The sequence below is a fragment of the Ranitomeya imitator genome, chromosome 3 (genome assembly GCF_032444005.1).
Source record: "Ranitomeya imitator isolate aRanImi1 chromosome 3, aRanImi1.pri, whole genome shotgun sequence".
Taxonomy (NCBI): domain Eukaryota; kingdom Metazoa; phylum Chordata; class Amphibia; order Anura; family Dendrobatidae; genus Ranitomeya; species Ranitomeya imitator.
This window is the reverse complement of record NC_091284.1, coordinates 676,981,408-677,125,586: the sequence shown is the minus strand read 5'-3', so window position 1 is coordinate 677,125,586 and position 144,179 is coordinate 676,981,408. Positions and strand designations below refer to the sequence as shown.

General features: G+C 44.3%; 1 protein-coding gene across 1 annotated transcript; it reads right to left on the bottom strand.

Annotated features, from left to right (window-relative positions):
• Positions 1-25,038: 25,038 nt before the first annotated feature.
• On the bottom strand, positions 25,039-139,761 carry RDH5 (retinol dehydrogenase 5). Its single transcript, XM_069758374.1, has 5 exons — positions 139,375-139,761; positions 57,830-58,160; positions 55,704-55,962; positions 39,765-39,928; positions 25,039-26,057 (listed from the first exon to the last, which is right to left on the bottom strand). The coding sequence occupies exons 2-5, from the start codon at positions 58,140-58,142 to the stop codon at positions 25,834-25,836; spliced, it is 960 nt and encodes a 319-aa protein (XP_069614475.1). The 5' UTR covers positions 58,143-58,160; positions 139,375-139,761; the 3' UTR covers positions 25,039-25,833.
• Between the last annotated feature and the right edge of the window lie 4,418 nt (positions 139,762-144,179).

The following is a 144,179-nucleotide window of genomic DNA, read 5'->3' as shown; positions in this document are numbered from 1 at the left end:
GCAGGCGTTGTGCTAGCGATGGCAGGATCAACCAGGTGGTTCCTTTAAAAAAAAAAAAAAAAAAGGGACTCTATTTAAACGAGCTAGAAGTGCTGCCATGTGTCACTAAAGCCAGGCAGGTTGAAGGTGACTACTCTTGTGTGCTGGTGTGTATAATGGAGAGTTTCTCGCCAGAGCATTTGATACCACAGCAAGAGGTGCAGGAGAGGCGGTCTCGCTCAAGCGAAAAGAGCCAGACCCGCCATGTCAGCAGCAAAAGCCGCTCTGACAGTATACGGACGGATCGGCGAAACAAGGAGGGGTCCCTAGTCTCATTGGGAGACATGGAGAAAACCAGCCAACCTCCGGATCCAGTACCCGTACTTTGAAAATGTCCGAGTGGTGAGTGAACTACGAGAAAGTCCAGTACGCTAATGTCTGTTCTTTTCTCTTCTCTTATCTCCGTCTCTCCCCTCTTTTCTTACATACATTGCGGGGTGGAGTATAGGAGGTCCCCAAAAAGTATAAGGCGAAGACTAAAAATAGAGAATGTCCCTTATGTAAAAAGCCTTTAATGTCATCTTGGGGTAAAAGACTGTGTCAGGACTGTATTAACCAGACTGTGGCAGAGGAAACACCCTAAGATCTCTGATCCAGTCCGAAGTCTCTAAGTCCGTAAGAGCATTACAGACACCTGACACAGATGACAGATCCAGCCCCTCTATAGCATCCCAAAGGGATTCCTCGGGGTCAGAGCAGGATTCTGATACGGCCCGCAGTTCTGATAGTAGCTCTGAGGAGGAAGACACCTTTCCAGCAGAGGCTACAGATAAACTTATTAAAGCTGTTCACTCTACCATGGGGCTGGTAGAGGAGAAGGCCAAAAAGACAGCCCAAGAACTCATGTTCAGTGGCCTACAAAAGAAGAAACGGAGATCATTCCCTGTTAACGATCAAATTCAAGAACTAATCAAAAGGGAATGGCAAAGGCCGGAAAAGAGGTCCCAAATAACTACCTCCCTAAAAAGAAGGTATCCCTTTGAAGAGGAAGCATCCTCATCTTGGGACAGAGAGATGTGGCGGTCTCAAAAGTGGCCAGGAAGTCCTCCCTGCCGTTCGAGGACCTAGGTTCTCTAAGAGAACCTCTGGACAGGAAGGTGGACAGTTCCCTGAAGACAGCTTGGGAAGCCTCAGCGGGAGCCCTAAGGCCAGCTATCGCGGCCACTTGTGTCGCCAGATCCCTTAAGATCTGGATAGACAACCTGGAGGAACAGGTGGAGCAAAAAGCTCCCAGGGAAGCTATTCTAGAGTCACTTCCAACTATGAGGGCAGCGGCTATGTTTCTGGCTGAAGCATCAGCAGACTCTGCTAGGCTGGCAGCAAAATCAGCAGCGTTAGCTAACACTGGACGCCGTGCCGTATGGCTTAAATGCTGGCCAGGGGACACTCAGGCCAAAATGAAGCTTTGTTCTTTGCCTTGTGAGGGAAACTTCCTGTTCGGACCGGCATTAGATGAGGTACTGGAGAAGGCCGGTGATAAAAAGAACTTTCCAAGACAGCCGTTTCAGCCCTTTCGTCGCTCCTTTCGGAGAGGCCAAAGATTCCGAAGACAGCAGTACAGGGACCGAGACAGAAGCAACCTGGACAAGCGACCCAGTGGAGGAAAGGGCTTCTATTTCGGCAAGTCCCCCAGAGACACCAAAAAACCCTCCCAGTGACGGTCCTTCTCAGGTGGGAGGGAGGCTCTCTCACTTCCTTCCAGCCTGGGAGAGGATCTCCTCCAGCATATGGATCCGGCAGATCGTAGGATCAGGCCTAAGACTAAAGTTTCACCACTGGCCTCCAAGAAGGTATATGCAGACCCCGGTACAGTCCTCCCAAGAGAAGCAAGACAGTCTGGAGGGGGAAGTAACATCACTCCTAGACAAGCACGTCTTGGAAGAAGTTCCTATAGACGAAAGGAGGGAAGGATTTTATTCCCCTCTTTTTCTCATAAAAAAACCGGACAACTCTTGGAGGACAATTATAAATCTAAAAGGCCTCAACAAATTTCTTGTAGTACCATCATTCAAGATGGAAACCATAAAATCGGCGGTGAAACTTCTCTATCCCCAGTGCTACATGTCCGTCCACGACCTCAAGGACGCTTATTATCACGTCCCAATCAGACAACAAGATCGTCAGTTCCTCAGAGTGGCAGTTAAGATGGGGTCCCAGCTGCGTCACTTCCAGTACAGGGCTCTGCCCTTTGGGATAGCAACCGCCCCACGCGTATTTACGAAGCTGATTGCAGAGGTCACAGCACATCTCAGGGAAAAAGACACTCTAATAATTCCCTACTTGGACGACTTCCTGATAGTGGGAAAGAACTTTTCTCACTGTCAGGAGCAGGTCAGGATAGTGATGGACACTCTTCAGACACTGGGATGGCAACTAAATCTCAAGAAGTCCAAGCTAGAGCCGGCAATGATCCAGAATTTCCTGGGGATAACGGTAGACTCCGTGGCACAGGAGTGTCGCCTCCCAGTAGAAAAAGAAGAAAAAATCAAACAGATGATTATGGCCACATTAAAAAAAACGGAAATGACTTTAAGAAGGGCCATGTCGGTGTTGGGCTCCCTAACCTCCTGCATACCGGCAGTAAAATGGGCCCAGTTCCATGCAAGAGAACTGCAATGGTGTGTGCTGCAGAACGACCGAGAACTTCAGGGACAGTTAGAGCAGAAGCTCACTCTCCCACTCTCTGTGCTCCAATCTCTCAGATGGTGGTTACAGATAGTCATCCCCCAGAGGAGTTCCCTGGACACTCACAGCCTCCATGGTAATCACAACGGACGCCAGTCCATGGGGATGGGGAGCTCACTCAGACACACTATGGGTCCAAGACCCCTGGGCTCAAGAGGAGAAAGATCTATCCTCAAACGAGTGGGAGCTCCTAGCAATAGAAAGGGCGCTAGAGAGATTACTTCCACACTTGGCAGGGCATCATGTGAGAGTCCTATCGGACAACCGAACAGCGGTCGCATACGTGAACCACCAGGGAGGCACCCGCTCTCGGGCACTGATGCACATAACCACAAGACTCATGTCTCTAGCCGAAAGGCACTTCCTGTCATTATCGGCCCTGCATATCCGAGGTGTGGACAACATAAAGGCAGACTTTCTAAGCAGGAACCACTTGAGGCAAGGGGAATGGTCCTTAAAAAAGTCCGTTTTTCAACGGATAGTGCACATGTGGGGAAAACCCAGGGTGGACCTCTTTGCCTCAAAAGTCAACAAGAAAGTCCAAAAGTTCTGCTCCCTGGACCCTACAGACAGGCCGTTGGCAGTAGACGCCTTCAGCATAGAATGGACGTCTGGACTCCTGTATGCCTTCCCACCGATATGTCTAATCCAAGTGGTTCTGAGGAAGATCAGGGAAGACAAGGCCAGAGTGATCGTGATAGCGCCCTTCTGGCCGAAAAGACCGTGGTTTTACTGGCTGAGAGTGATGTCAGTGACGGACCCGTGGGTTCTCCCGGAAGACCAGGACCTTCTAACTCAGGGTCCCTTCAACCACCCGCAGAACTTCGGGCTTCATTTGACAGCCTGGCATTTGAGTGGTCGTTACTAGAGAAAGAGGGGTTCTCAGCTGGGTTAATATCCACCTTGCTCAGCAGCAGAAAACCAGTAACGACCAAGATCTATGGGAGGATATGGAAGAAATTCCTGTCCAGCTCAGGGCCAATACGGGAAGGGAAGGTCCCGATAGTGGCAATACTGGAGTTCCTGCAGAAGGGCTTAGATCTGGGGTTAGCTGTTAGTACCCTCAAAGTACACATTTCAGCCTTAGCAGCCCTATTCAACTGTGACCTGGCAAGTAATAGGTGGGTGGTGAGGTTTATCCGAGCCTGTAGTAGAGCTGACTCTGTCCCATCTCCTACTCCTCCACCATGGGATCTAAATCTAGTGTCAACTGCCCTGACGGAAAGCCCCTTTGAGCCGTTAAATACAACTTCTGATAAAATACTAACATTAAAAACAGCTTTGTTAGTGGCACTTACGTCCGTCGGCCCGTAGGGTGGGGGATTTACACGCGTTGTCAGCTGACCCCCCTTACACACAAGTCATGGACGATAGGGTTATATTAAAATTAGATCCAGCATATCTCCCCAAAGTGGTATCAAGATTCCATAGAGCTCAGGATATAACCCTACCCTCTTTCTGTCCCAATCCCAGTAACAAAAAGGAGGAGAGACTCCATTGCCTAGACGTTAGGAGATGTATCCTACAGTATCTAGAGGTGACTAAATCCTGGAGGAAGCAGAGGGCTTTATTTGTTTCATTCCAGGGGTCAAGGAAGGGCCTTAAAGCCTCAAAACAGACTATAGCTAGATGGGTGAGAGAGGCCATTATTCTAGCATATAGTAGTGCAGGCAGGGTTGTTCCACAGGGTCTGAAAGCCCACTCCACGAGGGCCATGGCGACGTCGTGGGCGGAGAGAGCAAATGCTACCATCGACCAAATCTGTAAGGCGGCCACTTGGTCCTCTCCGTCTACATTTTTTAAACATTATAGACTAGACCTATCTGCTACCTCTGATCTCACTTTTGGGAGAAGAGTGTTACAAGCAGTGATCCCTCCCTAGAAGAGAATACAAATCTCTGTAACTCTCTCGTGGTGCCGTCATGTATGATGGAAAAACACGGGTATTACATACCTGGTAATGTGTTTTTTCATGAGACATGACTGCACCCTTATATTCCCACCCTTTTGATCACGTCATTAGTTGGGTGCATTATTAGCATTATTTGTATTATACACTCCCTGGGGTATCGGTGAATAGAACCGTATGGGATGTATTATTTATGTGTACACTAACCAGCGGAGTTCCTCTCGTACTCTGTAAAACAACTGATGTGGAGAGAGGAGCCGCCCCTTTTATCTTGAAGGTTTCCTGTACTTGATGGGCGGATCCCCTCTCTCGTGGTGCCGTCATGTCTCATGAAAAAACACATTACCAGGTATGTAATACCCGTGTTTCTCAACACCAGTCCTCAAGACCCACCAACAGGCCATGTTTTCAGGATTTCCTTAGTATTGCATAGGTGATGGAATTAATGCTTGAGCAGGTGATGAAATTATCTCTTGAGCAATACTAAGGAAATCCTGAAAACGTGGCCTGTTGGTGGCTCTTGAGGACTGGAGTTGAACTAAGATATCATTTTAATCAGTATAACGGCACTGACCTGACAGTGTAGGCTACTGAGCACAATCCTGCTAACAGGTTCAACTATCACCGAATAGTGCTCGAATCATAGAAGACCTAACCTTTTAATAAATCTCAATATAAAAAATCTCAGTCATAGACAATTTTTTTCAGTCAACACCCCATAAAATGATAGGAGACCCATATCTAGCACAAAAAAGGAATATTTCACCCTAATAGGTTACTATAATAACTCTTCCAATCAGCGGAGGCTGGCACCCTAGACCTGCGCATTGGTGCCCCCGCTAACCGTCGACTCTCCCTTCCTTTCCCTAAGTAACCCTATACAGATAGGGTACACAGAAAGAATTCTCATAGTACCATATGTAATAGAATTAGTACCCAACCTCTGCTATACCATATGGTACGCGCAATATATCAGAGAGGGAGAGGAGATTGACCAAAAGCAAACCCCAAAATAGTTTAGAAAAATAGGCACATAGTAGTTGTGGTATGTATATATGTATCCTTCATAGATCATCAGCATGTAGATACTTCTCCGATTAATAATCAGATTTCACAATATAGGTGTCAAAATAGAGAATATCCCAGCATATCGATCATATGCAATCATGGTCATATCTCAATCGATATTATATTTATATTGCCCAGGAAGAAAAGGAACATAATGTATATCCAAAACAAGTTCCCATAACACATATAGTAAGGGAGAAAAGACCAAGGTGCTATTATATTCTTCAGAGGGATTAGATAATCAATTTAGACCCTCTATTCATTATAGTCATTCAAAGAGGTTTTAGTACCCCATAGAAACCCCCAATGTCAACAAATGGCCAGTATACATAATTTCTCTACGCGTTTCCCTAAAGGCCCCTTCACATTTAGCGACGCTGCAGCGATACCAACAACGATCCGAATCGCTGCAGCGTCGCTGTTTGGTCGCTGGAGAGCTGTCACACAGACCGCTCTCCAGCGACCAACGATGCCGGTAACCAGGGTAAACATCGGGTAACTAAGCGCAGGGCCGCGCTTAGTAACCCGATGTTTACCCTGGTTACCATGCTAAAAGTAAAAAAAAAACAAACAGTACATACTTACCTACAGCCGTCTGTCCTCCAGCGCTGCGCTCTGCTTCTCTGCTCTCCTCCTGTACTGGCTGTGAGCCGGAAAGCAGAGCGGTGACGTCACCGCTCTGCTTTCCGGCTCACAGCCAGTACAGGAGGAGTGCAGAGCGCAGCGCTGGAGGACAGACAGCTGTACGTAAGTATCTAGTGTTTGTTTTTTTTTACTTTTAGCATGGTAACCAGGGTAAACATCGGGTTACTAAGCGCGGCCCTGCGCTTAGTTACCCGATGTTTACCCTGGTTACCAGTGAAGACATCGCTGGATCGGTGTCACACACGCCGATCCAGCGATGTCAGCAGGGAGTCCAGCAACGAAATAAAGTTCTGGACTTTATTCAGCGACCAACGATCTCCCAGCAGGGGCCTGATCGTTGGTCGCTGTCACACATAACGATTTAATTAACGATATCGTTGCTACGTCACAAATAGCAACGATATCGTTAACAATATCGTTATGTGTGAAGGTACCTTAAGAGTTGGTTCCTCAGGAGAACATACTGGTATAGAAATCCCATAAAAGGGAGACTTATTTTGTCTATAGATCAGGGCGACAACGTGGGAATATTGCCATATTTGCGTGTCAGGAGCCGATATCCTCCATGTTAACAGGTTCCCTTTAACAGAGAAGCTCAGTTTCTGAGCATGACCCACACACCATGACCTGCTCCATGACAGAGATGTCATGGAGTGTTGGGGTATGTGTCCACGGGCCACTATACATCCGGACTAGCTGCGGATTGAACACTGCGTGGAGCCGCCGCGTTCAATCCGCAGCGTCCAGATGTTACAACATAGTGGAGGGGATTTTATCCGGCAGTCTTTTTAGATCGCAGCATGTCTGTTTACCTTGCAGCGAGGGCTGCGCCGCCGCAAGGTATAACACAGGGTCCTATGTGTGGGGTGCGATGATTCCGGATGTGTGCTATGGACACATCCGGCATCATCGCGTCTCCAGAAGGGGGCGGAGCTTTGGGCAGAGCGAGTTTTCCGCTCCATTCAAAGCGCCGGCCATCCTGAACTTGGACACATACCCTATAAGGGTTGTTAAGTTAGACTTTGGTCTAATATGGTATTTGCAGAGACACACATTCAGCTGAAATGTTTTGCAGCATAGACCCTGCACTATCCAATGCCTGCTTGTTAGTGACAAGGCAGCTCATGGCAGTGTGCACACCAAAGTCCGCTTCTGGCTACAGAGAAGGAGTCATGTCGCATGTCATGAGAGCGGGGGAGAGTAAGAATAATTGTTTTTCTTTTTAAAATGTGCTGGATAATAGCGGGGGGGAGGGGGGGAATATTATACCAGTAAGGGATCCAGTATGGGCAGATTTATACCTAGAAGAGGCCAGGATTGGGGGACACTATACCATGAAGGGATCCAGAATTGGGCACATTATTAGTGGAAGGGGGACATAATTACAGGAAGCAGCCAGGAAGGGGACCTTATTACATGGGGGTGAACATGCATGTTAATAGAATTTAGAATGCTAGGAGAGCCCATACATCTGACCAACATGAAGCTTTGCCAAGATCCAAATTCTGCATCGAGGCCCATCCGAATCCTCTCACAAATTTGAATGTATAACAAGGGTAAATATAACAGCTCACAAAGAAAAACCCTATTTAAAATGTAACCTTTAATGCATATATTAAAACATGAATTACAACATATAGATATCCCCCAAATACAAAAAATGCCTTAACCCCTTAAGCCCCAAGGGTGGTTTGCACGTTAATGACCGGGCCAATTTTTACAATTCTGACCACTGTCCCTTTATGAGGTTATAACTCTGGAACGCTTCAACGGATCTTGGCGATTCTGACATTGTTTTCTCGTGAGATATTGTACTTTATGATAGTGGTACAATTTCTTTGATTTTACCTGCGTTTATTTGTGAAAAAAACGGAAATTTGGCGAAAATTTTGAAAATTTCGCAATTTTCTAATTTTTATGCAATTAAATCACAGAGATATGTCACACAAAATACTTAATAAGTAACATTTCCCAGATGTCTACTTTACATCAGCACAATTTTGGAACCAAAATTTTTTTTTGTTAGGGAGTTATAAGGGTTAAAAGTTGACCAGCAATTTCTCATTTTTACAACACCATTTTTTTTTAGCGACCACATCTCATTTGAAGTCATTTTGAGAGGTCTATATGATAGAAAATACCCAAGTGTGACACCATTCTAAAAACTGCACCCCTCAAGGTGCTCAAAACCATATTCAAGAAGTTTATTAACCCTTCTGGTGCTTCACAGGAATTTTTGGAATGTTTAAATAAAAATGAACATTTAACTTTTTTTCACAAAAAATTTACTTCAGCTCCAATTTGTTTTATTTTACCAAGGGTAACAGGAGAAAATGGACCCCAAAAGTTGTTGTACAATTTGTCCTGAGTACGCCGATACCCCATATGTGGAGGTAAACCACTGTTTGGGCGCATGACAGAGCTCGGAAGCGAAGGAGCGCCATTTGACTTTTCAATGCAAAATTGACTGGAATTGAGATGGGACGCCATGTTGCGTTTGGGGAGCCCCTGATGTGCCTAAACATTGAAACCCCCCACAAGTGACACCATTTTGGAAAGTAGACCCCCTAAGGAACTTATCTAGAGGTGTGGTGAGCACTTTGACCCACCAAGTGCTTCACAGAAGTTTATAATGCAGAACCGTAAAAATAAAAAATCATATTTTTTCACAAAAATTATCTTTTCGCCCCCAATTTTTTATTTTCCCAAGGGTAAGAGAAGAAATTGGACCCCAAAAGTTGTTGTACAATTTGTCCTGAGTACGCTGATACCCCATATGTGGGGATAAACAACTGTTTGGGCGCATGGGAGACCACGGAAGGGAAGGAGCGCTGTTTGACTTTTCAATGCAAAATTGACAGGAATTGAGATGGGACGCCATGTTGCTTTTGGAGAGCCCCTGATGTGCCTAAACATTGAAACCCCCCACAAGTGACACCATTTTGGAAAGTAGACCCCCTAAGGAACTTATCTAGAGGTGTGGTGAGCACTTTGACCCACCAAGTGCTTCACAGAAGTTTATAATGCAGAACCGTAAAAATAAAAAATCATATTTTTTCACAAAAATTATCTTTTCGCCCCCAATTTTTTATTTTCCCAAGGGTAAGAGAAGAAATTGGACCCCAAACGTTGTTGTACAATTTGTCCTGAGTACGGTGATACCCCATATGTGGGGATAAACCACTGTTTGGGCGCATGGGAGACCTCGGAAGGGAAGGAGCGCCGTTTGACTTTTCAATGCAAAATTGACAGGAATTGAGATGGGACGCCATGTTGCGTTTGGAGAGCCACTGATGTGCCTAAACATTGAAACCCCCCACAAATGACACCATTTTGGAAAGTAGACCCCCTAAGGAACTTATCTAGATGTGTTTTGAGCACTTTGACTCACCAAGGGCTTCACAGAAGTTTATAATGCAGAGCCGTAAAAATAAAACAAAAATTTTTTCCCACAAAAATTATTTTTTTAGCCCCCAGTTTTGTATTTTCCCGAGGGTAGCAGGAGAAATTGGACCCCAAAAGTTGTTGTCCAATTTGTCCTGAGTGCGCTGATACCCCATATGTGGGGGGGAACCACCGTTTGGACGCATGGAAGGGCTCGGAAGGGAAGGAGCGCCATTTGGAATGCAGACTTAGATGGAATGGTCTGCAGGCGTCACATTGCGTTTGCAGAGCCCCTAATGTACCTAAACAGTAGAAACCCCCCACAAGTGACACCATGTTGGAAAGTAGACCCCCTTAGGAACTTATCTAGATGTGTGGTGAGCGCTTTGACCCACCAAGGGCTTCACAGAAGTTTATAATGCAGAGCCGTAAAAATAAAACAAATATTTTTTCCCACAAAAATTATTTTTCAGCCCCCATTTTGGAAACTAGACCCCCCAAGGAACTTATCAAGATGTGTTGTAAGAACTTTGAACCCCCAAGTGTTTCACTACAGTTTATAACGCAGAGCCTGTGAAAATAAAAAAAATCTTTTTTTTTTCCCACAGATTATTTTTTAGCCCCCAGTTTTGTATTTTCCCAAGGGTAACAGGAGAAATTGGACCCCAAAGGTTGTTGTCCTATTTGTCCTGAGTACCCTGATACCCCATATGTTGCGGTAAAACCCCTGTTTGGGCACACGGGAGAGCTCGGAAGGGAAGGAGCACTGTTTTACTTTTTCAACGCAGAATTGGCTGGAATTGAGATCGGACGCCATGTCGCGTTTGGAGAGCCCCTGATGTGCCTAAACAGTGGAAACCCCCCAATTATAACTGAAACCCTAATCCAAACACACCCCTAACCCTAATCCCAACGGTAACCCTAACCACACCTCTAACCCAGACACATCCCTAACCCCAATCCCAACCCTATTCCCAACCGTAAATGTAATCTAAACACTAACCGTAACTTTAGCCCCAACCCTAACCCTAACTTTAGCCCCAACCCTAACTGTAGCCTTAACCCTAGCCCCAACCCTAGCCCTAACCCTAGCCCTAACCCTAGCCCCAACCCTAACCCTAGCCCTAACCCTAGCCCCAACCCTAGCCCTAATCCTAACCCTAGCCCTAACCCTAGCCCTAACCCTAATGGGAAAATGGAAATAAATACATGTTTTTAATTTTTTTATTTTTCCCTAACTAAGGGGGTGATGAAGGGGGGTTTGATTTACTTTTATAGCGGGTTTTTTAGCGGATTTTTATGATTGGCAGCCGTCACACACTGAAAGACGCTTTTTATTGCAAAAAATATTTTTTGCGTTACCACATTTTGAGAGCTATAAATTTTCCATATTTTGGTCCACAGAGTCATGTGAGGTCTTGTTTTTTGCGGGACGAGTTGACGTTTTTATTGGTAACATTTTTGGGCACGTCACATTTTTTGATCGCTTTTTATTCCAATTTTTGTGAGGCAGAATGACCAAAAACCAGCTATTCATGAATTTCTTTTGGGGGAGGCGTTTATACCGTTCCGCGTTTGGTAAAATTGATAAATCAGTTTTATTCTTAGGGTCAGTACGATTACAGCGACACCTCATTTATATTTTTTTTATGTTTTGGCGCTTTTATACGATAAAAACTATTTTATAGAAAAAATAATTATTTTTGCATCGCTTTATTCTGAGGACTATAACTTTTTTATTTTTTTGCTGATCATGCTGTATGGCGGCTCGTTTTTTGCGGGACAAGATGACGGTTTCAGGGGTACCATGGTTATTTGTATCTGTCTTTTTGATCGCGTGTTATTCCACTTTTTGTTCGGCGGTATGATAATAAAGCGTTGTTTTTTGCCTCGTTTTTTTTTTTTTTTCTTGCGGTGTTTACTGAAGGGGTTAAATAGTGGGCCAGTTTTATAGGTCGGGTCGTTACGGACGCGGCGATACTAAATATGTGTACTTTTATTGTTGTTTTGTTTATTTAGATAAAGAAATGTATTTATGGGAATAATATATATATTTTTTTTTTTCATTATTTTGGAATATTTTTTTTTTATTTTTTTTACACATTTGGAAATTTTTTTTTTTACTTTTTTACTTTGCCCCAGGGGGGGACATCACAGATCAGTGATCTGACAGTGTGCACAGCACTCTGTCAGATCACTGATCTGACATGCAGCGCTGCAGCCTTCACAGTGCCTGCTCTGAGCAGGCTTCTGTGAAGACACCTCCCTCCCTGCAGGACCCGGATCCGCGGCCATCTTGGATCCGGGCCTGGAGGAGCAGGGAGGGAGGTAAGACCCTCGCAGCAACGCGATCACATCGCGTTGCTGCGGGGGGCTCAGGGAAGCCCACAGGGAGCCCCCTCCCTGCGGGAAGCTTCCCTATACCGCCGGCACATCGCGATCATGTTTGATCGCGGTGTGCCGGGGGTTAATGTGCCGGGAGCGGTCCGTGACCGCTCCTGGCACATAGTGCCGGATGTCAGCTGCGATAGGCAGCTGACACCCGGCCGCGATCGGCTGCGCTCCCCCCGTGAGCGCGGCCGATCGCATATGTCGTACTATCCCGTCACTGGGAATTAAGTCCCAGGGCACCTCGACGGGATAGTACGTCATATGGGATAAAGGGGTTAATTATGGGCTACAGACAGCTAGAAAAACTCTAGTCTTATAAATCTCGCTAGCACCATGCCAGTCAAACTAGTACCCACCTCCACTAAAAAAAAATGGAGTAGATGCAAAAGGTGAGCCCATTTTTTAAAGGGAACCCTGTCACCTGAATTTGGCGGAACCGGTTTTCGGTCATATGGGTGGAGTTTTCGGGTGTTTGATTCACCCTTTCCTTACCTGCTGGCTGCATGCTGGCCGCAATATTGGATTGAAGTTCATTCTATGTCCTCTGTAGTTCATGCCTGCGCAAGGCAATTTTACTGTAATCAGTAATCATAATATCACTGGCGCTAAGAAAAGTGGCACTGACGCTGCTGATACCAAACATGTGCCACCTCTGTCACTGGTAAAGAATACAGAAAATAAATTAAAAGGTATCGCGCTAGGAGCAATATTTTATGCCGTGTAGGATATCAACCATAAGTTTTAAGAATCAAGGAGACTGGTGCACTGGTAGACCAATGATAGTGTTAATATACGATGCTGTCCGTAGCGGTCTCATATGGTAAATGATGAATGCTTACTTGTCTGTGAGTTCCCTGAATCTCAACCGTGGGAAGCTGTCCAGATCCAATTGGTAAACCGTAGGTGCTGCGGTGCAGGATACTTTGGTGTCTAGGCAGCGGGAGCAGACAGAATCGGCGCAGAGTCAGGAGCGCCGCGGCCAGTGGCATCCCTGGATTCGCGCCTGAAAAAAAATGGCCGACAAAGCTTGGCAGCGTGTGACGTCACAAGGCTACGGAGCCTTGTTGGGGCAAAATACAACCAACGCATTTTGAGGGACTTCGTCCCTCTTCGTCAGGGTTACCGCTCCTTAATACCGCTTGCTAGATATATGTTAGCCGACCCTAGTACCTGACCTATTAACACCTAATGTGCCTAATAAAGAGTACCTGCAGCCATATTCAGATAGATCACATGGCAGGATTATGCATAAAATGATACTTATTTGCTGGTGTGCCCTCCACTGTATTTTCACCATAGGCAGTCTGCATTGGTTATTCAAACATAGTTAAATGCTGATGATCAGTGGACTTAAATAGAGTTGAAAATAATACCTTTTATTAATGTATAAAATTTAAAACCACACATGTGTGAATATGTTGATGTAAATAAAATTAGATTAAAATGTATAACCTGCTAAATTACCATATTGACTGGATTAGCAGCATCCGACCACCGAACACCGACCTCGCTTGTTAAACCACCTAAACTGGTCCTCCAATAGAATCTTTTATAAAAAATAAAAAAATAAAAATTTAAATAATTACAAATTCTTTGTTATTAAAAATTTTATTTTATTTCAAAAAATTATTTTTATTTACAAAATGGCCGAAGCGCTAAAACCTACTAGTATTAAAAAGCATGTAATTCCAACTCATCTTTAAGACCTTTAGGGGCCAAACTGTCCAGAGTGAAAATCCACTGGGACTCAACTCTGGACATTTGTTTAAGAAAATCTCCCCGTCCTTGATTTTAGGAAACGATCTGTATACCACAAAAATAGACATTCCTCAAGGACTGGTTGTGTTTGTCCCTGAAATGTCGTGAAAGAGGGTGTCCTACAAATCCTTTTTGAATATTTTTAAAATGCTCCTTGATACGCTCAACAAGACGTCATTTTGTGCGGCCTATGTATAGTTTCTTACATGGGCACTGAATTAAATAAATGACCCCTGTAGAGAAACAGGATATATTATCTTTAATACTGAATTCCTTAATGCCATCTGAGTCAGAAATTGTAAGTTGATGAATTTTCTTAAAAGAGGTATGGTATGTAAACATCCAAAGCACCCTCGACATGGTAAAAAACCTACATTCGATTGGTCAGAGGTTTTTGAACAACCGAGTGGTAGCTTTCTACTCACTATAGCTGTAGGGGCTATAAGATTGCCCAACGTTTGGGCTCTTCTATATACAATCCTAGGATGGATTGGGAAAATTCTATTAGTTTGTCTTTCTGTAAAACCAGCCAATGTTTACGAATGATGTGAACAAATCTATTATATCCCACATGAAACTGTGTAACAAATGGCAAATTGTAAATTTGTTCAGGTAAGCTTGTATTTTCCGAGTTATAGCTTTTAGTTTGCTTCAATAAAGATGCCCTAGTTGTTTCGGCTATCTCATGTTGTGTTTTTTCCAATAGGGGCCTGGGATACCCCTCCTTGTATATATGTCTAAACGTATATAATTAAACACCAGAGCACAAAACAACACTCCAACAATGTCAGATAGCCAATAAGGACTCAAACACAAAAAAAGTCTCAATGTTAACACTGTACTTATCTACTGGAGTGTAGTGCTGCATATAGGTGGCTGGAGCCCATGTTGATATGGCTCTTCAGATAAAGAAATCAGACTCTCCGGGCCCATCGGACTCTAGTAATGCCACTGATTCAAGGAGCATAAAAATAGCAACATTAAAATGATGGATACAAATTCAAGTGTATATGGTGTCATTTGTTGCTGTATCCACAGCTATTTTTTTCTTTATTTTGTGGACTACTTGTGCCTACATGAATACAAGTAGTGTTTTTTTTTTTTCTTCTCTGAATGCATGACTCCAAATGACCTTTATAGACGTTGTCCGCTACTTGGTCAACCCCTTCTTGAGTTAAAATGTTTGGCTCCAATAAAATAAAATAAAAAAACAGCTGGCACCGTTCCAGCGGTGTCAAAACTCGCTTTACATGGGGATCGTGTGGTTGTATGACATGTGACCCCAGCACTCAATCAGCAGTAATGTCACTGTTCCCGCCTTCAGACAAATTGAACATGAAGAGGAAGTCTGGGCTGCAACTACTCTCACTTCCTCTTCATGTTCAATTCGACATGAGGTGGGGACAGTGACCCAACACTGATTGGGCGTCACGTGTCAAAACAGCAGCACGGGAGCAGCCGGGAAAAGTGAGTGCCGACACCAAGGGAACGGCACCAGCACCATCATGGGAGGTGAGTATAGGCTTTTTTAATTATTTTATTGGGGCCAAGCGTGGGGTATGAGAAGTTGCCCAAGTAGTGGATAATTTCTTAAATATGTTGATACAATTGAACATACTCTTGTAGAAGGACTGATGTGAGAAGTCAAGGTGCGCTTCCTTCCCTCTCCTCCCCCAGGAGGCTGCAATTCCACCCATATCAGCCATTTCTTCTCTTCCACCACCTCTGCTATCCATCTTGCCTCTTCAGGTGTGGTGATCAGTACCTCCTCTGCGTACATGGTCAGGAGGTGTTTTGGGTCTAGGTGCTGAGGTGGACTCACCACCTTAGTTGAGCCGCCTATGTTCACTCGCCTCGGCCGCATTGGTTTGGCTCCACGGCCGCAACTGACCTTCCTCTCTTCCCACTTTCTGATTCCGGCTGTGGCATGAGAATCTACTGCTTCCGTCAAACAGATCTCCATTTGGCCCTCAACTGGGACATCTGCTTCCCACAGACTTCTGGGCCACTGTTCCTGCTCTGGAAGCGCCGCTTCCAGTCCATGCGGCAATACTGCCACAAAAGGACATACTGTAACTAGCTATTGAACCCGTTCTACGCCCGGGTGGCGAGCATTTATATTGGTATATGGTCTCCATCCTGGTATGTGCTGCTCCCATCTTGCTCCCCCATCCTGTCATGTGCTGCTCCATCCTGCGTCCCCATCCTGTCATGTGCTGTTCCAACCTGCATCCCCATCCTGTCATGTGCTTCCATCCTGTGCCCTGTCTTGTCATGTGCTGCTCCCATCCTGCCCCCATCCTGTCATGTGGTGCTCCCATCATGCACAACCATTCTGTCATGTGCTGTTTCCATCCTGCATCCCCATTTTGTCATGTGGTGCTCCCATCCTGCGCCCCCATTCTGTTGTAATGTGATGCACCCATTCTGCCTGTTCCTGTTTCCATTCTGCCATATGTTGCTCCCATCTTTCTCTCTCTGGCTGTGCTGCCCGAGTGCGGCTGTGCTGAGTGCGGCTGTGATGCCTGAGTGCAGCTATAGTGAACGCGGCTGTACTGTCTGAGTGCAGCTATACTGAGCGCAGCTGTACTGTCTGAGTGCAGCTATACTGAGCGCAGCTGTACTGCGTGAGTGTGGCTGTACTGTGTGAGTGTGGCTGTGCTGTGTGAGTGTGGCTGTACTGTGTGAGTGTGGCTGTACTGTGTGAGTGCGGGCGAGTGTGGCTATACTGCGTGAGTGTGGCTGTACTTACTGCCTGAGTGCGGCGCTGGCTATAATGGATACAGCACCCCTGCAGCCAGCACAGCAAGGGCTGACTCCGCCCACTCGCATCACTGGTCACATGCTGGTGAGATCATCGAAGGTCCTGGAGCTCCGCTGGGCTCTACATCTACCCTGACCGGAGCTGCAGAGCACGGAGCCCCCATGGCCGCTATATTATGGGGGATACACGAGTGTGTGGAGCCCCCATGGCCGGTATATTGGAGGGGATAAGTAAGTTTGGCTGCGTCACTCTTGTCCAGACTGCACATGCACGGTGCGTCGCGCTTGCGCAGTCTATAAAGGCTTCGGACTGAGTGACGCTCCCACCGTTATATTATAGATGCTACCTCTCCTGGTCTTGTCCGTTCAGTAATGGAGCTGAGCTGCTCACCACGAGGAGTACTTCTGGACCATGCCTGTCACTGGATGTGATCACTTCCGGCAGCTCTGTCCATTCTGCGCATGTCCCTGCCCGTTCTCCAATAACTAGCAGCGGGGTTACTTCTTTCTTCACTGCGCTCACCAGAGGTGGGCTCTACTCACGATGGGCCAAACGTATTTTTGCCCAACTTGCTTCCTGACAATTTCGACACCATCATCCTCCATCTTGGGACTTCTAACGGTTGCCATTTTGACCGCTTCAGGGGTTCATCCACTCTCAATGCAAAGACTTTTGATCCTGCTGACTGTGCCAAGTTGTAATGTGCCCAAAAGCTGTATTCATGGGCGAGGGGCTTTCTTCCCACACCTTTGCATCCCACATATAAAATGTGTCCCAGTTCACATGTGCTGTGTGTTATGCAGAACACTTACGGTTTGGCCAAAAGTCTTCTCTGTCTCCAGGCTTCCGGATCTAGGAACAGTCGCACATAAATCAGGGGACATCCACTTCTTATCGACCAGTTCAACTGATGACAAAGCACAGCACAATATCATGTTCTCCGTTTGTTCAGCCTGAACTATCCCTTCACATAATCGCTTCTTCAGCCCCTGGGTTCTTCTGTTCAGCTCTGCAGTATTCTCGAGATCCACCCCAGATCCCTCACTCATTTACCCGTTCTGCTTCCACTTGTTGGAAGAGAATAATGCACTCTTTCTTGTACCTAGTTGGGGCCATAGGCCCCGTACATTACAGGAGTGTCCAAAGAAAGTTGCCGACGTTCTCATACTGCCAGAACAATAGGTTCTTCTTGAGCCCTCCGGCCTTGAACTCTCACTAACACTATCTAACCTATTGAGGAAGTGATTCCATTTTTGTATGACCTTGGCACCCTCCCATGTAACTGTTTCCTAACCTGAACACTACTTCCTACAATATGCCAACCACTGCACATTTTCCCTTCCTTAATCTAACCTCTAAGCCCTATACTAAATCTTTTGCCCTAAATCAAACTCTATACTTTCCCTATACACTACACATTACTAATATTGAACTGAATGCATTAGTGCTTATTAGATTCCATAGATTTTCACATACTAAATTACTCCATAGAAATACAGTAAAATCACATTTCACAACACACATTTTATAAACTAGTCTTTCAGGGAGGAAGGCACATGACAGTCCCTTTCACACTCTTCCACATGAATGAGTCTGTATAATGGTGCCACCATAATGAGAATTGTATTCCGGCTGTCAATCACCTCCAGGGAGGTATGATTAGAGGATTAATCTGGGGGTAGAGATAGCCTCCAAATTAATCCTGCCTTATTAGTATAAGTGACGCTGTGCAATAAAAATATTTTTTTAAGAGCCTCCAACCTAAGTAAGCACATGCATCAAACACCTTAATCAGAGCAAAGAAATCTGCACCCATCCCGCTATTGTAGTGGTTGGGAAAAGTCATGGGGCCTGACCGGTTCCCTTTATTCCCATATTGCATATGCATCGCAGGGTGCACTTTATACACCTCTGTAAATGTTATTGTCAAACTCATAAGTAAATATCTGTTCTAGTAACATCTGTCGGCAGTGCGCTAAGATTATAACATCCTATAAAGTTTTATTAGCATTTCTGTAGCTTGCATTATTTAGTATAGCCTCTGAGGCTGCACAAACACACCCAGTATTTGTCGTTCTCTGCCCTTAACACGTGGTGTGCTATGAGGATCCTTTTACATTGGAAGATTAAATTGCCTGCAATAAATACTTATTGACTGTACGGCAAGTTTATCAGAGGACACTCATGAAATACAATGTTTGCAGCAAGTTTATTATGCCAGATGCATAAGAACCATTGTTTGTAGGAAACACATTATTGTTGGCAGCACGTTCACTGCTTACACGAGCTCATGTGCTGCGACAATAAAAGACATCATTGATGACAAGTCGGCATATTATCGATGGAATTGCACTGATGAGCCGGTTTACAATGGGCACTTGCCTAAAGTCACCATGTAAAATGCCTTTTGGAGATGGCACTGAATTTTCCAATTGTTAAGACACCCAGACTGGGAAACGAGGGTGATCATGTGTCTACAATTAGATACAGTTAAATACAGTACAGGGTCATGTTTAGCGTCAAAAGTCAGAGAAACGGACAATGCGCCCACATCTCCAGGACCAGACAGATTATATATATATATATATATATATATATATATATTTTTTTTTTTTAGGTTTTGGATGGTGTAAAGTGGAATAAAGAGATTCACACATTGTTACTTCATACAAAGGCTCCTGATCAGAGAAGTGCAGCTTACTGTCATTTCTATAGGACTTTATTTTGCAACATTTCAGTTTCCATCTGCAAACATGTTTATTAGGTGTATTTATGTCAATGAAGTGTTAAAACAAACCTGTCATAGTTTCTGCCCTCAGTGCCATTCTCTGTGTCACAGTATATCTGTCAGGTGTACAGTAATCCATATACAGTCGTGCGAAAAAGTGTTGGCCCCTTCCTGATTTTTTAATCTTTTGCATGTTTGTCACACTTAAATGTTTCAGATCAGCAAACAAATTTAACCCTGGAGGTATTTTCGTTTTTGCGTTTTCATTTTTCGCTCCCCTCCTTCCCGAAGCCATAACTTTTTTATTTTTCGGTCAATATGGCCATGTGAGAGCTTGTTTTTTGCGGAAAAGAGATGTACTTTTGAACAACACCATTGGTTTTACCATGTCGTGTACTAGAAAACAGGAAAAAAAATTCCAAGTGCAGTGAAATTGCAAAAAAGTGCAGTCCTACACTTGTTTTTTGTTTGGCTTTTTTGCTAGGTTCACTAAATGCTAAAACTAACCTGCCATTATGATTCTCCAGGTCATTAAGAGTTCATAGACACCAAACATGTGTAGGTTCTTTTTTATCTAAGTGGTGAAAAAAAATTCCAAAATTTGTTTTAAAAAAAATGGCGCCATTTTCCGATACCCGTAGCGTCTCTATTTTTCATAATCTTGGGTTGAGTGAGAGCTTATTTTTTGCGCGCCAAGCTGGTGTTTTAATGATACCATTTTGGTGCAGATACAATCTTTTCATCTCCTGTTATTGCATTTTAATGCAATATCACGGCAACAAAAAAAACCTTATTCTGGCGTTTTGACTTTTTTCTTGCTATGCCGTTTAGCGATCAAGTAAATCCTTTTTTCATTGATAGATCGGGCTTTTCTGAACGCGGCGATGTTTGATTTTTTTTTATTGTTTTTTATTTTGAATGGGGCAAAAGGGGGGTGATTTGAACTTTTGTATTTTTTTTTTTATATATATTTTTAAAAACATTTTTTTTTTACTTTTGGCATGCTTCAATAGTCTCCATGGGAGACTAGAAGCTGCCACAACCCAATCGGCTCTGTTACATAGAGGCGATGATCAGATCACCTCTATGTAGTAGAATTACTCACTTGCTATGAGCGCCGACCACTGGGTGGTGCTCACAGCAATCTGGCAGTGACAACCATAGAGGTCTCCAGGAGACATCTGGTTGTCATGCCAATGAACCGGTGACCTGCGATCACATAACGCGGGTCATCAGGGGGAGTTTGGCCCGATGGCTGGAAGCGCAAAGTACCGGTAAATGCCGCTGTCAGCATTTGACAACAGCATTTAATGGGTTAATAGCCGCGGGTGGATCATGTTTACCACCAGAGCCCACATCAAATGGAGGGACTCCGACATCGGCGAACTATTATGCCCGATGTCGGAAAGGGGTTAAATATTAGACAAAGATAACACAAGTAATCACAAAATGCAGTTTTTATTAAAAGAAATTTAAACCTACAGGGCCCTGTGTGAAAAAGTGATTGCCCCTAAACCTAATAACTGGTTGGGTCACCCTTCGCAGCAAAAACTGCACTCAAGCATTCGCGATAGCTGGCAATGGGTCTTTTACAACGCACTGGAAGAATTTTGGCCCACCGATCTTTGCAGAATTGTTGTGCTTCAGCCACATTGGAGGGTTTCCGAGCATGAACTGCCATTTTAAGGTCATGCCACAGCGTCTCAATCGGATTAAGGTCAGGGCTTTGACTAGGTCACTCCAAAGTCTTAATTTTGTTGTCTCTTCAAATTATTTTTATAAATTTTATAGGGAAGAGTTACAATACACACATAAGGAAATATGCATAGAAATAGTATGTGTAACAAGAAAAATGGGAGGAAAAGGGAAGGGAGAAGCAGAATGCAGATAGGAGGGACATAGGAACATAAATAAAAAGATAACTCATTTTAAAGTTACGACTTGCAATGGTCCATATGGAACGCTATAGCCTCATAAATAGGAGTCCTTAAAAGTAAAACATGATCAAAATATGTATAGGGGAAATTGTACCATTTATTATAGGATTGAATAGACTTTAAGTTGTTTTTTTTTCTGCAAATATAGTATAAAGTGCTATTTTGTTTTTCTCAAGCCATTCAGATGTGGACTTGCTGGTGTGTTTTGGATCATTGTCCTGCTGCATAACCCAAGTGTGCTTCAGCTTGAGGTCACAAACAGATGGCTGGACATTCTCCTTCAGAATTTTTTGTTAGACTGCAAAATTCAAGGTTCCATTTACCACAGCAAGCCTTCCAGCTCCTGAAGCAGAAAAACAGCCCCAGACTATCACACTACTACCACCATATTTTACTGTTGGTATGATGTTCCTTTTCTGAAATGCTGTGTTACTTCTATGCCAGATGAAGTTGGACATACACCTTCCAAAAAGATCAACTTTTGTCTCATCAGTCTACAGAGTATTCTCCCAAAAGTCATGGGGATTTACAAAATGTTTTCTGGGAAAACTGAGATGACCTTTATGTTCTTATTGCTCAGCAGTTGTTTTCATCTTTGAACTCTGCCATGCAGCTGATTTTTGCCCAGTATCTTTCTTATGGTGGTGTCATGAAAAATTACCTTAACTGAGGTCTGCAGTTCTTTGGATATTTTGTGACCTCTTGGATGAGACATAACTGCGCTCTTTTGGTTAACTAGGAAGGTTCACCACTGTTCCATGTTTTTGCCATTTGTGGATAATGGCTCTCACTGTGGTTTGCTGGAGTCCCAAAGATTTAGAAATTGCTTTATAATCTTTTCCAGACTGATAGATCTCAATTACTTTGTTTCTCAATTTTTCCATATTTTTTTGGATCACGGCATGATGTCTAGCGTTTGAGGAACTTTTGGTATACATCACTTTGTCAGGCAGTCTTATTGTGGTTATGGAATTTGAACTCGGCTTCCGAAAGATGTGACAAACCACAGTTAATTTATGTTTTAATGGGGGGCAATCACTTTTTCACACAGGGCCCTGTAGGTTTGGATTTATTTTTCCACTTAATAACAAAGTAAACACTGCATTTTGTGTTTACTTGTGTTATCGTTGTCTAATATGTAAATTTGTTTGGTGATTTGAAACATTTACGTGTGACAAACATGCCAAAGAATAGGAAATCGGGAAGGGGCAAACAGTTTTTCACACAACTGTACTTGTGTAACATTCACTTGAAAGTGGTGCTTGGCAAATCTAGAGTGGTACAGCGGTATCATGTCCATCTGGCTCCTTTTTCCATATTGGCAAACAGATATGGCCACATTAAGAAAAGTAACTTTCAAAAATGGGGCCACGGATATCAGTAAATAATGCCCGAATTGATCACAATTGAAGCTCTACACCATACACACCTACACCAAAACAGCTTTGGAGTATGTTCATAAGGGGGAGAACAATGTTTGTACCCGATGCGTTAGAATCGGGCCACAGTCTAGTGTGGGCATAACCTTGATTTGCTTGATCTCTCCAGTGTTCTCCTTGACAAAGATGATTTCTTGTTACCATATGTCTATATCAGCAAATCTGTAAACATTGTTCTCCCCCTTATGAACATACTCCAAAGCTGTTTTGGTGTAGGTGTGTATGGTGTAGAGCTCCAATTGTGATCAATTCGGGCATTATTTACTGATATCCGTGGCCCCATTTTTGAAAGTTACTTTTCTTAATGTGGCCATATCTGTTTACCAATATGGAAAAAGGAGTCAGATGGACATGATACCGCTGTCCTTTATGACATCATCATCGCTGTGCCCGTCGCTGATTGGTCGAGGCCTGGCGGCCTCGACCAATCAGAGAAGCGGGATTTCTACGTCGATGCTGTGCCGGTTTCTGATTGGTCGAGGCCTGGCGGCCTCGACCAATCAGAGACGCGGGATTTCCAGGACAGACAGACAGACAGAAAGACAGACAGACAGACAGACGGAAAAACCCTTAGGCAATTATATATATATAGATGCGTACCCTTGTTGAGCTCATATCGGGGCTGGTGGTGGGATGTACTAGGTCTTGCAGACGTTTATGAGATCCCCCTCTTTCAGGATACCTTTGCCCCTGGAGGTCATATATTGTCATTATGTTTCCTATCATGATTTTATCTCTCTATAGAGATGAAAAACGGCATGGATAGCATCATCCATCTAACCAATATTAAGTTGGGGGGGGGGGTTAAAATAGCCTTACAGTGATGTGAGTCAATGTGTTGTTTGTCCCTTCACTAAGGCGCCAAAAGTATATCTCCGATAAATATCAAATCAATGCAAAAACCCTAGTATTCATCACTGACCACTGGCTCCAAAGTGTCTCATACAAGCCCTTTGAACATAGAATGCTCTTGCCTTGGAAGTGTACTTCTCCGCCTCTGAGTAAACGAATTGCAGTCTTGGTGGCTATTTCCCAGAGCAGATCATTGCTGTAAGTACCCGTTCATGGCATGAGGTCCCTACTTCAATGGAAGTCCAAGTGTCAGCTCTTTTTTACTTCCCCAATTATTATTAATCTATTATTAATCCCATATGTTCCATGTAAGGGTGATTTTTGGGGAAAAAAAGCTTTGAAAAGCCGAAATTTTTTGGAGCAACATGGGATTGTGGAAAAAAAGCAACTTCTAGCATTTTCATGCTATTTACTCCCCAGCTCTGACAAAGTGGGACGAGCTAGGACAGGATGGTGTCATTGCTAACCCTACTCATCAAATTCATAATTCCTAAAACAAGCAGCAGCACAAATCTTACTCCAGCAGTGCTGGAATATAATTTGTCATGAGACATATATATTGGCAGATGCCCCTTCGCTCCTTGCCTGATTCATTAAGAGGCGCGCACTGTGTAATAAATCAGGAGTGACTGCTAAAAAATGCCCTCTCATCAATACTGGACAGAGAATTGCTGGTCTTGATGGATTGCCACCACTGTGTTGATGTCATGCCACATCCTTTTCCCAGTAAACCATCTCCCTTTCCCAGTAAGCCACGATTTTCATCAGCCAAGGCTCAGAAAGTGTCTAAAACACATCAACATGGTCTAGGTTGTGAAATACAGTTGTTGTTTTTTTATCACATATTGTGCACATTTTGCTTGAGAAATCTTCCCAATATCAGTTTTTAAGACTCTAGGTGTCAGGTCCACATACACTTCTATCTGAGATGTCAGTAGAAATACAGTATTAATGATGATGAAATGTAACTAGTGATGAGCGAGTGTCCTCGTTGCTCAGGTTTTCCGAGCACGCTCTGTTGACCTCCGAGTATTTATGACTGCTCGGAGATTTAGTTTTCATCACCTCAGCTGAATGATTTACATCTGTTAGCCAGCTTGATTACATGTGGGGATTCCCTAGCAACCTGGCAACCCCCACATGTACTCAGGCTGGCTAATAGCTGTAAATCATTCAGCTGTGGTGATGAAAACTAAATCTCCGAGCACTAAAAAAATACTCGGAGGTCACCCCGAGCGTGCTTGGAAAACCCGAGCAACGAGTATACTCGCTCATCACTAAATGTAATCATAGCAGGTAACACAAAGTAATATCATCTGACAAGTCATTAATATCCTAGAAGTGGTCATCTACAGCTCAGAACAAGAACCGGATGAAAGAAGAAGTATTTTTTTTGCCTCTTACCAATATAAGATACATTGAAACAATAACAAGCAAAATGTATTTGCAACTTGTTTATTAGTAGAATCAGATATACATTCACTTAAAGAGTTATAAAGAAAAATCTGAACTACCACAGTGATTTACTATGTTACAAGTCTCCGAGTTGTCACCTTGGATCAGATGATGACAAATCCTATATTAGATTTTCTAGTATATCAGAAAATCAGGCAGTGATATATTCAGCAATATAGGCGGGGTGGGGGGGGCATGTAAGACATTCAGGTGTGGCTGGTAGATGTGGCTAGAAAGTGGGTTACATTGGCTACACAACATATCCAGATATACGGTAGCTATGTCCAAGACTAAGCAAGACATCGTGCCTTTCTTCCTTGAAATGTCACCTGTCCATTGATTTTGAGCGATATTGCAGCTCAGCCCCATTTACTTCACAGTTTACTTCTATAGAAGCTCAATCTCAGAAATGCAGCTTCATATTAGATCTTATATTGTCTACAATTGAAATATGTTAAGTGACCACTACATAGACTTTGTGTCTTGTGAGTTAATATCAGCAGCTTAATTCTGACTTGTCGTCCAGAACGACCCCTGTCACATTCAATCCTTAGCAGCCTACTAAAACCACAGTTAATAAGCTTTATTTCACAGTCTAACAGAAAATATACATAAAATATGCAGCTGTGTCATAAATTACAAACCACACATTTCATTGTGATTACGCCGGAGCCTCTTAGTCGTCACATATTTCCAACACAAAACGAGCTTTATCACAGCCTGGAAATGAAAACTTCACTTTACGGAGATCCAGATTTTGAGCATTTCAGGAATTAGTCTTAATGGACTCTCTGTTCTGGTTTAGGTAGAACAATGGCAAGGACAGCATCCACAATGAAGGCTGGCATGTAAGATGCGGGTAGCCACACCAGCTTGGCGTCCCATCCTGGACTGTATCTTGTTCGGGGGTACACCGCTTGTAAGGCATGCTCAATGCATTTTGGAACTTTGGAGATATCGGCATCGCAGATGAAATTCATGATCAGCCTTTGTACTTTCATATCTGGATTTAAGAAAATCAATAATATTAGAAAATATTCCATGTCGGATACATTATTGAAGCATACCTGTCATCAGGAAATTCGACCCCTAACTAAAGGCATGTTATGTTTGTAAAGGCCTGTTAAAGCTTATAACATTCATGATTTTCTTGAAGTATGGAATTTGGAAATTGTAGAGCAATCCATCTCTGAAGTTTTAAGTGCAAGTGCAGTGGACGGACACTGTATTTTTAGCTCTCATGTCTGTCTCCTTATTCCCTTACCTGCTGTTGGACTTCAGTCGTCGACTGACCGATTACTCCTCTCTTCCTCTGCCCAAAATTCTGCCCAGGCTCTAAATCATTGTCAGGAAATGTCTCGTCAGAAGAAGCAGCACATGTAGAGTAGGCTCCCGATGATATTGTGAGGGCTGGCATAACAATTTGCGCATGCACCTTTCCCTCTGCTGAGATTACTCCAGGCAGTGATTTTGCAAATGCATCGAATTATCACATGGGGTTGTCTAAATAGAAAATAGAGGATTTGATGTTCTGCAGTTTGTAATGTTGGCTCATGCAACGTCATCAGCAGCCTACTGTGCATGCGCTAAATCTTGGGCAGTAGAAGAAAGGAGAGATCTGACAGTCAAAGACTGAAGGCCAACGACAGGTGAGGAAATAAGGAGATAGCCTTGAGAGCTGGAAATGCCATGTCCGCCCACTGCACTTGTGATTAAAACTTCAGAGGTGAACTACAATTTCTAAACTACATACTACAAGCAGGGTATACATTGAATAAGCAAGGGCCTTTGCAAACATGCCTTTAGTTAGTGGTCTAATTTCCTGGTGACGGGTTCCCTTTAAAAGGAACCATTTACTGAAGGTATAAAAAAAAATAAAATGACATGCCAAATTTATGATGACATAGAAGAAAGGTATAAAATTATGTTAAACCATCTTGCGTTTAAAATTTTGATTTTCCATTTAAAATCAATTAGAAAAAATGTCCAAACCGCCACAGCTGGAATATGTTATCATTTAACAAGAAATGCCAAAACATGAATATGTCTGATGTGCCTGATACACAAGGATAAAGTTATATTCATAAGTGGCATATTTCTTCCATTCATCTGAAAAAAAGTTGTTAGGTGACATTGAATTCTGCAAGCCCCATTAAGATAAGGATATTATGCAGGGAAAAAAGCGAAACAGAGTATAGAGAAGTAAATAGGACCATACTGTAGTTCCAAATGCCCCAGAAGTTAAAAATTGGCATGCAGTTTTTTTTCCTGGTAGAACCAAACAGAAAGATGTGTGATAATGAGTTCTTGCAAGTAATAAGCCACTTTCTGACAGCTAAAACCAGGAAAAAATATCATGGAAAGATTTACACTGCTGCATTTGGGGTCCGCTCTTTGATTTGACTTCCAAATATTGTGCTGTGTGAAAGTGGCCTCATGGGGATAATCTTCTCCTTGTTCTATAATTTTATCCTTTTTTTGTTCTCTGTCCTTGGCTACTTTTTGTGTATTCTAATTTATATTCAGAAGTGTTGCCTCTGATGCTGTGTTGATGCCTGTGATATTCTGGTATGAAATTGCTTAAAGGGATTATATGGGACGAACAATTGAATTCAAGTGAACTGGAGTCAGTACGACTCGGCAGCGACCATTAAAGTGTTTATCAAAGTTTGGGGTTCAAGTCTACAGTCAATCTATGTAACTGTAGACTTGCGAATCCTCACAGCATGCACACTGTGTGCTGTCAGGATTCTCCAGAGCCGGGAAGGGGTGAGTGCCTCAGTACAAGTGTGCGATTTGCATACATGTGGTCACATGCCGACTAGACGTGCATGACCTTGTTCAATACAAGTGAATTGAGTAAGGCTTTACGCTCCCTCTCCCATCATCCCCCTGTCAGCATCTGACGTCACCAATGCCGATACTGACAGTGGGCGCGATGATGTCACTACCCGGTGCCCGCGGTCCAGAGATGAGCAGGGAGCAGCGCAGGAACCAGGAGGAAGAGAGGTGAATATTTAGTCTATGGGGCTACATTACACTTTAGAGGATGGCTATGGGGGTGCATTATACTACAGAGGGTGGCTATGGGGGTGCATTATACTACAGAGGGTGGCTATGGGGGGTGCATTATACTACAGAGGGTGGCTATGGGGGTGCATTATGATACAGAGGGTGGCTATGGGGGGTGCATTATACTACAGAGGGTGGTGGTTATGAGGGTGCATTTTAATATAGAGGGTGGCTATGGGGATGCATTATACTACAGAGGGTGGCTATGGGGGTGCATTATAATATAGAGGGTGGTTATGGGAATGCATTATACTACAGAGGGTGGCTATGGGGGTACATTATACTACAGAGGGTGGCTATGGGGGTGCATTACATTATAAAGGATGCCTATGGGGGTGCATTATACTACAGAGGGTGGCTATGGGGCTGCATTACACTACAGAGGCTGCCTAAAGGGGTGCATTATACTACAGAGGGTGCCTATGGGGGTGCATTACATTATAGAGGATGCCTATGTGTGGATTACACTACGGAGGGTGCCTATGGGGGTGTATTACAATATAGAGGATTCCTATGGGGGTGCTGTTGTGAATTCTGTTGTCGGGCTCCCTCCTGTGGTCATGAATGGTACTTCGCCTGGTTCTATCCATGGAATTCCTCTGGTGGCTGTGGGTGTTTCTGAGTTTCCTTCCACAGGTGACGAGGTTAATTCGTTAGCTGGCTGCTCTATTTAACTCCACTTAGATCTTTGCTCCATGCCACCTGTCAATGTTCCAGTATTGGTCTAGTTCACTCCTGGATCGTTCTTGTGACCTGTCTTCCCAGCAGAAGCTAAGTTCCTGCTTGTTTTCCTTTGGTTTGCTATTTTTCTGTCCAGCTTGCTATTTTGATTGTTGTCTTGCTTGCTGGAAGCTCTGGGACGCAGAGGGAGCGCCTCCGCACCGTGAGTCGGTGCGGAGGGTCTTTTTGCGCCCTCTGCGTGGTCTTTTTGTAGGTTTTTGTGCTGACCGCAAAGCAACCTTTCCTATCCTCAGTCTGTTCAGTAAGTCGGGCCTCACTTTGCTAAATCTATTTCATCTCTGTGTTTGTATTTTCATCTTTACTCACAGTCATTATATGTGGGGGGCTGCCTTTTCCTTTGGGGAATTTCTCTGAGGCAAGGTAGGCTTTATTTTTCTATCTTCAGGGCTAGCTAGTTCCTTAGGCTGTGCCGAGTTGCATAGGGAGAGTTAGGAGCAATCCACGGCTATTTCTAGTGTGTGTGATAGGATTAGGGATTGCGGTCAGCAGAGTTCCCACGTCCCAGAGCTCGTCCTTTATTATCAGTAACTATCAGGTCATTCCGTGTGCTCTTAACCATCAGGTCCATTATTGTCCTGACCGCCAGGTCATAACAGTACAGGTGGCCCAAAGTACTAATGCATCTCAATAGAGGGATAAGAGAAGTTCTGAGACCATTTTTTTTTCTTTGCACTGTGTTTTGTTTCTCTTTTCCCCTTTACCTCTGGGTGGTTCAGGACACAGGTGTAAACATGGACATTCAAGGTCTGTCCTCTTGGATGGATAATCTCACTACAAGGGTACAAAACATTCAAGATTATGTGGTTCAGAATCCGATGTCAGAGCCTAGGATTCCAATTCCTGATTTGTTTTTTGGTGATAGATCTAGGTTCTTGAATTTCAAAAATAATTGTAAATTGTTTCTTGCCTTGAAACCTCGCTCCTCAGGTGACCCTGTTCAACAAGTAAAGATCATTATTTCTTTGTTACGTGGTGACCCTCAAGACTGGGCATTTTCCCTTGCGCCAGGAGATCCGGCATTGCGTGATGTTGATGCGTTTTTCCTGGCGCTTGGATTGCTTTATGACGAACCTAATTCAGTGGATCAGGCAGAGAAAATCTTGCTGGCTCTGTGTCAGGGTCAGGATGAAGCGGAGATATATTGTCAGAAGTTTAGAAAGTGGTCTGTGCTCACTCAGTGGAATGAATGTGCCCTGGCAGCAGTCTGAATGAGTCTATGTCTTTGGCCATTCAGATCGATCGACGCTTGCGTGAACGTAAAGTTGTGCACCATTTGGCGGTACTATCTGAGCATGGGCCTGAGCCTATGCAATGTGATAGGACTTTGACCAGAGCTGAACGGCAAGAACACAGACGTCGGAATGGGCTATGTTTTTACTGTGGTGATTCCACTCATGCTATTTCCGATTGTCCTAAGCGCACTAAGCGGTTTGCTAGTTCTGCCACCATTGGTACGGTACAGTCTAAATTTCTATTGTCCGTTACTCTGATTTGCTCTTTGTCACCCTATTCTGTTATGGCATTTGTGGATTCAGGCGCTGCCCTGAATTTGATGGACTTGGAGTATGCTAGGCGCTGTGGTTTTTTCTTGGAGCCCTTACAGTATCCTATTCCATTGAGAGGAATTGATGCTACGCCTTTGGCCAAGAATAAGCCTCAGTACTGGACCCAATTGACCATGTGCATGGCTCCTGCACATCAGGAGGATATCCGCTTTCTGGTGTTGCATAATCTGCATGATGTGGTCGTTTTGGGGTTGCCATGGCTACAGGTTCATAATCCAGTATTGGACTGGAAATCTATGTCTGTGTCCAGCTGGGGTTGCCAGGGGGTACATGGTGATGTTCCATTTTTGTCTATTTCGTCTTCCGCTCCTTGTGAAGTTCCAGAGTTTTTGTCGGATTATCGGGATGTATTTGATGAGCCCAAAGCCAGTGCCCTACCTCCTCATAGGGATTGCGATTGTGCAATTAATTTGATTCCTGGTAGTAAGTTTCCTAAGGGCCGATTGTTCAATTTATCTGTGCCAGAACACGCCGCTATGCGGAGTTATGTAAAGGAATCCTTGGAGAAAGGCCATATTCGCCCGTCGTCATCACCGTTAGGAGCAGGGTTCTTTTTTGTGGCCAAGAAGGATGGTTCTTTGAGACCTTGTATTGATTACCGCCTTCTTAATAAAATTACAGTCAAATTTCAGTATCCTTTGCCGTTGCTGTCTGATTTGTTTGCTCGTATTAAAGGAGCTAGTTGGTTCACCAAGATAGATCTTCGAGGGGCGTATAATCTTGTGCGTATTAAACAAGGCGATGAATGGAAAACAGCATTTAATACGCCCGAGGGCCATTTTGAGTACCTGGTTATGCCATTCGGGCTTTCCAATGCTCCATCAGTATTTCAGTCCTTTATGCATGACATCTTCCGAGAGTACCTGGATAAATTCCTGATTGTGTATTTGGATGATATTTTGGTCTTTTCGGATGATTGGGAGTCTCATGTTAAGCAGGTCAGAATGGTGTTGCAGGTCCTTCGTGCGAATTCCTTGTTTGTGAAGGGGTCAAAGTGTCTCTTTGGAGTTCAGAAGGTTTCATTTTTGGGGATCATTTTTTCCCCTTCTACTATCGAGATGGACCCTGTTAAAGTCCAGGCCATTTATGATTGGACTCAGCCGACATCTGTGAAGAGCCTGCAAAAGTTCCTGGGCTTTGCTAATTTTTATCGGCGCTTCATCGCTAATTTTTCTAGTGTTGCTAAACCGTTGACTGATTTGACCAAGAAGGGTGCTGATGTGGTCAATTGGTCTTCTGCAGCTGTAGAGGCTTTTCAAGAGTTGAAGCGTCGTTTTTCTTCTGCCCCTGTGTTGTGCCAGCCAGATGTTTCGCTCCCGTTTCAGGTTGAGGTTGATGCTTCTGAGATTGGAGCAGGGGCTGTTTTGTCGCAAAGAAGTTCTGATGGCTCGGTGATGAAGCCATGTGCTTTCTTTTCTAGAAAGTTTTCGCCTGCTGAGCACAATTATGATGTTGGTAATCGAGAGTTGTTGGCCATGAAGTGGGCATTCAAGGAGTGGCGTCATTGGCTTGAAGGAGCCAAGCATCGCGTGGTGGTCTTGACAGATCACAAGAATTTGACTTATCTTGAGTCTGCCAAACGGTTGAATCCGAGACAGGCTCGATGGTCGTTATTTTTCTCCCATTTTGATTTTGTGGTTTCGTACCTTTCGGGCTCTAAGAATGTGAAGACTGATGCCCTGTCAAGGAGTTTTGTGCCTGACTCTCCGGGTGTTCCTGAGTCGGCGGGTATTCTCAAAGAGGGGGTAATTTTGTCTGCCATCTCCCCTGATTTGCGGCGGGTGCTGCAAAAATTTCAGGCTGATAGACCTGACCGTTGCCCAGCGGAGAAACTGTTTGTCCCTGATAGATGGACTAGTAGAGTTATCTCTGAGATTCATTGTTCAGTGTTGGCTGGGCATCCTGGAATCTTTGGTACCAGAGATTTGGTGGCTAGATCCTTTTGGTGGCCGTCTTTGTCACGGGATGTGCGTTCTTTTGTGCAGTCCTGTGGGACTTGTGCTCGGGCTAAGCCCTGCTGTTCTCGTGCCAGTGGGTTGCTTTTGCCCTTGCCGGTCCCGAAGAGGCCCTGGACGCATATTTCTATGGATTTTATTTCGGATCTCCCCGTCTCTCAAAAGATGTAGGTCATTTGGGTGGTTTGTGATCGCTTTTCTAAGATGGTCCATTTGGTACCTTTGTCTAAATTGCCTTCCTCCTCTGATTTGGTGCCATTATTTTTCCAGCATGTGGTTCGTTTACATGGTATCCTGGAAAACATCGTTTCTGACAGAAGTTCCCAGTTTGTTTCGAGGTTTTGGCGATCCTTTTGTGCTAGGATGGGCATTGATTTGTCTTTTTCCTCGGCTTTCCATCCTCAGACAAATGGCCAAACCGAACGAACTAATCAGACTTTGGAAACATATCTGAGATGCTTTGTTTCTGCTGATCAGGATGATTGGGTGTCCTTTTTGCCATTGGCTGAGTTCGCCCTTAATAATCGGGCCAGCTCGGCTACTTTGGTTTTGCCGTTTTTCTGCAATTCTGGTTTCCATCCTCGTTTCTCTTCAGGGCAGGTTGAGTCTTCGGACTGTCCTGGTGTAGATACTGTGGTGGATAGGTTGCAGCAGATTTGGACTCATGTGGTGGACAATTTGACATTGTCCCAGGAGAAGGCTCAACGTTTCGCTAACCGCCGGCGCTGTGTGGGTCCCCGACTTCGTGTTGGGGATTTGGTTTGGTTGTCGTCTCGTTATGTTCCTATGAAGGTTTCCTCTCCTAAGTTTAAGCCTCGTTTCATTGGTCCGTATAAGATTTCTGAGGTTATCAATCCTGTGTCATTCCGTTTGGCCCTTCCTGTTTCTTTTGCCATCCATAATGTGTTCCATAGGTCGTTTTTGCGGAGATACGTGGCGCCTGTGGTTCCATCCGTTGATCCTCCTGCCCCGGTGTTGGTTGAGGGGGAGTTGGAGTATGTGGTGGAGAAGATTTTGGATTCTCGTATTTCGAGACGGAAACTCCAGTACCGGGTAAAGTGGAAGGGTTATGGTCAGGAAGATAATTCCTGGGTTTTTGCCTCTGATGTTCATGCTGCCGATCTGGTTCGTGCCTTTCATTTGGCTCATCCTGGTCGGCCTGGGGGCTCTGGTGAGGGTTCGGTGACCCCTCCTCAAGGGGGGGGGTACTGTTGTGAATTCTGTTGTCGGGCTCCCTCCTGTGGTCATGAATGGTACTTCGGCTGGTTCTATCCATGGAATTCCTCTGATGGCTGTGGGTGTTTCTGAGTTTCCTTCCACAGGTGACGAGGTTAATTCGTTAGCTGGCTGCTCTATTTAACTCCACTTAGATCTTTGCTCCATGCCACCTGTCAATGTTCCAGTATTGGTCTAGTTCACTCCTGGATCGTTCTTGTGACCTGTCTTCCTAGCAGAAGCTAAGTTCCTGTTTGTTTTCCTTTGGTTTGTTATTTTTCTGTCCAGCTTGCTATTTTGATTGTTGTCTTGCTTGCTGGAAGCTCTGGGACGCAGAGGGAGCGCCTCCGCACCGTGAGTCGGTGCGGAGGGTCTTTTTGCGCCCTCTGCGTGGTCTTTTTGTAGGTTTTTGTGCTGACCGCAAAGCAACCTTTCCTATCCTCAGTCTGTTCAGTAAGTCGGGCCTCACTTTGCTAAATCTATTTCATCTCTGTGTTTGTATTTTCATCTTTACTCACAGTCATTATATGTGGGGGCTACCTTTTCCTTTGGGGAATTTCTCTGAGGCAAGGTAGGCTTTATTTTTCTATCTTCAGGGCTAGCTAGTTCCTTAGGCTGTGCCGAGTTGCATAGGGAGCGTTAGGAGCAATCCACGGCTATTTCTAGTGTGTGTGATAGGATTAGGGATTGCGGTCAGCAGAGTTCCCACGTCCCAGAGCTCGTCCTTTATTATCAGTAACTATCAGGTCATTCCGTGTGCTCTTAACCATCAGGTCCATTATTGTCCTGACCACCAGGTCATAACAGGGTGCACTACACTACAGAGGCTGCCTATGGGGGAGCATTACATTATAGAGGATGCCTATGAGGGTGCATTACACTATAGAGGCTGCCTATAGGGGTGCTTTGCCCTACAGAGGCTGCCTATAGGGGTGCATTATGCTATAGAGTCTGCCTATGGGGAGTTCAGTATACTATAGAGCCTACCTATTGGGAGTGCATTATACAGTATAGAGTCTGCCTATGTGGAGTTCATTTTACTATATGGAGAACAATGGGGAGTGCATTATACTATATGGAGACCTATGTGGAGTGCATTATACTATATGGAGGCCTATGGGGAGTGCATTATACTATATGGAGCCCTATGGAGAGTGCATTATACTTTATATAGAGTCTGCCTATGGGGAGTGCATTTTGCAATATGGAGACCTATGGGACATATGCTATACTAAATGGAGGACAATGGGGAGTGCATTATACTATATGGAGACGGTGGACCTATGGGGAGTGCATTATACTATATGGAGACGATGGACCTATGGAGATTGCATTATACTATATTGAGGACTATCTGGTGTATTATGCTATATGGAGGCTATCTAGGGGGCCATCATACAATGTGGAGATTAAAGTGAGGGGGCCATCATACAGCGTTGGAGCCATTAAACAGTTTGGGGGATATTAAAGGGACTCTGTCACCTGAATTTGGAGGGAACAATTTTCAGCCACAGGGGCGGAGTTTTCGGGTGTTTGATTCACCCTTTCCTTACCCGATGGCTGCATGCTGGCTGCAATATTGGATTGAAGTTCATTCTCTGTCCTCCATAGTACACGCCAGCGCAAGGCAAGATTACCTTGTGCAGGCATGTACTACGGAGGACAGAGAATGAACTTCAATCCAATATTACAGCCAGCATGTAGCCAGCGGGTAAGGAAAGGGTGAATCAAACACCCGAAAACCCCGCCCCTGTGGCTGAAAATTGTTCCCTCCAAATTCAGGTGACAGAGTCCCTTTAAGGGGTCAGTATATATACAGTGAGTGGGCATTGTACTGTGTATAACAGAGCATTCTATTGTGTATAGAGGAGCTGTACAGGGGGGAGACATTATTAAATGTAAAGTGGGCACTTATTGTTATAGGGGAATTCAGGTTACTGTGACTGTCAAAGGGGCACACAGGAGAATATTACTTTTTAGGGGACTAAATGTGGGCACTGTTTTCTAGGGCAGTTGCACCCGGCATTACTATATTCTAGAGGGGTGCTTTAGAATTTAGAGGGTACAGAGAACCACACAGCAGGTGCAGTGATAGTGACACATACGGCAACAGCATTGGGGTACCAGAAGGATTAGGAGTTTGTGCAGATTGGAAATAGATGGTGATGGGGCTGAAAATGCGAGAAGTGAAATGTGTCTTTATTGTATTCTCTGCAGCCGAGTCCTGGCTGGAGGAGTTGTCATGTTGGTCTGGGCCAGATGGAAAAGGTGTGAAAAGTGAACAATTCCATCAGAACGTCAGTAGTAGGTCACCATCTATAACTGTGCTGTTATCTCAGGCTAAGTTCACATTTGCGTATATGTGCGCAGTGTATCATCCGCATACGCAAATGCATGTTTACGCAGCGTTTTTTTTATCTGCATCAGCTTACACATGATGGCAAAAAAAAAACACTGAGTGTGCATGCGTTTCTATGCGTTTTTTTGCCTGCGTTTGCATTTTTATGTGCATGCGTTCGATATATCCAGGGGGGCGTGTCTCAATCAGTTCCTGGACATGCGCAATCCGAGGTACGCAAGCGCATCGAACGCATGCGTATGCAAGGACATGCATATGCATGCAATCCCATAGGAAGTAATGCGTTTTTTAACGCACTCATCCGCTTGCGCATGCCTGCGCATATTTGACTGATTTTTGACACCTCCAAAAATGCAACATGTTGCGTTTGCCGGACCCCCCCGCACACCACAAAACGAAGCATGCATGCGCAAAAGCATGCAAACACATGTCCATGCGTACACCATGTTAACCCCCTAACCTCCAAGGGTAGTTTCTATGTTAATGACCGGGCCAATTTTTACAATTCTGACCACTGTCCCTTTATGAGGTTATAACTCTGGAATGCTTGCATGGATCCCGGTGATTCTGACATTGTTTCTCGTTACATATTATACTACATGTTGGTGGTAAAATTTCTTTGACATTACTTGCGTTTGTTTGTGAAAAAAAAACCCGGAAATTTGGCAAAAATTTTGAAAATTTCACAATTTTCCAACTTGGAATTTTCATGCCCTTAAATCACAGAGATATGTCACACAAAATACTTAATAAGTAACATTTCCAACATGTCTACTTTATATCAGCACAATTTTGGAACCAAATTTTTTTTGTTAGGGAGAAATAAGGGTTAAAAGTTGACCATCTATTTCTCATTTTTACAACACCATTTTTTCTTAGGGACCACATCACATTTGAAGTCACTGATAGAAAATACCAAAGTGTGACACCCTCAATGTGCACAAAATAACATTCAAGAAGTTTATTAAACCTTCAGGTGTTTCACAGGAATTTTTGGAATGTTTAAAAAAAATGAACATTTTACTTTTTTTCACAAAAAATTTACTTCAGCTCCAATTTGTTTTATTTTACCCAGGGTAACAGAAGAAATTGGACCCCAAAAGTTGTACAATTTGACCGGAGTACGCAGATACCCCATATGTGGGGGTAAACCACTGTTTGGACGCATGGCAGAGCTCGGAAAGGAAGAAGCGCCGTTTGACTTTTCGATGCAAAATTGACTGGAATTGAGATAGGAAGCCATGTAGCATTTGGAGAGCCCCTGATGTGCCTAAACAGTAAAAAACCCCAAAAGTGACACCATTTTGGAAAGTAGACCCCCAAAGGAACTTATCTAGAGGTGTGCTGAGCACTTTGACCCACCAAGTACTTCACAGAAGTTTATAATGTAGAGCTGTAAAAATAAAAAAATCATATTTTTTCACAAAAATGATCTTTTAGCCCCCAATTTTTTATTTTTCCAAGGGTAAAAGAAGAAATTAGACCCCAAAAGTTGTTTTTCAATTTGTCCTGAGAAGGCTGAAACCCCATATGTTGGGGTAACCCTAATCCCCCCCCCCCCCCCCCAGTGAGCACGGCTGATCGCCCATGACGCACTATCCTGCCCCTGGGAATTAAGTCCCAGGTCAATTCGACGGGATAGTACGTCAGATGGCAGAAAGGGGTTAAATATATGTATGCATGACGCATGCGGATGTACAGTATGCAGATCAAACGCCACGTGAACAGATGCAAATGTGAAGCCAGCCTTATATGTTCTGAAGGACTGGAGTCTACCACTGACCATATCGTGGTAATATCAATATTGGTCTTTATATAGAGATTATTGTCAGCAACAGCACTGTCATCTGCTGAGGTTCTCCTCCACTATTATGGTGCATCACCCAGTTATAATCAAGGTTACCTAGTTAGGGGCCCACTCAGAAGTTTCGCCCCTCTGAACCAAAACCCTATGTACGCCTCTGGCTGGAAACGTCTCACCGCGTTTTGAAGTTTCCATCCAGATGAAGAGATTCTATGCAACCCTATTGCATTTTCTTTTGTTCCCAGTTTCTGTTTCGCACTTTCAGCACTGACACTGGAAAATTATGATGAACCTCAAGCCTGGACAGCCCCGTTAATCAATGTATGGATCTGGTGAGTTCCAACCTGCTAGAGCAGTTTTCAGTTGATTTTGTGGGGGTGTTGTCCCCTCACCAATCTCATATTGATTACTTATGCTACAGATCAATTGTTTAGTCTTGGACAATGCCTAAAGTGCTGCTTGAAACAACTTATGTATTTCAAGGTGCCTGTGTAAGACCAGTCAGTGTATGGGACTCTTGCATTCTCATAGCTCATCATAGGGGATAGACTTATGTCAAAGAGTAAGAGCCTCTGTGTTGGGCTCTCCATGCATGTGCTGTGACAGTGACACAGCACCAAGGTCTAACATCCAATTGGTAACTGGCTACTGTATCATTTGCTTATACTTATTGTACTACCACCTGTATTTGATTTGCATATCTGCCATTGTTTATGTATTTCCATTGTGTACATACTGTTTTGTCTAATGTACCCTTAAGGCAATTGAATATCCAATTTAAGTTTCGGCTGCTTTTTTATCCCGATCCACGAATCCACACGTCTGTGTTCTCGGTTTAACATCACATGCTACCGGGGTCGGTTTCTGGCCCAATAAAACCCCGGTAATGGACCGGGCTTATATCTAACGAAGGACTGGAGGCAGTCCTACCGGGCTGGCAGGGATCTGTTTCACTGATGTAAGTGAAAGGGACTCTCAATCTGTTAGGGTTGTGAGCGAGTGTTGTGCCATACTGGCGGTTGAGTGGGCCACCCTCTCTCACTCTTCCTGTCTCCCTGTGCCCATGTGGACAGGGGATGTCTGTGTAATACTAGGCCAAGCTGACATTATGTATCTCTACGGAGTGCAGAACGTCACGTTGGTGAAAGTAGGGAGACCGGACTTTGTGACATAACATATTAGTGATGATATGAGGGTCTGCAAGGTGTGGTTCTTTCCAAGGGGATTTAAAATGTTGAAGTACTTTTTTTTTTTTAAAGAGAATCTGTCATCGGCAAAAACGCTATTTACATGCTGATATAGAGTTAGTCAGCAAGTAAATGACATTAAAATGCTGCCTGTCGATCTTACTGAAAGTGCTAAAATTAAATTATATCCTTCTGGTAGCAGCTTGCTTTCAGTCATAGGGCCGTGCACGAAACAACTACAGTCATCGCTCACTGTATGGTGAATTGTGGCTGTAATCACCAGCACTTTGACAGCTCGCTCTTCACAGATATGCTGCAGAGCAGGCTGTCAATCAAAGTGTCAGAGAGTCAATATAGCTGCCGCTAACAGTATAGTGAGTGATGATTCTAATCGCTCTATTCATGCTCCTATGAGTAAAAGCGAGTGGCTCCTGGGATTATATACGGTATATTAATTTCCTCCCAGTAGCCATGAAGGTAGCATTTTATCAGATTAACCCTATATCTGCAGCTAAATAGTGCTTTTCAATATGACAGGTTCCATTTAAAAATTGAAAATAGTGATGGAAAACCCCTTTCATTTAGAACAATTTAAAATTGTGACCCAGAAGGTTGTGGAGACCTTGTGTTGGGCAATTTCATCATTGTACAATCTGTAACTGCAATCTCTGCTCCTAAATTACAACATTGGCTGTAGCTGCAGGAAAGAACAAAAAAAAAATAAAAAAAATAAAAATGACAGTGAAGAGAAATGTATAGTGAGAAACTTATCGTTGTGCATTACTTACAACCCCCTACTCCTGGAAACTCACATTTTTGGTAAAATACGTCTCCATAACTCTTCCTCGTCTCAGGTGGCATCTGGTCCCAAAGCTGCTTCAGGGAATGTTCAATAGACTCCAGATCGGTTACTGCCGTTTTAAAGAAGCCCGGCTCTATAATACAGACCTTGATGCCAAAGTGCTGTATGTCTCTCCTGTGGCATCAATGGAAAATCACATTACATTTAACGTAAAACCACAAACTGTGGCAAACATTTCTCATGCACAACGTGTTCTTCTTACAGCCATAATGCTGGCAGTCTGAGTTATCCCTAAATGATACTAAAATTGAACAATGAGCGTCTTTTTATTATTTCACCCTATTACGAATACTGCAGAATTGTAGTGCCTTAAAGTACATTTACACTGGCTGATAATTGGTAATGAGGGTTCCAAGAAGCACTCATTCCAGATTATAGGACTGTCTATACAGTCTGCCGATGACCAGTCAAATGAGCAAAATGTTTTTTTTTTTGGATGAAATTATTTTATAACTTGCTTAAAAATTATCATTCTCGGCAGCACACCATCCACAGGACATGTGCTGCCGAGAACAATGATATTCTCATTCTGTGCACATGGGAGCGTGGGCGGCCTGTTGAAACATGCTATTAAATGACTACGGATTGACTTGCATGTAATCGATTTGTGTCTTTTAACAACCACAGTCGACCAGTGTAAATGCACCCTTATTCTCAGTACAGACCACGTTAAAAGACAGATAACTCGGGCAAAGTTTGATAAGTGGTGTCCAACCTACAGGTCACATTCCCTTCATATTTTCCATCGGCACAGTGATTCATACGTGTGAGCAGTTGTTCCTGATACTTCATCCAGCTCACATTCAAGAAAATTACAAAGGAATATATACAAAGTGTTCCAAATTATTATGAAAAATATTAAGAATTGAGAGTCCTCAGTGGTTGATACCTTTTAATGGCTAACTGAAAAGATGGTAACAAATTGCAAGCTTTCGAGACTACTCAGGTCACTTCATCAGGCAAAGACTAAAGCAAATTCTGAAGAATCACATATTTATACACACCACAGCACAGAACTGTCATTATGGGAGAGTGATAAGTGATAAACAGTTGTGTCCATAAATATTGGAAAGTTCATATATTAGGAGTGAATGTTTTGTTGTCCTCTGATTGGGGTCTGTTTCTGTTATGATGACCCCACATGATCTGAAGTGCAAATTCCTTAATTGATGTATACAAATATTTAGAATTGATAGTCCTCAGTGGTTGATACCTTTTAATGGCTAACTGAAAAGATGGTAACAAATTGCAAGCTTTCGAGACTTCGAGAACTTTCGTTCTGTATCTTAATTGATGTAAAAAGACATAAATCCATGCGACACATTAATTCCTGCACTAAGTGTGTCAAAGGTCGTCATAAGTTTATACTCCCAGATTCTCCCAGCTCTTTGACAATCTACAATCTGGTTTCTGCCCCATCTCTCAACTGAGACAGCCCTGACCAAATCACTAACGACCTACTTACCACCAATACTCTGTACTCCTCCTTCTAGACCTGTCCTCTGCTTTCGACACAGTTGACCACTGCCTCCTACTACAGATCCTCTCCACCTTTGGCATCAAAGACCTCGCCCTATCTTGGATCTCCTTGTACCTTTCCAACCGCACATTCAGCGTCTCCCACTCCCACACTACCTCCTCATCCCACCCTCTCTCTGTTGGAGTTCCCCAAGGCTCTGTTCTAGGACCCCTACTCTTCTCAATCTATACACTTGGCCTGGGACAACTCATAAAGTCCCATGGATTCCAGTACCACCTCTATGCTGATGACACTCAGATCTACCTCTCTGGCCCAGATGTCACTGCTCTGCTGTCCAGAATCCCAGAGTGTCTATCAGCCATATCCTCCTTCTTCTCCTCTCGCTTCCTCAAACTCAATGTGGACAAATCTGAACTCATTATCTTTCCTCCATTACATAGATCTTCCTAACCTCACTTATCTATTGCAATCAATGACATTATGCTTTCCCCCGTACCGGACGTCCGCTGCCTCGGAGTAACCTTTGACTCTGCCCTGTCCTTCAAACCGCACATCAAAGCTCTGTCCACCTCCTGTCGCCTCCAGCTCAAAAATATCTCCAGAATCCGTCCTTTCCTCAACCGTCAATCTACTAAAATGCTTGTGCATGCCCTCATCTCCAGCCTTGACTACTGCAACATCCTTTTCTGCGGCCTCCCTGCTAACACCTTTGCACCTCTCGAGTCCATCCTTAACTCTGCTGCCCGACTAATTCATCTCTCTCTTCGCTACTCCTCCGCTTCCCCCCTCTGCAAATCTCTTCACTGGCTCCCATTCCCTCAGCGTATCCAGTTCAAATTACTAATACTGACCTACAAAGCCATCCACAACCTGTCTCCTCCATATATCTCTAAACTAATCTCCCGATATCTTCCCTCACATAATCTCCGGTCCTCCCGAGACCTCCTTCTCTCCTCCACACTTATTCGCTCCTCATCTAACCGCCTCCAAGACTTCTCCAGAATATCCCCCATCCTCTGGAATTCTCTGCCCCAACATGTCCGACTGTCAACCACATTCGGATCCTTCAGACGGAACCTGAAAACCCATCTCTTCAGGAAATCCTACAGCCTGCACCAACACCAGAGCTCCTGCAACCCTCAACCTACTGTCTCCTTCCCCATAATCCTGTAGAATGTAAGCCCGCAAGGGCAGGGTCCTCGCCCTTTTGTATCAGTCTTTCATTGTTACTTTGTTTACTGTAAGTGATATCTGTAACTTGTATGTAACCCATTCTCATGAACAGCACCATGGAATCAATGGTGCTATATAAATAAATACTAATAATAATAATTCTCCTGTCTCTCTGAGATTTGAAGCTACCTTTCAATACAAGTAATTTCAGGTCCATGGTGCTATGATTAGGCATACAAAAATGGCCATAGGTAGATCCATTATTTTTTCTTTTATTGTATGGCGGTGAGAATTTATCCTTGTTCTCAGTTTTTGCCCTGTCTCCCCAACATACAGACCCCCAGTTCTATCTACTTGCTAACACAGGACCAAAATATTTATCTTTCCTGTACCAAATTATTATGCAAATGATATTTTTCTCTGATTTTTCTAAATGGTTGATGCAAATGATTCAGTATAATGTTCAAATAATTAACCGTTAGAGTATAAATTTTATTGGACAAGCCCCACAATGATAACAGTATTTATTTCAAACCTAAAGTTATTATTCACATTTTATAGGTTGTAGAGAACTGAACTTGGTCATTTGTTGAATTTTCAGCGTTAAGCGGTCACATTTACTAAAATCAAAAGCTTTTTCAATCGAAAACATCTTGTGAGGCCAAGTTACCTTCACAATTCTTGAATTCATTGCATCCATTGAACTTGTGTTTGGATAGTTTCTGCTTGAATTTCATTGCAGGATGTCAGAATAGGCTCACAAAGTAGCTGTTTTGACTTACTCCCACCCTCATAGATCCTCTCTCCTTTTATGCCCATAGCAGCCAATGACTAAGAGGTATTCTTTGCAGCATGAGATGGTGCATTGTCATGCATGAAAATGATCTTGCACGGTCAGTCAAAAACTAGACAGTTATGTGGAAAAGTATTTGCCCCCTTCCTGATTTTGTATTATTTTGCATGTTTGTCACATGTTTGCTTTAAATCACCAAATAAATTTAAATATTAGCCAAAGATAACACAAGTAAATACAAAATGCAGTTATTAAATGATGGTTTTTATTATTAAGGAAAAAAGAAATCCAAACCTACAGGGCCCTGTGTGAAAAAGTGATTGCCCCCCTCCCATAAAGCTGGGTTCAAATCCCCTAGCCACACCCAGGCCTGATTACTGCTACACATTTTCAAGAAATCACTTCAATAGGATCTGCATGACAAAGTGAAGGAGACCAAAAGTTCCTCAAAAGCTAGACATCATGCCAGGGCCAGACTGGCCATCTGGCATTTCTGGCAAATGCTAGAACGGCCGGTCCCTCTAATGGGCCACTCGATCACCTCCAAACCCTCTTCAGCCTGCATATCGGGCAGCATTAGCTTGCCTTTCACACACAATCATGCTGCACTGATGAAACCAGCAGGACCAGTGGCGGCATGCTGTACTGTTCTGTGCCACCCCTTGGCCATGCTGATTTCAATTCTGAAGCGCGATCATGTACACAAGCAGGGGTGGGCTGTGCATGTCCCCATGCAGAAGTTTTAGGCCTCCCGGCACTGTACTGTACCATAGAGTTGTACAAGTGCCTGCCTGGCCATCCCAGCATTGCATACACAACGACGAGGTCAGCAGAGCCGGGATGGGAGGGCCGAGTTAGGAGGTATCTGACAGGGTCGGATCTTGCCTTGTTGTGGTGTCTGCAGTCACGCTGAGGCAGGTGAGATGAGTTATTGCACAGCTTGAACTTTGACACAGATCGGGTCGCACTGTCAGTGGGGTCATTGGTTCCAGCATTACTGATCTATGTGTAAGATAAGATCAAGCTGCAGCAATAACTCACAGTCCCAAAGCAGACAGCTGTATCCAGGATCATAGGCTGACTTCTCCTGAGCCTGGCTGCAGGACATCATACACTGCATATATTCTATAGAGAGGGACCATATATGATATCATTTATGGCCTGTAGCCTGGTCCAGGGGTGATCAGTGCATATACAGTGCACATAGTGCATACCGTGTACAGAAGAATATGTCACTCCTATATCCTATACTATGTGCACAGCCATCCGATTTTATTTACAGGATAATATGTGTTGATATAAGATGTGATGACTATATACATAATGTAATATATAGCATCACACATTACCCTGTATATATCATCCGGTGTCTGTACACATAGTGTAGGATATATGAGGGCTATAGTATGCTGTGTGCACAGACATTGGATGATGTATACAAGGAACTACCGTATTTTTCGGACTATAAGACCCACCACACCATAAGACGCACCTAGGTGAGTATCCATTCCTCTTCAGTAGCGCGCAGTGTCAGCTGGAGACTTCCTGCTGGGGCCGGCGGTCATGTGTGCCAATACTTAAGAGAAATGAATATTCTGAATATTCATTTCTCTTAAGTATCGGCACACGTGACCACCGGCCACAGCAGGAAGCCACTGTCTGACACTGCGCGCTACTGAAGAGGAATGGATACTTACCTCTCTCTGCGATGAACGGTCCCGGTGAGTATTCTGGCAGCTGTGCGTTGCTTGTGAGCAGCGCATGATGTCCCTAACATGCGCTGCTTACAAGCATTAGGCAGCTGCTGGCACCGGAGCAGGACGTGCGATGGAGCGCCGTGTAGGTAAGTGTAATATTTTTTTTTAAATTTTTCCTGATGGGGCCATGAATACCAGGAACGGGATGGGCCCAATTATAAAAAAAAAAGGATGGGACCAATCATACCAGGAACAGTATGGGGTCATTTATACCAGGATGCCAGAAAAATTAATATGCACTGTGACCCGTTGCTCCGCCAAATCCGCTCCCCCACCTCCCCACCACAGCTAGAGCCCATACATCCAGACTATAAGACGCACCCCCCATTTTCCTCCACATTTTGGGAGGAAAAAAGTATGTCTTATAATCCTAAAAATACGGTATGTGACTGGTGTAACGTCTGACGTCTGTAGCCACAGAATACAGTAGCGTAGCTACCAGGGGTCAGAGTGGATGGTTACTCTGGGCCTCAGGGGGCCCACCCAGAGCTACACTGCCCTTACTTAATCAGCATGTCTAATGCGCATAAACAGTTAAGCTCTGCGGTAGATCTCTCTGCACTACCGCTGCATTACTGCGCTCTGCTCTGTAGACTGCAGATCGTTTTATGCCTCCGGTCTACAGACGACCGAGGAGCTGACTCACGCTGACGACGTCAGAGTCCTGGTGCATTGCCGTCATCGCACTGTGACGGGATTCTGACGTTTGGTGCGGGAATCAGCGCTATTACAGCACGCTGCCTTGCCACTGGACTTTCAGGATCCTGGTTAGATGAGTATATGAATTATTTTAAATGAAAACTTGTGGTGCGATGTGGGGACATCATAAACAATGGGGGTCCTTTCTACATAGTGTGGGGCACCCTGAAACTGCGTGGGGGTCCTCATACATTTTAGGGACTAATTCAGCAGCCATTACATAGCTTGTGAACTAATGCAGGGTCCATTATACAGTTTGGCCATTAATGCAGGTACCATTCTACAGCTTGGGGACTAATGCAAGGGGCCATTATACCGCTTGTGCATTAATGCGGGGGCCATTATAAGGCTTGGGGACTAATGCAAGAGAAAAAAGGAAGGGAAGCCAGCTCACCGATCTTGGAAGAGAAGCACGGAAATAGTCCTGATGAGACGTGCAATCAATGAAAAAAATGAAGATTCCAGCTTGCTCTTGTTAAAAATGTAAATTTTTAATCCAAAAGGTTAAAATAGCAATACATGCTCCTTAGACCCACCATAAACCCCGTGAGGGACCAAGCGACGCGTTTCGACTGGAAACCAGTCTTTATCCAAGCTAGTCTATCCAACATAAGCGCTGGTATTTAAGGACCCAGTAACCAATGAACGTACTGAGCCTAGATCACATGATAAATGCAATCGACAGGTCCTGAAAAGTAAATGTGATCTAAAAACACATGTAATCTACAAATTACAAAGTATCGAAATAACACACAATTAAAAATCAAAAATCAAACAGCAAGATACTGCAGGAAGGCAATAATTAATAATGAAACATAATATCATTCTTGCGGTTGAGTCCGTCAGGAAATCTGGTGCCCAGCATGAATATCCAATATGCTTCGCGGGTGAGTAAAATTCTGTGCAGATCGCCGCCACGTGGAGGTTTAATTACTCGCTCAATACCGGTCACTCTAAAAGATGAAATGTCACGTGAATGGTGATCCACAAAAAGTTTGGCTGCAGAGGAAATATTACGGTTAGTATTACTTGTGTTAGAGATATCATGCAAATGCTCATAAATCCGATTCTTCAATTTACGAATTGTGCACCCCACGTAAGATTTATTACATGCCACACAGTCTATTTTATATATCACGAAACGAGTATTACAATTAATAAAACCCTGAATATGAAAATTCTTGGAACCTATGTGGTCAGAAAAAACTTTCGTAGTAATTATGTGCCTGCAGGTGGAGCAATTAGGAACATTGCATTTATAGCTGCCCTTGCAACTTAACCATGTAGACTGAGGTTTGTTCGTAACAAATAAACTGGGTGACAGAATATTGCCCAAAGAAGGAGCCCTCCTTGCCACAACACTACATCCGGCATGTAAAATGTTAGCCAAAATAGGATCTTCATATAAAATTGGAATATGCTGATTGATAATAGCTTTAATATTATTAAATTGCGGACTATATTGTAAACACACAAAGGGTTTATTAATATAGTGACTAGTCCTCTTGTTTAAATTAGTATTATCATTTGAATTGATAATTGTGTTGCTGGAACTCGTGGTGGCAGTTGAACGTTCATTTGGGGATGTAATATTAAGGGCTCTATTGAGCATCCAATTAGGATAACCCCGTCTATTAAATTTAACACAAGATTTCGCTAAATCTTGTTTGAGAGCATCGTTATTATTACAATTTCTCCTGAGTCTAGTGAATTCACCGACAGGGATTGAACGTATAGTATGTTTGGGGTGACTGCTGCTCGCATGAAGAATGGAATTGCCAGCTAATGGCTTTGAATATGTACGAGTGGAAATCAGATTATTCACTACACCAGTAAGCTCCAAATCAAGAAACGAAATTTTAGAAATGTGATGAACAAAGGTAAATCTGATATTGAAATCATTGTTGTTGATGTATAAAATAAAATCCTGTATGGCAGATACATCGCCCCTCCAAATAATGAGCGTATCATCGATGTATCTGCCATACCAATGAATATACGGTAAAAAATTATTAGATGTAGAAAATAAAAAATGATGTTCAAAAATGCCATCACCAAATTTGCTAAAGATGGAGAAAATTTGGCCCCCATAGCTACTCCGCTACACTGTAAATAATATTCATGATTGTGTGTTTACAATATAGTCCGCAATTTAATAATATTAAAGCTATTATCAATCAGCATATTCCAATTTTATATGAAGATCCTATTTTGGCTAAAATTTTACATGCCGGATGTAGTGTTGTGGCAAGGAGGGCTCCTTCTTTGGGCAATATTCTGTCACCCAGTTTATTTGTTACGAACAAACCTCAGTCTACATGGTTAAGTTGCAAGGGCAGCTATAAATGCAATGTTCCTAATTGCTCCACCTGCAGGCACATAATTACTACGAAAGTTTTTTCTGACCACATAGGTTCCAAGAATTTTCATATTCAGGGTTTTATTAATTGTAATACTGGTTTCGTGATATATAAAATAGACTGTGTGGCATGTAATAAATCTTACTTGGGGTGCACAATTCGTAAATTGAAGAATCGGATTTATGAGCATTTGCATGATATCTCTAACACAAGTAATACTAACCGTAATATTTCCTCTGCAGCCAAACTTTTTGTGGATCACTATTCACGTGACATTTCATCTTTTAGAGTGACCGGTATTGAGCGAGTAATTAAACCTCCACGTGGCGGCGATCTGCACAGAATTTTACTCACCCGCGAAGCATATTGGATATTCATGCTGGGCACCAGATTTCCTGACGGACTCAACCGCAAGAATGATATTATGTTTTATTATTAATTATTGCCTTCCTGCAGTATCTTGCTGTTTGAGTTTTGATTTTTAATTGTGTGTTATTTCGATACTTTGTAATTTGTAGATTACATATGTTTTTAGATCACATTTACTTTTCAGGACCTGTCGATTGCATTTATCATGTGATCTAGGCTCAGTACGTTCATTGGTTACTGGGTCCTTAAATACCAGCGCTTATGTTGGATAGACTAGCTTGGATAAAGACTGGTTTCCAGTCGAAACGCGTCGCTTGGTCCCTCACGGGGTTTATGGTGGGTCTAAGGAGCATGTATTGCTATTTTAACCTTTTGGATTAAAAATTTACATTTTTAACAAGAGCAAGCTGGAATCTTTGTTTTTTTCATTGACTAATGCAAGAGCCATTATACAGATTGGGAGGTAGTGTGGGGGAGCATTCTACAGCTACAGCTTGGAGACTAATCAGGGAGACATTATACAACTTGTGCACTAATGTGGGGGCCATTATACAGCTTGTGCACTAATGCGGGGGACATTATACAGCTTGGGGACTAATGTGGCCATTATACAGCTTGGGGACTAATGTGGGGGACATTATACAGCTTGGGGACTAATTCAGGGGCCATTATACAGTTTGGAAGCTAATGTGGGGGAGCATTATACTGTACAGTTTGGGAGCTAATGTGCTGGGGCCATTATACAGTTTGGGAGCTAATGTGGGGGGGCGGGATTATGTGTGGTGATGTGGTGGGGGCGGGATTATGTGTGCTAATGTGGTGGAGGGCGGGATTATCTGTGGTAATGTGGTGGGGGCGGGATTATGTGTGGTGCTGTGGGGGCAGGATTATGTGTAGTGATGTGGTGGGGGGCGGGATTATGTGTGGTGATGTGGTGGGGGACGGGATTGTGTGTGGTGATGTGGTGGGGGCGGGATTGTGTGTGGTGATGGGGGGGCAGGATTGTGTGGTGATGTGGTGGGGGGCAGGATTATGTGTGGTGGGGGGGTGGGATTGTGTGTGGTGATGTGGAAGATTGTGTGTGGTAATGTGGTGGGGGGGCGGTATTGTGTGTGGTAATGTGGTGGGGGCGGGATTGTGTGTGGTGATGTGGTGGGGGGCAGAGCTACTGAGCAGGGGGCAGGATTAGCGAGTAATCACGATGCCTCTTAAATATATATAGATGGGGCATTATTACTTTCTAGGGGAAAAATGTATATACTGTTTTCTAGTGCATTTGCACTGTGCATTAATATTTTCTAGTGGGGGGCAATTTTACCATTAAAGAGGGCACAAATGAGTCATTATTACTATGTAAGGGGCACAGTGGTGGCAGTATTTTGTGGGGCAGTAAGAGAAACCGTTATAGTGCCACACAGCAGGTGCAGTAATAGGGACACAGCGGCTCAGCATTGGGTTATCAGCAGGATGAGAAGGTTGTGCAGGTTGGGAATAACCACCAACAAGTCATGTTTTCAGAATTTCCTTAGTATTGCACAGGTGATGGAATTATTGCCTGTGAAGGTGATGCAATTATCACCTATGCAATACTAAGGAAATTCTGAAAACATGACGTGTTGGTGGCTCTTGAGGACAGGAATTGGGGAACACTGCCCTAGTGGTTCAGCAAGCTGCTTCTGATGGGCACCCCACTGTTGCATTCAAGTGCCTCTATCTGCCTGTCTCAGTTTTGCGCCAAACTAACTGTGTGTGAGTGCAAGCTCCCACCATAAGACTCTTGATGGGCCTGAGCTCAGGATTTACTGACCTGTGCCTGGTCGCTGTGTCATTGCAGAGATGAGCCCGCCTGGACGATGTCTGTTTTACCAAGGAATTGCGTGTTTCGAACCAATGCGCGGTACCACAGCTGACTTCCTGGAGAGCCCTATGGATGTGTCAAGGATGTCAGATCCTGGGGATTTCGGCACCGCAGATGGTGCTATATGGAGATGTCACACGTCCTCATCATTACAGATAGCACCAACCTTTCTCAAGATGACCACCGAAACAACCTCTTCCTGTCAGTTACTTCTTCCCAATTGCTTGTACTGCACCCTGGCCTGGGTTCTGTCTAGTTCTGTACAAACTGCAGTTCAAACCAGCAGAACATAATTCATTTAACATAACACAAGTATCTGCCAATAGAATCGCTGTTTTTATTTCTCATCACAGAACTGGGGTCACGACCTCAGAATCAAAATCCTGCACAAACCAGCTTAACCCCTTAGAGACCGAGCCAATTTTGACCTTAATGACCAAGCCAATTTTTACAATTCTGACCACTAGCACTTTAGGAGCGTACAGCTCTGGTGCGCTTCAACGGAGTCCACTGATTCTGAGAATGTTTTTTCGTGACATACTGTACTTCATGACAGTGGTAAAATTTCTTTGATATGACTTGCGTTTATTTATGAAAAAACGGAAATTGGGCAAAAATTTAGCAATTTAAAAACTTTTGATTTTTGTACCCTTAAATCCAAGAGTCGTGTCACACAAAATAGTTAATAAACAACATTTCCCACATCAACTTTCCATCAGCACAATTTTGGAAACAATTTTTTTTTTGGTAGGATGTTAAAGTTGACCAGCGATTTCTCATTTTTCCAACAAAATGTACAAAACCATTTTTTTTAGTGACCACCTCACATTTGAACATCCAGTAATAAAGTACGGACAGCTCTCCACAGAAGGGTGAATTTATATGTCCTTTATTCCACCTTTAGTTGCAACATTTCGATCCAACAGGATAAAGATCTTGTTGGATCGAAACGTCGCAACTAAAGGCGGAATACAGGAGATATAAATTCACCCTTCTGTAGAGCGCTATCCGTACTTTATTACTGGATGATTGAACTTTTTACAAGATGGACTTGATTTGACGTGCACTTCAATCCTGGGTAATGTTAACCCTGTGTTTGCTGGTGATGCGAGTTAAGGAATATTCAACTCACATTTGAAGTGACTTTGTAGGGTCAATATGACAGAAAATACCCAAAATTGTCACCATTCTGAAAACTGCACCCCTCAAGGTGCGCAAAACCACATTCAAGAAGTTTATTCAAGTGCTTCCCAAGAACAAAAGAAATGTGGAAGGAAAAAAATAACAAAGAACTTTTTTCACAAAAAATGACTTTAGATCCAAACTTTTTTATTTTCACAATGGTATCTAGAGAAAATGGACCATAAACTGTATTGTGCAATTTCTCCTGAGTACGCCAATATCCTGTATGTGGGGATAAGCCACTGTTTGGGCGCATGGCATGGTTCAGAAGGGAGGGTGCACAGTTTGACTCTTTGAACACAAAATTGGCTGGAATCGATGGCGGGCACCATGTCGTGTTTGGAGACCCCCTGATGTGTCTAAACAGTGGAAACCCCCCAATTCTAACCCCAACCCTAACACAGCCCCAATGCTAACACCAACACACCCCTAACCCTAATCCCAACCCTATCCCAGCCCCAACCCTAACCCCAGCCCCAATCCTAACCCTAACACAACCCTAAACACAGCTCTAACCCCATCCATAACTCTAGCCTCAACCCTAACCCTAACTGCAAAGAATGGAAAAAATGACAATGTTTTTATTTTATTATTTTTATCTAACTAAGGGGGTGACAAAGGGGGGGTTTGATTAATTATTTTTTTTTATTTTGATCACTGTGATAGTGCCTATCACTGTAATCAAAAGGAACCAATAGGAAAAATCTCATTTTTTGCCGGGTACCGGCAGTCAGATCTCGGTGGGTGCACTGAGCATGTACATGCCATTTTTTCCAGGAAGACGGAGGGTCGGGGGACAGAGCAGGAGGGTCTCAAGATGGGGTCGGTACCGGGGGGGTGCTCAGGGGACCCCATTTCTCTCTCCACTGGTATGCTAGATCATATCAGAGGAGAGAGAAATTAATGGAAGATTGGACTTTTTTGTGATCAAACAATCAATGTTTGGGCGCATGGCAGAGCTCGGAGGGGAAGGAGCGCCATTTGACTTTTCAATGCAAAATTGACTTGAATTGAGATGGGATGCCATGTTGCGTTTGGAGAGCCACTGATGTGCCTAAACATTGAAATCCCCCACAAGTGACACCATTTTGGAAAGTAGACTCCCTAAGAAACTTATCTAGATGTGTTGAGAGAGCTTTGAACCCCCAAGTGTTTCACTACAGTTTATAACGCTGAGCCGTGAAAATAAAAAAAAAATATTTTGTTCCCACAAAAATTATTTTTTTTAGCCCCCAGTTTTGTATTTTCCCAAGGGTAACAAAAGAAATTGGACCCCAAAAGTTGTTGTCCAATTTGTCCTGAGTATGCTGATGCCTTATATGTGGGGGGAACCACCGTTTGGGTGCATGGGAGAGCGCGGAAGGGAAGGCGCGCCATTTGGGATGCAGACTTAGATGGAATGGTCTGCAGGCGTCACATTGCGTTTGCAGAGCCCCTAATGTACCTAAACAGTAGAAACCCCCAACAAGTGACCCCATATTGGAAACTAGACCCCCCAAAGAACTTATCTAGATGTTTTGTGAGAACTTTGAACCCCCAGGTGTTTCACTACAGTTTATAACGCAGAGCCGTGAAAATAAAAAATCTTTTTTTTCCACAAAAATTATTTTTTAGCCCCCAGTTTTGTATTTTTCCAAGGGTAAACGTTGAAATTGAACCCCACAAGTTGTTGTCCAATTGGTCCTGAGTACGCTGATACCCAATCTGTGGGGGGGAACCACCATTTGGGCGCATGGCAGAGCTCGGAAGGGAAGGAGCGCCATTTGGAATGCAGACTTAGATGGATTGGTCTGCAGGCGTCATGTTGCATTTGCAGAGCCCCTCATGTAACTAAACAGTAGAAACCCCCCACAAGTGACCATATATTGGAAACTAGACCTCCAAAGGAACTTATCTAGATGTGTTGTGAGAACTTTGAACCCCCAAGTGTTTCACTACAGTTTATAACGCAGAGCCGTGAAAATAATAAATCTTTTTTTTTTTCCACAAAAATTATTTTTTAGCCCCCAGTTTTGTATTTTCCCAAGGGTAACAGGAGAAATTGGACCCCAAAAGTTGTTGTCCAATGTGTCCTGAGTACGCTGATACCCCATATGTTGGGCTAAACCCCTGTTTGGGTACACGGGAGAGCTCAGAAGTGAAGGAGCACTGTTTTACTTTTACAACGCAGAATTGGCTGGAATTGAGATCGGACGCCATGTCGTGTTTGGAGAGCCCCTGATGTGCCTAAACAGTGGAAACCCCCCAATTCTAACTGAAACCCTAATCCAAACACACCCCTAACCCTAATCTCAACGGTAACCGTAACCACACCCCTAACCCTAACACCCCTAACCCTAATCCCAACCCTATTCCCAACCGTAAATGTAATCCAAACCCTAACCCTAACTTTAGCCCCAACCCTAACCCTAACTGTAGCCCCAATGCTAACTGTAGCCCTAACCCTAGCCGCAACCGTAACCCTAGCCCTAACCCTAGTCCTAACCCTAGTCCTAACCCTAGCCCCAGCCCTAACCATAGCCCTAACCTTAACCCTAGCCCTAACCCTAATGGGAAAATTTAAATAAATACATTTTTTAAATTTTTTAATTTTTCCCTAATTAAGGGGGTGATGAAGGGGGGTTTGATTTACTATTTATAGCGGGTTTCTTAGCAGATTGTTATGATTGGCAGCCGTCACACACTACAAGACGCTTTTTATTGCAAAAAATATTATTTGCGTTACCACATTTTGAGAACTATAATTTTTTCATATTTTGGTCCACAGAGTCATGTGATGTCTTGTTTTTTGCAGGACAAGTTGACGTTTTTATTGGTAACATTTTTGGGAACGTGACATTTTTTGATCGCTTTTTATTTTGATTTTTGTGAGGCAGAATGACTGCAAACTCGGCTTTGGGAAAATGGCCGCCGCGATCTCTAATGCGCACGCGCGGCATCCCGCGGCCATTTTCCTGAAGCCCCGTGCAGCAGAGCACTCCATCTGTGCACGCGCGGCCCCAGGAAGGTGGCCGCCCCCACCGATGCAAGGGATTACAGCGCAGATCGCGCGCTGTGTCTTCACGTGGGCGCAGGGAAGTTGGAACTCTGGACATGCGCACACCACTACGCCACCAACGGAAAGCTGGGGAAGAAAAGAGCGCTGTGAACACGCCCACCTGACCAGACCAGCCTGATTGACAGGCGAAAACGGCGACTTTGGTAATGTATTTCTCAGCATACATGGGGAATCAGGGTACACTACATACACTATAGTAACGCACAGCGCAGGCCCTATTTAACAGTATTTATAGCTCAATCTCAAAAAACGGGGTGACAGGTTCCCTTTAAAGATGTAGAATGTCTTTAAGTAGTTTTCTTTAAATTGGGCTCACATGGCAAACTAATTATCACAGGTGTTTGAGATTGATTTAAGTGATCCAAAGACCCATGAGACACAATGCCATCCAATGAGTATATTTGAAAAGCAAAATATTACAACTTTATGACACTTAAGTCCAATTTGCATAATAATTTGGAACATTGTGTAGTGCAAATAAACTGAACACTGGAGTTCTGGAATCTAAAATGAAAGTTAACTAGAGAGTATACATAGCACTTTTTTCACTGATGTTTCATAATGGTAAAGCTACAAATTAAATGAGTAAGGATATATTGATATTGACCTTTAACCCTAGATATGAGACTGCATCAAGGGTTTCTGTCTGAAGTCCTGAAAAATGGGATTTGGATGTTACCTTCGACAGAGCCATTCACTGTAATGAGGCACAGGCAATCACTTAGTACTCCGTCTGTTCCAGTGGTGTCTGTCTTTTTCAGATGGACACAAAATGCACAGACATTGTAGTACAGTGTATAGCTCATTATCTCTATGAACTCATTCAGACTTCTGTGATTTCTCTCGTATGCAAAAACACAGACTGATTTTCTTCAGTGTTTGGTCAGTGTCATTTTTTACTATCAAGGGTTTCATCAGTGATTTTCACTGATGAAAAAATTATTTGCAAAGCTTCTCCTATTCCTTCCAATGTTAATCACACAAGAACACCGTTTGTGCACCGATGCCATCCATGTGCGAAAGACGCGAATAGAACACATACTGTACCATTCTACATAACACACGGACGTCTGAATGAAGTCTAATTCAATCTACACGTTGCAATGTGGCACTGAAGTGTCCAGAAAAACATGAAATGAAAGGACGTAGACTAGTCTTACCTGAGACTATCAGAGAAAGCCTCCACCGCATACTTGGACACACAGTAACCTCCTCCATTGGCCGATAGTCTCCCAAGCACGCTGGCCATGTTAACTATTCGTCCTTGTGCTTGTTTTACCAGAGGCAGAAACCCTAGTGTCACTCCAATAGTGCCAAATGTATTCACTTCCATAACCTTCCTGTAGTCCCCCAGCGTCATCCACTCAGTTGGACCAATTGGGTTGGCAACACCAGCGTTGTTAACTAGACCATAAAGACCTATACAAGGTGAAAACAAGATAAATATCAAACAACCGTCTATGCAAAGTCTTAAAGGTAAAAAAAAAGTCATTGATCCAGGAACCATTGACAGCTAGAGAGACTGAGACATCACCACATACAGACTGGGCATCAGAGTGGTAAATGGACAGCAGAAGCTTGCAAGGTTCAATCATAATTAGATTACAGAAAAGTGGTCCTGCTATAACAAATATGATTAAATGGCTCTTGTACTTTCATACAACTTGATTCCATTTAACAGATAATGGGCTAAATAGACAATCTACAAATCAGGCAAAATCATTTATACACTTTGACATCTTTCCTGTGGAAATTTACTCCAAAATGCCAGCCCCTAGGTGTCTCCTAATTGTCTAACTGGCTGCCCACTGCCTGTTGTCAGGTTTAATCTCTGTCTAGCTTCAGATTCACAGAGATGATGGATTATAGGAAATGGGCAGGACTTTGTCTCTGTTCATCTGTTTGTTAAACAGGCTTAAAGGTACCGTAATTACACTAAACAATTTACCAACGATATCGACCAGCGATACGACGTGGCCGTGATCGTTGGTAAGTCGTTGTGTGGTCGCTGGAGAGCCGTCACACAGACAGCTCTCCAGCGACCAACGATGCCGAAGTCAACCGGGTAACCAGGGTAAACATCGGGTTACTAAGCGCAGGGCCGCGCTTAGTAACCCGATGTTTACCCTGGTTACCATTGTAAATGTAAAAAAAAAAAAAACACTACATACTCACATTCCGGTGTCTGTCACGTCCCTCGCCGTCAGCTTCCCGCACTGACTGTGAGCGCCGGCCGTAAAGCAGAACACAGCGGTGACATCACCGCTGTGCTTTACGGCCGGCGCTCACAGTCAGTGCCGGAAGCTGAAGGCGAGGGACGTGACAGACACCGGAATGTGAGTATGTACTTTTTTTTTTTTTTACATTTACAATGGTAACCAGGGTAAACATCGGGTTACTAAGTGCGGCCCTGCGCTTAGTAACCCGATATTTACCCTGGTTACCAGTGAACACATCGCTGGATCGGCGTCACACACGCCGATTCAGCGATGACAGCGGGTGATCAGCGACCAAAAAAAGGTCCTGATCACTCCCAGCGACCAACGATCTCCCAGCAGGGGCCTGATTGTTGGTCGCTGTCACACATAACGATTTAGTTAACGATATCGTTGCTACGTCACAAAAAGCAACGATATCGTTAAAGAAATCGTTATGTGTGACGGTACCTTTACAGAGGAGGGTTATCTGTTTGGAACATTTAGGTCATTGGATATTGGCAGGCACAATGCATGCTGGGAAGTAAGGAAGAGGGAGTTCCTGCACCTATAGGGATGGCAGAAAATGCTGACATAGAAGAACAACGAACTCACTAAAAGTAAATGAATGGCAAGGTGCAGAACATTAGAATGAGCACAATGCCTGTACAGATCAGACTGGTATACATTTTTAACTTGTTGCAGGGCATGAGCAAGAGCATGCTTCTCTACTTATGAGGTATGGTACAGGCACACTTTACAATCCTTCTTTACATACCAATAAGTATATATACTGTATATAGAGAGAGAAATCAATGCTTCGCATGCTGTAAGGAACTGCAACATTTTACTCACAAGATAAATTATCGATATCTATGCAAACAGTCTCACATACTGTGCTAATCAAGTCCATCCAGTGCATGGCTCTATTGTTTTCTATAATGCAATACATAAAATAATAATAAAAATACAACATAATAAAAACAATCATTATAGAACAGTAGATGGGACCCTGCATGTACAGTAATAGTAGAATCACAGTGCATTATTGCTGGGAATTTATATTTAGCTGTCTATGATTGATTTCTCACCTCTATCTCCAACCTCTGCCTTCACCCATTCCACCGCCTTTTTGATGCTGTCTAGGCTGGTGACATCCAGTAAAGTGGTTTTCAATCCCGTAGGACAGGCTTTTTGCAGGTCATTTGCTCCTTTTTCTGTGAGACATCCGGCCAGAACATGAAAACCTTTTCTGTTCAATCGTTTGGCTAATAGATTGCCAAATCCTGTATCACACCCTGTGATAAAGACATGTTTGTCGGACAGTCGTGAGATAGTCTGTCTGTCTCTCAGAAACCATCCAATAGCCCACGCAATGGCAAACAGGACCACGTAGCACCACATGGAGCCCTTTTAGGAGGCCTGCGTTACAAAGGAAGGCAACTAATTATCTGCTATATGCAAAATTAAAGGTCATGTGCAAATCCACCCTTCCAAAACAACACATATTAACTATTACTACTGGTTACATATCTGTACACGAAAAACCTGATGGAAACAATACGTCATTTTCTGATGACATTATGTCCCAAATTCATCAAGATTGCCGTTTCGTATGTCAGTCTTAATGAGGAGAATGCAGGAAGAAGATGTGCCTAACATTTCTAGAATAAGAAACGCTGCCCCTATTGATAAATTTGACGTTGACTTTGGTGGGGGTGCCCCAAACTGGCAAGAAAATTATTATTTATTTATTGTGCTTTCTTATATAGCATCATTAATTCTACAACACCTTACAGACATCGTTACTGTCCCCCATGAGGCTTACAATCTACATTCCCTATCAGTTTGTCTTTGCAGTGTGGGTGGAATCTGGAGAACTCGGAGAAAACCCTGGCAAACATGGCAAGAACATACAAACTCCTTGCAGATGTTGGCCTTGGTGGGACCCTGGACTCCAGTGCTGGAAAGCAACAGTGCTAACCACTGAGCTACTGTAAAAATGACAAAAGTTGAAAATTTTGGCACAACCCCGTTTGCGCAAAAAAACTGCAACTTTACTAAGTGTTTTACACCAGTTTTCAGACAAACACTTTGATAAATTGGGGTCATTCTCTTTAAATGAAGTAAATAAAACTGAAATAACAATAAGCAGAATAGGGTTTTAGCAATAACAGTGGAGAAACTAATGGGAATAGTACTCACCTGACCACAACCACTAATAGGCTTAAAGGGATATTCCCATCTCCAAGATACTGTATGTGAATACTTTTCTGCCCAATAATGACAAAAGAATTCAAGGAGTGATACCTTTACTGGCTAACCAGAAAATAATGTTTGCAAGCTTTCAGAGCCCAGAGGCTCCTTCTGGCACAGAGGCTCCGAGAATACTTTTGTCATTATTGGGCAGAAAAGTATTTGAATCGATGTTTCTGGCTAACATGGTACCCCAATATAATTTGTTATTGCACATCATCTCCAACATACTATCCCAAGGAGTAATAATAATAGGAGTAATAATAAGAGGAGTAATAATAATAATAGCAAATGCCTCCAATTAGAAATGTAGTATAGTTTTTCTGATTGCTATGTCTCTAGTGGTATCTATGTCTCCTTAGGAATCCACGGTTATGACCACTATCAACTAGCTAACTGTCTCTATATCAGTGCTTGTAACCATAGATACCTAAGGTCCTGCAATGCAATCTATTTGGAGGTATTTGCTTATATTATTATTATTATTATTATTATTATTATTACACCTACTACATTTTGGGATAGGATCTTGGAGATGGGACTACCCCTTTAAATAAGGCTCCTGCAGAACCACAAATTGTTATAAACAAAAAATGGAAAGAAAGGGTTAGTGGATCAAGACTGAGAGGTAACTGATATACAGAAATGTGGTTTATTCGTCAACGCTTTTCGAAGTTGAAAACGTCTTTTTCAGTGCTGCACACTTTCTGCACCTCGGGAGTTTATGTGTGGTCCTTGCATTTCACTCCTGCCGAATTCCTTCTTCATTTGTTAAGGATGTACATATACAGTTTGGAGGAGCGTGGTTTCATTGTAAAAACTTATTGAAAAACTGAGTCCTTAAAGAGGTACCAAAGTGAGTTTCTAAAGGAGCTTGGAGGTCAAAATCGGCAGTCTAAACCATGTATTGAAGCCTTCTTTGATGGCACTATGAGAGAACATACAGGGATAAATTCAGGCTATGACCCCAGACGTCCTGCAGAATGCATTTAACAATGTGGAACGGAGCGTGCAGGTGTGCTTGGATGCAATCGGTAGACATTTTCAACATCTGCTTTAAAACATTAGTTTATCATGAACCAAGGTACAGTCCAAATTTCAGTATAATAGATCGTCTCTTTTAGAAGTTACAGCAATTAGGCCAATGAAGCTGTGTGATGGCTTTTTTCTATGGTGTTTACCAATATTGTTAATTGTTTTTATAGTTTGATAGATCGGATGTTACTGAACGTGGTGATACCACATGTAGTTGAAATATAGCCTGGAATATGCGTATTGACAGACCAGATGAAAAGACCCATGGGTGGTTCATTAGCTGGCACACACCTCCACTTCAATTCAGCAAGGTGGAGGTGGGGTACTGGGATTATTATAGATGAGCTTGTTGGACCTTTTTGGGTTGAAGATAGATTCAAAATCAATTCCACTCCCACTTTCTTCAATTACAGGACAGAAAAAGTCTACATTGCAGCATCAAAGTCTCCACTGGTTGGCTAGCCAGTAAAAGCCTTAAGCCCCAAGGGTGGTTTGCACGTTAATGACTAGGCCAATTTTTACAATTCTGACCACTGTCCCTTTATGAGGTTATAACTCAGGAACGCTTCAACGGATCCTGATGATTCTGATATTACTTTCTCGTGCATATTGTACTTCGTGAAAGTGGTAAAATTTCTTCGATAAGTCTTGAGTTTATTTGTGAAAAAAATGGAAATTTGGCGAAAATTTTGAAAATTTCGCAATTTTCCAACTTTTTATTTTTATGCCCTTAAATCACAGAGATATGTCACACAAAATACTTAATAAGTAACATTTCACACATGTCTACTTTACATCAGCACAATTTTGGAACCAAAATTTTTTTTTGTTAGAGAGTTATAAAGGTTAAAAGTTGACCAGAAATTTCTCATTTTTACAACACCATTTTTTTAGGGACCACATCTCATTTGAAGTCATTTTGAGGGTCTATATGATAGAAAATAACCAAGTGTGACACCATTCTAAAAACTGCACCCCTCAAGGTGCTCAAAACCACATTCAAGAATTTTATTAACCCTTCAGGTATTTCACAGGAATTTTTTGAATCTTTAAATGACAATGAACATTTAACTTTTTTTCACACAAAATTTAATTCAGCTCCAATTTGATGTATTTTACCAAGGGTAACAGGAGAAAATGGACCCCAAAAGATGTTGTACAATTTGTTCTGAGTACACCGATACCCCATATGTGGGAGTAAACCACTGTTTGGGCACATGGCAGAGCTCGGAAGCGAAGGAGCGCCATTTGACTTTTCAATGGAAAATTGACTGGAATTGAGATGGGACACCATGCTGCGTTTGGAGAGCCACTGATGTGCCTAAACATTAAAGGGACACTATCACCTGAATTTGGAGGGAAAAATCTTCAGCCATGGAGGCGGGGTTTTGGGGTTTTTGATTCACCCTTTCCTTACCCGCTGGCTGCATGCTGGCTGCAATATTGGATTGAAGTTCATTCTCTGTCCTCCATAGTACATGCCTGCACAAAGCAATCTCGCCTTGCGCAGGCGAGTACTATGGAGGACAGAGAATGAACTTCAATCCAATATTGCAGCCAGCAGGCAGCCAGCAGGTAAGTAAAGGGTGAATCAAAAACCCCAAAACCCCGCCTCCATGGCTAAAGATTGTTCCCTCCAAATTCAGGTGACAGTGTCCCTTTAAAACCCCTCACAAGTGACCCCATTTTGGAAAGTAGACACCCTAAGGAACTTATCTAGATGTGTTGTGAGAGCTTTGAACCCCCAAGTGTTTCACTACAGTTTACAACGCAGAGCCATGAAAATAAAAATAATTTTTTTTTCCACAAAAATTATTTTTAGCCCCCAGTTTTGTATTTTCTCAAGGGTAACAGGAGAAATTGGACCCCAAAAGTTGTTGTCCAATTTGTCCTGAATGCACTGATACCCCATATGTGGGGGAGACCACCGTTTGGGCGCATGGCAGAGCTTGGAGGGGAAGGAGCGCCATTTGGAATGCAGACTTAGATGGAATGGTCTGCAGGCGTCAGATTGCATTTGCAAAGCCCCTAATGTACCTAAACAGTAGAAACCCCCCACAAGTGACCACATATTGGAAACTAGACCCCCAAGGAACTTATCTAAATGTTTTGTGAGAACTTTGAACCCCCAAGTGTTTCATTACAGTTTATAACGCAGAGCCGTGAAAATAAAAAATCATTTTTTTCCACAAAAATTTTTTTTTAGGCCCCAGTTTTGTATTTTCCCAAGGGTAACAGGAGAAATTGAACCCCAAAAGATGTTGTACAATTTGTCCTAAGTACGCTGATACCCCATATGTGGGGGGCAACCACCGTTTGGGCGCATGGCAGAGCTCGGAAGGGAAGGAGCACCGTTTGGAATGCAGACTTACTGTAGATGGATTGGTCTGCACACGTCACATTGCGTTTGCAGAGCCCCAATGTACCTAAACAGTAGAAACCCCCCACAACTGACCCCATATTAGAAAATAGACCCCCCAAGGAACTTATCTAGATGTGTTGTGAGAACTTTGAACCCCCAAGTGTTTCACTACAGTTTATAACTCAGAGCCGTGAAAATAAAAAAAATTTTTTTCACACAAAAATGTTTTGTTAGCTCCCAAATTTTTATTTTCCCAAGGGTAACAAGAGAAATTGGACCCCAAAAGTTGTTGTCCAATTTGTCCTGAGTACACTGATACCCCATATGTTGGGGTAAACCCCTGTTTGGGCGCACGGAAGAGCTCGGAAGGGAAGGAGTTTTACTTTTTCAACGCAGAATTGGCTGGAATTGAGATCGGACGCCATGTCGGGTTTGGAGAGCCCCTGATGTGCCTAAACAGTGGAAATCCCCAATTCTAACTGAAACCCTAACCCTAGCCCTAGCCCGAGCCCTAACCCGAGCCCTAACCCTAACCCTAACCCTAACTCTAGCCCTTACCCTAGCCCTAACCCTAACGCTAGCCCTAACCCTAGCCCTAACCCTAGCCTTAACCTTACCCCTAGCTCTAACCCTAGCCCTAACCCTAGCCCTAATCCTAACCCTAGCCCTAACCCTAATCCTAATGAGAAAATGGAAATAAATACATTTTTTTAATTTTATTATTTTTCCCTAACTGAGGGGGTGATGAAGGGGGTGGTTTGGTTTACTTTTATGGCGGGGTTTTTAGCGGATTTTTATGATTGACAGCCGTCACAGACTAAAAGACGCTTTTTATTGCAAAAAATAGTTTTTGCGTCTCCACATTTTGAGAGCTATAATTTTTCCATATTTTGGTCCACAGAGTCATGTGAGGTCTTGTTTTTTGCAGGACGAGTTGACGTTTTTATTGGAACTATTTTCGGGCATGTGACATTTTTTGATAGCTTTTTATTCCGATTTTTGTGAGGCAGAATGACCAAAAACCAGCTATTCATGAATTTCTTTTTGGGGGGGCGTTTATACCATTCCACGTTTGGTAAAATTGATAAAGCAGTTTTATTGTTCGGTTCACCGCTTTATTCTGAGGACTATAACTTTTTTGTTTTTTCGCTGATGATGCTGTATGGTGGCTCGTTTTTTGCGATATGGTTATTTATAGCCATCTTTTTGATCGCGTGTTATTCCACATTTTGTTCGGCGGTATGATAATAAAGCTTTTTTTGCCTCATTTTTTTTTTTGTATCGCGTTCACTGAAGGGGTTAACTAGCGGAACAGTTTTATAGCTGGGGTCGTTACAGACGCGGCGATACTAAATATGTGTACTTTTATTGTTTTTTTATTATTTAGATGAAGAAATGTATTTATGGGAACAATATTTTTTTTTCTTTATTTAGAATTTTTTTTTTTCTTTTACACATGTGAATATATTTTTTTTAACTTTACAACATTACCCTGGGGAGTGGGGGGGGAAGCATCATGTTATAGGGTCAGATCGCTGATCTGACACTTTGCACAGCACTGTGTCAGATCAGCGATCTGACATGCAGGGCTGCAAGCTTACCAGCGCTTGCTCCGAGGGTCTCAGGGAAGCACGCAGGGAGCCCCCTCCCTGCGCGATGCTTCCCTATGCTGCCGGAACACTGCGATCATGTTTGATTGCAGTGTGTCGGGGGTTAATGTGCCGCTCCTGGCATATAGTAGCGGATGTCAGCTGCGATAATCAGCTGACACCCGGCCGCGATCGGCCTCGCTACCCCCGTGAGTGCGGCGGATCGCATATGACGTACTATCCCGTCACTAGGAATTAAGTCCCAGGTCACTCGATGGGATAGTACGTCATATGGGATTAAGGGGTTAATCTTAAAAGAATAATGACTGTGGTTGGTGCTGCCCAAAAAGTTGATCATTAACAGATTAAGAAACTGACAGACTGTAATGATGGAAGACTTATGATGGTTATTGCAAAGAAGAGGGCTATTTTGGTCACTGATATATATTTTTTAGAAATGTATTTTTGTAAAATTTGAGTTGTTTTGTTATTATTTTCACTTTAATAGATTAAACCACTTAAGATGGGAAAATTTACTTTGCTGCATAATAATTCTGCACACTAATATGGTTGCCCAATAATTCTGCATTCATAAATATTCTCCTAGGAAAGACAAAACCTCACTTTTACCTTTTTAAAGAGAACCTGTCAACAGGATTTTGCTAAGTAAACTACAGACATTGACAAGTTGGCACTGTTAAACTGATTAACATGATACCTGGGGTGAAGAAATCTGTCTTTTGGTTCTTGTGTAATCAGTGTTAAGGTACCTTCACACTAAACTTTCCAATGAGAACGACAACGATCCGTGACGTTGCAGCGTCCTGGATAGCGATCTCGTTGTGTTTGACACGCAGCAGCGATCTGGATCCTGCTGTGATATCGCTGGTCGGAGCTAGAAGTCCAGAACTTTATTTGGTCGTCAGGTCGGCGTGTATCGTCGTGTTTGACAGCAAAAGCAACGATGCCAGCAATGTTTTTACATGGAGCTAACGACCAGCTACAACGATAAGTGAGTCGCCGTTACGTCACAGGATCGCTCCTGCATCATTCTGGAGCTCCTGTGTTTGACGTCTCCTAGCTACCTAAACAGCGACGCTGCAGCGATCGGCTCGTTGTCTATGCAGCGCCCCAGAGATCTGGTCGTTGCAGTATGACACTCTGCCACTAAGGGGAGTGATGGTACGTCTGATGGCACTGAAAGAATTCTACTGACTAGGTATCACCAGCACACATTACACTTCACACTCTGGCCACTAGGGGGAGAAAAAGGCTTTATTTATTGGGCCACTCCTCACACTGGTAAAACTAGGGGTTGGATAGGAAGTTAGTCAGAAGCTGACTGGGTTGGATTCAGGCAACATCCCGTGGCAGGGGGTGTTGCAGGGAAAAGACACAGGGGGGTCCCTGTCAGGCGTGGGAACCTGGCAGGTGCCTAGCGAACAGAGCAGAACGTTACGGAACTGCGCCTGCACACCCCGCGGCGGTATCCTAAGAAAGTGACACAAAGGGAAGGATATTGTGGAACAGTGAGAAACGAGATCAAGCACAAAGGAGAGCCAGTAGGAGTCGTGCCGTGAGACCGAGGCAACATCCTACTGAGGCGCGTAGCCGGTGGCCGCAACACCGCGGGAGTAACTGACTCTAGGCCTTACTTCGAACTCCGCAGGACAGTTAATTATAGGTTGGCTGTATACCTTAAATTTCCTACGAAGACATAGGGGGCAACGCGTGGAGAGGGGCGTCTCTAGGGTCCCGGAAGAGCTCCGAGCCTTCCCGTTATACGGGTGCGTCCCAGCCATAACATACCTGGGGGACGAGAAACTAGTAACATCTGGAACAAGAGAGAGAGAATTAGAAAGAACGAACGAACGAGAACAGCAGTTGTGAGGACTATTCCGAATGCTCAGCAGGGTAGCACTACAACACACAGGCGCTAGTGGTAGGCACTGATTTCGACCTGCAAAGGGAACTCTGGATGTGCCCATCGGACCGGCCGGTCTCAGATAGCCCTGTTAAGCGTGCTCTGGATTGAGGATCCTGAAGTCTTCAATAAAGAGGTAAAGAGACTGCAACCCTGTGTCCTCGTTATTGACTGCACCTCACACCATCACCAGCCACCTTACTGGGAAGCCCTGGGGACATACTTCACCTGTGGGAAGGTATACCATCCAGCTGCCATTCCATCACCCCAGAGGACCCCACAGCAGCATCGGTCACCCTGACTGAACACCACAGGTGGCGTCACGAATCCCTGACAGACTGTACCACCTTTATTGGATGCCCCTTAGCAGGGTCGCGGACCGGGTCTAGCCACCGTGACAGCCTCAGAACCGAACCAGAGAGGCCTGGTACCGAGAACTCATGGCCCTGTGTCTGGAGGCGCTCCAACTTGGCGTCACGAACAGGATCGTACTTAAGCCTGAGAAGTAGGTCATGTGTGCTTTGGAACTGTGATTGAAACGTGTTCGGACTGTGATTTATTGCAAAGACTGTGTATTGCTATCTGCCGCGAGATTCCCGCCAAAACTGCCGCCATTGCCACGCCACAGGGAGCGCAGGAGGAGAAGAAGGGCGTGAAAGTGGGCGTGAAAGAACAGAAGAGCGCGAAAGATAATGGCCGCCCAGTCTAAGTATTGTTGTATCTTGAGGGCGGGCCCGTCAGCCGCTGAGGTCCGCCTTCTGATCCTCTATGGAGGGTGGGGATAGTGGGGATGGAGCCGGCCCCGAAAAAGAGCCCGGGAAGAAGATTCAGAGGAGGGGACAAAGATGGCGACTTCCAGGCCACCACATGGAGACGACCCGGCCAGGCGCAGGCCTGCATCACCTGCGGCAACCCCGGAGTCACCGCCGCTGCAGAGATCGACCACTGTGGAGCTGCCTGGAGGAAAACCTGGCGGACGGATGCCTGATGGCTGGGTGGCTGCCGCTGAGGCTCGGTGGCTGGCGCGCTGCCTGGAGGCCCGCGCTCGGGTGAGTTCCCGGTTGGGCCACCCGACGGAGATCCATCTCTCCCCCGTGTACCCTCCTCTACCCACTCCGGCTGCGTCAGATCCCCGCACCCGACTAGGGAATCGCGCCCCGCAGGAGCCGGACCTGAGGATCCTGCCGGTGACGTAACACCAGCGACGCCTGGTGGCAGCATGGAGGAGACAGCCTCGACCTGTGACCATGATTGACCTCACAGAAGAGGAGAAGGTCCCACCATCACAGTGGGGAGTGGTGGTCTTCTATAACCCCAAGGAGGAGAGGGGGGTCATCCAGGAGATTGGAGAGCCCTTGCAGGTCCGTGTCAACCGGAGTGAGGTGGAGCCCTGTTACGGAACAGTCGATGAAGATCGTGACCTGAAACCTGGGGATGCTGTGACCTACACCCGATGGCAGAGGGAGACCGGCTGGCTGGCCAGGGGTGTCCAGCGATGCGCAGTCCTTCAGGTTGCAGCTGAGGTTCCAGAGGGTGAAGCCCCTGCTGCGGACCACCAGACAGACCAGGCCCCGCGTGTCATTGGGGGTCCCACCCGTTCTCAGCCAAGAGGTGTGGTCTGCGAGGTACGACCGCAACCGTCGCAGCAATAAACCTCGAAGAACGGAAAAAGATGTAAATAGTTTAACTGTTTCCTGTCTTTGCTTTAAACCCTTCCAGGGTTATTTCTTAAAGGGGTCCCTTCGTTTACCCGGGATCCCTATTGTTTTCCATTTCTTTTTGCACAAGATTATCATTGTTTCAAAGACTGCCGGATCATGAACAGTGAATGATTCCAAAACTGTTTTGTACATAGTTTGCACCTTCTTAAAGGTGCTCCGTACTGGTTTTACAAAAGAAAGAAGACTTCGCGAAGATAATGCTTTTGGACATGACGCAGAAGGTCTTGCTTTCATTGGACTTGCAGACAGGGAGAATCTGCACTACCTCCTAGAGACTCGGCTCCCTCTTAAATGGAATGTTTACATGTTGCCTTAGGAAAGGTTGAAATGTTGATAATGTTGAAATTTAGAATAGTTTGATAATGTTAATAGAGATTGAGGACAGGAAAGATTGAAAGTGAACCCGTAGGGGTTAGAGAGAGAGAGTCCTCTTGAGAACCGTAGAACGACAGTTGGTTGTTGGAAGAGAAACAATGACAGTAGGCCCAGCCTGGGAGCTAGGCGATCCTGCATTGGTGAAGCTAGAAAGAAAAGTTGAGTTATTTTATAGTATTTCATAGTAGGCCTTTAGTGGGTTCAGCTTATACGCCCTTAAAGGAAAAGTTAAATTATTGTTCAGAATTTGCACTTAGTAGAATACCCGGCTGGGTAATAAGAGTTATTTATAGTATGTAGAATAGGATGTTATTTAAAAATATTTAACCTTGTTTTGTTTGTAACGTTCAAGTGTCCTCACCTCCCATAAAGGGAAGCATTGTTCTATTTACTTGTTTTAAGCATTTCAAAAATTTTGTATGTCTTTTGCTGAAATGTATTGTTGTTCTTCTTCCCAGTCCAGGAGTACTGGATTTAACCGGGGGGGGGGAGTGCAGCACCCCAGATATCTGGTCATTGCAGTATGACACTCTGCCACTAAGGAGAGTGATGGTACGTCTGATGGCACTGAATGAATTCTACTGACCAGGTATCACCAGCACACATTACACTTCACACTGCGGCCACTAGGGGGAGAAAAAGGCTTTATTTATTGGGCCACTCCTCACACTGGTAAAACTAGGGGTTGGATAGGAAGTTAGTCAGAAGTTGACTTGGGTTGGATTCAGGCAACATCCCGTGGCAGGGGGTGTTGCAGGGAAAAGACACAGGGGGTCCCTGTCAGGCGTGGGAACTTGGCAGGTGCCTAGCGAACAGAGCAGAACGTTACGGAACCGCGCCTACACACCCCGCGGCGGTATCCTAAGAAAGTGACACAAAGGGAAGGATATTGTGCAACAGTGAGAAACGAGATCAAGCACAAAGGAGAGCCAGTAGGAGTCGTGCCGTGAGACCGAGGCAACATCCTACTGAGGCGCATAGCCGGAACACCGCGGGAGTAACTGATTCTAGGCCTTACTTCGGACTCCGCAGGACAGTTAATTATAGGTTGGCTGTCTACCTTAAATTTCCTACTAAGACATAGGGGGCAACGCATGGAGAGGGGAGTCTCTAGGGTCCCGAAAGAGCTCCGAGCCTTCCCATCATACGGGTGCGTCCCAGCCACAACATACCTGGGGGACGAGAAACTAGTAACATCTGGAACAAGAGAGAGAGAGAGAATTAGAAAGAACAAACGAACGAGAACAGCAGTTGTGAGGACTATTCCGAATGCTCAGCAGTGAAGTACTACAACACACAGGTGCTAGTGGTAGGCACTGATTTCCACCTGCAAAGGGAACTCTGGATGTGCCCATCGGACCGGCCGGTCTCAGATAGCCCTGTTAAGTGTGCTCTGGATTGAGGATCCTGAAGTCTTCAGTAAAGAGGTAAAGAGACTGCAACCCTGTGTCCTCGTTATTGACTGCACCTCACACCATCACCATCCACCTTACTGGGAAGCCCTGGGGACATATTTCACCTGTGGGAAGGTATACCATCCAACTGCAATTCCATCACCCCAGAGGACCCCACAGCAGCGTCGGTCACCCTGACCGAACACCACAGGTGGTGTCACGAATCTCTGACAGACTGTACCACCTTTATTGGATGCCCCTTAGCAGGGTCGCGGACCGGGTCTAGCCACCGTGACAGCCTCAGAACCGAACCAGAGAGGCCCGATACCGAGAACTTGTGGCCCTGTGTCTGGGGGCGCTCCATCTATATCGCTGCAGCGTCGCTTAATGTGACGGTACCTTTAGAAGTTTTCAGTTAATGAGATGCCCATGCTCCGAGGCAGGACTGTAGGCAGAGTCTTATCTTCTTGCTCTAAGCCAGAGATACCAAGGAAAGACCTGCCCACAGGCCGCCCAGAAGCAGAAACAGTTTGTCTCTCTCTCTATAATGAGGAACATGTTTGAGCTTCCTTCCAACAGGGTGACCTGTGGGTAGGTCTTTCCTTGGTATCTCTGGCTTAGAGCAGGAAGGTAAGACTCTGCCTACAGAGCACAGGCATCTCACTAACTGAAAACTTCTAACACTGATTATTACATAAGAACCACAAGACGGATTTCATCACCCTATGTATCATTGTAATCAGTATCACAGCGGCAAGAGTGTATTTAGCAAAATCCTGCTGACAGGTTCACTTTAACCGCTTAACCCCCGGAGGTATTTTTGTTTTTGCGTTTTTGGTTTTCACTCCCCTTCTTCCCAGAGCCAAAACTTTTGTATTGTTCTGTCAATATGGCCATGTGAGAGCTTGTTTTTTGCATGACGAGTTGTACTTTTAAACAACACCATTGGTTTTACCAAGCCAAGTACTAGAAAACAGGTAAAAAATTCCAAGTGCAGGGAAATTGCAAAAAAAGTGCAATCCCTCACTTGTTTTTTGTCTAGCTTTTTTACAAGATTCACTAAATGGTAAAACTGACCTGCCATTATGATTCTCCAGGTCATTACGAGTTCATAGACACCAAATATGTCTAGGTTCTTTTTTATCTAAATGGTGAAAAAAAATTCCAAACTTTGTTAAAAAAAATTTTTCGCCATTTTCTGATACCTACAGTGTCTCCATTTTTCATGATCTGGGGTTGGGTGAGGGCTTATTTTTTGCGTGCTGAGCTGACGTTTTTAATGATACCATTTTGGTGCAGATATGATCTTTTGATCACCCATTATTGCATTTTGACTTTTTTTCTCACTGCACCGTTTATCAATATAATAAATCTTTATAATCTTTTTATAACCCTTTTTTTTATTGATCGATCGGGCAATTCTGAACGCGGCAATACCAAATATATGTATGTTTTATTTAATTTTTATAGTTTTATTTTGAATAGGGCAAAAGGGGGGTGATTTGAACATATATATATATATATATATATATATATATATTTTTTTTTTTTTTACTTTCGGCATGCTTCAATAGCCTCCATAGGGAGATTTGTAGTTAAACCTGGGTGGTATTTCCTGATGAAGGGGGTATAACCACCGTGAATCAATTATACTCTCCTGAAATTCATCTTAGCGGCAGCGCAGAATTTTAACTACAAATCTCCCTTTGAAGACATTATTTTCTCTGGTCAGTGAAGACCTGTGGATCTGCAGCAGCCGCTATCTATATGCTCTAATCTCATCCTAACCAGGTGAGCAAATTTGGTGTATATTCTCCTCTGTGTAACGTGGATAAGACCCTATTGCACTCTTTGTCTCCCCATTGTTTTGCAATCAATAGCCTCCATGGGAGATTAGAAGCTGCCATAACTGGATCGGCTTAGCTACATACAAGCGATGATCAGTTCACCTGTATGAAGCTGAATTACTTCCCATGAGTGCCGACCACTGGGTGGCGCTCACAGGAAGCTGGCAGTGACAACCATGGAGGTCTCCAGGAGACCTCTGATTGTCGTGCCAACCCACCGATGACCCACGATCGCGAGACGGGGGTCACCGGTGGGCGGCTTTCCGGCATGATTGCCGGAAATGCATGTTAAATGCAGTTGCCAGCGTTTGACAGCGGCATTTAACGGGTTAATAGCCGCGGGTGGAATCGTGATCCAAAACAGCTGCCGCCGGAGCCCACATCAAAGGGAGGGAGTCTGACATTGGTGTATTATTACGCCCGATGTCGGAAAAGGGTTAAATAGTCAGGCTCCAGGTTTATTAACTTTTTGGATTGACCAACAGCACTGTAGTTGTTCAATAAGATTAATCATCAAAAATACAAATTACGTTATATTTTGGTTTCCTTTTAAATCATTATATTTTTAAGAGATAATAGGTCCTCATTAAGTATACAATTCACACTTTTTTTTAAACGCTGTATTTTACGGCAATTAACTCATAAACAACATATATCACCTACCCACAGGACAGGTGATAAATGTATGATCATTGGGGCCCAGCTGCTGAGACCATCACTTATTTTGCAAACAGGGGCTCAAAATCTCCTGTGCAAATAGAGCAGTAGCGAGCAAGTGTGTCCACCAACCTTATAAATAGGGAATGGATCAGTGATCGTGCATGTGATCTACTGCTTCATTCACATAGGGGGCTTTGGGACCCTCCTCTTATAAATGTTGTGGGACCCAGCAGTCATACATTTACTACTCTTGCTGTGAATACAACCATTGCAAATGGCTATTACAATGAAAGCAATATCTAAATAAGAGCAGAATCCTCTTTGTACTGTAGAAGTGAGAAGTGGTTAGCTGCATACCATTCTTTGCCGTTTTGTAGCTTTGTTGTGAAAGCCTTGTAGAATGTGTGACAGTTCTGGTATCTTATCTACATATCTGCTAGTTTTTGTGAAGAATGTAAAGTGAATGTCTGCATTTACATCACCGACTCTAATAGTTATGTTACTATTTCCGTTCATACTGTATTTAAATGGAACAAAAGCCGAGCTTATATGTACAGAAACGCAATTCTCCCGGCCAAAAGCATTTCCATCTTTACAGCCATTACTGATCCTGCAAAGGACAGAAATACACAGGTTGGGGGAGGGTTGTGTGTGAAAATGTTACCGCTGTAAAGAGAGGGAAAATATTATACAACAATGTATGTGATAACCATTAAGAAAGACGTACAATTTTAAACTAAAACCTCTGCTGAAACCTGTGTAACGTGGCGCGGGGCGGTAGCTGTGGGCGAGATACTTATCTCTTATGCCCCGTCACGGTATATGAAGGTGAGGTACTGGCTGAGTGTGTGTACGTGCCTACTGGGGTGCTGTCCCTTTGCTGGCAGCATGATGCTGGTGACTTTGGCGAGCCAGAACTAGGTCTTGTAAAGTTTAATAAGGGAGACCACGTTCATAAACAAATGGTCTTTTACTGAACAAAACTTAGTGAGTATTATGTACAACAGATAGCGGGTGCATAGCTTCATGAACGCTTCTCTTAGTGCATAGAACATCTTCAACATTTCAACACTCTTCCTGTCCTTCCCAGAATGACTCGTTCCTGCCTCACTCAGTCCTATATCTTCACCACTACCCAACACAGTACTTAAGGAACTTCCTTAGACCCCAACAACGGTACTACAGTCAGTATGTGAGAGCCCTGTACTCCAACCCACGGACCTGCGTCATTTTTCCCTTACGAGAGCTATTTTGCCACTATGGCCATAACTAAGCTTCTCTGTTTGCCGACACCTTGGAACTACAGCCCACAGTGTTCTCTTCATCTCACATTCCCTGCTCCGATCCGTCCTGTTACCGCCTGGACTTGCACACTCAATTTTACTCTGCTAGTCTTCCTGCCCCAGACCTAGTTTCCAGAGAATCACTCACTATGTTTTGTCGCTTTCTCTTGTCTCTCCTCTGGATCATGCAATCTGTCCTTTCAGTCTCCTCTCACTTTAGGGACACCTACGTCAAGCAGCTTTGCTGAGCAATAAGACCAGAGGTCTGCTCTAGCTGCCAGCTAGGCCCTGTCTAATTCCTGACAGGAAACTCTCTTTATGTCCCCGCACTTTAGGCCTTCCTGTTAAAGGGACACTGTCACCTGGATTTGGAGGGAACAATCTTCAGCCATGGAGGCGGGGTTTTTGGGTTTTTGATTCACCCTTTCCTTACCCGCTGGCTGCATGCTGGCTGCAATATTGGATTGAAGTTCATTCTCTGTCCTCCGTAGTACACGCCTGCGCAAGGCAAGATTGCCTTGTGCAGGCGTGTACTACGGAGGACAGAGAATGAACTTCAATCCAATATTGCAGCCAGCATGCAGCCAGCGGGTAAGGAAAGGGTGAATCAAAAACCCAAAAACCCCGCCTCCATGGCTGAAGATTGTTCCCTCCAAATTCAGGTGACAGTGTCCCTTTAACTACCTGTTGCTGGGCAGAATACTGCTTCATCACTAACTATACAGATTATTGCACATACAAACATCATAACACATTGCAACATTACACATGTCTTCAAGGGGAAACCTGGGCAGCGTTTCCATCTCCTTACCCCTGCACCTGATATTTAATTTTGTAGGCAGTACTGCCAATGCTCTAAAGCCTCATTCAGACTTTAGTGATTGTTCATGTATGCAAAACAACGGTTTGAATGTCATTAGTTTTTTTTATCATATATTCATCAGTGTTTGGTCTGTGTGACAGTTTTTACCATCAATGTTTAATCTGTGAATTCTCATATGAAAAATATAAATAAAAAAATAAATTAATAAATCACAAAGCTTCTCCTTTACCCTACAATGTTAAAAACAATTTCCACCCTGATGGCAATATGTGCCGTCAATGATTCTTCACAGGCACCCATGGACTTGCTTGGGTAATTTTTATCCCATGCAAGTTTATAAGATTAAAAATGGACATTTCACTCTATAATTAAAAAAAAAATTACCTCAGTATTTATAAGCCAAAGCCAGGAGTGGAACAATCAGAGGAAAAGTCTAATAGAAACATGGCACCATTTCTGTATTTTTCACCCACTCCTGATTTTGGCTGACAAATACTTATGTAAGATACTGACCAAAATACTGAACGTGTGAATGTGGCTTTAAAGGGAATCTGTCACCACTTTTTTGGCATATCACGTAAAAATATCATTGAATTCAGTGCCAACTCTGCATTATAACAGTACTTTTTGCTATCCCTTGACTCCCCACCTTTGATCAATAAATACCGTACACAGCGGTGTATGTAAATCAGCTCGGTCCGGTCCGATGGGCGGGGCTTATTGTCCATCTCTCCCCTCTCCTCGGCTTGCTCTATGTATTCTTTTCTGTGAATAACACAGATCGCGTATAGTTTTGGCGCGTGCCCATTTAAATGGCCTCTCGCGTGTGCGCAGTATGCTTTGCCCAACTGTGGACAAAGCATACAATCATTATTGCGCATGTGCCGGCATATGCCATGGCTTTCTACGGCCCATAAGTATACAAGCATTCTTCCGGGCCATAGAATGCAATCGTGCGTGCTGCGCATGCGCAATACTGTTTTTTGGCTTTGCCCACAGTTGGGCAAAGCATACTGCGCTTGCGCGAGAGGCCATTTGAATGTGCACGCGCCAAAACTATACGCGAACGCACAAATTACCCGAAAAGAATGCGTAGAGAAAGCCAGGAGGGGGGAGAGACGGACAATAAGCCCTGCCCATTGGACCGGACCGAGCTGACTTACATACACTGCGGGAGGAATATACCGTAAATGGTATTTATTGATCAAAGCTGCGGAGTCAATGGGTATCAAAAATACTGTTATAATGCAGAGTTGGCACTGAATTCAATGATATTTTTGCATGATATGCCAAAAAAGTGGTGACAGATTCCCTTTAAGCTGATGCTTTACAGTGACTTTTATCACAATAGAGGTCACGCGCCCAAAGATCACTGTATACCAGAGCATAGCGCAAGTGAATGTGGCTGCATTGTGACCTGCAGGGTACCGCGACCAGGAAAAGCAAGCCACAAAAAATGCAACTGGCTGTGACTTTTTGCAATTTGCTTCGGTCACGTAGGTTGCAGTGTGCAATTCAAACCCATTAACTTGCATTATTTCATGGTGTAGCAGTGGCATTCAGTTATCTTTCATCACGCAACCTGTGCCATAGCTAAAAATTTCATTTCTGTGCTATCAGAGTTCAAAGTATTTTCGGAAGGATGTATCTTTTAATAGGTTTATTGCAAATCACTCCAATCACTACCTTTACTTAGACTGCAATAAAAAAAATACTCAGATGTGAGCTAATGATTTTATTAAAGGGAACTTGGCACCCCCAAAACACTGCCTGTTACACTCAATTTGAAAACAGATCACTGACTGACAAGACTGACCTCAATCAGCGGCTTTGCCCCTCTGCACGGACACTGCAGCTGCGCTCACATAGCGTCAGTGCAGGCTCTCATCGCTGTCTGCTGTCTGTGGCTGCTGCTTGGTACTGTCCTGCAGGCAGAAGCCAGTGATGAGAGATGCCAATAACAGCATGTGAGTGCGGCTTCAGATTTCAAGACATGACAGGGCTTAATAGACATATTGAGGGGGCAAAACGGTGCCCTGAACTCTTGGCAATGCCAAGGATGCACCAAAAATACTGTGAAATAATTTTCACAGCAAGAAGCCCCCCGGTCTTTATCATTAGGACACTTTTTCATGGTTGCCATGCAGTTTTGCAGGTAAAGCAGCCACACTGCAAAACCATGTAACTGATGTGCTATGTGTTAGATCTGTATATATATTCCATTTTGTCATATGTCTATTTCAGTAGTGATAGGGTAAGTGTAGGACCCTACGTCGGACACTAGATGAGGCACCACATTATACACAGTTATGTAGGAGGGGCTGTCTGTATCAAGAGGAAAGTGTCTTCCTGTTAGTGTTTAGCAAGGGCCTAGTGCAGTGATGGCGAACCTATGACACGCGTGTCAGTGCTGACACACGTAGTCATTTTCAGTGACACGCGGCCGCCGGCCGCGGCCCCATAGAAATTGGATCCTTAAATTGCATGGCAAGTCCTTCCGATTTTTTATCGGATCGGATGCCATGCAGGAGGTCTGTAGGCCCAAACATCAGAGCTCCGGCGCAGAGCGTCTAGGCCTGGGACTTCCAGTAGGCCCGGCGCAGCTCCCGAAAGTCCCAGGCCTAGACGCTCTGCGCGGGAGCTCTGTTGTTTGGGTGGCATTGCGCTGCTCCCTGCTGCGCCGGCCGGAAGTTCGGGCCTACCGGAAGTCCCAGGCCTAGAGGCTCTGAACAATGCCGCGGGGGACTCACTTCTGAGGCCTGAGGTGATCGCTGTCTTGAGGCCCGGTGATTGCTGTCTGCAGGCCTTGTGACTACTACAGCAACCATCATCCAGTGAACTGTGGGGTGTCATTGGCCATTACTGAGATAAGTGATGGGGAGGCTGGAAGAGGCCTGTGCTATGGGTGCCGTTTCCCGCCATTAGGAACGCCATCTTGCAGCATAGTACAGACTCCCATTTCCCCACCATTACTGTTGTGCATCCTTATTAACCCCTATTTCTGCTTATTAACTCTTCCCTTTCCTAAGTTAGGTTAGTTAACCCCTAATTGCCTGCAGGGCTAACTATAAATCTTCTCTCACTGCCCCTCTCATGGAGAAGCCACAAAATAAAAAAACAAAGTTAAGTAAAGGGAGTGGTAGTAGCAGTAGCCGACCCTTTCAAGAGACATGGACTGAGATGTATGGCATTATAGAAAAAAATGGCAGATCATTTTGCGTTCTATGTAGTGAAACGGTAGTAAGCAGAATGTGGAATGTAAATAGACATTTTTAAACTAATCATTCCCAGCTCTTGAAAAAAAGTGAGGATGAAAGGAAGGAATACATTTCCAGGCAGCTACACCTTCATAAGAGCCAATCTAATTCCATCCTTAAATTTGTAAAAAGCTCTACAAATTTAACATCTGCAAGTCTGAGCATTGCTCACTCCATAGCTCAGCATGGAAAAGCACTCAGTGAGGGAGAATTTATTAAAGAAACTCTCTTAACCCCTTAGTGACAGAGCCAATTTGGTACTTAATGACCGAGCCAATTTTTGCAATTCTGACCACTGTCACTTTATGAGGTTATAACTCTGGAACGCTTCAACGGATCCCGCTGATTCTGAGATTGTTTTTTCGTGACATATTGTACTTCATGTTAGTGGTAACATTTCTTCGATATTACTTGCGATTATTTATGAAAAAAACAGAAATATGGCAAAAAAATTTAAAATTTTGCAATTTTCAAACTTTGTATTTTTATGCCCTTAAATCAGAGAGATATGTCATGAAAAATAGTTAATAAATAACATTTCCCACATGTCTACTTTACATCAGCACAATTTTGGAAATAAAATTTTTTTTTGTTAGGGAGTTATAAGGGTTAAAAGTTGACCAGCAATCTCTCATTTTTACAACACCATTTTTTTTAGGGACCACATCACATTTGAAGTCATTTTGAGGGGTCTATATGATAGAAAATAATGAAGTGTGACACCATTCTAAAAACTACACACCTCAAGGTTCTCAAAACCACATTCAAGAAGTTTATTAACCCTTTACATGCTTCACAGGAACTGAAACAATGTGGAAGGAAAAAATGAACATTTAACTTTTTTTTGCAAACATCTTAATTCAGAACCATTTTTTTATTTTCACAAGTGTAAAAACAGAAATGTAACCATAAATTTTGTTATGCAATTTCTCCTGAATACGCCAATACCGCATATGTGGGGGTAAACCACTTTTTGGGCGCACCGCAGAACTTAGAAGTGAAGGAGCGCCGTTTGACTTTTTCAATGCAGAATTGGCTGGAATTGAGATCGGACGCCATGTCACGTTTAGAGAGCCCCTGATGTGCCTAAACAGTGGAAACCCCTCACAAGTGACACCATTTTGGAAACTAGACCCCTTAAGGAACTTATCTAGATGTGTGGTGAGCACTTTGAACCCCCAAGTGCTTCACAGAAGTTTATAACGTAGAGCCGTGAAAATAAAAAAATCGCTTTTGTTAACACAAAAATGATCTTTTCGCCCACAAATTCTTATTTTCACAAGGGTAACAGGAGAAATTAGACCACAAAAGTTGTTGTGCGATTTCTCCTGAATACGTCGATACCCCATATGTGAGGGTAAACCACTGTTTGGGCGCATGGCAGAGCTTGGAAGTGAAGGAGCGCCATTTTACTTTTTCAATGTAGAATTGGCTGGAATTGAGATTGGACGCCATGTCGCGTTTGGAGAGCCCCTGATGTGCCTAAACAGTAGAAACCCCCCACAAGTGACCCCATTTTGGAAACTAGACCCCTTAAGGAACTTATCTAGATGTGTGGTGAGCACTTTGAACCCCCATGTGCTTCACAGAAGTTTATAACGTAGAGCCGTGAAAAAAAAAAATCGCATTTTTTCTACAAATATGATCTTTTTGCCCACAAATTTTTATTTTCACAAGGGTAACAGGAGAAATTAGACCACAAAAGTTGTTGTGCAATTTCTCCTGAGTACGCTGATACCCAATATGTGGGGGTAAACCACTGTTAGGGCGCACCGCAGAGCTTGGAAGAGAAGGAGTGCCGTTTTACTTTTTCAATGTAGAATTGGCTGGAATTGAGATTGGACGCCATGTCGCGTTTGGAGAGCCCCTGATGTGCCTTAACAGTGGAAACCCCCCACAAGTGACACCATTTTGGAAACTAGACCCCTTAAGGAACTTATCTAGATGTGTGGTGAGCACTTTAAACCCCCATGTGCTTCACAGAAGTTTATAACGTAGAGCCGTGAAAAAAAAATCGCATTTTTTCTACAAAAATGATTTTTTGCCCACAAATTTTTATTTTCACAAGGGTAACAGGAGAAATTAGACCACTAAAGTTGTTGTGCAATTTCTCCTGAGTACGTCGATACCCAATATGTGGGGGTAAACCACTGTTTGGGCGCACCGCAGAGCTTGGAAGAGAAAGAGTGCCGTTTTACTTTTTCAATGTAGAATTGGCTGGAATTGAGATCGGACGCCATGTCGCATTTGGAGAGCCCCTGATGTGCCTAAACAGTAGAAATCCCCCACAAGTGACCCCATTTTGGAAACTAGACCCCCCATGGAACTTATCTAGATGTGTGGTGAGAACTTTGAATGCCCAAGTGCTTCACAGAAGTTTATAATGCAGAGTCGTGAAAATAAAAAATATTTTTTTTTTTCCACAAAAAAGATTTTTTAGCCCCCAAGTTTTTATTTTCACAAGGGTAACAGGAGAAATTGTACTGCAATAGTTGTTGTCCAATTTATCCCGAATACGCTGATGCGCCATATGTGGGGGTAAACCACTGTTTGGGCGCACGGCAAAGCTCGGAAGGGAAGGAGCGCCTTTTTGGAATGCAGACTTTGATAGAATGGTCTGTGGGCATTATGTTGCGATTGCAGAGCCCCTGATGTACCTAAACTGTAGTAACCCCCCACAAGTGACCCCATTTTGGAAACTAGACCCCCCAAGGAACTTATCTAGATGTGTGGTGAGAACTTTGAATGCCCAAGTGCTTCACAGAAGTTTATAATGCAGAGTCGTGAAAATAAAAAATATTATTTTTTTCACAAAAAAGATATTGTAGCCCCCAAGTTTTTATTTTCACAAGGGTAACAGGATAAATTGGACCACTAAAGTTGTTGTCCAATTTATCCTGAGTATGCTGATGCCCCATATGTGGGGGTAAACCACTGTTTGGGCGCACGGCAGAGCTCGGAAGGGAAGGAGCGCCATTTTGGAATGCAGAATGGTCTGTGGGCATTATGTTGCGTTTGCAGAGACCCTGATGTACCTAAACAGTAGTAACCCCCCACAAGTGACCCCGTTTTGGAAACTAGACCCCCCAAGGAACTTATATAGATGTGTGGTAAGAACTTTGAATGCCCAAGTGCTTCACAGAAGTTTATAATGCAGAGTCATAAAAAAAAATCTATATATATAATTGCCTAAGGGTTTTTCCGTCTGTCTGTCGTTCTGTCTGTCTGTCTGTCCTGGAAATCCCGGCTCTCTGATTGGTCGAGGCCTCGGCCAATCAGAGACCGGCACAGCATCGACGTAGAAATCCCGCGTCTCTGATTGGTCGAGGCCGCCAGGCCTCGACCAATCAGCAACGGGCACAGCGACGATGATGTCATAAAGGACGTAGACATCCCGCGTCTGATTGGTCGATGCCACCAGGCCTCGACCAATCAGCAACGGGCACAGTATCGACGATGATGTCATAATGGTTGCCATGGCGACGATGATGTCATAAAGGTTGCCTCGACCAATCAGCGACGGGCACAGTCTGCCGCGAATTCTGGAATCATCATTGTCCATATACTACGGGGACATGCATATTCTAGAATACCCGATGCGTTAGAATCGGGCCACAATCTAGTATATATATATTTTTCCACAAAAAGGATTTTGTAGCCCCCAAGTTTTTATTTTCACAAGGGTAACAAGAGAAATTGGACCCCAGAAGTTGTTGTCCAATTTATCCCGAGTATGCTGATGCCCCATATGTGGGGGTAACCCACTGTTTGGGCGCACGGCAGAGCTCAGAAGGGAGGGAGCACCATTTGATTTTTTGAGCGCAAAATTGGCTATCGTGTTTGGAGAGCCCCTGATGTACCTAAACAGTGGAAACCCCCCAATTCTAGCTCCAACCCTAACCCCAACACACCCCTAACCCTAATCCCAACCCGATCCCTAATCCTAATCACTAACCCTAACCATAATCACAACCCTTACCCCAAAACAACCCTAATGTCAACCCTAACCATAACCCTAATCAAAACCCTAAATCCAACACACCCCTAATCCTAATCTCAACCCTAACCTCAAACCTAACCCTAATCCCAATACACCCCTAATCACAACCCTAACCTTAACCCTAATCCCAAACCTAACCCTAATCCCAAGCGTAACCCTAATGCCAACCCTAACCCTAATAGCAACCCTAATCCAAACCCTAACCCTAATCCAAACTCTAACCCTAACTTTAGCCCCAACCCTAGCCCTAACTTTAGCCCCAACCCTAACCCTAGCATAGTGTACGCGCTTGCGCAAGGCAAGATTGTCTTGTGCAGGCGTGTACCACGGAGGACAGAGAATGAACTTCAATCCAATATTGCAGCCAGCATGCAGCCAGCAGGTAAGGAAAGGGTGAATCAAAAACTCCAAAACTCCGCCTCCATGGCTGAAGATTGTTCCCTCCAAATTCAGGTGACAGTGTCCCTTTAAGGTATTTCTTGAGGATAAGGATCTGGGAAACTTTCCTCAGCTCTATGATTCTAAGTGAGTCAACAACCTGATGTTTTTTACAGATCTCTCTGTTCATATTAATGAACTGAACTTAAAGCTACTGTATATACTCGAGTATAAGCCGAGATTTTCAGCCCAAATTTTTGGGCTGAAAGTGCCCCTCTCGGCTTATACTCGAGTCAAGGTGGGTGGCAGGGTCGGCGGGTGAGGGGGTGAGGGCGCTGAGGCATACTTACCTGCTTCCAGCGATCCTTGCGCTCCCTCTGCCGTCCCATGGTCTTCGGTGCTGCAGATCTTCCACTGTTCAGCGGTCACGTGGGACCGCTCATTAGAGAAATGAATAAGTGCCTCCACCTCCCATAGGGGTGGAGCCACCTATTCATTTCTCTAATCAGCGGTGCCGGTGACCGCTGATAGAGGAAGAAGCTGCGGCACCGAAGACCAGCTGTACGGGGGAAGGAGCCGGACGCCGGGAGCAGGTAAGTATCGCATATTTACCTGTCCCCGTTCCAGCCGCCGGGCGCCGCTCCATCTTCCCGGCGTCTATCTGCACTGACTGTGCAGGTCAGAGGGCGCGATGACGCATATAGTGTGCGCGGCGCCCTCTGCCTGATCAGTCAGAGCGGAGAGACGCCGGGACCGGACGCTGGGAGCTGCAAGCAAGAGAGGTGAGTATGGCTTTTTTTTTTTTATTGCAGCAGCAGCAATGGCACAGATATACAGTTAGGTCCATATATATTTGGACATAGACGACATTTTTCTAATTTTGGTCATAAACATTACCACAATGAATTTAAAAAAAAACAATTCAGATGCAGTTGAAGTTCAGACTTTCAGCTTTCATTTGAGGGTATCCACATTAAAACTGGATGAAGGGTTTGGGAGTTTCAGCTCCTTAACATGTGCCACCCTGTTTTTAAAGGGACCAAAAGTAATTGGACAATTGACTCCAAGGCTATTTCATGGACAGGTGTGGGCAATCCCTTCGTTATGTCATTCTCAATTAAGCAGATAAAAGGCCTGGAGTTGATTTGAGGTGTGGTGCTTGCATTTGGAAGGTTTTGCTGTGAAGTAAACATGCGGTCAAAGGAGCTCTCCATGCAGGTGAATCAAGCCATCCTTAAGCTGCGAAAACAGAAAAAAAACCATCCAAGAAATTGCTACAATATTAGGTGTGACAAAATCTACAGTTTGGTACATCCTGAGAAAGAAAGAAAGCACTGGTGAACTCATCAATGCAAAAAGACCTGGGCCCCCACGGAAGACAACAGTGGTGGATGATCGCAGAATAATCTCCATGGTGAAGAGAAACCCCTTCACAACAGCCAACCAAGTGAACAACACTCTCCAGGAGGTCGGCGTATCAATATCCAAATCTACCATAAAGAGAAGACTGCATGAAAATAAATACAGAGGGTTCACTGCACGTGCAAACCACTCATAAGCATCAAGAATAAAAAGGCTAGATTGGACTTTGCTAAAAACATCTAAAAAAGCCAGCACAGTTCTGGAATAACATTCTTTGGACAGATGAAACCAAGATCAACCTCTACCAGAATTATGGAAAGAGAAAAGTATGGAGAAGGCATGGTACAGCTCATGATCCAAAGCATACCACATCATCTGTAAAACACGGCGGAGGCAGTGTGATGGCTTGGGCATGCATGGTTGCCAGTGGCACTGGGTCACTAGTGTTTATTGATGATGTGACACAAGACAGAAGCAGCCCAATGAATTCTGAGGTATTCAGAGCCATACTGTGTGCTCAGATCCAGCCAAATGCAGCAAAACTGATTGGTCGTCGTTTCATACTACAGATGGACAATGACCCAAAACATAAGGCCAAAGCAACCCAGAAGTTTATTAAAGCAAAGAAGTGGAATATTCTTGAATGGCCAAGTCAGTCACCTGATCTCAACCCAATTGAGCATGCATTTCACTTGTTAAAGACTAAACTTCAGACACTAAGACCCACAAACATACAGCAACTGAAAACCACGGCAGTGAAGGCCTGGCAGAGCATCAAAAAGGAGTAAACACAGCGTCTAGTGATGTCCATGAGTTCAAGACTTCAGGCAGTCATTGCCAACAAAGGATTTTCAACCAAGTGCTAGAAATGAACATTTTTTTAAAAATTGTAGAATCTGTCCAATTACTTTTGGTCCCTTTAAAAACAGGGTGGCACATGTTAAGGAGCTGAAACTCCTAAACCCTTCATCCAATTTTAATGTGGATACCCTCAAATAAAAGCTGAAAGTCTGTACTTCAACTGCATCTGAAATGCTTTGTTTAAAATTTATTGTGGTAATGTCTATAACCAAAATTAGAAAAATGTTGTCTCTGTCCAAATATATATGGACCTAACTGTATGTGGAGTATCTATGGGGAAATATGAACGGTGCAGAGCACTATATGGGGCACAGCTATGGGGAAATATGAACGGTGCAGAGCACTATATGGCAGAGCTATGGGACAATATGAACGGTGCAGAGCACTATATGGCAGAGCTATGGGGCAATATGAACGGTGCAGAGCACTATATGGCACAGCTATGGGGAAATATGAACGGTGCAGAGCACTATATGGCAGAGCTATGGGTAAATATGAACGGTGCAGAGCACTATAGGGCACAGCAATGGGGCAATATGAACGGTGCAGAGCACTATATGGCACAGCTATGGGGAAATATGAACGGTGCAGAGCACTATATGGCACAGCTATGGGTAAATATGAACGGTGCAGAGCACTATAGGGCACAGCTATGGGGCAATATGAACGGTGCAGAGCACTATATGGCACAGCTATGGGGCAATAATGAACGGCGCAGAGCACTATATGGCACAGCTATGGGGAAATATGAACGGTGCAGAGCACTATATGGCAGAGCTATGGGGCAATATGAACGGTGCAGAGCACTATATGGCAGAGCTATGGGGAAATATGAACGGTGCAGAGCACTATAAGGCAGAGCTATGGGGAAATATGAACGTGCAGAGCACTATATGGCACAGCTATGGGGCAATATGAACGGTGCAGAGCACTATATGGCACAGCTATGGGGAAATATGAACGGTGCAGAGCACTATATGGCACAGCTATGGGGAAATATGAACGGTGCAGAGCACTATATGGCACAGCTATGGGGAAATATGAACGGTGCAGAGCACTATATGGCACAGCTATGGGGCAATAATGAACGGTGCAGAGCACTATATGGCACAGCTATGGGGAAATATGAACGGTGCAGAGCACTATATGGCAGAGCTATGGGGCAATATGAACGGTGCAGAGCACTATATGGCAGAGCTATGGGGAAATATGAACGGTGCAGAGCACTATAAGGCAGAGCTATGGGGAAATATGAACGTGCAGAGCACTATATGGCACAGCTATGGGGCAATATGAACGGTGCAGAGCACTATATGGCACAGCTATGGGGAAATATGAACGGTGCAGAGCACTATATGGCACAGCTATGGGGAAATATGAACGGTGCAGAGCACTATATGGCACAGCTATGGGGAAATATGAACGGTGCAGAACACTATATGGCACAGCTATGGGGCAATAATGAACGGTGCAGAGCACTATATGGCACAGCTATGGGGCCAGAATGATCTATTTTTATTTTTGAAATTCACCGGTAAATGCTGCATTTCCACCCTAGGCTTATACTCGAGTCAATAAGTTTTCCCAGTTTTTTGTGGCAAAATTAGGGGGGTCGGCTTATACTCGGGTCGGCTTATACTCGAGTATATACGGTACAAGGTTTTGGCAAAAGTATTGATGTTATGTTTGGATACATAAAAGCTTTTGAAAGAAAACATAAAATTTTCAAGCGAGATGTAGAAACTAAAACTTATAAGTATTTTCCTCGAGTAACAAAGTATTTTGAGAAGGCCAGTGCAGCTGTACAAAATGAAATGGAACCCTTGCATATAAAGTACCAGCATGTTTTAGACTCGTTACTTGACCAGTTCAGTGATAGATTTAATCAATTTAGAAGCCTAGAACAGACCATGAAAATAATTAAGTATCCTGATGTAGTAGTCTACAGTAGTTTGGAATTAAATGGTTTCCAGTGCATACAAATTGATGATTTGGAGATGCAACTTGCAGAATTTCAGGACAGCATCTGGGCTCAGGTGTTTGTTGACTTGAGGTCAAAGCTTGAGAATCTAGAAAGGTGCCGCTTGGAGAATCAAGAGGAGTGCCACTATGAACAGGAGATTTGGAGTGCCTGGAATAGGTTACCAGTCACTTTTAGCACCCTGAAAAATATAGCAGTGGCTTTACTCACTATTTTTCCCTCTACCTACTTTTGTGAGACCTTATTCTCAGCATTAAATAATATCAAAACCAAAAGAAACAGATTGACAGATGAAATTAGTAGCGCTTGCTTGGGCTTGAAGTGTACAAAATACCAACCTTCAATTGAACATTTAGCTAATGAAATTCAGCAACAAAAAAGTCACTAAAAATCAGTGATGGCGAACCTGTGGCAGTCCAGCTGTTGCAAAACTACAATTCCCATCATGCCTGGCCATTCAAAGCAAAAGCTTTGGCTGTGAAGACATGATGGGAATTGTAGTTTTGCAACAGTTGGAGTGCCACAGGTTCGCCATCACTGGAAGAATTCCCCCTCCCCTTCACTTATCTTAGTTCACGGCACCCCACACAAGTTAAATAATAGCAAGACCAATAAAAGAAACCAACTGACAGATGAACAAAGAAGTCACTAAGCAGGCAAGTTAAATAATTATACATATTTGTTATTTAAACTATACATGTCGCAAAATTATGTTTTTTTCTCAAGGTGACACACCACCCAAGTTATGTTCGGTTTTTTGGCGAATTTTGACACACCAAGCTCAAAAGGTTGCCCATCACTGGCCTAGTGCCTGTGTTGGGCGGACAGCTCCGCAACGTTAAACCTGATACCCAGCCATTCAGAGTCCAGATGGACAGAAGTACAGCTGAGGCAGCAGCGTTACCGCAGTTTGGGACAGGAGCTTGAGAAGTGGTCCTGGACCAGTACTGGGACACAGGTCGCTCACCATGTGGCAGATCATTGCTTGGGCTGACGCACTCCGTACCAGTTCGAAACGGACGAGGGAATTCTCAGGAGAAGTGAGCTTGCACGGGGAGGACGCTGTATTATCGCAAGAGGCGATACGACCCCGTAATGTACTGCAGGATGTAGGAGAAAGCATAAGTAGAGCGGAGAATGTGAACTGTATGGAACCTAATGCTGATGATGTAACTGACAAGAATGTGCTGCGACAAGCAAATAGTAAAGTTCATCTTTTTAAGTTGGAAAAGGAATCTGTCTCTTATTGTACAATGGAAGCAGCGGAACTTCAGCCAGCCCGATTGAACCCAGATGGTGAAACAAAAGGTATGCTGCAGAAGTGACATTGTTTGTATGTAACGGGGGCCAGGGTGCGCGTAACCAGTTATCCTCAGCCACGCGTACGGCCCTGCCTTGCCTTTTACACATGCGTCCATTTAACAATGGTGTAGAAACCAAAGAGAAAAAGAGGCATGCATACAACTAGGGATCACCTTAAAAATAATTTTCATTTGTATTTCAATACACAAAGAGACATAAATATACAACCATAAACAATAAAAACACTTAAAATGCCACAAATGGCAAGAAAAACATGACCGAATAAGGTCCTCCCCAAAGCATGAATAAGGTTACACCATCAAACACAAAAATGGGTATCATGGTTTACCAATGTGAATAAAGGCATAAATACTGTATGTCTCTTTGTGTATTGAAATAGAAATAAAAATTATTTTTACACCGTGTTCCAAATTATTATGCAAATTATATTTTTCTCGGATTTTCCTAAAGTCATCACCCGTTAGAGTATAAATCGAATTTTATTGAAGAAACCTCCCAATGATAACAGTATAATCTCCAAAATGAATAAAAACTCAAAATGCACTGTTCCAAATTATTAGGCACAATAGAATTTCTAAACATTTGATATGTTTTAAACAACTGAAAATGTTCATTTGTGGAATTTGCAGCATTAGGAGGTCACATTCACTGAACAAAAAAGCTATTTAACTCCAAAACATCATAACAGGCCAAGTTACATGTTAACATAGGAACCCTTCTTTGATATCACCTTCACAATTCTTGCATCCATTGAACTTGTAAGTTTTTGGAGAGTTTCTGCTTGTATTTCTTCACATGAAGTCAGAATAGCCTCCCAGAGCTGCTGTTTTGATGTGAACTGCCTCCCACCCTCATAGATCTTTTGCTTGATGGTACTCCAAAGGTTCTTTATAGGGTTGAGGTCAAGGGAAGATGGTGGCCACACCATGAGTTCATCTCCTTTTATGTCCATAGCAGCCAATGACGCAGCATGAGATGGCGCATTGTCATGCATGAAGATGATTTTGCTCCTGAAGGTACTTTTCTGCTTTTTATACCATGGAATAATATAATAATAATAATAATTTTATTTATATAGCGCCAACATATTCCGCAGCGCTTTACAAATTATAGAGGGGACTTGTACAGACAATAGACATTACAGCATAACAGAAATACAGTTCAAAACAGATACCAGGAGGAGTGAGGGCCCTGCTCGCAAGCTTACAAACTATGGGGAAAAGGGGAGACACGAGAGGTGGATGGTAACAATTGCTTTAGTTATTCGGACCAGCCATAGTGTAAGGCTCAGGTGTTCATGTAAAGCTGCATGAACCAGTTACCTGCCTAAGTATGTAGCAGTACAGACACAGAGGGCTAATACTGCATAAAGTGTATGAGAACATGATGCGAGGAACCTTTTTTTTTATTTTTTTTTAATTATAAATAGGCCACACAGGGATCGTTAGGTTAATGCATTGAGGCGGTAGGCCAGTCTGAACAAATGAGTTTTTAGGGCACGCTTAAAACTGTGGGGATTGGGGATTAATCGTATTAACCTAGGTAGTGCATTCCAAAGAATCGGCGCAGCACGTGTAAAGTCTTGGAGACGGGAGTGGGAGGTTCTGATTATTGAGGATGCTAACCTGAGGTCATTAGCGGAGCGGAGGGCACGGGTAGGGTGGTAGACTGATACCAGGGAGGAGATGTAGGGTGGTGCTGAGCCATGGAGTGCTTTGTGGATGAGGGTAGTAGTTTTGTACTGGATTCTGGAGTGGATGGGTAGCCAGTGTAATGACTGGCACAGGGTAGAGGCATCGGTGTAACGGTTGGTGAGGAATATGATCCTGGCAGCAGCATTCAGGACAGGACAGAAGAAAGTTGTCAGTCATAAACTCTATATACTTTGCAGAGGTCATTTTCACACCTTCAGGAACCTTAAAGGGCCAAAACATGACTCCTCCACCTCCTTGCTGATGTCGCAGACTTGTTGGGACATGGTCGCCATCCACCAACCATCCACTACTCCATTCATCTGGACCATCCAGGGTTGCACGACACTCATCAGTAAACTAGACTGTTTGAAAATTAGTCTTCATATATGTCTGGGCCCACAGCAACCGTTTCTGCTTGTGAACACTGTTTAGGGGTGGCCGAATAGTAGGTTTATGCACCACATGAAGCCTTTGAAAGATCCTACACCTTGAGGTTCATGGGACTCCAGAGGCACCAGCAGCTTCAAATATCTGTTTGTTGCTTTGTAATGGTATTTTGGCTGCTGCTCTCTTAATCCAATGAATTTGTCTGGCAGAAACAAACCTTGCTAATTATGCCTTTATCTGCATGAACTCTGTCTGTGCTCTGTTTCAGTCACATATCTCTTCACAGTATGATGATCTTGCTTAAGTTTTTGTGAAATATCTAATGTTTTCATCACTTGACCAAGGCATTGCACTATTTGATGCTTTTCGGCAGCAAAGAGATCCTTTTTCTTTCCCATGTTACTTGAAAACTGTGGCCTGCTTAATAATGTGGAACATCATTTTTAAGTAGTTTTCTTTTAATTGGAATCACCTGGAAAACTAATTATCACATGTGCTTAAGATTGATTTCAGTGATCCATTGAGCCCTCAGACACAATACCATCCATGAGTTTATTTGAAAAACAAAACACTTAAATCTTTATGACACTTAAATCTAATTTGCATAATAATTTGCAAAACGGTGTAAGGTGATCCCTATATGTATGCATACCTCTTTTTCTCATTGGTTTCTATGCTCATCTACAGTATGCATTAGGTTGATCCCTGAATTAAATATAGATCTTTATTTGTTGTATAACATTTTGTGTTGCCCGCTACTCCATATTGTACCTTTAAAACATTTACAGTGCCTTGCGAAAGTATTCGGCTCCCTGTAACTTTTCAACCTTTTCCCACATATGATGCTTCAAACATAAAGATACCAAATGTAAATTTTTGGTGAATAATCAACAAGTGGAACACAATTGTGAAGTTGAACGAAATGTATTGGTTATTTTAAATTTTTGTGGAAAATCAAAAATTGAAAAGTGGGGCGTGCAAAATTTCGTTCAACTTCACAATTGTGTTCCACTTGTTGTCTGCCTCACCACAATGGAGGTGTCCTGGTGGGGTCTGTGGTTTATTAGGCTTGGTTCCCATTGCGTTAATGGGAGAGCGCTAACGGACAGCGTTGCACGGCAAAATTAACGCCGTGCAACGCGTCCGTTAGCGCGCCCATTCACGGCAATGGGAACGCGCAGCACTAGCGCGTGCCATGTTCGGCACACGCTAGCGACGCGCCGGTGTTTCCTGGCGCGCCGCGGACACTGCTTGCAGTGTCCGAGGCGTGCCCGCGGTCCGTTCCCCGCTCTCGCAGATCGGGGATCTGCGAGAGCGGGGACGTTACCGCGACCCCTGGACGCGGCCCCATTAAAAACATTGCGTTAGCGCAACCCGCTTGCGCTAGCGCTAAACGGATTGCACTAACGCAATGTGACCCTAGCCTTACACAGATCACTCTTGTCCTTCAGGTGCAGCTTCTCTGTCTCTCCAGGACCATGTCAGTGAATGAGATTACTATAATAAAAAGAACCTAGCACTCAACTGGATGCTTTTAGTGCGAATTTTATTGTAGTAGTACCCAAACGTTTCGGTCCTGAATAACGGACCTTCATCAGTAGACTACATGTGACAAAAAATAAATATATAAAAAAATCAACCAAATATGAAAAAAAGAAGTGATAATACAAAACAAAGTATATACATGAAATGTCTGATAAGGAAACAGCATCTACATAAATAATAGGTCAATAGTATAAATAGGGCATGCGCCGAGGAGAGGCACACCGAATATCAAGGCACATTTAAATTCCACTCCGACATTTATAAGAGATAGCCCGAGAACACGAAAAGGGGGAAAGAACCGTACATACCGTACTAGTGTGTAGAATGTGAGACCATACGGTCACAGGGCACTAAAGAAGCAGCGTCTAAGAGAGTCAAGGGAAACCCATAAGAATATTACCAGGGTCTCAAGAGATAGATAAGGGAATGTAGGACATACCTTAGGTTAATGCCGGATATGTGTAACAAGTACTGTGAAAAAATGTAATATATAATATAATATACTATAATGTAATCGGCCGGTAGTATACCAGTGTTTGGGAGAAAGGTCCCAGGTGGCAGTGAGGTTATAATTACCCAGATAGTTACCCAAGTAGGCGGAAGGAGATATATGAAGCTGCCAGCAGACGCGGTGTCCACCGCTCGTCTGTTCTAGGAAGCGGAGAAGCCGCTGTTATGTGGGCGGGGGGCGGGACTAGGCACCGCTAAACGGCCAATCAGCGGCCGCGGGGCTAACCGGAAGTGATGTAGCGTGAAGTGAAGTAGAGAGTGCGCCGGACGCCCGACCTAGACGCAATATCGTCATGGAAACACAGCGGTATACACAAGGGGGCCCGGAGAGAGCGTAACAAAGTACAAATCCGAAAAAAACACATGCGTAGGGGGACAAAAGGGGAAGGTCCCAGAGAAGAGGGCTCCAGATAGTCACAGAGGGTAGTCAGGTACAGGAGTATCGTGGAACTGAAGTGCCTAAACGGAGATTCTGTGACCGGTGAGAAGTCTCCATGGTGATGGTGCTCCTATATAGCCAGGTGATAGACTTAGTCAAGGTGTGTATAGCAGACGATATCCAGTGTATACGGGTGGTAAGACAAGACCTCAATATAGACGACTCTAGGGGAGAAAGAGAAAGAGTCAAACAACAGGATACAGTATATATATATACATATACTAGCGCATGGTACAATGTTATGAAATTAATAGTAATAATGCAGTCTGTAAAATCCTGTGGAAAAAACAGCAACAACCCGATAGAGCGTTATATAGACATACTATTGATCAGGGACAGGCTTAAAATGATGTGCTTATATCTGTATCAGAGAAAAGAGGCCAAGTCATAATCCCTGTTGAGTCCCAAGGGATGGAGAGTTTCTAACGTATGAATCCAGTACGCCTCCCTCCGTTTGAGACGGGCAACCCGATCACCACCACGACGAATGGGGGGAACGTGTTCAATGACTTGAAATTGTAACTGGGAGATATTATGGCCGCAATTATTGAAATGGAAAGGAATGGGTAGCAATAAATTCTTGCAACGGATCGTGGACTTGTGTTTAGACACACGGTCCCGTACAGCCTGCGTGGTCTCACCGATGTATAAGAGGCCACAAGGACATTTTATCAGGTATATAACCCAGGAAGAGGTACAGGTGAAATAACCTGGAATATTGTATTTTTTACCTGAGCGAGGGTGATGAAAGGAGGAGCCTTTCAGGACATTGTGGCATTGAGAGCAATTGAGGCAGTGAAATGTCCCTGTGCGTGGGCCCTGTAGATAACGTTGGCGTAGAGATGGTGTACTGGGTCCCAAATCTGCCCGTACCAATGAGTCCTTCAGATTAGGTGGGCGCTTGAAGCACGGGAGGAATGGATTTTGGAACTCAACTACATTGGGGTATGCTCTGGACAGAAGATGCCAGTTCTGGCGTATAGATCTATGGAGAATGTATGCGAAGGGGTGATAAGAATGAACAAAAGGAATACGGTTAAGAGCTCTATTGTGACGCGGAGGTGACGGAGCAGCGGCTTTTTCTAAGATAGATGGCGGATAGCCCCGTTGGGCAAATTTCGAGGCCATTTCCTGCAGGCGGACTGGTCTGAGCTCTGTGTTAGATACAATCTTTTTAACCCGTTGAAATTGGGATTTGGGCACCGAGTTTTTAGTGGCTGGATGGTGGAAGCTTGTGTAGTGTAACAAGCTGTTACGGTCGGTGCTTTTAGTGTATAAGTCGGTGGTGATAGAGCCATCAGATTGGAGTATGACCATGGTATCCAAAAAGTTAATTTGGGAGGTGTTATGCGACATGGTGAAAGAGATACCTGGCCAGGCCGTGTTGAGCCAGTCGAAGAAAGACGCGAGGGCTTCCAACGAGCCCCCCCATATGCAGAAAATATCGTCAATATAACGTTTCCAGACGATAACGTTGTCACAGAAAAGAGGATGAGAGTAGATCAAGCTTTCCTCGAAGTCGGCCATGTAGCAGTTAGCATATGGGGGTGCTACGTTGGAGCCCATCGCGGTGCCGCGGATTTGTAGATAGAAGTCATCCTGAAATAAAAAGTAGTTACGGGTAAGAATAATAGTAAGTAGATCAATACACAGATTAATTTGGTCTGGTGAAAAATCAGAATGAGTCAGGAGTTTGTGAACTGCATTGATACCATCCACATGAGGGATAGAGGTATACAGATCCTTAACGTCCATAGTCACCAATAGGGAGTGTGGAGGGATGGGTCCCATGTCTTTAAGTATGTTAAGAAAGGATCCTGTGTCTAAGATAAAGGACCGGGATGACCTAATCAGAGGGGTGAGGATCTTTTCCAGGTAGATGGCCAGAGGGGAAAGGATTGAGTCAGTTGAAGCGACTATGGGTCTCCCTGGGGGTTTATTTAAATCCTTGTGGATCTTTGGGAGGATATAGAATACTGGCGTAATCGGGTGTTTGCTGGTAAGGAATTCTCGTGTTTTGGAATCTAGCACTCCCCGTTCTGTGTGTTTCAAGAGTGTCTCCGAAATAACCTCCCGGATGGTAGGTAAGGGGTCCCGTTGTAATTTTATATAGACCGTGGAATTGTCTAATTGGCGTTTAATTTCGTCGAGATAGTCTGACCTGTTCATAATTACAAGTGCGCCCCCTTTATCTGCGGGTTTGAAAATGAGGTTCTTATCATCTTGTAGACCCCGTAGGGCCTGCCGTTCAGTAGGAGCAAGGTTTGGGGGAAAGAAAAGTCTACCCCGTCTAATATCCTCGCATAGTGTATGGAAGGATTATTTAATAAATCCAATAAAGGATTCCATGGCGTGTGAGCCCTGTGGAGGTCTGAAATGGCTCTTGGTGTAAAGGCCTAGACTCCGTGAGGAAAGGGGGTGGTCGGCTAGTGTCGTAGGGGGCTGAGTGGAAGGCAATTCAGGAGACGTAGAAAAGAAGGCCTTCAGTCTGAGTGTGCGAAAGAACCGTTGGAGGTCCATCTCTAAATCAAATGTGTGACATTGATATGACGGACAGAATGATAACCCTTTCTGTAGTACTTTGTATTCAGCTATACCCAGCAGTCTATCAGAGATATTGACTACCAATGGATTGGTACCTGTGACCTCGTAATCCTCCCTTGGGCCGAGTCTCCCCCTGTGTCCGTGGCCGCGCCTCATGGTTTTCTTCGCTGGAAGCGTTGACGCTGGCCTAAAAAACGTGGTGGAAGTGTGGCGGGGGTACTCAAGTCCTGCTCGGAGCCTGATGTCGAATACTCGAGGGAGGTACGAGGAGTTTGGCGAGATGTGTTTCGACGTCCAGAAGAATTGTCCTGTCATCTGTATACCTGCTGACGCTCGTAATCCTCCGTATCTCTATTGAATTTCAGACGTTTTCTTTCTTCAGTCTCACGTCGGTGCTTCTCGATGTTTTTAGATATATGTTCTTTAAGGACGGTGAGTTCTTCGGTGGATCCAGATGAGGATAGTTGAGCCTCGATGGTTTTAATCGCTTCAGAGCTTGTGGAGATCGCCTTCTGTAGGTGCTCAATGGTCAGGGTGATAATATCGAAAGAACATTTATTAAGAATTTGTTCGTATCGAGTACAATATTCGGGAGAATCCCGAAACAGAGTGGGGCGTAGTGGGATACGTAAGCCCCTAGGGATCCGTTGTGCTCGAAGGTATTCAGATAGTGTAGCACAGTGCAGTTCGATATTAGTAAAGTGACGGAGCTCCCGTTCTAGATCTCTCCCCCTTGCCTCCCTTGGGGGAATTTTCAGGAAATCGCTATTAAAGGTGGAACGTGCCAGGATATTCGAAGTCTCCTCAGCATTGTAGGAGAATGTTGGCATGACCCAACAGTGTGCACCACGTAGGGGAGAAGTATGAAACAAAATGACCGTATGCACTACTGGTGAGGTGGTGCTAAGGTTAGGTTCCCACACCTTGAATAGTATAATAAAAAGAACCTAGCACTCAACTGGATGCTTTTAGTGCGAATTTTATTGTAGTAGTACCCAAACGTTTCGGTCCTGAATAACGGACCTTCATCAGTAGACTACATGTGACAAAAAATAAATATATAAAAAAATCAACCAAATATGAAAAAAAGAAGTGATAATACAAAACAAAGTATATACATGAAATGTCTGATAAGGAAACAGCATCTACATAAATAATAGGTCAATAGTATAAATAGGGCATGCGCCGAGGAGAGGCACACCGAATATCAAGGCACATTTAAATTCCACTCCGACATTTATAAGAGATAGCCCGAGAACACGAAAAGGGGGAAAGAACCGTACATACCGTACTAGTGTGTAAAATGTGAGACCATACGGTCACAGGGCACTAAAGAAGCAGCGTCTAAGAGAGTCAAGGGAAACCCATAAGAATATTACCAGGGTCTCAAGAGATAGATAAGGGAATGTAGGACATACCTTAGGTTAATGCCGGATATGTGTAACAAGTACTGTGAAAAAATGTAATATATAATATAATATACTATAATGTAATCGGCCGGTAGTATACCAGTGTTTGGGAGAAAGGTCCCAGGTGGCGGTGAGGTTATAATTACCCAGATAGTTACCCAAGTAGGCGGAAGGAGATATATGAAGCTGCCAGCAGACGCGGTGTCCACCGCTCGTCTGTTCTAGGAAGCGGAGAAGCCGCTGTTATGTGGGCGGGGGGCGGGACTAGGCACCGCTAAACGGCCAATCAGCGGCCGCGGGGCTAACCGGAAGTGATGTAGCGTGAAGTGAAGTAGAGAGTGCGCCGGACGCCCGACCTAGACGCAATATCGTCATGGAAACACAGCGGTATACACAAGGGGGCCCGGAGAGAGCGTAACAAAGTACAAATCCAAAAAAACACATGCGTAGGGGGACAAAAGGGGAAGGTCCCAGAGAAGAGGGCTCCAGATAGTCACAGAGGGTAGTCAGGTACAGGAGTACAATAGCCGACCACCCCCTTTCCTCACGGAGTCTAGGCCTTTACACCAAGAGCCATTTCAGACCTCCACAGGGCTCACACGCCATGGAATCCTTTATTGGATTTATTAAACAATCCTTCCATACACTATGCGAGGATATTAGACGGGGTAGACTTTTCTTTCCCCCAAACCTTGCTCCTACTGAACGGCAGGCCCTATGGGGTCTACAAGATGATAAGAACCTCATTTTCAAACCCGCAGATAAAGGGGGCGCCCTTGTAATTATGAACAGGTCAGACTATCTCGACGAAATTAAATGCCAATTAGACAATTCCACGGTCTATATAAAATTACAACGGGACCCCTTACCTACCATCCGGGAGGTTATTTCGGAGACACTCTTGAAACACACAGAACGGGGAGTGCTAGATTCCAAAACACGAGAATTCCTTACCAGCACACACCCGATTACGCCAGTATTCTATATCCTCCCAAAGATCCACAAGGATTTAAATAAACCCCCAGGGAGACCCATAGTCGCTTCAACTGACTCAATCCTTTCCCCTCTGGCCATCTACCTGGAAAAGATCCTCACCCCTCTGATTAGGTCATCCCGGTCCTTTATCTTAGACACAGGATCCTTTCTTAACATACTTAAAGACATGGGACCCATCCCTCCACACTCCCTATTGGTGACTATGGACGTTAAGGATCTGTATACCTCTATCCCTCATGTGGATGGTATCAATGCAGTTCACAAACTCCTGACTCATTCTGATTTTTCACCAGACCAAATTAATCTGTGTATTGATCTACTTACTATTATTCTTACCCGTAACTACTTTTTATTTCAGGATGACTTCTATCTACAAATCCGCGGCACCGCGATGGGCTCCAACGTAGCACCCCCATATGCTAACTGCTACATGGCCGACTTCGAGGAAAGCTTGATCTACTCTCATCCTCTTTTCTGTGACAACGTTATCGTCTGGAAACGTTATATTGACGATATTTTCTGCATATGGGGGGGCTCGTTGGAAGCCCTCGCGTCTTTCTTCGACTGGCTCAACACGGCCTGGCCAGGTATCTCTTTCACCATGTCGCATAACACCTCCCAAATTAACTTTTTGGATACCATGATCATACTCCAATCTGATGGCTCTATCACCACCGACTTATACACTAAAAGCACCGACCGTAACAGCTTGTTACACTACACAAGCTTCCACCCTCCAGCCACTAAAAACTCGGTGCCCAAATCCCAATTTCAACGGGTTAAAAAGATTGTATCTAACACAGAGCTCAGACCAGTCCGCCTGCAGGAAATGGCCTCGAAATTTGCCCAACGGGGCTATCCGCCATCTATCTTAGAAAAAGACGCTGCTCCGTCACCTCCGCGTCACAATAGAGCTCTTAACCGTATTCCTTTTGTTCATTCTTATCACCCCTTCGCATACATTCTCCATAGATCAATACGCCAGAACTGGCATCTTCTGTCCAGAGCATACCCCAATGTAGTTGAGTTCCAAAATCCATTCTTCCCGTGCTTCAAGCGCCCACCTAATCTGAAGGACTCATTGGTACGGGCAGATTTGGGACCCAGTACACCATCTCTACGCCAACGTTATCTACAGGGCCCACGCACAGGGACATTTCCCTGCCTCAATTGCTCTCAATGCCACAATGTCCTGAAAGGCTCCTCCTTTCATCACCCTCGCTCAGGTAAAAAATACAATATTCCAGGTTATTTCACCTGTACCTCTTCCTGGGTTATATACCTGATAAAATGTCCTTGTGGCCTCTTATACATCGGTGAGACCACGCAGGCTGTACGGGACCGTGTGTCTAAACACAAGTCCACGATCCGTTGCAAGAATTTATTGCTACCCATTCCTTTCCATTTCAATAATTGCGGCCATAATATCTCCCAGTTACAATTTCAAGTCATTGAACACGTTCCCCCCATTCGTCGTGGTGGTGATCGGGTTGCCCGTCTCAAACGGAGGGAGGCGTACTGGATTCATACGTTAGAAACTCTCCATCCCTTGGGACTCAACAGGGATTATGACTTGGCCTCTTTTCTCTGATACAGATATAAGCACATCATTTTAAGCCTGTCCCTGATCAATAGTATGTCTATATAACGCTCTATCGGGTTGTTGCTGTTTTTTCCACAGGATTTTACAGACTGCATTATTACTATTAATTTCATAACATTGTACCATGCGCTAGTATATGTATATATATATACTGTATCCTGTTGTTTGACTCTTTCTCTTTCTCCCCTAGAGTCGTCTATATTGAGGTCTTGTCTTACCACCCGTATACACTGGATATCGTCTGCTATACGCACCTTGACTAAGTCTATCACCTGGCTATATAGGAGCACCATCACCATGGAGACTTCTCACCGGTCACAGAATCTCCATTTAGGCACTTCAGTTCCACGATACTCCTGTACCTGACTACCCTCTGTGACTATCTGGAGCCCTCTTCTCTGGGACCTTCCCCTTTTGTCCCCCTACGCATGTGTTTTTTCGGATTTGTACTTTGTTACGCTCTCTCCGGGCCCCCTTGTGTATACCGCTGTGTTTCCATGACGATATTGCGTCTAGGTCGGGCGTCCGGCGCACTCTCTACTTCACTTCACGCTACATCACTTCCGGTTAGCCCCGCGGCCGCTGATTGGCCGTTTAGCGGTGCCTAGTCCCGCCCCTCGCCCACATAACAGCGGCTTCTCCGCTTCCTAGAACAGACGAGCGGTGGACACCGCGTCTGCTGGCAGCTTCATATATCTCCTTCCGCCTACTTGGGTAACTATCTGGGTAATTATAACCTCACCGCCACCTGGGACCTTTCTCCCAAACACTGGTATACTACCGGCCGATTACATTATAGTATATTATATTATATATTACGTTTTTTCACAGTACTTGTTACACATATCCGGCATTAACCTAAGGTATGTCCTACATTCCCTTATCTATCTCTTGAGACCCTGGTAATATTCTTATGGGTTTCCCTTGACTCTCTTAGACGCTGCTTCTTTAGTGCCCTGTGACCGTATGGTCTCACATTCTACACACTAGTACGGTATGTACGGTTCTTTCCCCCTTTTCGTGTTCTCGGGCTATCTCTTATAAATGTCGGAGTGGAATTTAAATGTGCCTTGATATTCGGTGTGCCTCTCCTCGGCGCATGCCCTATTTATACTATTGACCTATTATTTATGTAGATGCTGTTTCCTTATCAGACATTTCATGTATATACTTTGTTTTGTATTATCACTTCTTTTTTTCATATTTGGTTGATTTTTTTATATATTTATTTTTTGTCACATGTAGTCTACTGATGAAGGTCCGTTATTCAGGACCGAAACGTTTGGGTACTACTACAATAAAATTCGCACTAAAAGCATCCAGTTGAGTGCTAGGTTCTTTTTATTATACTATTCAAGGTGTGGGAATCTAACCTTAGCACCACCTCACCAGTAGTGCATACGGTCATTTTGTTTGATACTTCTCCCCTACGTGGTGCACACTGTTGGATCATGTCAACATTCTCCTACAATGCTGAGGAGACTTCGAATATCCTGGCACGTTCCACCTTTAATAGCGATTTCCTGAAAATTCCCCCAAGGGAGGCAAGGGGGAGAGATCTAGAACGGGAGCTCCGTCACTTTACTAATATCGAACTGCACTGTGCTACACTATCTGAATACCTTCGAGCACAACGGATCCCTAGGGGCTTACGTATCCCACTACGCCCCACTCTGTTTCGGGATTCTCCCGAATATTGTACTCGATACGAACAAATTCTTAATAAATGTTCTTTCGATATTATCACCCTGACCATTGAGCACCTACAGAAGGCGATCTCCACAAGTTCTGAAGCGATTAAAACCATCGAGGCTCAACTATCCTCATCTGGATCCACCGAAGAACTCACCGTCCTTAAAGAACATATATCTAAAAACATCGAGAAGCACCGACGTGAGACTGAAGAAAGAAAACGTCTGAAATTCAATAGAGATACGGAGGATTACGAGCGTCAGCAGGTATACAGATGGCAGGACAATTCTTCTGGACGTCGAAACACATCTCGCCAAACTCCTCGTACCTCCCTCGAGTATTCGACATCAGGCTCCGAGCAGGACTTGAGTACCCCCGCCACACTTCCACCACGTTTTTTAGGCCAGCGTCAACGCTTCCAGCGAAGAAAACCACGAGGCGCGGCCACGGACACAGGGGGAGACTCGGCCCAAGGGAGGATTACGAGGTCACAGGTACCAATCCATTGGTAGTCAATATCTCTGATAGACTGCTGGGTATAGCTGAATACAAAGTACTACAGAAAGGGTTATCATTCTGTCCGTCATATCAATGTCACACATTTGATTTAGAGATGGACCTCCAACGGTTCTTTCGCACACTCAGACTGAAAGGGACTCTGTCACCTGAATTTGGCGGGACTGGTTTTGGGTCATATGGGCGGAGTTTTCGGGTGTTTGATTCACCCTTTCCTTACCTTCTGGCTGCATGCTGGCTGCAATATTGGATTGAAGTTCATTCTCTGTCCTCCGTAGTACACGCCTGCGCAAGGCAAGATTGCTTTGCGCAGGCGTTTACTATGGAGGACAGAGAATGAACTTCAATCCAATATTGCAGCCAGCATGCAGCCAGCAGGTAAGGAAAGGGTGAATCAAACACCCGAAAACTCCGCCCATATGACCCAAAACCAGTCCCGCCAAATTCAGGTGACAGGTTCCCTTGAAGGCCTTCTTTTCTACGTCTCCTGAATTGCCTTCCACTCAGCCCCCTACGACACTAGCCGACCACCCCCTTTCCTCACGGAGTCTAGGCCTTTACACCAAGAGCCATTTCAGACCTCCACAGGGCTCACACGCCATGGAATCCTTTATTGGATTTATTAAACAATCCTTCCATACACTATGCGAGGATATTAGACGGGGTAGACTTTTCTTTCCCCCAAACCTTGCTCCTACTGAACGGCAGGCCCTACGGGGTCTACAAGATGATAAGAACCTCATTTTCAAACCCGCAGATAAAGGGGGCGCCCTTGTAATTATGAACAGGTCAGACTATCTCGACGAAATTAAACGCCAATTAGACAATTCCACGGTCTATATAAAATTACAACGGGACCCCTTACCTACCATCCGGGAGGTTATTTCGGAGACACTCTTGAAACACACAGAACGGGGAGTGCTAGATTCCAAAACACGAGAATTCCTTACCAGCACACACCCGATTACGCCAGTATTCTATATCCTCCCAAAGATCCACAAGGATTTAAATAAACCCCCAGGGAGACCCATAGTCGCTTCAACTGACTCAATCCTTTCCCCTCTGGCCATCTACCTGGAAAAGATCCTCACCCCTCTGATTAGGTTATCCCGGTCCTTTATCTTAGACACAGGATCCTTTCTTAACATACTTAAAGACATGGGACCCATCCCTCCACACTCCCTATTGGTGACTATGGACGTTAAGGATCTGTATACCTCTATCCCTCATGTGGACGGTATCAATGCAGTTCACAAACTCCTGACTCATTCTGATTTTTCACCAGACCAAATTAATCTGTGTATTGATCTACTTACTATTATTCTTACCCGTAACTACTTTTTATTTCAGGATGACTTCTATCTACAAATCCGCGGCACCGCGATGGGCTCCAACGTAGCACCCCCATATGCTAACTGCTACATGGCCGACTTCGAGGAAAGCTTGATCTACTCTCATCCTCTTTTCTGTGACAACGTTATCGTCTGGAAACGTTATATTGACGATATTTTCTGCATATGGGGGGGCTCGTTGGAAGCCCTCGCGTCTTTCTTCGACTGGCTCAACACGGCCTGGCCAGGTATCTCTTTCACCATGTCGCATAACACCTCCCAAATTAACTTTTTGGATACCATGGTCATACTCCAATCTGATGGCTCTATCACCACCGACTTATACACTAAAAGCACCGACCGTAACAGCTTGTTACACTACACAAGCTTCCACCCTCCAGCCACTAAAAACTCGGTGCCCAAATCCCAATTTCAACGGGTTAAAAAGATTGTATCTAACACAGAGCTCAGACCAGTCCGCCTGCAGGAAATGGCCTCGAAATTTGCCCAACGGGGCTATCCGCCATCTATCTTAGAAAAAGCCGCTGCTCCGTCACCTCCGCGTCACAATAGAGCTCTTAACCGTATTCCTTTTGTTCATTCTTATCACCCCTTCGCATACATTCTCCATAGATCTATACGCCAGAACTGGCATCTTCTGTCCAGAGCATACCCCAATGTAGTTGAGTTCCAAAATCCATTCCTCCCGTGCTTCAAGCGCCCACCTAATCTGAAGGACTCATTGGTACGGGCAGATTTGGGACCCAGTACACCATCTCTACGCCAACGTTATCTACAGGGCCCACGCACAGGGACATTTCCCTGCCTCAATTGCTCTCAATGCCACAATGTCCTGAAAGGCTCCTCCTTTCATCACCCTTGCTCAGGTAAAAAATACAATATTCCAGGTTATTTCACCTGTACCTCTTCCTGGGTTATATACCTGATAAAATGTCCTTGTGGCCTCTTATACATCGGTGAGACCACGCAGGCTGTACGGGACCGTGTGTCTAAACACAAGTCCACGATCCGTTGCAAGAATTTATTGCTACCCATTCCTTTCCATTTCAATAATTGCGGCCATAATATCTCCCAGTTACAATTTCAAGTCATTGAACACGTTCCCCCCATTCGTCGTGGTGGTGATCGGGTTGCCCGTCTCAAACGGAGGGAGGCGTACTGGATTCATACGTTAGAAACTCTCCATCCCTTGGGACTCAACAGGGATTATGACTTGGCCTCTTTTCTCTGAAACAGATATAAGCACATCATTTTAAGCCTGTCCCTGATCAATAGTATGTCTATATAACGCTCTATCGGGTTGTTGCTGTTTTTTCCACAGGATTTTACAGACTGCATTATTACTATTAATTTCATAACATTGTACCATGCGCTAGTATATGTATATATATATACTGTATCCTGTTGTTTGACTCTTTCTCTTTCTCCCCTAGAGTCGTCTATATTGAGGTCTTGTCTTACCACCCGTATACACTGGATATCGTCTGCTATACGCACCTTGACTAAGTCTATCACCTGGCTATATAGGAGCACCATCACCATGGAGACTTCTCACCGGTCACAGAATCTCCGTTTAGGCACTTCAGTTCCACGATACTCCTGTACCTGACTACCCTCTGTGACTATCTGGAGCCCTCTTCTCTGGGACCTTCCCCTTTTGTCCCCCTACGCATGTGTTTTTTCGGATTTGTACTTTGTTACGCTCTCTCCGGGCCCCCTTGTGTATACCGCTGTGTTTCCATGACGATATTGCGTCTAGGTCGGGCGTCCGGCGCACTCTCTACTTCACTTCACGCTACATCACTTCCGGTTAGCCCCGCGGCCGCTGATTGGCCGTTTAGCGGTGCCTAGTCCCGCCCCCCGCCCACATAACAGCGGCTTCTCCGCTTCCTAGAACAGACGAGCGGTGGACACCGCGTCTGCTGGCAGCTTCATATATCTCCTTCCACCTACTTGGGTAACTATCTGGGTAATTATAACCTCACCGCCACCTGGGACCTTTCTCCCAAACACTGGTATACTACCGGCCGATTACATTATAGTATATTATATTATACATTACATTTTTTCACAGTACTTGTTACACATATCCGGCATTAACCTAAGGTATGTCCTACATTCCCTTATCTATCTCTTGAGACCCTGGTAATATTCTTATGGGTTTCCCTTGACTCTCTTAGACGCTGCTTCTTTAGTGCCCTGTGACCGTATGGTCTCACATTCTACACACTAGTACGGTATGTACGGTTCTTTCCCCCTTTTCGTGTTCTCGGGCTATCTCTTATAAATGTCGGAGTGGAATTTAAATGTGCCTTGATATTCGGTGTGCCTCTCCTCGGCGCATGCCCTATTTATACTATTGACCTATTATTTATGTAGATGCTGTTTCCTTATCAGACATTTCATGTATATACTTTGTTTTGTATTATCACTTCTTTTTTTCATATTTGGTTGATTTTTTTATATATTTATTTTTTGTCACATGTAGTCTACTGATGAAGGTCCGTTATTCAGGACCGAAACGTTTGGGTACTACTACAATAAAATTCGCACTAAAAGCATCCAGTTGAGTGCTAGGTTCTTTTTATTATACTATTCAAGGTGTGGGAACCTAACCTTAGCACCACCTCACCAGTAGTGCATACGGTCATTTTGAGTGAATGAGATTACAGCCCATTGTCTCCTCACACAGACAGCAGCAGGCAGAGACAGTGATGCCAACGCTGAAGGTGCGCCGGGCACCATGTGTCACAACACTGCACGAGAGCTCCCGGAACTGCAAGTGCTGACACCGCTGGAACGGCGCTAGCACAGGAGGTGAGTGTAAGTTTTTTGTTTTATCGAGGCCTAACATTTAGTTCAAAAAGGGGTTGTCCTAGTAGTGGGTAACTCCTTTGAAGGGAGCCTATCACTCAATTTATGCTGCCCGTACTGTGGCATACATTGCAGCTAAGTATGTTTTTCTCTGAGAAGCTCTGTTTTAATTGACAGGTCTCTCCCATGTGTAAACATTGGTCAGCACGGTGGATTGGTGGATGTCATTGTTGTTCTGAAACTCTGGAGTCCTGGGTTCATATCCCACTAAGGCAACATCTGCAAGGAGTTTGTATGTTTTCCCATATTTATGTGGGTTTCCTCTCACATTCCAAAGACATGTTGATACAGAATTTAGATTGTGAGCCCCATTGGGGACAATGATGATAATAATGTGTGTATATGGAGAGACCTTCCAGTCAAGTAGAGGGATGAGTGGAGAAGCAGAATGAGGGTAGCACCGGACTAGTCAGGTCTCTCCTTATAATACCCAGTCTGCTCTTCACCCATACTTTCTCTGCAGTGTTTCAGAGAAAAACATACCTGGCTGCAACCAGGATCTAATTCATGATGCCTGTGGTTTGGGCAGAGTGAATCGGGTGAAAGGTTCCCTTTAAATCCCTGAGTCGACACAAGATAAATATGACATTAAAAAAAATCAATTAACTATAATAAAAAATCACTTCTTAGGTAAAAACATTTATAACATTACACTGTAATATAGGAAACATACACAGCAGTTTTAATTAGAGATGAGGGGATCGATTTGCGGGACTCTGGTGCAGTATCAGAGTCAGTGGTACAAAGCAGATAGACGGGAGCTCGGCGAATCTCGCACCTTCCAGCGTCCACACGCTGCTTTTGATTAGCCAGTACTGTCGCGATGTCATGTGTGTGATGTGATTCACAGGTGACGTTGCCCCAGCACTGACAAATGAAAAACTGCATTGGGAAAGCTGGAAAGTAAGAGATTCGCAGGCCTGTCGAATAACTGATATGGATGCTGAACTTGTGTCTTGTGAATCAATCTGCTCATCTCTACTTCTAGTTTTTGATACCATACTCCAGTATAAACCCTGAAGGTGGGCACCACCAGTTGTATGTATGACTATGTGCATATATGTGAAGACAGGTCTGTGGCAGGTCAGAATAGTTATCTCACCCAATAAATTCATTAGCCTTTGGGGTGTTATTGGTCTGGGTTATTTTTGTGCTCTGAGGAGACTTCAGCTGTTTCCATTGGAGAAGAATCATGCACAAGTGGGGTAGTCTCCATCTGTACTGAAGGTGCATGAAATGAGAAGGTATTTTTAACAGTCTAAGAGAATGGCTCGGTTCCAAGTCTACTGGTTCTGCTTTGACATTCTATCTGAAAAGAGCACAAATTGTCTCTTCAGAGAGGAAGAGGACTAGAACTCTAGTGCCACCTATAGGAAGTAGCAATCCTAAAAGTCAATGTCGACTCTTTAATGAGCCTTGTCACATGACTTTGGATAAAAGCCAAAACCAGAATCCCAATTTGCAGGCACTGTGTTTCGGGGGGGGCAGTACCGTCTTGAAAGTCTGCTCATCTCGACATGCTTGACATGTCACTCTCCGCAAGTAGAAACGATACCCCTTAATTTCTGAAAAGAAGTAATCTAACTCTTAATCATCACCGTGATCCTCCTTCTACTGGAGGTCAGTTTCTATAAGGCTTGTTCATCTTTTTAGCCTCCTAGACTGAGGTAACTCAGGTGCCTTTTGCCTGTTTTTTTGGCAAGTTTAGGTTCTCATATATTGTCATGTAAACGGTTTAATATAGTTTCTCTGGTGCCAAATCTTCTCAGGACTTTATTTGTCTTCTGGGCGAAGTTGGTACATGGGAACATCTGGCAACTGGGAGCAGATGACATATGACTTGTGATTCCCAAAGTTGTGGTTGCATGGAACATCCAAATCATGCAAAAGTACATGATTTCCTGGTTGAGGATTATGAAAGTTCTCCTTCTTATCATTTATATTTTTGTTTTGCCTAATCTGATTCCCAACGGCAGTTTCAGCTTTTCATAGGCTTCAATATCAACAAGAATATATAACAAGAATATCATCAGCTGTAATACCAGTAAGGTCTCGCTCTCGCTGCTGTATAACATGGCCGAGTGCTATGCGATGTTGTATACTGTGGGACAGTTCACATCAGTGATTATTTTCTCATGCCGATTCCACATGAGAAAACAATTGATTGTCAGCGAGATGTGGCTCAGATGTACCCATACAAGTCTGTGAATGCTTGTGAAACATCGGACAGGACACGGAGGTCATGCCAGGGCAGTCCGATATACGCCGAGACAGACAATGGAGGAGGTGGAGAAATTATTTTCTCTTTCTCCTCCAAACCTGTACTGCGATCCGGATTGGAGCACAGAGCACTGACACTAGCATATCGCATCAGATGCTCTTACATTGGATGCTATATGCTCATGTGCCTCCGGCTTGAGTAACATCAACAGGCAATATGGCTTCCTGCCCAAAGCTAGTTGTGTAAAAATTCTGCAACTTTTGGGCAGAGCTTAGTTAAATGGGCTTTATCACGTGGCTCATCAGATTTATTAAAATGTATGCCACAAAAATGTAATGTACTCCGTAGAGTACGTCTTACATTGGCACATGTGAGCCGTAAGATTCACCAATTTCATTAAGAATTTAGCACATGAAGTTGGTGCAGGTTACTTCAAAACACTGTTCATCAAGACTGGATGCAAAACCACAGTCTTGAGGAGTCAGGTCCTTTGTGGCTCTGTGGTAGCATCAACTGTCCTTTCTGTGTCTGTAGCAGTTGGTACCCATGTATGCACAAACCAAGTGTAAATGCAACTGATCCCAAACTATGAAACGAAACCTTGACAGAGGAAGTGAATCAGTTTTAAGGATATAGATTTACCTGTTACACAAAGCTTTATTGGTAACATAATAGAAAAGGCCCTCATTTTGATCAATCCTACGTTCCCACGATCAGTGTTGAGTTTTTGACGCTGCAGTGTTTGTGCACCTTAGTTTACTTGTTTTTTTCATTGTGTCTTTGTGTGCATTTTATACCCTGCATTGTTTGTCTCTGTGTCGTGCTTTAAATAAAGCTGCTTTGTTTTTGAAACTTCCTGGTATTGACATTCTTAAGTGCATATTACATGCATTTCTGATGTCTTTACACAGAGTAAATGCACTTATAACACATGTACTTTTTTTTACCTGCGGATTATCCCCATCTTATGTAAGTGTATTGGGGGGAATTCTGCACAGAATACTCAGTGGACCTACAAAAGAAATTGACATGCTGCGGATCGGAAAAATGCACCGCAGATGAGTTTACAATGAGTAAAAGGAAGCACAGTGGTTATGAGATTTCGATAAATCCCATCTACGGCAGGGGGGTCAAACTGCAATCCTCAAGGGCCGCAAACAGGTCATGTTTTCAGGATTTCCTTGTACTGCACAGGTGATAATTTAATCACCTACACACATAATGATTGCAGCACCTTGTGCAAAGCTAAGGAAATCTTGAAAACACGCATGGTTTGCGGCCCTTGAGGAATGCAGTTTGACACCCCTGATCTACGGCACTTTGTTGGTACTGTGAAATGCTGTGTTTTTGCAGGAGCAAAAATACGCTGCATCAAAAATGCAATGAAAACTCATCGTGGGCATACAAATTTAGGCAGCAATAGATGAAGTCACAAGAGCAGTAACAATGCAATAGAAAAAACAAATATTCTCTGAAGTCATGCCAGTTTTCTTATCCATAATTTCACTTGTAATTTCAAGATGCATTTTGACACACAATTCTTACTCCAGGGTCTAGAATCTCAGTACATTCATCATCTGAATCCATATCTTCATGAGCAGGATGATGACAGACTAGTTTGCTAAGGCAGCCAGCCCTCTATGGCCTATAGCATCTAACTTTGCTGTTGTCTGTCAGCAGTTCAAACACTGCCATATCTGCCACTGCCACTGTCTGTCTGTCTGTCTGTCTGTCCTGGAAATCCCACGTCCCTGATTGGTCGAGGCCATCGTCACCATGGCAACCATTATGACATCATCATCACCATGGCAACCGTTATGACATCATCATCGCCATGGCAACCATTAGGACATCATCAGCACCATGGCAATTATTGTGAGATCATCATCGCCATGACAACCATTATGACATCATCATCGCCATGGCAACCATTATGACACAATCATCAAATGCAACCATTATGACATCGTCGCCATGGCAACCTATTATGACACCATCGCCATGTCAACCATTATGACATCATCACCATGGCAACCAATATGACATCATCATCACCATGGCAACCATTATGACATCATCATCACCATGGCAACCATTATGACATCTTCATCACCATGGCAACCTTTATGACATCATCAGCATGGCAACCATTATGACATCATCATCGCCATGGCAACCATTATGACATCATCACAATTGCAACCATAATGACATCATCGCCATGGCAACCATTATGACATCATCGCCATCGCAACCATTTTGACATCATCATCACTATGGCAACCATTATGACATCATTATCACCATGGCAACCATTATGCCATCATCACCATGGCAACCTTTATGACATCATCATCACCATGGCAACCATTATAACATCATCGCCATGGCAACCATTATGACATTATCGACATGGCAACCATTATGACATAACTGTCACCATTGCAACCTATTATGAAATCATCAACGCCTTGGCAACCATTATGACATCATCATCGCCATGGCAACCATTATGACATCATCATCACCATGGCAACCATTATGACATCATCATCACCATGGCAACCTATTATGACATCTTCATCTTCATGGCAACCTTTATGACATAACCGCTACCATTGCAACCGTCAAGATGGCAACTATTATGACATCATTGCCATGGCAACAACTTTGACATCATCATCGCCATGTCAACAACTATGACATCATCATCGCCATGGCAACCATTATGACATATTGCAACCTATTATGACACCATCGCCTGGCAGCCTCGACCAATCAGCAACGAGCACAGCGACGATGATGTCATAAAGGACGTAGAAATCCCACGTTTCTGATTCAGCGACGGGCACAGTATCGACGTAGATGTCATAATGGTTGCCATGGCGATGATGATGTCATAAAGGTTGCCTCGACCAATCAGCGACGGGCACAGTCTGCCGCAAATTCTGGAATCATCATTGTCCATATACTACGGGGACATGCATATTCTAGAATACCCGATGCGTTAGAATCGGGCCACAATCTAGTACAGATATAATCATGCAGCTTATCTACTACGGCCAATTTCAAAGCAATGGATTCAAGTTTGTGAGCAGGATAGTTTTTCTCTGATAAAAAGAGACTTCTACTTATAAAAACCTCTGGTATAAACCCCCTCTCACACACTCCTGTAATCATGGGAACACCCAGTGCCAGGGAGAGAGCTGGGTGCAGAGAGCAGGAGTTCAAAAAGGGGGCGTGTCATGCAGGGAGAGACGCTGGTCAATTAATGCTTTCCTCGCCAGACTGAGGAGAGCGCTCACTGGCTATCATCTGTCCTCCTACCTACCTACTTGAAGCTCATCAAGAGAATGCCAAGAGTGTGCAAAGCAGTCATCAAAGCAAAAGGTGGCTACTTTGAAGAACCTAGAATATAAGACATATTTTCAGTTGTTTCTCACTTTTTCGTTAAGTATATAATTCCACATGTGTTTAGTCATAGTTTTGATGCCTTCAGTGTGAATGTACAATTTTCATAGTCATGGAAATACAGAAAAATCTTTAAATGAGATGGTGTGTCCAAACTTTTGGTCTCTACTGTATGTACGGTATATGTGTGTATGTATGGTATATTTGTATGTCTGTGTGTGTATGTGTGACACCCCAGGAGTTTGGCTGTCACAGTGGTATTGCCTTCCTCACAGGGCGAGTGATACCATGCCTGGAAGTGAGGAAAGATTCCTTTAATAGGTAAACACATACATACAACACGGTTCTGACTCCAGGCCAGAAGGGGGAGCTCTGATCGAGTTTGTGGGTGGCTTCCCTATATATTATTATTCTACTATATATTATTATATATTCTCGCTGGAGGAAGAGTGGGGAGAGTTCAGGAAGAGAGTGGGGCCATGCAGACATGAGGATCTGCAGCTCCTGTGAGAAAAGCTGGGGCCATGCAGACTCGTGGTTCTGCAGCTCCTGGAAAGAAAAGAGAGGAACGGAACAGTTTGTAGAGAATGTGAAGGAGGAAGGAGCAATGGAGAAGTGAAGAGCTGGATGGGAGGTGCGACTGAGCTTCCTCCACGCTGAAGCACATGAAACCGGTAGTGGGAAGACCAAAGTTGTGGGGGTGACTGTATGCCCCACAGCAGAAACCGGCGGGCAGGTGATTGCAAGTCACCTGTCCACCATTACACCTGAAGGCACAGCAACACATAGAGCCCGGATTCATCTTAGAGACACCTGTAAAAAGGCTTGAGTTGTCTGCCAAAGGGACAGAGAGAAAGTGAGGACCTTGTTTGAAGTCTTAGGCAGCAAGGAACTACAACACAGCGCAGTAAAGAAGGCTTCCAACCCCACCTGACTAGGGGGATCTCTGAATCGCTTCCAGGCTGGCCGGACCTCACCAGCACCTGTGATCCGTACCCTGGACTGTGGCTGCTTTTCATCACCAGTAAAAGGTAAAGAGACTGCAACTTTGTGCCCTCTAATTCTTTCTGGCACTATACCATCTGTCATCCTTGCCTTCTACACTGGAAGCCCTGGGGACTAAGCTTCACCTGTGGGAAGTCATACCACCCCTGCTGCTGAACCATCACTTACAAACCAAAAAACAACCTTAGACCTCTAAAATTTAACCTTTATTAATATAGATTTAAAAGGTATCTCACACGATAATAGTTATCAAAAAGAGTGCAAAAGATGGCAATTTTGAGTAAGAGGGGAGAAACAATGTAACTAAGGGCTAGTCCCTCCCTAGACTGACCCTAGACTTACCCTTCCTACCAGCGGAGCTTGGCACCCTAGTTGTTGACGTAATGGTGCCCCCGCTCAACGTCGGCAGCCCTAAAGGCCCTTATGCACCCTAAAAAATCTTACACTAAATATACACATAAAAAACACACACATACAAATACCCAATGTAAAAATTGTCTCGTAGTGCCAGGAAAGCTCTTGTGACCAAACAATGGATAACAACAGAAGCAACAGCAAAAGTGACCAAAATTAAATAATAGTAATGCAAGTGACAATCCTTTAAACTGCGATCAAGGACCAGGGATTCATAGATAATTTTAAGTGGTAATATTAAATCACTAGTCTTATTGCACTGTACCCTTAAATTTGAAATAGTTTTACCATTTTTATCAAACAACCTATATATTGATTAGTGAATACGAATCTCGCAGTGGCAGCTGCCGCATTAAATATCTCTATTGCACAATGCCTATACACTTTAGTCAAATGACCCACTATAGGTGCCTAGTCAGGTATTGGCAGATGCCATACTTCAATAAAGGATAACAAAACTACTAGCAGTTCACAAATAACAAATAAATCAATGGTCTCAGCTCACTCCCGATTACACAGACCAAAAAATGGGTAACATAGTAACATAGTAGTAACATAGTTAGTAAGGCCAAAAAAAGACATTTGTCCATCCAGTTCAGCCTATATTCCATCATAATAAATCCCCAGATCTACGTCCTTCTACAGAACCTAATAATTGTATGATACAATGTTGTTCTGCTCCAGGAAGACATCCAGGCCTCTCTTGAACCCCTCGACTGAGTTCGCCATCACCACCTCCTCAGGCAAGCAATTCCAGATTCTCACCACCCTAACAGTAAAGAATCCTCTTCTATGTTGGTGGAAAAACCTTCTATCCTCCAGACGCAAAGAATGCCCCCTTGTGCCCGTCACCTTCCTTGGTATAAACAGATCCTCAGCGAGATATTTGTGTTGTACCCTTATATACTTATACATGGTTATTAGATCGCCCCTCCGTCGTCTTTTTTCTAGACTAAATAATCCTAATTTCACTAATCTATCTGGGTATTGTAGTTCTCCCATCCCCTTATTAATTTTGTTGCCCTCCTTTGTACTCTCTCTAGTTCCATTATATCCTTCCTGAGCACCGGTGCCCAAAACTGGACACAGTACTCCATGTGCGGTCTAACTAGGGATTTGTACAGAGGCAGTATAATGCTCTCATCATGTGTATCCAGACCTCTTTTAATGCACCCCATGATCCTGTTTGCCTTGGCAGCTGCTGCCTGGCACTGGCTGCTCCAGGTAAGTTTATCATTAAGTAGGATCCCCAAGTCCTTCTCCCTGTCAGATTTACCCAGGGGTTTCCCGTTCAGTGTGTAATGGTGATATTGATTCCTTCTTCCCATGTGTATAACCTTACATTTATCATTGTTAAACCTCATCTGCCACCTTTCAGCCCAAGTTTCCAACTTATCCAGATCCATCATCTGCAAATATCATCTGCAAATATCGATATTTTACTGTGTTAACCTTCTACCAGATCATTAATTAATATGTTGAAGAGAACAGGTCCCAATACCGACCCCTGCGGTACCCCAAAAGAAAAATTGTTTCAGAAAAAAGTCACCAAATTGTGGTACTTATCAGCCATTGGTTCAGCTCTCTCTCTTTCCCAACGCGTTTCCCCTTAGGATAGAAGGATTCATCAGGGGACTTAGAGTTGCAGGGCTTCAACCTGCCCTCTGGCCGTTGTCAGTGCTGTATGCGGCCACATCTGCCAATACCTGACTAGGCACCTATAGTGGGGCATTTGACTAAAGTGTATAGGCATTGTGCAATAGAGATATTTAATGCAGCAGCTGCCACTGGGTATTGGACCCGTTGAAGCGCACAGCGTGAAACGGCCGTTGTCCTCACCTGTTTCCCCGCACCCTCTCCTGTTCATTCCCTGCCGCCTCTCCATGTATACCTGAATGCTGATTGCAGCGAATAAAGGACTTTAACTACAGCATCGCTGGGGTGAGTGCCATATCTCCTCTATTGTATTACTATGTGTGTATGTGTGTACAGAATATGTGTGAATCTGCGTATGTGCGATAAATTTGTATGTATATATGGTATATACAGTATGTATGTTTGTGCATGTATGTACAGTATATGTGTATGTATGCAGTATGTGTATACTATATGTGTATATAACTGTATGTGTGTATGTACGGTGTTGTGAATTCTGTGGCAGAGCTCCCTCCTGTGGTCACAAGTGGTACTTCGGCTGATTCTCTCTATGAGCTTCCGTTGGTGGAGGAGAGTGGTACTGTGGCTTCTGAGTTTCCTTCCTCAGGTGATGTGGTGAAGTCGTTAGGTGCTGCTCTATTTAACTCCACCTAGTGCTTTGATCCTGGCCTCCAGTCAATGTTCTAGTATTGGACTTGCTTCCTCCTGGATCTTTCCTGTGGCCTGCTGCTCTGCATAGCTAAGTTGCTCTTGTGTTATTTTTGTTTGCTGTTTTTTCTGTCCAGCTTGTTTATTTGGTTTTTCTTGCTTGCTGGAAGCTCTGGGACGCAGAGGGTGTACCTCCGTTAGTCGGTACGGAGGGTCTTTTTGCCCCCTTTGCGTGGTTGTTTGTAGGGTTTTGTGTTGACCGCAAAGTTACCTTTCCTATCCTCGCTCTGTTCAGAAAGTCGGGCCTCACTTTGCTAAATCTATTTCATCTCTACGTTTGTCTTTTCATCTTAACTCACAGTCATTATATGTGGGGGGCTGCCTTTTCCTTTGGGGTATTTCTCTGAGGCAAGGTAGGCTTATTTTCTATCTTCAGGCTAGCTAGTTTCTCAGGCTGTGCCGAGTTGCATAGGGAGCGTTAGGCGCAATCCACGGCTGCCTCTAGTGTGGTTGGAGAGGATTAGGGATTGCGGTCAGCAGAGTTCCCACGTCTCAGAGCTCGTTCTATGTTTTTGGGTTATTGTCAGATCACTGTATGTGCTCTGACTTCTATGTCCATTGTGGTACTGAATTACCAGCCATAACAGTACTGGAGGCCAAAAGTACTAATGATTCCCAATAGAGGGAAAAAAGAAGTTCTGAGACCATTTTTTTTTCTCTGCACTGTGTTTTGCCTTTTTTTTCCCCTAGACATTTGGGTGGTTCAGGACACAGGTGTAGCGATGGACATTAAAGGTCTGTCTTCATGTGTGGATCAGCTCACGGCAAGAGTACAAAATATTCAAGACTTTGTGGTTCAGAATTCTATTTTAGAACCAAGAATTCCTATTCCTGATTTGTTTTTTGGAGATAGAACTAAATTTCTGAGTTTCAAAAACAATTGTAAACTATTTCTGGCTTTGAAACCTCGCTCCTCTGGTGACCCAGTTCAACAAGTTAGGATCATTATTTCTTTTTTACGTGGCGACCCTCAGGACTGGGCATTTTCTCTTGTGCCAGGAGATCCTGCATTAAGTAATATTGATGCGTTTTTCCTGGCGCTCGGATTGCTGTACGATGAACCTAATTCAGTGGATCAGGCATAGAAAAATTTGCTGGCTCTGTGTCAGGGTCAGGATGAGATAGAGGTATATTGTCAGAAATTTAGAAAGTGGTCCGTACTCACTCAATGGAATGAAGGTGCGCTCGCAGCTATTTTCAGAAAGGGTCTCTCTGAAGCCCTTAAGGATGTCATGGTAGGATTTCCTATGCCTGCTGGTCTGAATGAGTCTATGTCTTTGGCCATTCAGATCGGTCGACGCTTGCGTGAGCGTAAATCTGTGCACCATTTGGCGGTATTATCTGAGCATAAACCTGAGCCTATGCAGTGCGATAGGACTTTGACCAGAGTTGAACGGCAAGAACACAGACGTCAGAATGGGCTGTGTTTCTACTGTGGTGATTCCACTCATGCTATCTCTGATTGTCCTTAGCGCACTAAGCGGTTCGCTAGGTCTGCCACCATTGGTACGGTACAGTCAAAATTTCTTTTGTCCGTTACCTTGATCTGCTCTTTGTCATCTTATTCTGTCATGGCATTTGTGGATTCAGGTGCTGCCCTGAATTTGATGGACTTGGAGTATGCTTGGCGTTGTGGGTTTTTCTTGGAGCCCTTGCAGTGTCCTATTCCATTGAGAGGAACTGATGCTACGTCTTTGGCCAAGAATAAGCCTCAATACTGGACCCAGCTGACCATGTGCATGGCTCCTGCACATCAGGAGGTTATTCGCTTTCTGGTGTTGCATAATCTGCATGATGTGGTCGTGTTGGGGTTGCCATGGCTACAAGTCCATAATCAAGTATTAGATTGGAAATCCATGTCTGTGTCCAGATGGGGTTGTCAGGGGGTACATGGTGATGTCCCATTTCTGTCTATTTCGTCATCCACCCCTTCTGAGGTTCCAGAGTTCTTGTCTGATTACCGGGATGTATTTGATGAGCCCAAGTCCGATACCCTACCTCCGCATAGGGATTGTGATTGTGCTATCGATTTGATTCCTGGTAGTAAATTCCCAAAAGGTCGACTGTTTAATTTATCTGTGCCTGAGCACGCCGCTATGCGGAGTTACGTGAAGGAGTCCTTGGAGAAGGGGCATATTCGCCCGTCATCGTCGCCATTAGGAGCAGGGTTCTTTTTTGTGGCCAAGAAGGATGGTTCGCTGAGACCTTGTATAGATTACCGCCTTCTAAATAAGATCACGGTTAAATTTCAGTACCCCTTGCCGCTGTTATCTGATTTGTTTGCTCGGATTAAGGGGGCTAGTTGGTTCACCAAGATAGATCTTCGTGGTGCGTATAATCTTGTGCGTATTAAGCGAGGCGATGAATGGAAAACTGCATTTAATACGCTCGAGGGCCATTTTGAGTATCTAGTAATGCCATTCGGACTTGCCAATGCTCGATCAGTGTTTCAGTCCTTTATGCATGACATCTTCCGTGAGTACCTGGATGAATTCCTGATTGTATACTTGGATGATATTTTGATCTTCTCGGAGGATTGGGAGTCTCATGTGAAGCAGGTCAGAACGGTGTTTCAGGTCCTGCGTGCTAATTCTTTGTTTGTGAAGGGATCTAAGTGTCTCTTTGGTGTTCAGAAGGTTTCATTTTTGGGGTTCATTTTTTCCCCTTCTACTATCGAGATGGACCCTGTTAAGGTCCAAGCCATCCATGATTGGACTCAGCCGACATCTCTGAGAAGTCTGCAAAAGTTCCTGGGCTTTGCTAATTTTTATCGTTGCTTCATCTGCAATTTTTCTAGTATTGCTAAACCATTGACCGATTTGACCAAGAAGGGTGCTGATGTGGTCAATTGGTCTTCTGCTGCTGTGGAAGCTTTTCAAGAGTTGAAGCGTCGGTTTTCTTCTGCCCCTGTGTTGTGTCAACCAGATGTTTCGCTTCCATTCCAGGTCAAGGTTGATGCTTCTGAGATTGGAGCAGGGGCTGTTTTGTCGCAGAGAAGTTCTGGTTGCTCGGTGATGAAACCATGCGCCTTCTTTTCCAGGAAGTTTTCGCCTGCTGAGCGAAATTATGATGTTGGCAATCGAGAGTTGCTGGCCATGAAGTGGGTGTCACGATCGCCGATACTTACCTGTCCGGCCGGCGCGCTCCTAACGTCCCTTCTTCTTCTGGTCGGCTCGGCTTCTCTGCTTCTCGGCGCAGCTGCGGTCAGCGCATGCGCCGTAGGGTCTCTTCCGCCGCTCTGCCTGCTGGGAGGTTGTGACCCGGTGGCTCCGCCTCCAATATGGCGGCGCCCACCGGGTATTTCTGCTCGGCGCTTCCTCAGGTAAGCGCCTGTGTATCTTCGCTGTAGCGTTCCTGTTAGCGCCAGCGTTGTGTTTGGGCCCATCCTTAGGATTACTCTCTGTGTTCCGTTTCTCCGGTTTCTCCCTGTTCCTCCGGTTATCCCCTGTTCCCTGTTCCTGCTGGGTTTTGGTTTTGCCTTGTCCTTATATTGTGTTTTTCCTTTTCAGCTCTCTGCCTCGTCTCCCTCTGCGTTCCTGCTCCGCTGCTTCACCCAGTCGTCCCTTTGGCTCCGGCAGTTGCGGTACCATCCTCCTTGGGCCTGCTCCTAATGCTCCCTGTATAGGGGGCGCATCCATCAGGTTTGCTCGCCCTGGGGGGCTCTGGGACCGTGACCCAGAGGGTCCACTATTGGGTTTTCTACGTCTCGTCATCTCACCTCCGTGTAGCGTAATAGTATACACAGGCCATGAATCCGGCTGGAGCCTCGGCTGCTCAGAAAGAATTACTCTTTCTTCGTGAAAATCAGTCCCGTATGATGGCCTTCATGAAGTCTATGGACTCCCGTTTGTCCTCACTTCAGTCTTCCGATCCCGGGAATGCGTCTTTGTTGCTTAATTTGCAGCAAGAACTGGCGCAGCAGCGTGACACACAAACGCAAATTCTATCGTATATGGCCGCGATAGATTCTCGCCTCCTCTCTCTGCAGACCTCTGCATCTACTCCCGCTCCGGTCCCCGCTTCTCACGCACCACCTCGTCTGGCCAAACCCCCACGTTATAATGGAGACCCCAAATTATGTCGGGGTTTCTTAAATCAGTGCCGTCTCCATTTTGAGCTCTTGCCCTTACAATACCCCACTGATCGGGCTAAGATAGCTTTCATAATTTCCCATCTTGAGGGGGATGCGTTGGCGTGGGTGAATCCTCTCTGGGAGCGAGACGACCATCTGATGTCACACTTAGCCGATTTCTTTGAAACCTTCCGTCGAGTTTTCGACGAACCTGGTCGTCTGGCCTCTACTACCGAGTCTCTATTCAGTTTACAACAGGGGACTCTATCTGTGGGTCAGTACGCAATTCAGTTCCGCACGTTATCGTCTGATCTTGGGTGGAATAACAGGGCCTTGGTAGGGGCATTTTGGCGGGGATTGTCCGGACGCATTAAGGATGAGTTGGCGGGTCGAGATACTCCTACCAATTTGGAGGATTTGATATCTCTGGCTACCCGTATTGACCTCCGATTTCAAGAGCGTGCACGTGAGAGAAGGAATCCTCGTCCTTCCCTGCCATCTCGAAGACCACCTAGTCCCAGACCCAGAGCATCTACTATTGTACCAGCGCCAGAGCCGATGCAAGTGGACCGGCTCAAGATGTCTGAGCAACAGCGCCAGGAGAGGCGCACCCAAGGCTTGTGTTTCTACTGTGGTAGTGCTTCCCATCTCCTCCGTGCTTGCCCTGATCGTCCGGAAAACTCCTCCGCCTAGGTCAGGTAAGAGAGGCCTCCCTAGGTGCATGTGATACCTCTCAACCCCTTACGCTTTCCGTTTTACTTCATGTCTCTGGTAAACGCTATTCTTTGCTTGCCTACATTGACTCGGGTGCTGCCGGGAATTTTATTAGACAAGAGGAGGTTGTTAGATTTTCTGTTCCCGTTAGGACCCTAGAAAGTCCTCTTTTTCTTGCTTCGGTGGACGGCAAACCCCTGCAGGAGACTGTAACCCAAGTCACTCAGATAGTAGAGCTGCAAGTTGGGGTTTTACATAAGGAGAAAATTGCGTTTTACGTTTTAGCCAATATTTCTCATCCTGTTCTTTTAGGTTTACCCTGGTTGCGGACCCACGAGCCCGCATTTGATTGGCATAATGGCAATATTCTTTGTTGGGGGGATTCCTGTCGGACTCGGTGTCTGTCGTCAGTACGTCCTGTGGGTGACTCTTCCTCTTCCCTTGTTCTTTCTGGTCTGCCTTCTGTCTACTCTTCTTTTTCTGATGTTTTCAATAAGAAGGAAGCGGAGTGTCTTCCCCCACATCGGCCTTACGACTGTCCCATAGACCTGGTTCCTGGTACCATGCCTCCGCGAGGAAGAATCTATCCTCTCTCCCCTGCAGAGACTCAAGCCATGTCGGAGTACGTTCAGGAGAATCTTGCCAAAGGTTTCATTCGAAAATCCTCTTCGCCTGCAGGAGCTGGTTTCTTTTTCGTCAAGAAAAAAGACGGCTCTCTTCGTCCATGTATTGATTACAGAGGTTTGAACAACATAACGGTGAAGAACAAATATCCATTGCCATTAATCTCTGAGCTCTTTGACCGTCTAAGAGGAGCACGAGTGTTCACTAAGCTGGATCTCCGTGGTGCATACAATCTGGTACGAATCCGCGCAGGAGATGAATGGAAGACCGCGTTTAACACTCGAGACGGCCATTATGAGTACTTGGTTATGCCCTTTGGACTCTGTAACGCTCCAGCTGTATTCCAAGAATTCGTAAATGACATCTTCAGAGATTGCCTGTATGTTAGTGTCGTGGTTTATCTAGACGACATTCTCATCTTCTCTCCGAACCTCTCCACTCATCGACGTGACGTCCGTCTGGTTTTACAACGTCTCCGTGAGAATCATCTTTTTGCCAAGATTGAAAAATGTGTTTTCGAACAATCAAGTGTACCTTTCCTGGGATATATCGTTTCTGATGCCGGTCTAAGAATGGATCCAGCCAAAGTGTCTGCGGTTCTGGATTGGCCACGACCAGTAGGAGTGAAAGCCATTCAACGTTTCCTCGGCTTTGCCAATTACTATAGGCAATTCATCCCACATTTTTCTTCTTTAACCAAGCCCATCTCGGCTCTTACTTGCAAAGGGATTGATTCCAACAACTGGTCTACAGAGTCGCAAAATGCATTTCTCACTTTGAAACAGAGGTTTGCCGAAGCTCCGGTGCTTCATCGCCCTGATGTCAACAGACCCTTCGTTCTTGAAGTGGATGCATCTTCCTTGGGAGTCGGAGCAGTCCTCTTACAAAAGTCAGCCTCTGGACGTATCGTCACGTGTGGTTTCTTCTCCAAGTCATTTTCGTCTTCGGAACGAAACTACTCCATCGGAGATAAGGAACTGTTAGCCATTAAGTTGGCCTTAGAAGAGTGGCGTTATCTCCTCGAGGGGGCTGTTCACCCCTTTACTATATTTACGGACCATAAGAATCTGGCCTATGTGCAGTCGGCCCAAAGACTTAATCCTCGACAAGCTAGATGGTCCCTGTTTTTTGGACGTTTTGACTTTGAACTCCATTTTCGTCCTGGTGACAAGAATGTCCGAGCTGATGCTCTCTCACGGTCCTTTCAGCCGTTGGATGAACTGGAGACTCCTGCACATATTATTGACCCTGCGTGGATCATTTCCATTACTCCTTTAGAAGTAATTTCTTTACCTCCTGGGAAAACCTTCGTGGCAAGCAAGGACAGAAAGAAAGTACTACTCTGGGGTCATTCTTCCAAAATTGCTGGACATGCTGGAATTAAGAAGACTCTTTCTCTTATTGCTCGCCACTATTGGTGGCCGTCCCTTCGTCTAGATGTCCGAGATTTCGTCGCTTCGTGCCCTTCTTGTGCTAAAAACAAGGTTCCCCGGCAATTACCTTCTGGACTCTTACATCCGCTACCAGTACCTTCTACTCCTTGGAGCCATATCGCCATGGACTTTATCACGGATCTCCCTCGCTCCTTTAATTGCTCTGATATCCTGGTGGTTGTCGATCGATTTTCCAAAATGGCTCACTTCATACCCTTATCTGGTTTGCCATCTGCTCCCGAACTGGCGAAGATCTTCATCCGCCATATCTTTCGACTTCACGGCTTCCCTCTTCATATTGTTTCGGATCGAGGAGTCCAGTTCACAGCTCGATTCTGGAGAGCTCTGTGTGGCTTAATGAAAATAACTCTAGATTTCTCCTCCGCTTATCATCCTCCGTCTAATGGCCAAGTGGAGCGCGTCAATCAAATTCTCACATCCTATCTACGACATTTCTCCAATGCTCATCATAACGATTGGGTTTCCTTGCTTCCTTGGGCGGAATTTGCCTATAACAATCATCCTAATGAATCTTCTTCTAAATCTCCTTTCTTTGTGGTCTTTGGGCAACACCCTGGCATTCCTTTTCCCATTTCCAGCACTTCAGGCGTACCGGCGGCTGATTCTCTGTCCCTGGAGTTCTCCAAGATTTGGCTAGAGACTAAGGAGTCACTTCTAAAAGCTACTGATCGTATGAAAAGGTTTGCAGATAAAAGACGACTTGATGTTCCCCCATATCTACCGGGGGATAAGGTTTGGCTCTCCTCTCGGTACATTAGGCTAAAAATCCCTTCTCATAAATTGGGTCCTCGCTACATTGGTCCTTTTGAAATTTCTAGCCGAATCAATGAGGTGGCATATAAGTTAAAATTACCGGCTTCTTTGCGTGTGCCTAATGCCTTTCATGTCTCGCTTCTTAAACCTGCTGTATTCAATCGTTTTCACTCTTCGTCATCTTTTGTCCCATCCTTTTCCTCTTCCGATGATCAGTTCGAGGTGAGGGATATTTTAGCTCAAAAGACGGTTAGGGGCCGAACGCTATTTCTAATTGACTGGAAGGCATTTGGTCCTGAGGAGAGATCATGGGAACCTCGAGAGAACATCAATGCGCCCCATATTTTAAAGAGGTTTCTTTCCAGCTCTAAAAGAAGGGGGAGTAAGAAAGGGGGTACTGTCACGATCGCCGATACTTACCTGTCCGGCCGGCGCGCTCCTAACGTCCCTTCTTCTTCTGGTCGGCTCGGCTTCTCTGCTTCTCGGCGCAGCTGCGGTCAGCGCATGCGCCGTAGGGTCTCTTCCGCCGCTCTGCCTGCTGGGAGGTTGTGACCCGGTGGCTCCGCCTCCAATATGGCGGCGCCCACCGGGTATTTCTGCTCGGCGCTTCCTCAGGTAAGCGCCTGTGTATCTTCGCTGTAGCGTTCCTGTTAGCGCCAGCGTTGTGTTTGGGCCCATCCTTAGGATTACTCTCTGTGTTCCGTTTCTCCGGTTTCTCCCTGTTCCTCCGGTTATCCCCTGTTCCCTGTTCCTGCTGGGTTTTGGTTTTGCCTTGTCTTTATATTGTGTTTTTCCTTTTCAGCTCTCTGCCTCGTCTCCCTCTGCGTTCCTGCTCCGCTGCATCACCCAGTCGTCCCTTTGGCTCCGGCAGTTGCGGTACCATCCTCCTTGGGCCTGCTCCTAACGCTCCCTGTATAGGGGGCGCATCCATCAGGTTTGCTCGCCTTGGGGGGCTCTGGGACCGTGACCCAGAGGGTCCACTATTGGGTTTTCTACGTCTCGTCATCTCACCTCCGTGTAGCGTAATAGTGGGCATTCGAGGAGTGGCGTCATTGGCTTGAAGGAGCTAAGCATCGTGTGGTGGTCTTGACTGATCATAAGAACTTGACTTATCTCGAGTCTGCCAAGCGGTTGAATCCTAGACAGGCTCCTTGGTCGCTGTTTTTTGCCCATTTTGACTTTGTGGTTTCGTACCTTCCGGGCTCTAAAAATGTGAAGGCGGATGCCCTGTCTAGGAGTTTTGTGCCCGACTCTCCGGGTTTATCTGAGCCGGCAGGTATTCTCAAAGAGGGAGTAATTGTGTCTGCCATCTCCCCTGATTTGCGGCGGGTGCTGCAAAAATTTCAGGCTAATAAACCTGATCGTTGCCCAGCGGTGAAACTGTTTGTCCCTGATAGGTGGACGAATAAACTTATCTCTGAGGTTCATTGTTCGGTGTTGGTTGGTCATCCTGGAATCTTTGGTACCAGAGAGTTAGTGGCTAGATCCTTTTGGTGGCCATCTCTGTCGCGGGATGTGCGTTCTTTTGTGCAGTCCTGTGGGATTTGTGCTCGGGCTAAGCCCTGCTGTTCTCGTGCCAGTGGGTTGCTTTTGCCCTTGCCGGTCCCGAAGAGGCCTTGGACACATATCTCTATGGATTTTATTTCAGATCTTCCCGTCTCTCAAAAAATGTCAGTCATTTGGGTGGTTTGTGATCGCTTCTCTAAGATGGTCCATTTGGTACCCTTGTCCAAATTACCTTCCTCCTCTGATTTGGTGCCATTGTTCTTCCAGCATGTGGTTCGTTTACATGGCATTCCAGAGAATATCGTTTCTGACAGAGGTTCCCAGTTTGTTTCGAGGTTTTGGTGAGCCTTTTGTGCAAGGATGGGCATTGACTTGTCTTTTTCCTCGGCTTTCCATCCTCAGACTAATGGCCAGACCGAACGAACCAATCAGACCTTGGAAACATATCTGAGATGCTTTGTTTCTGCTGATCAGGATGACTGGGTGTCCTTTTTGCCTTTGGCTGAGTTCGCCCTTAATAATTGGGCCAGCTCGGCTACCTTGGTTTCGCCGTTTTTCTGCAACTCTGGGTTCCATCCTCGTTTCTCTTCAGGGCAGGTTGAGTCTTCAGACTGTCCTGGTGTGGATAGGGTGGTGGACAGGTTGCAGCAGATTTGGACTCATGTAGTGGACAATTTGACCTTGTCCCAGGAGAAGGCTCAACGTTTCGCTAACCGCAGACGCTGTGTGGGTCCCCGACTTCGTGTTGGGGATTTGGTTTGGTTGTCTTCTCGTCATATTCCTATGAAGGTTTCCTCTCCTAAGTTTAAACCTCGTTTCATTGGTCCGTATAGGATTTCTGAGGTTCTTAATCCTGTGTCTTTTCGTTTGACCCTTCCAGATTCTTTTTCCATCCATAACGTATTCCATAGGTCATTGTTGCGGAGATACGTGGCACCTATGGTTCCATCTGTTGATCCTCCTGCCCCGGTTTTGGTGGAGGGGGAGTTGGAGTATATTGTGGAGAAGATTTTGGATTCTCGTGTTTCAAGACGGAAACTCCAGTATCTGGTTAAGTAGAAGGGTTATGCTCAGGAAGATAATTCCTGGGTCTTTGCCTCTGATGTCCATGCTCCCGATCTTGTTCGTGCCTTTCATATGGCTCATCCTGGTCGTCCTGGGGCTCTGGTGAGGGTTCGGTGACCCCTCCTCAAGGGGGGGGGGGGGTACTGTTGTGAATTCTGTGGCAGAGCTCCCTCCTGTGGTCACAAGTGGTACTTCGGCTGATTCTCTCTATGAGCTTCCGTTGGTGGAGGAGAGTGGTACTGCGGCTTCTGAGTTTCCTTCCTCAGGTGATGTGGTGAAGTCGTTAGGTGCTGCTCTATTTAACTCCACCTAGTGCTTTGATCCTGGCCTCTAGTCAATGTTCTAGTATTGGACTTGCTTCCTCCTGGATCGTTCCTGTGGCCTGCTGCTCTGCATAGCTAAGTTGCTCTTGTGTTATTTTTGTTTGCTGTTTTTTCTGTCCAGCTTGTTTATTTGGTTTTTCTTGCTTGCTGGAAGCTCTGGGACGCAGAGGGTGTACCTCCGTGCCGTTAGTCGGTACGGAGGGTCTTTTTGCCCCCTTTGCGTGGTTGTTTGTAGGGTTTTGTGTTGACCGCAAAGTTACCTTTCCTATCCTCGCTCTGTTCAGAAAGTCGGGCCTCACTTTGCTAAATCTATTTCATCTCTACGTTTGTCTTTTCATCTTAACTCACAGTCATTATATGTGGGGGGCTGCCTTTTCCTTTGGGGTATTTCTCTGAGGCAATGTAGGCTTATTTTCTATCTTCAGGCTAGCTAGTTTCTCAGGCTGTGCCGAGTTGCATAGGGAGCGTTAGGCGCAATCCACGGCTGCCTCTAGTGTGGTTGGAGAGGATTAGGGATTGCGGTCAGCAGAGTTCCCACGTCTCAGAGCTCGTTCTATGTTTTTGGGTTATTGTCAGATCACTGTATGTGCTCTGACTTCTATGTCCATTGTGGTACTGAATTACCAGCCATAACAGTACGGTATATGTGTATGTACGGTATGTGTGTGTATGTATGTACGGTACGTGTATGTGTATCTGTATGTATGTACAGTATTTGTAGATTGTAAACTTGCGAGCAGGGACCTCACTCCTAATGTCACTGTTTAAATTGTCTTAACTCGTACCGAATTTATTGTTTTTACATGTCCCCGCTTAATTGTAAAGTGCTGCGGAATATGTTGGCGCTATATACTGTAAATAAAAATTATTATTATTATTATATGTGTGTGTGTATGCATGTATGGTATATGTATGTGTATGCATGTACGGTATATGTATGTGTATGTACGGTTTATGAATGTGTGTATGTACGGTATGTGTATGTATGACGGTATATTTAGTGTATTATTATTATTATTATTATTTATTTATATAGCACCATTGATTCCATGGTGCTGTACATGAGAAGGGGTTACATACAAGTTACAAATATCACATACAGTAAACAAACTAACAATGACGGACTGATACAGAGGGGCGAGGACCCTGCCCTTGCTGGCTTACATTCTACAGGATTATGGGGAAGGAGACAGTAGGTTGAGGGTTGCAGGAGCTCCGGTGTTGGTGAGGCGGTAGCTCCGGTGTTGGTGAGGCGGTAGCTCCGGTGTTGGTGAGGCGGTAGCTCCGGTGTTGGTGAGGCGGTAGCTCCGGTGTTGGTGAGGCAGCAGCGGTGTCAGTGCAGGCTGTAGGCTTTCCTGTATATCTGTGTATCTGTGTGTATGTATGGTATATGTGTTTGCATATACTGTATTTGTATGTGTATCTGTGTATGTGCAGTATATATATGCACGGTATATGTGTGTATGTATGTACGGTATATGTAGAGCACATACCAGACATATAATGTAATATAATACATACATGGTCGGGCTATACCGGTTCCAGCAGAGGAGGCGCTTTGCACACTTGCTGTCATGTGCCAAATAGAGTGTGAGCCATGTCTGTAGTGTTCTATTCACTGACATAGTTGACACTAGTTGTCACTTGGCTGCAAGTCTGACTGCGCTGGAACCAGCAGAACCGAATGTGAACGGATATATATATATATTTATTTTAAACACACACAGTACATATATATATATATATATATATATATATATATGTATATATATATATATATATATATATATACAGTTAGGGCCAGAAATATTTGTTATTTTAGCTGTTTACAAGAACATGTTCAGAAATACAATTATATATATAATATGGGCTGAAAGTGCACACTCCCAGCTGCAATATGATAGTTTCCACATCCAAATCGGAGAAAGGGTTTAGGAATCATAGCTCTGTAATGCATAGCGTCCTCTTTTTCAAGGGACCAAAAGTAATTGGACAATGGACTCTAAGGGCTGCAATTAACTCTGAAGGCGTCTCCCTCGTTAACCTGTAATCAATGAAGTAGTTAAAAGGTCAGGGGTGGATTCCAGGTGTGTGGTTTTGCATTTGGAAGCTGTTGCTGTGAGCAGACAACATGCGGTCAAAGGAACTCTCAATTGAGGTGAAGCAGAACATCCTGAGGCTGAAAAAAAAGAAAAAATCCATCAGAGAGATAGCAGACATGCTTGGAGTAGCAAAATCAACAGTTGGGTACATTCTGAGAAAAAAGGAATTGACTGGTGAGCTTGGGAACTCAAAAAGGCCTGGGCGTCCACGGATGACAACAGTGGTGGATGATCGCCGCATACTTAATTTGGTGAAGAAGAACCCGTTCACAACATCAACTGAAGTCCAGAACACTCTCAGTGAAGTAGGTGTATCTGTTTCTAAGTCAACAGTAAAGAGAAGACTCCATGACAGTAAATACAAAGGGTTCACATCTAGAAGCAAACCATTCATCAATACCAAAAATAGACAGGCCAGAGTTAAATTTGCAGAAAAACACCTCAAGAAGCCAGCTCAGTTCTGGAAAAGTATTCTATGGACAAATGAGACAAAGATCAACCTGTACCAGAATGATGGGAAGAAAAAAGTTTGGAGAAGAAAGGGAACGGCACATGATCCAAGGCACACCACATCCTCTGTAAAACATGGTGGAGGCAACGTGATGGCATGGGCATGCATGGCTTTCAATGGCACTGGGTCACTTGTGTTTATTGATGACATAAGAGCAGACAAGAGTAGCCGGATGAATTCTGAAGTGTACCGGGATATACTTTCAGCCCAGATTCAGCCAAATGCTGCAAAGTTGATTGGACGGCGCTTCATAGTACAGATGGACAATGACCCCAAGCATACAGCCAAAGCTACCCAGGAGTTCATGAGTGCCAAAAAGTGGAACATTCTGCAATGGCCAAGTCAATCTCCAGATCTAAACCCAATTCAGCATGCATTTCACTTGCTCAACTCCAGACTTAAGACGGAAAGACCCACAAACAAGCAAGACCTGAAGGCTGCGGCTGTAAAGGCCTGGCAAAGCATTAAGAAGGAGGAAACCCAGCGTTTGGTGATGTCCATGGGTTCCAGACTTAAGGCAGTGATTGCCTCCAAAGGATTTGCAACAAAATATTGAAAATAAAAATATTTTGTTTGGGTTATGTTTATTTGTCCAATTACTTTTGACCTCCTAAAATGTGGAGTGTTTGTAAAGAAATGTGTACAATTCCTACATTTTCTATCAGATATTTTTGTTTAACCCTTCAAATTAAACGTTACAATCTGCACTTGAATTCTGTTGTAGAGGTTTCATTTCAAATCCAATGTGGTAGCATGCAGAGCCCAACTCGCGAAAATTGTGTCACTGTCCAAATATTTCTGGCCCTAACTGTATATACATATATATATGCACTGTCTTTATCCATCTCAGCTAAAAAATATAAATATATGTATTGTTTACAGCTGTGGGGGCCCTGTGATTGCTATGTATGCCCCTGGGCAGTAGTAATGAGGTCAATCTGACTTGTTTCTCAGAGCCCGAGGCTCCAGGGTCCCATTGCCAGATTGCCATCATCATAAGCAGTGTACCGGACAGGGAGGGGGGCCCAGACACATTTCTTGAACAGGGGCCCCAAGTTATTAGTGTCCGCCCCTGCCCCCAGCCAGTGGCGTGTTGCTAATAGCGGCACACAATGCAGCTGCTATGCGGCCTGTAAGTCAGGGGGGCCTGCCCAGTGCCAGTGAAGCAGCAGTAGCAGAGTAGCGGGTGACAGGAGGCAAGAGCCGACTGCGGTGGCTAAAGCCTGTTCCCGCTGTTAAAGAGAAATTCATATTCACTGCTCCCCACGCCCATAGTCCCTCCCACTACTATGCGTTGAATCCGGCGCCGAGAGATGGGAGGGACTATACAGTAGGAGTGGAGAGCAGTGAATATTCATTTCACTTTACTAGCGGGCACAGTAGCCGCAGCTGCAGACTTCCTGCTGCTGGGCAATCACATATGCCCTTTACTAAAGGGAATGAATATTCACTGCTCTCCACGCCCATGAATATGGTATATATCAGTGAACGAGTCAGCACGTGTTGGCCATAATACTGTAGGACTGCATTATATTCTATGGGCGACTGCATTATATTCTATGGGGGGCTGCATTATAATCTATGTGGGGGTTGCGTTATACTATATGAGGTCAGAATTATATTCTATATGTGGACAGCATTATACTCTATGGAGGACTATGGGGAGTATTATACTCTGGAGGACTATGGGGAGTGCATTGTACTCTATGTAAGCATAAAAGATGTGGCACTCACCCCAAGATTGCTGAAAAACAATGTCCTTTAATTCGCTTTATGCGGCATTAGACATCTTTGGAGAGGCGGCAGGTAAAAGTGAGGGGTGCGGGGACAGGAGAACCCGCACCCCTCACTTTTACCTGCCACCTCTCCACAGATGTCTAATGCCGCATAAAGCGAATTAAAGGACATTGTTTTTCAGCAATCTTGGGGTGAGTGCCACATCTTTTATGCTTACATAGTGTGTAACTCTATTGTTCTGCTATATGTAGAGCACCGCCCTTGGATGCATCAATTGTTGTGTTTTTAAGTCTGATGGAAAGCCTGTCCCATATGTTCTATACAGGGCCGGCTCCAGGATTTTGTGGGCCCCGGGCAAAAGAGTCTCAGTGGGCCCACATACCACGATTCATGATGCACAGATACGGAGGAGAAATATAGATATACTACATAGGGCCTAGCCTTCCCCCTCATCCTTCACATAGGCAGATATGCACACACACAATACGCAGACATACACACACACACACACACATCTACAGTACGCAGACATGCGCACTCACACACACACACATACACATGCACACACACAAATACGCAGACATGCACACACACACACAATACGCAGACATACACACACACAATACGCAGACATACACATACAGTACGCAGGCATGCTGCACACACATACAGTACTCAGACATGCACACACACAATACGCAGACATACACACACACACAATACGCAGACATACACATACAGTACGCAGGCATGCTGCACACACATACAGTACTCAGACATGCACACACACACGCAGCACTCAGACATGCACACACACAATACGCAGACATGCGCGCACACACACAGACAATACGCAGACATACACCCACACAATACGCAGACATACACATACAGTACGCAGACATGCTGCACACACATACAGTACTCAGACATGCACACACACACACACACACAGCACTCAGACATGCACACACACACAATACGCAGACATACACATATTGCCAAAGCTTGTGGGATGGTCGACCCTCTTGCTCCATTTTTGACTTTTGCTATGGAAGCGTTTCTTATCTGGGAACATTCACAGTTCTCTACCTTAATTTATTGATTATGGGCCAAATCTCCAGTCAGTGTTTTATCCATCCAGACACACCAGGAAAATGATCGTTCAGCAGACTGCTCCCGTATCTCTCCAGACTCCCCCCTCCTCTGGCATGTGGCTGTGGAGGGAGCGCTGCTTGATCGATGGCCGTCACTTAAACATACATGGCCACCCACAGTGCACGCTGCAGCTGTGTCTGTTACTAATGATGCGGTCAGGCAGACACTGTGCCTTTAACTTTGCTTGTGTGTCCGCCCGGCCGCGTCATCACTAGCAGAAGCAGAGACATCGCTGCAGCAGCGTGCACTGTGCGCGGCCATGTTTATTTAAGTGACGGCTCAGCTCAAGTAGTGGCGAAGCTGCTGAGGGAGCAGCCCGGGCTCCCTGGTATCCTGGCCACGAGTGGGCCCCCCCATTTGTTCAGGGCCCCGGCATTTGCCCCGGTACGCCGGGTGCTGATGCCGGCCCTGGTTCTATACCCTGTGAAGATTGCTAGTTACCTGGTGCCGCTCAGTTCGGAATCTTGTTTGTTTGGCATACTCTATGGAAGATTATGGGGAGTCTATTATACTCTATGGAGTACTATGGGGAGTCTGTTATCCTATATGGAGGACTATGGGGAGTCTATTATACTATATAGAGGACTATAGGGAATGTATTATACTATATAAAGGAATATGGGGAGTGTATTATACTATATGAAGGACTATGGTGAGTGTATTATACTATATGGAGGACTAGGGGGAGTATATTATACTACAAGGACTATGGGGGTATATTATACTATATGGATGACTATGGGGGTGTATTATACTATATGGAGGATTATGGGGGTGTATTATACTATATGAAGGACTAGGGGGAGAGCAAAATGCAGGATTTTCATCAAGTGATTGGATTGTTTATGCAGGAACAAAAATCATTGTTCTCATCTGCACATCGCCCAGTGAAAACTGCACATATGCTGCTAAGATGATATTGTATGTGGACAGATTGATCTACTAGTGATCATTCTGTCCCCATCATTATTCCTCAGCCAGTGTAAAGAGGCCGGGAAACAAGTGGCGAATGACTTCAATATTGTTGATCACGCTCATTTAGTGCCTGAAATCAGCGCATGTAACTACAATCAAAATGTTTCTGTGTGATGTACAGTATGTTAGCATTTGGGGCCCCATTTTAAACTTTTGCCTAGGGCCCCACTTTGCCTAAAACCGGCCCCTGCTTCTATGTGAAGTATTTATGGCTAGCCATATCAGCGTAGGCGTAGGCTAGCATGGGTGCATGAGTAACGCTGTTCAGTTGAAAAGCCTGGTCACGGTATCCAGTCTACCTCCTATAAACTCTTTTGCCCATCTCTGTCCTTCAGGCTTCTTGACTATATTGTTTTCCTCTGATTCTCCTCCATTCACATCATTTTGTATTAGCTGGTTCAAAAGAAGGACTGTTTTGGAAAATCCTTGCAGAAATCTTCTATAAAACCAGCAGAAACAAAGGAAAACATTTAAGTATAGTGATAGTCCTTGGATTGGGCCAAGAGGATCCAGCTTCAATCTTGATGTGGTTAGTTTCTGTATGATCTGTAGACACCACATACCTACTACATAGGTTTCTGAAAGCTGACAGAATTGGCACTTTTCTTGGAAATGTTTTAGGCCTTCTTTATACAATTTTTACCAATCTGTCCCCCTTTTCCTCCAGTATCCTGCAAAAGCCTGTCAAATCATCTAGGCACACAAGAACTTCCAGCAAATGCATGCTATCGATTTCAGCACCTCATGGTGTGCACAATGCGGGAAGTGCTCCACAGAAATATGAAAGCATTGTTTCAAATTCATAGAAACCCAAAATGAAAGTCGTCTTCTTATTATCATCTGGATATATGGGAATCTGATGATATCAACATTATAGGTCCAATACACGAATTCACAGATTAATTTACTTTGCAACAGACTGCTAAGAACATCCTCAATTCTGGTAGTGGTATACTGATTAGGAATAGTGCGTTTATTCTGAGAGCTGTTGCCGACATACAGTACATTCCATGAGCCATTTTCATACGTCTATTGGGAAAGCATAAGACCTCCTTTACTATTTAATAATCCCAGTAGACTTCAAAGTTTTCCGAACACTTTTTAAGGTACCTTCACACTCAGCGACGCTGCAGCGATACCGACAACGATGTCGATCGCTGCAGCGTCGCTGTTTGGTCGCTGTTAGGTCACCTCAAGCAATATGTAAAGTGGCCGAGAGTGGTAATCATGATCAAGCTGCTGTATGGTTACGCTCTGGCACTTTACAGGAAAACAGTGCCCTTGTCCCAGTTTGCTGTCAGGTGTGGGGTGCATCACACTGACTTGTAGGCTGCAGGCCTCCATCTTCACGAGCCACAGAATACAAATTGCGAGACACCAAGTTCAATGCAGCAAACAATGGTTAGTTCAAGCTCATCAGGTTATTATGTGGGATAGAGCACAACACTTCATATTCCTTACTTCCTTAGCATGACACATCTTCAGCCTCAACATTTGTTCCTCCTGGACTATCCCTAAGCCCACTTATTCTGTCATCCCCAGGAATGTACTGTCCTGTTCCACAGTGCACCCGGAATCAGCCATCTGCCCTTCACATGGTTCCATGCCCATCAGCTCCCACACTGAGCTTAGGGGACCAGATGTTGCCGGATGTTCGCAAGGAATATCAGTACGGCCTCCCATGGTCTTGAACAATTGGTACATGCTGGCCCAAGCAGCAAACGGCATTTGAAATTGACCTTGTTACTGTACATCCCTATGGAACAACCATCAGGAAGTAAGTCCCTTTTCTAACCTCATTTTACCCTCCCAGTGTGGGCTAACCTCAAACATTAACTATATCTTATCCTATAATAAGATAAAAATATGACTTACAGTAAACCCAATCATAACATATATTCAGAGTACCAGTGAGCCAGTATACTTAATTATCCTCAATATCAAGTGATAAAATGACTGTAAGAAAATAATAATAAGCAAAATTAAGTTCGGCCTGTTGGTTCGGTCCCCCACAACAGTTTTTGTCTCTTATGTGGACCCTTTGGAAAATGAAGTGCCGACCCCTGGTCTAATGCAAACTCTACACATTTTCCTTTGATAAGTGTCCTTTTGTGGTATGAACGATTTTGTTCTTTGTGGAGGCTAATGGTAAGTCAGTTTGGTCTACATTGTGCTTTGTTTCCAAGTAAATTTGTTTTTCAATGACCCCACAGGCATTTGACTCACTTTTTTACTGACGTTTGAGGAGACCTTCCACTCTACAATTATGACATATCACTGAGATCAGTGATGTTCAGTCTCTAAACACCCCAATCACAAGAGCAAGTCAATAGTCCTTCTCAAAGGGAATCCGTCACCAAGTTTTTGCTGCCTCATCTGAATAAGAGACCCCGATTCCAAAGATGTATCACTTAGATTACGGAGTGCATTGTTGTCACACAATCAGTGTTCTTAGACGCAGCATGATGCAGAGCTGAGAATTCTGCCACTACCCACAGCAGGCTTCCTATGCACATTGTCTATTGACAGTGACCTGCTTATCCCAGGAGGGGGTGGTGTCGGTTTAGCAGTGAGACTTAGTCCCAGCAATGATAATGTCCTTCATTATAAGGAAACACCAGCACACAGCCTGATTAGTGACACATGGCTGAATTCAGTGTTTTGAACCCTACCAAATGATGTTCTCTGATTATATAGCAAAAACCTGCTGACAGATTCCCTTTAAGGCCCCCAAACAAATTAGAGCAACTTAGGCAAAATTTATAGACGAGTTTGGACAACAGTTGAATGTGTATAGTGGAACCCTGACAGATTATTTCCGGGCTAGCAAAGGATGCGGCATGGCCAATTTTGGACTTCAAATCCTTTTGTTCACTAATAGATAAGTTGCTGCCTTTGGAGACTAAAGGTACCGTCACATTTAGCGACGCTGCAGCGATATAGACAATGAGCCGATCGCTGCAGCGTCGCTGTTTAGGTCGCTAGGAGACGTCAAACACCGGCAACAGCAGAACGATGCAGGAGCGATCCAGTGACGTACTTATCGTTCTCGCTGGTTGTTAGCTCCATGGAAAAACATTGCAGGCATCGATGCTTTTGCTGTCAAACATGACGAATCACGCCGACCTGACGACCAAATAAAGTTCCGGACTTTCAGCTCCGACCAGCGATGTCACAGCGGGATCCTGATCGCTGCTGCGTGTCAAACACAACGAGATCGCTATCCAGGACGCTGCAACGTCACGGATCGCTGTCGTTCTCATTGGAAAGTTGCTTAATGTGACGGTACCTTTAGGACTCTCTCATAGAAAGGACAGATCTACTAGGTAGTGTGAGGGCTCCTTTGTATGCGAAAATCAGGAGAGATAGCTGAAGGCTGATCAATCAGTCGATCTGACATTCAGTAAACAGTTATCTTAAGTATATGAGGGGCTTTTGGTGTCTCCTGCTAGGAATCTGTCTGGCCGCTCTCAGACATTCTTGAACTCAGAGGCGAACATATCATTGGTGCAACCTGTTCATTCGCACAGGAGCCCAAGAGGCCCCCTTCAAAGCAAGTGTAATTGTGCATTATGATGAGTTATTGGGCTGCAAAGGGCCCCTATATCGTTCTTGCACAGGGGCCCTCTTCTGTCTGTGTCCGCCACTGCTTCAGATTAGTGCCCTCAGCACAAGCATCTCTTCACTGCAAATTCTCTCTGCCATCTACTAAGCCACTGTTCTACACCCAGAGAGGTTTCCTCTCGGCACTGGTTTGGAGGTCTCTCTCACCCACCTGCTAGACCTCCTACAGCAGTCACTATGGCACACTTGGTCTCCAGCACAATACACAGCACCAACAGTACTACCATTCTACAGGCTCCACTCTACACCCTGGCAGCACCAAATCTGGTGCTTCTGCAACACTGGTCCCGACAGCCGAGTCATACAAATCCACCAGCCCTTCCACATTCAAAAGAACACCCAGGGCCCTTACCCCTTTCCCCCCACAGAGGATGAGCACACAACAGGAACACGATCTCATACCCCAACAATGCTCTACTCTGCACTGTGGTGCGCAAGGACCTCACCACTGCTCTGCTCTGTCTTTTCTTCTGCTCATCCAATCAGCAGTTGGCATGAATAGAGGTCCTGAACATATTGATGTGTATAGATAGAAATCAGGTCTAGCAAGGAGGATCTCATTGATTCTCCCTTCTCGGCTTGGTTACCCTGGTACCAATTTAGGGTCACTCTAGTTGTCCTCTGGTATCATTTTCTCTGAGATATGGTATTGTCTTATTCCTACTTGTGTCTTTCCCCATTTTGTTGTCTTTTTCGATTATTGGTTGTCTGTGTAAACCACTCTGTGGCCTATTTTTATTTGTTTCCAGCTCTTCGGCTCCAGCTGACACCTTAATTTGTGTATGTTTGATGACTTTGGAGATCCCTCGTGCATGATTCGTTGGTATAACAAGAGAGAATACCTTCCTCTATTGTGACTGTAAATCTACCAAAAAGTACAGCACTTGTTTGATCCTTTGTCTTGAATATTCTCGCTCCATCTACAAGAACTTTTTATTACTCTACGTGTAATATTTATATGAGATACGAATCACCGCACCCGGTCACCACACAAGAAAAATAAAATGTGAGCAAAGAGTGAATTTCATGAATAAAAATGATCTGCCTCAGAGATACAGGGAATAAAACTAAATTTACGTCTCATAAAAACATTTCTTTTTATTAAATCGTGACACACTGCCGATCTATAACACGAACAACTGTTACTTTCCTGACTGATAACATATTTTATATTAGCAATCCAACTGCAGAGTGCAGAGATGGGAGCACAGAGCTGCCATAGCATATCATTTGATGCATGAGTGTTGATGTTAAAATAGGAAAAATTCCAGTATGTTGGAGAATACAGCGCAGACCATCTTATATATACATGTACAGAACATTGACCATTAAATTACTGCCCTTGTCTTACTTCATGCTCATACCCTTCTATGTTGTTACAATGATCAGACTGCTGCTTACTTAAAAAAAATTAGCAGAAGTCATCAGTATAAAGAGATTCTCTATAATGCAATCGCTTAATAATAATAATAATAATAATAATCTTTATTTATATAGCGCCAACATATTCCGCAGCGCTTTACAGTTTAACAGTTTCAAACACAAAAGTCATAAGTAACAACGTTAACAATACAATAATTAAAGCAAAATAAGACGACCCTGCTCGTGAGAGCTTACAATCTACAATGAGGTGGGGGAGATACAAAGTACAGGTGTGTATTTACAATGATGTATTTACAATCATGGTCCAGCCATCTTCAGGGGTTGGGGAATAGATGGGGATAGTGAATGGGCTACACACACACACAAACATAACATAACTTTGATTAGTGAACGTGATAGGCCGCTCTGAACAAATGTGTTTTGAGCGAGCGCCTAAAACTATGCAAATTATGGATGGTCCTAATATCTTGGGGTAGAGCATTCCAGAGGATTGGCGCAGCACGGGAGAAGTCTTGGAGTCGGGAGTGGGAGGTACGGATTAGTGCAGAGGTTAGCCGAAAGTCATTTGCAGAGCGCAGTGGTCTGTTAGGCTGATAGACAGAAATGAGGGAGGAGATGTAAGGGGGTGCCGCACTGTGGAGAGCTTTGTGGGTGAGAACAAGTACTTTGAATTGTATCCTGTAATGAATGGGTAGCCAGTGTAACGACTGGCGAAGAGCGGACGCGTCCGAATAACGATTAGCCAGATGGACGACCCTGCTTACTACAGGCACACATATACATTGAGAACCCATAACATAAAACTACCTGCCCAATATTGTGTATGCCACCTTTCTGCAGTTAAAACAGGTCAGACCCATTAGAAGGGTTTTTCTGGGAGTTTTATTTTTTTCCCTAGGTACTTGCTAACTACCTGCCTGCTCTGACTGGCAAAGATTTCTTCCAGCTCAGAACAGTCATGGAACACTCCTGTTGGCAATTCTCCTGCTTCCTGTGATGTCCTGTCGACAGAGCAGCTCCTTCTCTCCCAGTCTGATCTGTCACTGGAGCATCACTGACAACGTCATGCTGATTGACAGCTGGCTCCCCACTACTTAACTACAGGGAGCCGGCTATCCATCAGCATGACATTGAAACTGATGTCCCATTGACAGAGCAGAGTGGAAGAGAAGGAGCTGCTCTATTGACATGAAGTCAAACGAAGTAGGACAATTGCAGCCAGAGCAGGTGACAATGACATTATTTCACGGAAGAACAGGCAGGTAGGTAGCAACTACCTACTGGTAAGTTCTTTTCCTCACAGGTAAAAAAAACAACAACAAAAGGCCCGGATAACCCCTTTAAGGTATGAACTCCACAAGACCTCTGCAGACGTCCCATGGAATCTGGCTATAGCAGAAGATCCTGTCAGCCCTACAGATAGCATATAAATTTATATACGTTATACAATGTGATTTTCTGGATATTATTTTTGATATTCTATCTCTCAATGTTGAAATTAACCTACCCTTAAAATTATAGACTGTTCATGTCTTTGTAAGTGGGCAAACTTACAAAATCAGCAAGAGACCAAATACTTATTTCCCCCTTTCCCCAACTGTATTTTATCCAGAAAAGTAGGCAGTGTTTATGAAAAATTATGCAAAGATTATACAAAATGATAACAAAACAATATGATATATACAGTTACATAAAATAAAAAGGAATAATGAAAAAAAAACTACTAAACCTAATATTACAGAAATGACTGAATTTAGCGGAGGGAAGTACTCCATAGAAAACGGACAGAACCCACAGGAAGCTATACCTTCCATGGACCGATAAAGGACCAAACCTAATTTCGGCTTTTCATTAGATCAAAGTTACGCCTACATACCTCCCCTTGATGAGCTCACGAGGGGGAGGTTTGTGGGATGTGCTCGACCTTTCCAAATTTTAAGATCTCAAACTAACAGGATATCTTCTCCCATGGAGGTCCCAGGCTTTAGATATCATCATCATCATGTTTCCTATCACAATTTTACCTTTCTATAGAGATGAAATGTGACATGGATAGCACCATCCATCAGACCATTATTAAGGTGAAGGGGTTCTAGTGGCCCAAAAGTGATGTAAGTGAATGCATTCTGTTCATCCTTTCGCTATGATACCAAAAATCTATATCCCATAAACATTGGATCAATGCAAAACCCAATATTCATATCTGGTCACCGGAGACAAAAAGTCTAAGAAGATTATTTCACGAGCGGAAGTTTATGCCTCTGTGTAAATTAATTCCCATTTTGGTGTCTGGTTACCAGAGCAGGTCTTCCTTCTTTAGTTATCTGGTCACTGCAGGGGGCCGCTACTTCAATGGAGATGGAGGTGTGAGCTCTCTTTACCTCTTCCCCTGTCATAATTATTTTTTTTTTTCACTTCTCCATGTGTTCAATGTGAGGGTGACATGTCCCTTTCTCTGTAGGTGTCTGTATGGATTTTTATTTTTCTCTACGACTTACATTGTTTATATTCGGCCATTCCTGAAGCAGATATCATCTTGCCGGTAGTGATTGATAAGTGTAGGACCTCTACCAACCTCATATTGATGAGATACAGTGTGATTTTTTATTTTTTTTACGTGTAAACTTTAAACATCACAATCAGTAGATGGAATTGTCTCTTCAACAAGCATTTTTTTCTAAAAACTTCATGGTTTGCAAGTCTTAACATTAAACGTCCCATTCGTCATAGATATAGTAAGCTGTGACAGGCACCTTCAATGTCGCATGAATCCATTCTCAGTCTATTATATAAAATAGAAGCTTTTTGGTTCACTAATTCTTTATCAAAAGCTTAGAGTAAACTGGAATGTTGATCCAAAGACCTTGGAAAAGCAGCCAAGCACCAGTGGATAAATGGATGTTCTTATTTGAAGGTCATAAGCTTCAAATACCCCCAAAAAATGCACATACAATAAAACATCAGTAAACGTTACATGCCCCTGCAATGCCCTATACATGCATGGTATCATCTGTCATATCTAGGATATGGCATTACATGTGAAACTTCCCATAGCTGCCGTATTCTTGTGTAAGCGGTAACATTTGCACTGAAAAGATAAATGACACAACCCAACATGTCGTCACTTAGCAAAGATGGGGTTAAATATTAACAGAGAGTTTATTGTGACAGCAGTGCCTGTCAGTGACATGAAATGTGCACAGCAGACAGTGTGATAGTGGCTCCTACCTTCACAATCCCTTAGGCTTTTCCTGTTTCCTATACAATATTTGGGTGGAGCAGGATCTTGGGTCTCTGGAAACAGCTGTCAGCAGCTTTTGTGATTAGTTGTAGCAACTCTTTACCTCTGTGCAGTGTTGTGCCGCGCTCCGCTCCGTCTGGTTAATGGTGAAAAAACGGATTGTGAAAATGGTTGTGGTAGTCAAAGTCCATCGGCTTTAAAGGAGAGATTTTCCTAGACTTACAGAGGGGGGATAAGGAGGAGGCTGAGCTATTAACACTTAGCACTGCTATTGCTGAATGAGAGCATATGAGGAAAGGCGGCAAGGGAAAATCAAACAGGCGTCAAATCTAGTGGTGTTAGGGACAGATTGGGAGTGATCCTGGTTTATGTACATGTGGTGTTAGAAATATCTGCTTAAGCATACGTTACAGGGGTTGTCTCACTAGATACATTTACTTCATTGCAAAAGATGTGGGTTCCACCTTTGCGACCCTCACCTATCTCCAGAACGGTGATCCCCCCCCCACTCTCCAGTTCCAGCTAGCATTTGGCTGCCAGTGAGTGGAGAGGTGGTGGCACATGCAGTAGGTTTCTCCATTCAATGCCACCTCTGGGACTCTCAGCTATCTCCAAAACAGAAATACCCCAATCTCCAGTTCTGGCTGGCATTTGATTATCAATGAGTGGAAAGGTGGCGGCACATGCACTAGGTTTCTCCATTCAATGCCACCTCTGGGACTCTCAGCTATCTCCAAAACAGAAATACCCCAATCTCCAGTTCTGGCTGGCATTTGATTATCAATGAGTGGAAAGGTGGCGGCACATGCACTAGGTTTCTCCATTCAATGCCACCTCTGGGACTCTCAGCTATCTCCAAAAGAGAAATACCCCAATCTCCAGTTCTGGCTGGCATTTGACCATCAATGAGTGGAAAGGTGGCGGCACATGCACTAGGTTTCTCCATTCAATGCCACCTCTGGGACTCTCAGCTATCTCCAAAACAGAAATACCCCAATCTCCAGTTCTGGCTGGCATTTGACCATCAATGAGTGGAAAGGTGGCGGCACGTGCACTAGGTTTCTCCATTCAATGCCACCTCTGGGACTCTCAGCTATCTCCAAAAGAGAAATATCCCAATCTCCAGTTCTGGCTGGCATTTGACCATCAATGAGTGGAAAGGTGGCGGCACATGCACTAGGTTTCTCCATTCAATGCCACCTCTGGGACTCTCAGCTATCTCCAAAACAGAAATACCCCAATCTCCAGTTCTGGCTGGCATTTGATTATCAATGAGTGGAAAGGTGTCGGCACATGCACTAGGTTTCTCCTTTCAATGCCACCTCTGGGACTCTCAGCTATCTCCAAAACAGAAATACCCCAATCTCCAGTTCTGGCTGGCATTTGATTATCAATGAGTGGAAAGGTGGCGGCACGTGCACTAGGTTTCTCCATTCAATGCCACCTCTGGGACTCTCAGCTATCTCCAAAACAGAAATACCCCAATCTCCAGTTCTGGCTGGCATTTGACCATCAATGAGTGGAAAGGTGGCGGCACGTGCACTAGGTTTCTCAATTCAATGCCACCTCTGGGACTCTCAGCTATCTCCAAAACAGAAATACCCCAATCTCCAGTTCTGGCTGGCATTTGATTATCAATGAGTGGAAAGGTGGCGGCACATGCAGTACGTTTCTCCTTTCAATGCCACCTCTGGGACTCTCAGCTATCTCCAAAACAGAAATACCCCAATCTCCAGTTCTGGCTGGCATTTGATTATCAATGAGTGGAAAGGTGGCGGCACGTGCACTAGGTTTCTCCATTCAATGCCACCTCTGGGACTCTCAGCTATCTCCAAAACAGAAATACCCCAATCTCCAGTTCTGGCTGGCATTTGACCATCAATGAGTGGAAAGGTGGCGGCACATGCGCCGGCTCTCTCCATTCATTGCCACTTCTGGCAAATAAAGGAGCGTAAGCCAGAATGGTGGATGACAGAACCTTGCTCTTAAGATAGGAGTCCCAGAGGCGGACCCCCACATCTACTAGACATTTATGGAAAACCAATTTAAGCACTATTCTCAGACCATTCAGGCAACATCTGACATTGTAAAAATAAAAAAATAATGGTCAAGTATTTTGAGAGATGCACTTAGAGTATATTTAAAAGTCACGTGAGTAATATTTTCAGTAAGTGATTACAGTGCCACCCTATTTCTCACAACAAATAATACTCAAAACAGTGATTTATGGTAATAACAGACCCATCATTGATGTCAGAGAAATTCTACACACAGTCCTCAACTGGAATATGGTCATCTGCCATACCAGATAATCTCCTGCAACAAGGTGTTCTAGTTAACGTGAACCTGTCAGCAGCATTGTGCTGAGTAACCTACAGACAGTGTCAGGTCAGTGCCGTTATACTGATTACAATGATACCTTGGGTGATGAAATCCGTCTTGTGGTTGTTGTTTAAATCTTTATTTGTAGTTTTGAGTTAATGAGATGCTCGTGTTTCGGGGTGGCCCCAAATGCTCACATATTTCACCATCACACAGAAAAATTTCAGTTGTATTTACATGCGATGAGTTCAGGCCTTTAAATGAGCACAATCGACAATATTGAAGTAGTTTGGCACTTGTTTCTCAGACACTTTACACCGGCTGAAGAAAAATGTTGGATACAGAACAATCACTAGTTAATCACCCTACAGTATCATAGTATCAGCTGCATATCTGCAGTTTTAACTGGGCGATGTGCTGCTGAGAACAATGATTTTTGTTCTGGCATAAACAATCCAAACATTTGATTACTAGGCAGCATTTTGCTTGTTTAGTATACTGCACCTCATAGTCCTCCACATACGAGTAGTATAATGCACACCCCATAGTCCTCCATATAGTATAATACACTCCCCATAGTCCTTCATACAGTATAATACACTTCCCATAGTCCTCCATATAGTACAATGCACACCCCATTTTCCTCAATACAGTATAATACACCCCCTAGTCCTCCATCTATATATATAATTGTCTAAGGGTTTTTCCGTCTGTCTGTCTGTCTGTCTGTTTTTCTGTCTGTCTGTCTTTCTGTCTGTCTGTCTGTCTGTCCTGGAAATCCCGGCTCTCTGATTGGTCGAGGCCGCCAATGATGATTCCAGAATTCGCAGCAGACTGTGCCCGTCGCTGATTGGTCGAGGCAACCTTTATGACATCATCGTCGCCATGGCAACCATTATGACATCATCGTCGCTGTGCCCGTTGCTGATTGGTTGAGGCCTGGCGGCCTCGACCAATCAGCAATGGGCACAGCGACGATGATGTCATAATGGTTGCCATGGCGACGATGATGTCATAAAGGTTGCCTCGACCAATCAGCGACGGGCACAGTCTGCCGCGAATTCTGGAATCATCATTGTCCATATATTACAGGGACATGCATATTCTAGAATACCCGATGCGTTAGAATCGGGCCACAATCTAGTATAATATAATGAAGACCTCATATAGTATAATGCAGTCCCCATATAGTACATATAGCATAATGTACTCCTCATAGTCCTCGATTGAGAATAATGCAGCCCCATAGTCATCGATCTATGATGCCAATACAGTTGAATGCGCAATGCAGGCAGGGGGGACCCGGTGCCCAGTCGTGGGTCTCATAGTAACCACTGGCTGGGGGCCACTGGAGGAGTGGGGGCCATAGGCAAATGGAGATTCTTACCCATATGGTTGTGCTGAAGTCTGTATCCTCCATGTTTAAAGTTTGTTAATAAAGAAATCGCTTTTTTACGGACTCGGTGAAGCTGGACATTTCTTTCTTTTTTTGGATCTTGCACGCCTGGACACAGCGGGTCCGTGCTCCCGAGGTTTGGTTGCTGAATCATGGGTGAGCTGGTTTATGTTCCGCCATAGGCAAATGCCTAGATTGCTTGCTCCTAATGTCGGCTCTGTACACCCTTAGCCTATAGCTGATCATTGTTGTCAAGACCAACCTTAACCACTTAATGACCGCCAATACGTCTTTTAACTGACCTCACATATAATAGAATAGCCTCCCCATACAGGTAACAATCCAGCATCTGTCAGTTGTGCACTATAGCTGACAATTTTCTGCATCAGCCATGATCAGTGTTTGCACTGTCCAAATCTGTTTAACCCCTTAGAAGCTGCTGTAAATAGTGACTACATCATTATATATGGTTAACAGAGTGTAGGGGCTTCCGCTTTATCCCAATTGGTGCCCTCAAGTCATGATTGTGTTGTCCTGATGTTTGCCATGGCAATTCATGACCAAATAGCGGCCTTAGGCTATGTTCACACGTTCCTGATTTCCCTGCTGTTTTTTCTGCACTAAAAACCGCAGCTCTTGGCAGAAAACGCAGGTGCATTTTTTGGTGCTTTTTTGGTGCGTTTTTTGGTGCGGTTTTTTATGCAGTTTTCTCTGCAGATTGTCTGTGTGTTTGCTAGGAAGTTTTTTTGCTAGGAAGTAAGGGTTAAAATGGCTGAAAATACCCTAACCCTAACCCTACCCCTAACCCTACCCCTAACCCTAGTTCTAACTGTAGTGGGGGAAAAAAAATAAATTCTTTATTTTATTATTGTTACTACCTATGGGGGTGAAAAAGAAGGGGGGGGTCATTTACTTTTTTTTTATTTTGATCACTGTGAGGTTATCACAGTGATCAAAATATGCCTGGAACGAATCTGCCGGCCGGCAGATTCGGCGGGCGCACTGCGCATGCGCCCGCCATTTTGGGAGATGGCGACGCCCAGGGAGAAGACGGCCGGATGGACACCGGGAGGC

Coding starts and splice junctions, on each gene's coding strand:
- RDH5 (XM_069758374.1), bottom strand. CDS start 58,142: ATGTGGTGCTACGTGGTCCTGTTTGCCATTGCGTGGGCTATTGGATGG. Junction 55,963..57,829: donor GGCAGAGGTTGGAGATAGAG/GTGAGAAATCAA, acceptor CACCTTGTATAG/GTCTTTATGGTCTAGTTAAC. Junction 39,929..55,703: donor GCTTTCTCTGATAGTCTCAG/GTAAGACTAGTC, acceptor TTGATGCCACAG/GAGAGACATACAGCACTTTG.